General features: G+C 35.9%; 1 protein-coding gene across 3 annotated transcripts; it reads right to left on the bottom strand.

Annotated features, from left to right (window-relative positions):
- Window positions 1-12232: 12232 nt before the first annotated feature.
- GLRA3 (glycine receptor alpha 3) lies at window positions 12233-86949 on the bottom strand. Of its 3 annotated transcripts, XM_062493611.1 has the most exons (11): window positions 86831-86949; window positions 68154-68281; window positions 62864-62931; window positions 46984-47207; window positions 44013-44095; window positions 34375-34512; window positions 22059-22273; window positions 20575-20721; window positions 16100-16219; window positions 12588-12590; window positions 12233-12502 (listed from the first exon to the last, which is right to left on the bottom strand). In XM_062493611.1, exons 1-11 carry the CDS (start codon window positions 86947-86949, stop codon window positions 12233-12235), a joined length of 1515 nt encoding a protein of 504 aa, XP_062349595.1. The 3 variants fall into 3 exon arrangements, with proteins under 3 accessions (XP_062349595.1, XP_062349596.1, XP_062349597.1); XM_062493612.1 differs by lacking the exon at window positions 12588-12590; XM_062493613.1 differs by lacking the exons at window positions 12588-12590; window positions 16100-16219; window positions 86831-86949 and having other exon boundaries at window positions 20569-20721; window positions 68154-68232.
- Between the last annotated feature and the right edge of the window lie 38940 nt (window positions 86950-125889).

Raw genomic sequence — 125889 nt, 5'->3', positions numbered from 1 at the left:
AAAATCTTTTTCATCACTTCTGCAAATTTCTCCCCTGATCAAAGGGAAGTTCTTATCAGCACAGAATCTTCAAGGAGGCAGTTTATACATCTGGACTTTGAGCAGTGTCAAAAATTCTCAGTTCAGTGGTGTATCTGGAGTGTACAAGCAGATTCTGAAGTTCATTTCCTTCCACAAATGGTTTGCTTTGTTTTAATAAGATTACTGTCTGGGGAAAGACAAGAGTTGTTATCGTTTAATGGATTTAAAATGCTACCATAGAAAATTTCAATCTGGGTTTTTAAGTGGAAAAGGAACAAAAGCATGACCCATTTGGGACAGTTATGAATATTCTCTAAAACTTGAAAAGAAAAAAGCAATTTTTCTTTTCTTCAAGTCAAATATGTTGTCTAGAGCTAGGAGATTTAAGTGTTTCTTTCCTTGTTCTGACCTCTGCTGACTATTTACTGTCTAGATTTAAATAACACAAACAAAAATATTTTGTTTGTTTCCATAGATTTTTATTCCTAGAATAAAAAATAATAAAAAAATGACAACAACAAACAAATAACAAAAATTTACATGATGAAAAGAATTTTTTGGTAGTGTTTCTGGATGTTGCATGATTACTATTTTACCATCTCTGACAATATTTTCCATGTTTATTTTGCTGTTTAAAATATTATAGTATAATTGAAACCAGCCACTCTTGAGGTCTCTAGAAATATTCTTGCTTGAAGCAGAATGGCAGTAGAATAAGAGAGGCATTATGGCAAGCATATTTTACAGATGTTCAAGTTTGGTTCAGATGTTTGAGTTCAATTTAGTTTCTGCTGCACTTTATTTTTATTAAGAGAATAAATAGCTCATTAACTTGCAGGCACACAACAATTAAACACTGGAAAGGACTCACAGTTTGCCTAACCCCCTGAGTTCAGAACATCTGTTTAAGGTCTGAAGTAAATTAAAGTTTTTCAGAAAGATTATGTCAATGATGATGATTCGATTTCCTTTGAAAGAAACAATAATTAAAGTTCCAGCTACAATGAGATATATAACCACTGACTTTTGTAAGAAGGTAGACCATCCTGATCCAGTTTCTCAGTCATTTTTCCACTGACTTCAGATCAAAAAAATAGGGCTATTGGTAGCTACCCAAACAGGCTTGACAGCAAATTCTAGTTCAAAATAGATTCCCAGAAACTCCAGCCACCAAAATTCTGTGAATGATATTAAGTTCAGAAAATTGCAACCACAGAATTAACTCAGTCACTCACTGATTTAAGTTATTGACTATGCAATTTGAATTACCTTTTTCAATGGAGACTTTCAGCAGGAAAGATGGATGGGCATATATAATTTGTAACTTTCCCAAAGAGGTGATATTACAAGGGTTTTCTCCCAGGTATACAGCTCAGAGTGGTCTGGTAGCCTGGTTAGATACTGTGAAAAAAAAAATTGTTTTGGATGGTTTTGCACATGCCTCAAGAGGCATGCAGGCTATGTTGCTCTGATGGTTGCAACTAAAATATTCTGCTTTAATTTAAAAAAGGTTAAGTAACCTTACAAATTCACAGATAAGCTATTGCTGGCTGTACCCTGAAACTAGCCTTTAGGCATCTCGTAAGTGTTAGAGAATGGGATAAGGTTGGATGAGAGCTAGTACAGGCTCAGGAAAGATTTTGAGGGTGGACAGGGAAAGAGAGTGTATAGGATTTTCTGTGTATTTACAGTAATTGTCCTGCAGTCCCTTTGGACATCCCTAAAGAACTGTTCCCCCAGGTGAAAACAAGAAAGAAATTTTAAAAATACACGTTTTCATATTATTTAGATGCAAGTTTGTTAGTTTGAAAATGTGTAGAGAAAAATATACTTGTAGAAGACTTAAGACAAATTGGACTTGCTAATAGTGAAAAACTCTTCCAGGATTAGGTAGTAAATGAAGAAAAGAGGTGAAGGGATCTAAGTACCTTTCTAGTACCTCTTATGCCAAGAGAATGCTTGGGGTTTTTATGTTAATCTGAGTCTATGCTTTCTCTTGCAAGGGGTGCCAGAGTAGGAACACAGGCATGAGTACTTTAACTAAGAATAAAGTATTAGAGATTTAATGATCTGAAAGACAATGTAGCAGCTGTGTGAAATGTTGATGCCAGTCACAGGGGAGAAATAATTAGAAGGTGAGTAGGGAATAACAAACCAGTTTAATACACTTGCCCTGTGTCATAGGGTGGTGTTGGAATGTACAGCCTTTCAAATTAAAGCATCATTCTGGAGGTGTCATTAAGAAATAAAGGAATTAACTCAGGGGTGAAATCAATATGTAAGGAGATCTCAGAAAGTGGCCTTCTTATATCAGGACTTTGCCTTAACACAGAACTACTGCCACAACCAGTAGCATATTTTTCCCTGTTCCCTCATCTATCATCTGCTTTGATCCTGCTACAGAACTCTTCAGAAATTTACTTGGTCTCATATATTTGCAATAACAAAATTCAAGTGTTTGTTTTATGTTTGTTTTTTGTTTGTTTTTTTTTTTTTTTTTTTTTTTGTTTTTTGTGGTTTTTTTTGTTTTGTTTTTTTTATGCCTATAAAAATTGAATCTGAGCCTACTGGAACAGGGACAGATTATTTTTGAAAGCGCTTTTAAATTTATTTTCTCATAACTGTGTGTTGTATAAAATTGTTTTTGTATTATGTCCACAGTCATATACAATTCAAAAATTTGCTACTGAAGTGACATATGCCTTTCTTGACTTATTTTTACTGACTTTTATTGTCAATGAAATTAAATACAAAGTGTAAAGTAATTAAGTTGAATTATTATTGAGGAGAGGCTGCAAAGCCTATGGAGAAAAGAAACAACCAAAATACTAATTGATTTTTAAGTTATAAATAATTCTGTAAACCTTAAACGTACACTTCATTAACTTTGGAGATATATTTTATTGACTAATACTAAATTAAATATTAATAATGTTCATAGTGTACTCTCTTGTACATTGTGCTCTCCTGAGAAATGAAGGACGGACAATAAGAGGATGTTATTGATACAATGTATTATCTATTCAATTCTGCAGCTCTACTGCAGTATCTGTCTATAATAATATTCTCAGTATCACTTCAGATCAAAGTTCAGGGTGTCTTACTGCTGTTTCCATATTTGTTCAGAGAATGTGTAAAGGGGTGAAGTCTGCTAGGAAAGCAAGAGGGTGGTGACAAAACAAGTTATCACAAGACAAACTAGGTTACAGATTTACTCTGTTAATATTGCTGAAGTGTATGGCTCACTTTCTCTTAGATATAATATGAAGTTACCTATTCCTCAATGAAACATATGTATCATAAAATCATAGAATAGTTTAGGTAGGAAGCTACTTTAAAGATCATCTCATTCCAACCCCTCTGCCATGGGCAGGGACAATTTCCACTGGACCAGATTGCCCAGAGCTCCATCCAACCTGCTCTTGAACATTTCCATGGGTGGGGCATTCACAGCTTCTTTGTGAAACCTGTTCCAGTGCCTCACCACCCTTACAGGGAAGAATTTCTTCCTAATATCTCATCTAGACCTGCTGTCTTTCAGTTTCTATCCACTCCCCTTTGTTTTCATGACCTTACTAAAAGTTTCTGTCTTTCTTTAAGGTTCCCTTCAGCTACTGGAAAGCCTCAATTAAATCACCCTGAAACTTTCTTATGCTTCCTTCTTTGCATTTATGACAGCATGACAACACACATGTTGTTAATAAGTGGAATGGCTGTTTTGCATATCTAATAAGTGATGCATTTGTAATTGTAGCTATACCTGTACTCTGAAGGCATCCTTACCGAGAGGAATCTACTCCAAAGACCTTGCATGTTTAATTTTGTTTGTAAGACAGCATTGCCTCAAAATGCTGCCATCACTTTCAAAATTAATTATGATTTGTAACATGAATAGTAATCATATTTTATAAATTTCTTTCTTAATGATGACTGTCAGTGGGTGGAATGTCTTTAGGAAGAAAGCATTTTGCTAAGTTTTTTGTCCTTGAACAGACTGCGTGTTCCCAAAACATCTGTATGGGGGGCCTCAATCCATAGGGGGGGACTCAATCCATAAGAGGGGGACTCAATCCATATGGGGGGGACTCAATCCGTATGGGGGGACTCAATCCATATGGGGGGACTCAATCCATATGGGGAGAGGGACTCAATCCATATGGGGGGACTCAATCCATATGGGGAGGACTCAATCCATATGGGGAGAGGGACTCAATCCATATGGGGGGACTCAATCCATATGGGGAGGACTCAATCCATATGGGGGGACTCAATCCATATGGGGGGGACTCAATCCATAAGAGGGGGACTCAATCCATATGGGGCGACTCAATCCATATGGGGGGGACTCAATCCATATGGGGGGGACTCAATCCATATGGGGGGACTCAATCCATAAGAGGGGGACTCAATCCATATGGGGCGACTCAATCCATATGGGGGGGACTCAATCCATATGGGGGGGACTCAATCCATATGGGGGGGACTCAATCCATATGGGGGGACTCAATCCATAAGAGGGGGACTCAATCCTATGAGGGAGCGCCATCTTGTGGTGTTATTTATACTGTCCTGAGAAACGGCGACGCCTTTGCTGCACCAAAACGAGGGATGCGTGTTCCTACGGGTGGTTCGTGTATAATGGAAGGAGTTTTGTGGAAATGTCCAATAGCCGCCTACTTTAAATATGTTAAGCCTAACTCGAGTAAATTGTGGACTTATTCTGCCCTCTAGGTGACGTTGACTCTTGCTTCATACAGAGCCATAGAATGGGTCGTGTTGAAGGGACTGCAATGGCTCAACTGGTCTAATCCCTGCTTCAGCAGGGCCGTCCTAGAGCACGGGGCACAGGATTGTGTCCAGGAAGTTCTTGAACATCTCCAGAAGGGAGACTCCACAAGCTCTCTGGAAAATCTGTTACAGTGCACACTCATTCACTCTCTTCCTCATATTCAGCTGGAAAAGCAGCTGTATCATCTGCTTTTAAAAAAAACTGTTTAATGTCTTCAGTACCTAGTGAACATGCCTAATGAGAAGAACTAACACGTCCAAAGCAACACTGAGAAGTTTTCAAGGCAGGTCTGTGTGTTATTTGGCAAGTTAAGAGAGGAAATAAAACACAAGTGGATTTGAGGATGAACTCAATAGCTCAGTAGAGGTTTTATATGCAGATTACTTAAATGGGGACTAATATTACAAGAAAAGTATTTTCAACCTTGTGGGGGGAAGTGCAAAGCCCTGCACCTGGGGAGAGACGAGCCCCAGGCTCTGGGGGATGTGTGCTGGGGGGATGAGCAGCTGGACAGGGCTGAGAAGAACAGGACCACTTCTGTGGGATTTCATCAACTCGTGTAAAAATTTCTGTGAAGTAGGTAAAGAAGATGGAGGCTCTTTTAAACAGTGCTTGGGGGCAAGATTGGAGGCAATGGACACAAACCCAAACACAGGATGTTCCCTTTGAATATCAGGAGACAGTTTCTAATCTGAGGGGGACGGAGCACTGGCACAGGTTGCCTGCAGAGGCTGTGGGGTCATCATCCTTAGAGATAATAAAAAGATATCTGAGTTATATGGCCCTGGGCAACTGGCTGTAAGTGGCCCTTCTTGAGCAGGCGTTTGCCCCTTACAACCTCAGCCAATCTGTGACTTTGTGACTCTGTGAAATAAATGTTTAAATATTTAATTTTTGCTAAGGAGAAAATATAATATGTCAAATACATATTTATTAAATTTTTGAGAAAGTGTGATTCATTTCCAAAAGGAAAATTGCTCTGGAATTCTAGGTCTGTGACTTTTGAGGACTGCTGTCCTTTGTTTTAAATTCACAACTTTGTGTCTTATTCAGAAAAAAAGCATGTTCTCAGATTCTGATAGTATATAGATAACACAAAATAAAATCCACTGTATGGATTATGTGAAATTAAGTATTTTAAAGATATTTTAAAATAGCTAGATATTTTTAAAAGTGATAGGTCATTATATATGCAATCATGAAAAGAAAACATTTGATATCTGTTTTTCCAGAACATTGCCTTGAAAGGACCACGTGGTTTATGCCATAAATCACATATTGATGTCTTTAAGATCTTCTCTTTCTTATGATTCTCAGGTCACGTTACCTGGCTGTTACTTTCTTTTTAAATTGCTGGTTGCACACCTGGTATGGTGCATTTGCAGTTTTCATGCTCTGGGAACTGCGTACCTCATCATGAAAACATTTGCTACTGCAGTAGTTTCATGAAATTGCTGCCTGTGAATATATCTGTACAAGGGCAGAGGTACCAGCTGTGCTTTGCTTAAGGGAAGACAAGATAGTATCGATCTGCTGGAGCAACAGCTGTCACAAATAGCAAAGATCTGAGAGCTCTGCAGGCTCTGTGAAGGCTCACTCAGGATTTCTACCAAGGCTTCTCTGGGGTTCTTGTTTCATTCGACTGTTGCTTTGAGAAATTTCCATTTTATAAATCTCCAAGCTACAGGGGGGTTTTTTTTTGTAGCTCCAAGCTACAAGTTCAGCTACAGTTTGCTGAACTGAAGTATTTCCAACTGATTATTACAGAAACACTTCATTTGTCAATATGTCAAAGTTGCTGTTTTGTGTCCCTTCACATGAGCAAACTGAGAGGCGTGAACTGATGTTGCCTTTTGTGACATGTGGGCAGGCAGTGACAAACAACTGTGTTGCCTCCTAAAGAGGTGGCTGTTACTGACTATGCTCTTTACAAGGCCATCAACGCTGCTGTAATCAGATTAGAAAAACTCAGTTAGTTCTCAAATGACTTCTTATCTGCTAACTTCAAGTTTTCTATCAGGGAGTACATAGGAGGGGCTCACAGATCTATAGAATTCTCATAAAGCTATTCTGTTTCTAGTGAAACTTTGTGATGATGAGTTCAGCAGGACTATTCTGGAGAGGCTGTACTTACTTCTATAGGCATTTATCAAGATAATTTTCCCTGAGTTTTCAGAACAAAGTGTTTTTTTTCAGAGCTAGAGCCCATATAACAATCAAAGGCACTCTACTCCTCTCTCTTGCTTTCAGTTCTGAAATACCTAATGGTAGTGCACCACAACTACTGCTGAGGGTTTCATTCTTTTTTCCAACGGTATAAATGTCCCTCTTCTGACTTGAAAGTCATTACCTAAAATGTAATAAAAATTATTTCACAGTTTCTAAAAAAAGTTAAGTTTATTTTTTTTGAACAAAATATCTACAATGACATGGGTGACACCATAAATTTCACATTTTTAACACTTCTGACTGCAGAGAATGTCAGTTAAGTGCAATATGATACTGTAATACAATAAAAAGGAATCTAATCAAATCCATGCACAACACATTTATAGATTTTTACCAAAAAAGGAAGTACTTTGAGATGAAATTGCTGTCAGAGAGACTTCACAGGAGAATATTTTGAAAACTCACAGACAATTTATTAATACACTATCATATCAATTTTAATCTTTTTTGTCTCTGTAGCCTTTAAAAAGCCAGGATCACTAACACACAAAATACCATATATTATGTTAAACCTTTATGTCAAAAGCTTATGGCACAATTTCTTTTTGTACAGCTTACAATTCCACATTCATGGAACATCAGTAGCTACTTTAGTTCATTACATCTGTTAATATCACTCTGATGTACATTAAAATACAAACATAAGAAATGTTTCTTGCATATTTCACAAAGATGAAAGTGAAGAAGTGCAGCAATATGCGAGAATATCAAGAAGACAGGATGAGTCAACACTTTTTCTGGCATTAATCCACTGCTTCTAGCAATCTAACCTGCTTCCACAAGCCTTCCAAACTGATAGTACTTCAGTAATTACTGTAGGTTATTGTTGCCTGAAGACACCTTTTCTGTAACCACTCCAAAACAGAACACCCATTTTATTACTAACAAGTAGTCTGGTTTGAGATTTATATTTTTCTTCTTAGTTGTGTCATAAAGGAAAAAAGCTGTGAAATCTGATATTGTACTCATCTAAATAACCATACTATTGTGCAGTTAGATGTGGATAAAGTTATTTTACTACCTCACAGGGGTACTGTGTGTATTACTCTCTCATTCAGTGGTTTCACATTTTAAGGCCAAATTCTATTCTGTTGGATTGGGTTAATTTCTATGATAGCTCAAACAAGAGCAGAAGTTGCACAAAAAATGCATCTTTTGCAACCAATCATGTCAGCTTGGGCTGGGAATGGTGCAAATAAATTAATTTCCTTCTACTATAAAATTATTGCTGAAAATAATACTTTTTCTAAGGTAAAGGAAGACTTTTTATCTTTTCCCTACTATTAAAAAATATAAGGTTTTGTACAGTTTATTATATTCTTTCTTTATCTACATTATCAGTCTACAGTTCTGTAAGGGACTATTCACAAAATGGAAGCAATACCTCCCTCCTTAAATGTAAAGTGCACATTTAATCACCTAAATATTTCTGTCTAGTGAGTAAACAGAATCATCTCTCACACATCACAAATTATTCTTTATAAAGCACATTTTGGAATGAACTATAAGAAAAAGAATCCAAAGAAAACTAATGCATGATTGAGCTGAAAAAAATAATTAAATATTAAATAAATGCTCTGTTCTTCCTGAATTATGCTAACCTGTTAAAATAATAGTGCTTGCTGTCAAAAGTCCTCGAAAGTAAAATGCAGTATATTTTGGTGTTAAAGCAGCTGAATTCTCAGCAGTAAAATACTAGTATTCCTTATTTCTTTTCATCTTCGCATAGTTTTACAGAGAAAAATGGCATCCATCTAACCATGCAAGCCTGTTAAGTTAATATTTGAATATAGTTTTGAAAATAAAATGCATTCTGCTGCTTGGAATTTAAGTAGGAGTTTGGTAGAGTGATAGTTGAGTATTTCTACTGCACCTTTAAGGGGCTTTTCTTCTCTTCTCACAAGGTACTCCAGTTATTTCTCTTATGAGGGGTGACATGGATTCGGCCACATCTCTCTTTAGTGCAGAATGAAAAGACAGTAATGTGAGAGGTTCCAGACTCTGCTTTGGGCTTTTTCTCACACTGTGGCCCCTGTTCTGCAATGCACAGCCCCGACTTTTCATCCTGTACCTTCCTGTTCCGCTTCTCTTTCTATCAAGAAAGAGGATGAAGTGGAAGTCAGTCTGCACAGGTAGAAACTAGAGTCACAAAACAATATAAACTTTGCAGCAGATGATATCAATTGTTTCCCCCTGTAGTCACTGCTTCCACCTGAGCAAGTGTACCTACGGAGACACAGCAGGATGGGGGAAATAGTAAGGGTGCCTAATCCTTTTTTTCCCCTTTATGGAGACTGTGTCAGCTCCTCAGTTGCTCTGTTACTGGGATATTCCTCCAGATCCTACAGTGTCTCCCTCTGTTCTCATTGTGTTACAGCGTCCTAGTGCCAGTACTTAATTTTTGATGTGTAGGGCTATTCCACAGAAATCACAAAAACATGACCCAAGAAGTATGGGGTCTGCATCTGTGTTGATTGATGACTTGGGACAAAGCTGCATTATCCTGTCACACAGAGATTGTGCTCATGAGAAGCCTTCTTGTGTGGCTTTGCCAAGGACTTGTTCTCTGCAGAGCCCAGGTCCAGTGACAATGAAGTGAGGTAGCTATTACTTCTGCCTAATCAATGGAGTCTTTTTTATACATAGGAGGAACCCTGCCAGACACCATTTACCTCAAGCATTATCTCCTTGATGATTATTTTTCTGCATTTCCACTGCCTCTTTGATGGGAGTGCAACATAAATAGTGCAATCTGGTAAATATTGCAGAGTACCTTTCAATTCTTGCATCTTAACATCATTTCCTGCTGCTTCATCGTATGGTTGTGAAAAAATAATAATCTTTTACAGTAATCTTAGCTCATGTCAATGTCAGTAGCTGTTGATTCCAGCTCTGCACAGAGGGCTGGCATGCCTGCTGGCAGTTTTGGACTATTCCTGTTGTCAGTGGTGAATAGCAGGCATTTGTGCCTTGAAGTTTCTTAATATCTTAAATAACATTTCTCTCTTTCTCTACCATGTGACTTTATTCTAAGTAATTTAGGAATAATATAAATGGAACTTAAATTTAAAGTTATTATTTCTTTTGGAAAAAAAATGCATTATTAGTGGACTAAGAGGCTTCTGTTACCTAGGTAAATGTTATGGTTCCATTAAAAAAGTCCACAAAACCATCAGCTCCAGAGAGATCTTGGTTCCATTGTATCAAAATAGAATCACATGCCAATAATTATGAGCCTTTGAAAACAGCCCTTAAACATAATACACTTGATTTTGCTGATAACAAACAAAGAAGCATGTTAACATCCCTTTCCATACAATACAACTAGCCCTAACTTTGAGAGAGGTGACTATCAGCCATAAATTTGTGATACCCTCTCACACCTTCATAAATGAATGAGATTTTTTGGAATGTGCACGTAAACAAATCAATAAAAAACCAGACACAATATCAGAAAAAAACAAAAGCAAAAAAGTGAACTGAATTAATTTTAGATTATAAATGAAGCAACACTATAAAAGAATAATAGTTTTACAATAAAGGTGGATTAAACATGTTCTTTCTGACACAATTTAACAAAATGTGAGAACTACTATTATAAAATCTCACTAACTAATCCTGGGAGGAAAATACTAACAAATTAAGCCAAACCCAAGGTAGCTATGTTACAATGCCAGTGCAGTTACATTGCTTCTGTTACTTCATCTGTACCATGCCTTTGGCAGTGCACCAGATGTGCCTCCAGCCGATTCTGCTTTTGTATACACATTCTGATTAGCAGCAAAGCACAAATTCTAAACGTGTTCAAAATTAAAGTATTTTGCAGTGAGAATCAGCCTCACCTACTGGACTTAGAGTATCTAATAATTCTAAATGCTGTATTTCCACATCGTAGCATGGTTTTGTTTTGCCAATAGATTGACAAAAGTAAATCTCTGGCCTAGACACTGTGCCATAAATGTGATCTATGGTCTTACAGTTCAAAGAAGCAACTAATATGGCTTATTTAAACCTAAACAGGAAAGATATTTCTTGGAGTTTTAATAGTTGTTCTCCTATTTATTAATGTGAAAGAACCATACAGGTCTTTTTTTTAATGTTTGAGAAGAGCTGCATGTTTTTCCAAAATTGTGAAGTGCTTCTTAACCAGCATCCAAGTCATATTAACAAACTTCAAAGAATGAGTCAGAAAATTTGTCGCATTCATAAATTAAACTTCCTGTATCATGTACCATACAGGAGATGAATGTGCATAAACATAACTGTATTCATCCTCCAAATGCTTCAGTGAAGCAGTTGACTCTTTGCTTTCAGTTTTGGTCCAAGATCTCTTTGCATTGAATCAAAATGTAGCATTGCAAAATTTTGATGTAATTTGTCTATACAAGCTGTATGAGTTTTATGAATTGAGAAAAAAAACCTCCATAAAAATATAAAAAATATTAAAGAATATGCTTCACTTGCCAAAGTATAAGTAATTGAAAGAAAAAAATCCTCTGCAGGAATCAATACTTTACAAATTTTAGGATATTTCTGATATGAAATGTAGACTATTAGGCTGTATACCTTGTGCTGTCTGAGACTATTTCAAGATACACCTTCCAGGGTAACATTAATATGAAGTGCATTGAATAAATTATATGACTTAAATATGTTAAATGTATTCACTGTAAAACCACCAGTACTGTCCTTAAGACTAGATCAAGTCCTTTACACTGTTTTCTCTAATCAGTTATTTGTCATTATATTGTAAAATTAAAATAAAACTTACAAACACTAATCTATTCTGTAATACTGTGGATTCACCTAGGGTATTCTGGAAATGTTTTTAAAATTAAAAATACACCGAAGTTTAAAAAATTTAAGGACCATCAAAGAGTACTGTACAATTATACCACTATGTAACAGTATGTATAAATACTTGGCAATAAAGCTTCAGGAGAGAGTGATTTTCAATGAAAAAGTTGTTAATAATTTGTTTGATAAGGAAAGTTTGGAATAGCAGATGTATCTTCTCTGGGTGTTATTCTTCCATCCCACTGTAGCTGGTCATTGCAGGCCATGCAGGATCCTTTTTCTCCCCATCATTGTTTTTAACTCTTCCAATCATTCCTCTGATGTGTATTTCTGACAAAAAAAGCCTCCCGTTGAGTGCGACAGTCAGATCTTTTTGTACTGCAAGCCTGAATCTTGTTATTGGTGAATGTCCTCATGCCTGATGATTTTGTAGATTACCCAGTAAAAAATGTTGAAAATCAGAAAGGCTAATGGGAAACAAGCTCTGGATATTGTGTCTATCTTCTTGGCCCGGTCAATGAACACCTTTCTCATCTCATCAGGGCTTTTTGGTACAGCTTGAACAGGATTATTTGGCCCCTTTTGTGTTATTCCATCTTTTGCTTGCACACACGGGCCCACTCCATATGCTGTAATGCTAAACTGACTATCACGCGTATCATCATCCTGTCGGGAAAAAAAAAAGAAAAGAAAAGAAAGAAAAAGAGCAAGAAGGCTTTTTTATAAAAAATATTGTTTACAGAAATCTTACCTGCTGCCAAATAGCAGTTGCACCATTACCTCTTTGACTTCTTGAATCCACACCTTATCCTAACTTGTTGAAATTTCATCCCTATCAGAATCTGCCAAAAATATTGCTGGATCATTAACAAGCACAGATGAGAAAGCCTAGTAAACTAGTGGTAATTGGGCACACAGCTTCTGATTTGGTTTAAGTTTCCCCATTTACAGTAAATATGTGCAGTCTTTGAATGAACAAATTTCACGCTGGTCTTTCAGAAAACAGCTATTAAGTCTGTACATTGCCTTACAACCCAGGATCCTGGCCACTAGAGATACTCATCATATAATCACTAATGATATGCACATTCATTATATTAGTGAGAATTCTGCCTATTTGGCCAACGTATATTAGATTCAACTTATCTGTGGGCCTAAATTCTGCTGTTCCCTGTGAATGCATCAGGTAAAAAGAATAGTATGCAGTGTCTTAGTTTAAAATAAAAGAAAGGGAAGCTAAAGGCCAGATTTTTCTTCTGACTCATTCTTCTGTCAATTCAGGGGAAAATTGGCAAAGGCATTCAGGATTAGGGGATTATAAAAGAGAGTGTTTCTCAATCAAATGACACAGAAACAGTAGATGTTCTGAAGATACACATATTTTCATGGCATACAATTTAAAAATGTATCTTGTTTTTGGAGGCATCTTCTTAACTTCTCTTTATCTAGGTATCCTCAAGTGATAAAAAGGCACATACACAGACAAACAAATGATACGTAATCTGTGAAGTCAGGGCTATATTTGGTTCTGAAATATGTTCCAGCGTACTCCTTCTTTACATAGACTGCTCAAGAATAATTATGTGATTGTGATGGCATTCACCCTTTTTTCAATATTAATGTTAAATTCAGGAATGTCAATTTTTTGTGTCTAATTTAGCCTAGTTGCTTTAGGATTTTACATTTTCATGAAATATAGAAATGATTACATTTATTCTTAAGTATTTTGAAAAATTTTCATAAGTATTATAAAGAATTGAGTAGCTGTCAATTTTTCTCCTGTAGGAGAATTTTTGTTATTTTAAAGCTCTTCCTAGCTTAAATTGAAGTCTCAAACATATTTATTTTCCAAACCAAATCAAATAATTACTGTTTAAATTCAATAGTTCAAAGCATTTTTTGTTTTGCTTTATCCTTTATACAAATGCAATTTCTCCATGAGCACAACTTAAATGCAAAGTTCCAAGAAAATGTCTGTGACACTTTGAAAATCTGAAAACACATTTTGATGAAGAATTAATTTTAAACATATTAAAATCTTCAATCAAATAATTGCTAATTACTTTGTTTAAAAAAAGAGCCGAGTTTTATTACCAATATTAGTTGATTATGTTAGCTACAAAAGAATGCACATAAATAACTAAGAGTGAAGTGAACTGTTTGGCCATCAGCATGACCATCTAGCAGAGCTGTAGATATCACCCAACAGAAATACTTCCTCATATACATAAATTCAGTAAATATAGAGACTGATAAAGCTCACTGAATTTACTATACCTAAAATATGTATTAGAATCTGCCTTTTAAAAATAAAGGAAAATTAACATGAAAGAAAATGAGGAGGAAAAAATCATTGACTGACTTTACTATGGAAATGAAAAACAGAAATACAAAATGATAGGATCATTATTTGATGATGTGATAAAACAGAGATTTAATTACTGCAATAGTGTTCCTCTCCTGTCAGATAAGCATGGGAAATAAAATCTTTAATGTGGTTGTCTTCTAGAATAGTTGTAGTCTTGTGTCCAGTTAAGAGAAATATTAATTTAGAAATGCATGTATTGTGAGAATTTACCATAAACTTGCCATTTAAACTACTTCATATGTACATTTCAGGATTTTGTCTTTTTATGCTTCTCCAGAAAAATAATCCTTATGACTGCATAGGCTAAGAAAGATAATGATTCTTTTGAGTAGCAGATTTAAGCTGTGCAGTTTTTCAGGATCAGGCACTATATACTAAGTGTTTACTGTCTCTGTTTTAGGTTTACCTGAATGGAATGATCCCCTAGAATGTTTCAAAGGCCAGGTGTCTCCTTATTTTTATGTTTGCAGGCCTCCTGTATTTCATCTGCAAGCAGACTGCTTGGAACTGCTCTCTGTTGTTGAACTGATGTGAAGCTCCTTGTAGGAGTCCTGCCCGGTGTCTGTTGGATGGTGTCTCCAAGAGAGCAGACAGGATGGTTGGAGCCAGCCAAGTCACACCCAAGTGCTAGGGCAGGTGGATCTGCAGGAAAGGACACCTTCTGGAGTGTGCCAAGAGCCACCGGAGTTCTTTTTAGGGGCAGCAGCTTGAATATTCAAAATGTGGTTCTGCAACTTTTCCAGCAGACTCATAATGCGTTGGCTTCAGATTAATATCCGAAGGTGCATGTGTACAGCAGGAAAGATGCAGTTATTATCAATACTAGCCCTGAGTGATTTATTGAAGGCATTATGTCAGTGACATCCCTTTTCTATTTTCTGTTGACTCACTTGGCTAAAGTGAGTGACTTTCTTTTTGACTATAAATATGTCTCAGAATGCATGTGTCTGAGTCTACAGATGTAGAAATCATCTGCAGGACAATACCCTGTATGACCCAGTTGAGAGCTTTTACAATGAATCTTCCTGAAAAAGTCCTGCATATTGGCTGAATTAATAGAATTTTTTTTTAAGTATAAGGAAAATTTTGTTTCTTTTGTGTCCTTTTTAGTGTGTCATCACTAAAGAAAAGAAAACTATTTTTATAGATTTTTGATAAAACTTAAAAAATCTTATTAAGAATGAACTTTGGTGAGAGTTTTATTTGAATGCATTTTTCACCCATTCAGCTTGAGAATTAACAACTTGCAAGATTTTCTTCATGCAGTTACATTTAAATGTTTTATAATTTCTATTAAAATTACTGTAATTAAGGAATGGAATAAATCTAGATAAGAAGTTTTATTTGGAAAGCTAGAATTCTTTAGTGGTCTGAAGGAAATAATTTCAATATGTTTACTTTGGTATCAGTGTTGTTCTACAAAATACTTAGCTATAAGTTAGTTTTGTGGCCTTGTGACTATGGTGCTTTCTGTCCATGTACTTAGTAATACTTTTATCTTGAGAAATAACATATATATATAAGGGCTGAAAATAACCCCATAGCCATTTGATTGTAAGGTGTTTTAAAAACTTGAAAACTTATTTGAAGCCTTGACTTTGGTAATTTGATAATCTTTTTTATTGCTCAGTTTTGAGAAGAAAAGTGGTGAGTTGTGCACTACAATAAGTGCAAAATTTTAGTATTATGTTTTAATCCAGATTTAAACAGATCAAAATGGATTATGAAATTAACAAGACAGTACCTTTACTAACATCTCACGTCATCACATACAGGTAGCAATGAAGGTATATGAAGTCCACATGGGAAGATGTTTTTGTAGACAAAAGGACAGGGCCTCTGTTAATGGTTGGATATCACATTATGACAAATGGGACATCTTCTTCATAGTTTACCCTTAAATTTGTACTGTAGATTTGAGGCAAAGTCCCGTCTATACGTCCTGCACATCTCAAGCCATTGCTATGCTGTAATGATTCACTGATTTCATTTCCATCAAGAACTCCCTCAAAATACTTTCATCAAAACGGATGGTTGACCAAAAAGAAAACAAAAGAAAAAAGGTGTGATTACCATTAAGGACAATCTAGTTTGCATGTCTGTTTTTCTTTCTAGAGATATGGTGATCTTTAGATTTTGAAAATAGAACTTATAGACTGAATATTCCCAAAACCTAAATATGTTAACAGCTAACCTAAAATCAAATCATTATTATTCCATATATATACACAGTTAATATTTTTCCCATAGAATGTAAATGCAACTAAGAAAAAACAGTGATCACAGGTATGTTTCAGTATCCCTGCATGACTTCTAATTCTGCCATTTTTTTCTTTTGTCTTTTAGGAAGGAAATTAATAATTAATATTGTGAAGGAATGGTAACATAATATTTTTGAATATGTCTTTTCACTGTCTAGGTTTCTTTTTTTTTTGTCAAAGAGCTGTGGCTCATACACTAAGTATCAAATAAAGTTTTGAACTGGGAACTGAAATTCCCCTGTCCTCAGGATTCATTATGCCATTTGTGTAATCATAAAGACATTAGACTCTTTGAAAAATGTATCCTATACCTACTGTGATGCTTATTGGGAAACAGCATTGAGTAGGTTGCACATTATGTTGCAAAAAGAGCTTTCATTTATAAAATAATTTATAACACAATCCCAGACACTTCAACAATTTTGCTAGTTCTATAAAAACCAGATTGGGCCTCTGAAAACAAATTTGTAGAAGATATCAAAGACCCCAATTGTGATATGGATCAATAACACAAAGTTGTTTAAAAGGAAAACCAGTTTGGATCACTTGATCCTTTGACTCCTTTCAGCTGTTACTGTATAGGTTTCATGTTCACGTTGCAAACACAGTTTTGATGTATTACATAGACTTATTAGGGAGAACTTCCAGGGAAGGTGGATGAGAAAAAAACAAAACAAAACAAAAACCTCAAAACCCAAAGCAAACCAAAATCAAAAACTGTATCCACAGGGAATATTTATAGAAAAGACTGAATGGAAATGTGCAAATGGTGACATGAAGGAATTAAGTAGTCTGGTTTCTGTGGGTTTCTAGACAAGCCACGACAGGCCAAAAAACACATCAGTAAAAAAAACCCAACAAAACCCAACAAAAAACATTTTTAAACAACTGGAGTTGTAGAATTTTCTTTTGTCTGTGATGAATTAGGTATGAGTGATCTTTACATAAGTCAGGAAAATGGATCTACTTACCTCCCAAAGATACTGAAATGCGATCATGGGACTATTGCTTTGATTACTTGGTAAGAGCAAATATTTCTTGCAACAAGCGTTATCCTTCTAATTACAAAGAAAATAGACTTTGGAAATTCTTCAGCTGCCCTACACATACATGAAATGAAACATTTCCAAACTGATCTATTTTTGCACTTTTGCAACACATCAAATCACTAGAAGTTTTGCTGTACCCATGTAGATAAAATGCCAGTGGCAAAAAAAATCTGTATTCAACAATTAGAATACACCTGGTAGAAAAACCTGATCTTATTAAAATGTTCCAAGATGGTAAGCATACAGAATGAACAAGTTATCCTATCTGCTTTATTTCTCTAATAGTGTAGGACGCAAATAATGAATAGAATATTGTTTTTCTCTTTGCAAAGGAAAAAGATTTATTGTTTAAGGAAGTCCCTGAAGTTTATTTTAAATGCAGCCTTTTTGCATAACTTCTTTTCACCTCTTGACTTTATGGTCAAATGAACATTTCTTAGTATACGGTAGTTTTCAAAGTCAGTACAATCTAATCCCTGAGAGCCAGTGGCTGTTTGACCTAGTCCAAAGGAAGAACAAACATACAAAACTTTATAACAATTAGTTATAGTAACTGACTTTGAAAAAGATAAAAGAAGAAGTAAAACCAAGTTGCTTTGAGTTATGGTCCTAGGGCCTGCATTTCATGTTATAAATTATGGTGAATGAACAATAACACTTGTGGTAAGGAAGGCAAGTTATTAACTGCAGTTTTTAATCTGTAGAACGTCATCTATTATTTGTATACCAGGGGGTTTAAGATGTGAGCCAAATTTCTTTTTGAGAGAAAAAAATCTCCATGCTGTAATGTTTCAAGTCCTGTATACTTGTTGGGCAAGGAAAGGTTGCACAAAACATTGAGAAACAGAGAAGCAATCAGCTGAGCTGTCTCTAGAGCTTGAGAAGGTGTGTTCTCAGGGGTTAACACTGTACAGGAGCTTTAGCTCTACATGGAATGTGAGTGAGTTAAGAAACATTTAATTAAATGAACATTTTCTGAAAAACTACTATTTTTCTAAAATCATAACCTTGTATAGGAACAAAGCATTTTGTGAAAAATTTAGACCGAGACGCTTGTCTCATGATGAAACATATAGGTATACAGGGAGAAGGGAAAGCCCTACACCCCCGAATATATTTAATACCCTCACCTGAAGTACGTTACGAAGAAAAGCATTGAAATGCACGCCTCCATCCTTCAGAATCAAAGCAAAGTACTTGGTACTTCATTGTACACTCTAAAGTCTCTAATTCTAATCCTGTATTTTTTTGAGAACTGAGCAGGCAATCTACCTATAGCTAAAGACTGTGTGACAAAGTGTAAAATTAGAGTAAGGACTTTTAAGTGTGAATTCAAAAATACCATGATCCAGAAAAACACTTAAGTCAATGTGGTTATTAATGCACAACCCTTTTTTCTCTAAAAGGTCTTCTCTAAGAAGTCCTTTTTATATTGTGGTTCCTTTTTCACATACCTGTAAGCTGAAATTTAATTGATTGCAATTGCATTTTGAAGTCTTGCTAAGAGGGTGTGGGAAGGACATTTGGTTTGATTCAGAGGAAGGAAGATACTACCTGCCAGCTCCTAATCCTGTGGTCACAATATTGACCTGCATTTAAGAAAGATATTACTTAAGTTGAATGAAATTTGCTTGAGATTCAGAAGAAACATTATGAGAAAGATGAATGGAGCAAAAGTATAGTGGCATATCACTTACCACAGCTGTTTGATACACAATTCACTTGTCACTTACCTACCCCCTGTCCAGTAATTCATGTCTGCCCCACCCCATTTTTCCCATTCCAAAGCTTAGGATGGCTATCAGAGAGCTGCCATATTCCAAGAACAAGCACGGCTGTTTTTTCTGCTACTCTCACCAGGAAGCAAGAGGCACATTTTTCACAGGGTCAAACACTGAACGCAGGTACCTGCAGCCTGAAAGCCTACGGTACGTGAGCTCCTCTGGGCAGCTGAAGAAGTCTGGGACTCAACACACAGCACAGGCAAAGGTAGGAAAATGTCCGTTTCACCTGACTGGCTGGCCTGCCTTTTAACAGAGTCTATGGAGACTGCCTAGGTAGGCTTTACAGCAGTGAAGGAATCTTCTAAGGAAAATTCTAAGGAAGTATCTTCTAAGGAAGAGGGAAACACGTAAAATATCTTCTCCTGGTGATGTAAGCTGGAGACTAAGTCTTCAGCAATGAAAGATGGTCGAACAGAATTGTGTTGCTATGATCAGACTTTCATCCACTAGTAATATTCTAGATAGTGACTGATAGTAACAGGCTCTGTCTGACATTGGTGGCGGGGGGAGGTACTCATTAAATAAGTGCTGGAGAACTATTTACACTTTGTAAAATCTGAAGTAGCAGTTACACTTAGACAGAAATTTTCCTTATTACTTGATTTAATTACAGATTTCAGAATTAAAAATTCTAGCCTCAGTTGTTTTGGTAGTGAGTTGTTTTACCAGTAGTCTGTGTAGCTCCAGGTCTAATATAAATAGTAATAACCATTACTGTAATTAAGTTTCTTACTAATAATGTGAACATCTGAAACAAAATTACAGGAGAAAAGAAAAAAAACTCCAAACTTACCAGCCTGTTAAAGTAAAATGTTTGTTATTCTACCAATAATGTTATTTGAATAAGTACTTTGTATATTAAAAAATATTTACATGAAACACAACTGTTACAGCTTTGAATTGAATATTAGAATGAAATTGGGAAACAACATTTGTTAAATCTCAATGTAGTAAAAACTGCAGCAAATACCAGTAACATTCATTCACTGAAGTATAACCTAACTCTTCTAACAGAGTGAAATTCATGCTTGTGCAGATGGCTCCCACATGGCCCATGCCTCATTTAAATCCCTCTTAATCCCTCTTTCGAGAATTCAAGTTGGATTTATGCAGTTCATAGTCCTTGTAGTGACCCTCTGCCTATAGTGAATTTTATGCTGTGCTGCCATTTTGTTTCTATTGCCACTTCAAGCTGCAGTATGTTTATCAAATTAACCCTGTATCCTGGCATAATCCAGTCAGACCCTTTAAAAGCTGTGAACACTGTAACTTTTACCTTGCTCTTCTTCCTCTTGCGTCGGAATCGCAGAAGTTCTTTATGCTGCCTCGACACAAAGTTTACAGCTGCATACTCCAGAAGTGCAGAAAATACAAAGAGCAGACACACTGCCATCCAGATGTCAATCGCTTTGACGTATGACACCTGTGAGAGGAGACAGGAGAAGCCTGAGTATGCTAAAACCACAGATGTGAAGTTCAGTGTTTCATGGCAGGAGGAAGTGCATTAATATCTCCACATCCCAACAATACTTTTATCAAAAAATCTTTTCAGGAAAGTTAGACAATAATAAGAACAACAATTCAATTGATGAAAGTAATTTTTTTTGTCAAAAAAGTTATTGTTTTACAAAACATGTTTATATCATTAGCAGTTCCTTATAGTGTACTGTGTATTATATCAAAAGCCAAATAATCCTCAAAAAACAGATGCTCTTCCTTCATTTGTCCCACTGAGATCTGTGAATGACACTAAAGAAGCAAAAAATAGCTTGTAGTGGGACCAGTGGGAATTCCTGTATAAAAATGGATGTGGCTGAAAGTTCCTGGAATAAAAATTAGGTAGAAGAAAGGAGATAGGTGGAGAGGTCTGATGATCAAATGTATAGTTTCAAATTGGTATTTAGAGCATTCCATTTTATGTGTTGATGCTAACTTTGGATGCATTCGGTTCCATATATTTAGCACACAAAGAATGCTCAAATCGGTTTTACTTAGAAATAAAGTTAATTAGACAATCTAAAAATATCATGTTAAAACTAATACGGAATTGAACTTTGTATATTTTTATTCTATACACTTTATTTCTATTAGTTGCAAAGGAACATGAAGATGGTCAAGGAATAAGCCTTAAATGAAATGGAAAATGTTTAAAGCAGTTACAACTCAGAAAATGGAAAAAGTTAATCATAGAAATAAACTTTAAGTGATTTCCATCATGTTGAGATTCATTTTTATGCAATTGTTTGGAGCCATTAAGGTTCACATTTTTTTACATTTTAATGTAAATGTGTTTGTAACCAGTGAGCTAATTCATAATTTAGGCTCTTTTGAGAAAGAAATATATTTGACAATCTATGGTAAGAATCTATGGCCTTTAGAATTTCAGTCATATTTTCTAGCAGGCCATCAGATACTGGGATGTGAAAAAGCATGAGCCAGACAATTGTTAGACAGGGTTTATCTAATACTACTTCAACAAGTAGTATTACAAGTACCTTCACTATTTGTGAAATAAGTAAAACTTTACAACAAGTAAAACCAGTATTTTCACTACTTGTTAAGGTTTATGGAATTAACTAGACTGAGACAGGGGAGAAATAGAATATATTTGGAGAATCAAAAACCCCTTAATATTTCAAAATTATTTATCTGGTTTAGAAAATGATTGGATGGTAATAATTAAATACATAAGGCTGACAGAAAGTGTTTGCCACATAACATTATGATTAATACAGTACAAACAAAGGAAATTTAGCCTACCTTTGGAAGAGATGCCCGTGAACCTGAGCTTTGTGTTGTCATGGTCAGTACAGTTGTTATGCCTAAAGCCACTCTGGCTGGAGCTGCATCCATATTGATCCAAAATGACACCCAGGAGAGAATGACGATCAGGAGGCTCGGGATGTACATCTGGATGAGATAGTAACCCATCTGCCTCTCAAGGTGAAATCGGACTTCAATACACGTAAACTTTCCTTTTTGTGACAAAGAAGAAATATTCAGGAGAAATAGAATGATTTTACTCTCAACATGTAGTGCACACTCCTAAAGAATGTATGCTATGTCAAGTATATGTTGACTAGAAAATGATTTATTGAATTCTCTGCAGTGACTTGCAATAAAGACAGACCCCATTATAACAGGAGTATCTTCTTGAACAAAAAGGGGCAGAATATATGAAAAATTAAGAATTTTATAAGGTCTTAAATTCTTATTTTCTTATTAAAACCCTCACAATTATTATGGCAATAGAAAATTTCCTCTGTGAGATCACCCTTTTTTTGCAACTTATGATTTGGAAATACTTCTGTGTACAAGGAAAATGCTTGCTTCTCCATTGTATAGTATCTCCTTTATATTTGGTTCAATTTTAAGCTCAATTTTATCTTTATTAAACTAAAATTGGGAAAAATATGTGATATCAGTAAGGGTATTACGTTAGGAGAATCAATAGAAGAATCTCTCCCTGTGTCCCCATTCAAACTGTTCCAGCTTATAAGAGAAGTGATCAAGTTTCAAATACAGATTGAAGACTAGAAAGACCAGAGATTAGGAAACTTTAGGAAGGTAATTAAATGACCTAGTTTTATCTAGGTACTGAAAATAAAGCAAATTCTACTGACTTGTTCAAACAGAACAAAAAAATAAATCTATTGGTAGCTGATAAAAATTTCATAAACCTACATTTTTATATTTTCAAGGTTGTTGTGGGGTTGCAGGCTTTTTCCCCACCCTGCAAGCTGTAGATTATTTCACAGATCTTGACCCAGCTGCATATGATTTCCAAATTCTGCCCAATGGCCATATCAGTCAGATAATGGTGCTGAAGGCAATGCTGTTACTGTAAATGGTGTATACATAAAAGTTTCTCACAGTAATAAATACACATAACTCAGTTTTCTTCCTCATTTTGAGTGAAAGCATTTCCTAATTCTAAATTTAACAAGGAAGGCTATATTGTTATATGTTTCTGAAGTGGTATGAAGCTCTTTGGTTATGTTTTCCACTTGTTTTTGATAGATATTCTCCTGATCAATTCATATTTGCCAAAATGCTGTTTTATACAATTTTTTTCCACATTAATAGAGATTTGATACTTATGAGATTAAAAAATTATGCAATGGAATTATAAGATTATCCTATACTAATATGTGTTTTATGTTGTGACAATAGTGGTAGGCATACAGAAATGAACTTCACATAAAGTCAAACACATAATTTTATTCTAGGGATATTAAGTGCTTCTGGATGTCATTATTTTCTTAACAGTTCTTTTTAACAAGCCACTAGTTTTATTATGATGCCATAATGAATGTAACTTTATGGCAATTTTATTCTGTTGAGGCACTAGCAAAAAACTTAGAAAGACATTTGTTATGATATTTACGGTTACGTTCTGTATCTCAGGAGTTTTATATCTGCAAGCTCAGTTATTAGTTTCATTTCTAATTGCCAGCGTTTTCTGAGTCCTATCTACATTCCCGAAATCTGTGTCCCAGATCCTGGCTCAACCATCTGCTACCTCAGCTTCAAGACTGATTTCTGCCTCAGTCAGGGAATGAAATCCTGGTTTTAAAAAGTGAATGAGAATTTCGGTGTTTACTTCAGGAAAGGCCAGGATATTGTCCTATGTTCCTCTTTCATGGTCTTCAAAAGGATACCTATGCAACTCAGTCTTTCACTTAGCAGTTCAGTCCACCCCATGTAACCAGAAGTTCTGCACTGAGTGGCCTTTGTTGGAATCATATTCTTACTTCAAACGGGTTCTTACCCTGAAGATTTCTTTTTTCTAACATTCATTCTGTTAATTCATCAGCCTTGGACAGCAGCAGTCTCTGTCTCACACATCACAGTAAATCGTGGTGGTAAGGAGTGACAGAAATGCATCAGCCCAATCTAGGTCTAAGCAAAGCCATTTTATTTGGCATCATATCAGTAAGAATTGTTCAGCATGCAACATTTTCTTCTTATAGGGTCCTATATTCTCCTTTCAAAATAGATTAGGAAATAAAACTAAGGAGCATCAGACTGCATAATATATGCATACACATATATGAAGCTTCAATAAACGTCAGCTATTTTTATGTTGGCTTTGTTTCCATCCAGAGAAATGTGGGATAAGAGATCTGAGTTTCTTTCCTGAGGACTCCAGTGGACTTGAACTGTTACAGACCACTCAGCACAAAAATTCTGTGGTCCTAAACTGTGAACAGTAAATAACATAGCAGCTCTGATATGGATGGTTTTATTTTATGCGGTTGCAAATTTGACACACCTAATCGAAATAAGAAGGAAGAGAAGAATAATTGCAAGAAACAGAATCCTAAAAAAAAATTAAATGCATCCTAAATGAAAGAAGTGCAAATGGAATATATTGTAACCACAGGGAAGGAGAGAAAACAGCAGGGATAACGAAGAGGCCAGAACTAGGACTGAATGATGCATCAGAGGAATTATACAAAAACATTTTTTGCTTGGTTTAGTATTTTTGTAAATATCATTGGCCAAGGAAAAGACCTCTCAAAACCTATAACACCAAGACCAAACAAAGAAATTGAAAAAGGAAAAAAAAAGAAAGTTGAATGTGTCTCCAAGTAGAAGAGTATCTTTGCCTAGAGACCTGCCTTTTTTTTAGATCCAGAGAATTTATGGACTTGCCAGGCATACTTCCAGCGCTTCCTAGTCGAGACTACTGTGTTCCTCTCTTCCAGTACAGCACTGAAAAATTAATGAATAGCAGGTCCTCAGGAAGACTGGTGGCTATCCAGCTAGACACTCTGTTGCACCACTGCCAAGTGTTGGAGAAAGGCTGAGGATGGAAGTCAGTCTCACCGCTGCAGTTGGAACAGTTGCTGGTCTAAGCGTGAGAGTTGATGTTAGCTTTTGCCCTTCCTCACTGAAATCAGAACCACCTGCATAAACTTGGCTAATGAAGCTGAGTGGAAAAACACGTGCACTAGCAGATGTGAGCTCCAGCTAGTAGAGGAAGTGCTGTTTTTTCCCACCTGAAGCAGCATCCAGCTGTGGGCCTCCTTTCTCTTCCTTTATTTCATTTCAAATCCAAAGCCAGGTTAGCTGTGGTTTAATCTATTTGACTGGGTGCTTGAATGGATAAAAAGAGGCATACCCATAAAGAAATCTCAGCTGGGGAATGAGACAGACAAGCAACTAAGAGCATTACTCTAATAATTCATTTGCAGTACGCGAAAGGTAAGATCTAGTTCATTTTGATACCCACTGTGAATGCCACAGACAGTGCCTAGCAGGAGGACAGGAATCCATTTTGGTATTGTGGCTTTGCTGAGGCTGAGTAACAAAGATCTCATGGTAGTTTCAGACCAAAGCTAAATGTAAGTGCGCACACAATCCATAACATGGATTTTTGTAAAGAAAGGGAAAGAAAAAATATGCAGGGCTTCCCAAAAGAAATTATTTTTTCCTAAATTGAGATTACATTTTTTGTGTTTGCAAGTCTAGTCTAACCAGGAATTTAAGTGCACAAAAGGCCCCAAAAGTGCTGACTTTATGAGAGTTGTACCTATGCATGTGAAGTGAATCTACTGGTGTATATGCATGTGATGGTGCATTTTTGTCCCTTACCCATATTCTTTGGTAGCAACAATGTTAGAGCTGCTGGTCTGGCAACATATCCATCCGATGTCTGTGCCAAAACCATTAGTGAAGTGAAAAAATAAAATTGTAGTCAGTCTATATGATTTTTCTTTTTCCCCAGAAAGCATAAATTGCTTTTCTTTGGAGTCAGTATCTAGATCCTGTACTTTTTTTGTTGTTTCTTCCATGGCCAACCATGAGTAACTCAAGAAGAGCATTTTTCTACTCCAGGTCATCTTCATGCTACACAGCCTCCTGTGACTGTGGCACGTGCTGCTAAAAAATGGGCTATGCAGGGAGCAGTATGCTTGTATCATTAAAAGGTACTGTCAGCAGTGTGGGATGTGCAAGTGAAATCAAGCCTAAGTTGTAAATTCAGGCCATAAAGAATCCTCTTTTATAGCTTCATCTGTCTCTAACTGTCCCAGAGGTAAGAGTTTGTAGGACTTAAAAGTATTTGTCTCCTTTTAGAAGCCCTTAACGTGTCTTTTGGGAAAACCTTTGAACCCCTACAATGTCATAAACAAGTTATGGTTCCCAGGAAGGCTGAGTTGCTATTTCTGAAGCTATAAAAAAATTTTTAATAAAGGAGAATTACTTCAGGATACTGAGTCAAGGAAATAGTGTTCCTGAGAAGTAATTAAGAAAGGAGTAACAATTATTAAACTACTATGAAATTAAAAATTAATAGCATAATAAAATATAAAATAAGTAAGTGTAAACAAACAGGGAAAGAACTAAGCATGCAGACTTCAACTGTTAATCCATGCAGAATGGAGAGTTATCTTCTGAAGGTTCTTGATACTACTTTAGATAGTAATAAATGGCAGCCTGACCTTGTAAATAATTGATAATGCTAATAAATGGTTTAGTGTGAAATATCTGCTAGATATAGAGAGGACTGTGGCTAAAAGACTACACAGCTTAATGAAATTACATTAATCTATTTACTTAAAATGGGAATCTTATGCTTGCTGAATAGAGATAATTTAAAGCTTAGCAAAACTGAACTGAGTTAAGCAAACCTGAATAAATCCTTATGGTGCTCTGCAGAATATATGTCTTGGATCTGGGAATAAAATATTTCATATTCTGATTCCAACACATCTGTCAATATGGATGTAAACTACACAATTCTGATGTTACCAGTGACTGATAGCCAACAAACAGCCGGTCTAGCATTCAAAATATTGCTAGCTATGGAGATTTGCTGACAGAATCCTGGGGCAATTGGACTGTGATGATGTTCCTCTGCAACAACACTTCATTTTTCCTCTTGAAAAACAGCTAGAGACAAAGGCTTAGCATGAAATTAGAAAAAAAAAACAAAAAAAAAAAAACAACAAAACTGAGTAAAGGAGAAAGGGAGAGTGAGACTAATTCAGTGGTTAGGATATGCTCAACCTAAATGGCAGAGTTAAATTTAGATCTCTTAATACAACAGAGAGCTTCTCTCACCTGTCTTCTGGAAAGCCATTTCTTAAGCACCTCAATTCCTCTACTCCCCATATCCTAACAGAGACCTTAAGTTCAAAATGGGCTTTAAAATTGCATTAGACAGAGGATTTTCCTCCTGGTGTTATTCTAAACCTCTGCCGTGTTTAACATTTTCAGACATGTAAAAACCAGAATTTGTCATCTTAGGTGGAAAAGATAACATATTGCAAAAGCCAGCTGACACTCTTTTTCTTTATAGAGATAAAAGTAATGATAGTTCTTTCTTATCAAGACAAAAGTTAAAGAATCTTCTTCCAAAATGAAAAAATATGTGGACTAAAGAAACAGATTTTTTATAGATTGATGTAATATGGCTATTGAATCTTATGCCTTTGACTGCTTTCTAAAGTTTAATATCTTGGATTCACAGGTTCTTACTGAACGGTTGCCACTGCAACACTTTGAGTATTCCTACCTATTCTCTGCACAAGGAAAAGTATTTACTCAAAGCAGTATCTGTTGCAGGAAAACCCACACTGAGGATAGTTCATGACATATAATATATTGCAAATATGATCTCACTGCAGGCCACCACAGACCTTCCCTTTGCTGTATTTCTCCAGCTCTTCCTTAATGCTGGTTCTGGCACTTGTCTCCTCCTGAATTGGGGAATTTCAGTGTGCTAGGTAGTAGAAAGCTAGTCCTTTAAATACCTGTGTGTTAAAGCCCCAGACAGATGAAATTTGAAGTTTCTGTACTGTCCTGAGAAAAAAAATCATTCATCATGTAATTAATCAAAGCTTTTATTAAAGGCTTTGCATATATAAACCCTAGTGTTTTATCTAGTACCCAGGATGGAATCACCCTGGCAAAGGTCATTGCCTTTTGTGAGAGTGTGGCTATTGGCTCAAACTCTCCTCAGACAAAATGGATTGGTGAAAAATGAAAAGTCCCCCCCTCCCCGCCAAAACACCTAAAACCAACAAAACAAAAAAACACTCATAAAAAAGTGCGCTTTTAATGTTTGAAGTTATTAATGTTGAAAGGAAATTTTCTGAAGACAATTTTATCTTCTAACTGAAAAAATGTCTAAGCTGAAAATAGTCTCAGAAAATAAAACTGTATTGCCATAACAGGAATCACAGACCACCAGCACTTTCCTTTTGACTTTTTTTTGTGTGCTTTTTTCTCTGCATCTTTTAAAATAAGATTGTAATTAGCATCTCTTGGCAACAGCATGTTATGTACAACACTGCAGAATAGCAGACGATTTTTCATAGAGAGGATGAAGGAGAATGAAATATATAAACTGACTTTTCCATGAGGCAATACTGTCCCTTTTACTTTCTATCCTGTTTGAGTCATTATAAAAATCACCACAAGAAAAGCAGTCCAGTTAATTTTACCTTGTTCAGTAAAGACATTTCATTTTTATTCTTCCAACAATGTGACATTTTTGTTTGAGAGAAGCTCCTACTGAAATAGAGAGATGCTTTCTGTTCCTTTGCCTTCCAGCAATAATTTTTTTTAAACAATTCATAAATAGTTTAAAAATGTTTAAGTAATAAATTATGTGTATGCAAAGCTCATAATTTCAAGAAGTTGTATCTACAAAAATGATTGTATATAAGTAAATTTAGCTGAAATGATTTTCATGGCTTTCTAAGAAGTCAGGATAATTAAAAGCACTTGGTAAGTGCAGTCTCTAGAAACTTTCCAATTTGCACTTTAATAAATATTGCAATTTAAGTGTATTTTGCTGATAAAAGCTGCTTATAAAAGTACTCATTTTTTCCACATCATAAAATAGACGAAACACGGTATCTATCTTCATACAGCCTGAAGAGAAATGATGATTTTTCCAGTGTCTAACATACAGAACTAGACAAATTATCATTTACATGGCATTTGTCTATGTATCTAAAGCCAGGATTCCCTAAATGACTCTAGGAATGTGCTACCTTTCAATTTTTCTTTCAAGTCACAGTCTGTGGATATCAGTAGTATACTGGGGGAAATCAGTGCTGAGGCTGTCACCTGTCTTTGACTATACAGATTCCTGGACAGGAAGGAAATGTCTTTACATTGCATTTTTGGGAAAAAATACTGAGGCAGGTGGTGAATTTGACATTGGTGTAAGACTGATAACGACTGCAGTAAAAGACAGTTGAAAATAAATACAGAAAAGGGAAACTATTTCTTTTTCATCTTGATAAATTTACATTTGTAGTTTTCATGTCCCTCAGAATGGAGAACCGAGCTGCATTGAGCAGGACCTTTGTTGGCTGGAGAACCCGACACAACACCATGGCAAAGACAACTGCAGAGATCTGTGATGGGAATGGAGCAGCTCCCTGCCCTGGTGCAGGCTGGGGATGGACTGGGTAGGTAGCAGAGGTATCCCAGGCTTCTGAGCCTGAGCGATATCAAGTTGAACAGAAGTCTTGTGATGTGAAAGACTTGTCGTGTGCTGCACTGTGTTAGCAGGGGCAGAGAGGAGAGAAGTATAAACTAGAGACATCTAGATGTAATGTTTCCACTTCCAGGGCAGATGATGAATTTTTATTCAATGAATCTTTAAAGAAGGATGCACAATTTTTGATCAGTGCAGGGCTGACAATTGGGGCCTATTTGCCCTTAAGAAAAGTGTCTTGTTGAAGTCAGACAGTACGATTTTGTGCATCTAGGGATGGTCACATCCTCAGCTTGCCCTAGACTCTGTTTTCCAAAGTGTCTATAATTTCTGCTTTATCAGCAAAAAAAATGAGCAACTTCAGAGATTTCACACCTATAGACTATCTCCTGGGTAAAAAGTACAAAACTCATTTTTGCAGAAATAGTCTATGAAAAAATCCTGAGGGAGTTAAAAAGTCATGTCTTAAAAATCACTCCTACAGTCTCAAAAGTTGTCTGAATAAGACATTAAAGTTATGTCTCCTTTAATCACCATCATCAGCTGGCAGCAAAATGGCTGAATATGAGGCATTAGGTCAGTTGAAGGTGAGACTTAGAAGGGCCACAATCTACAGGTTCTTAAACAACCTTTTTGACTATGGGGGAACAAATGGGATCATGAGAAAAAATTGTGTTTGGGATGTGCATATTAGGAAGTCAGATGGGGACTGTGGAGCTAAGGAAACACGCTGTTCATCAAGATGGCAATTATCAGAAGCAGTCACACACAGAATTAATCAGTTCTGATGGTGAGTGCAGCAGTCACAGCTCCACTGTTTCCAGGACCACAACATCCACTTCTTTGATCCAAAAGGCATTATTAGACCTAAGACTGTTCTGGGCAATATCACTCAAGCACGGGTATAAAGCATTATCCACGATGCAGGACTAAAGCCAAGACTCATTTGTGCCTGTTAGCCAATGCTATTATGTATAAATTCATGCTACTGTATATTGGGCTTTTTGCAGCTGTGATTGAAATTACGTCTTTGAAATAAAATTAAGGTATTGCATAACAACCCAGGGAAGTAATTAATGTCACAAAGGAATGCGGCAAAGCAAGACTGTCCTTGTAATGTAAATGGTTCACGTGTGATGTTTCTGGTTGTTATGATTCTGCTTCGCTTTCCAAATTGGTCACTGCGAATATGCCTGTGGATGCAAAACATGAAAATCATCAGGAATGTTGTTGTGTCACTTCAGAACACAAGATTTGATGAGCCATTTTGCTGTACTGTTGCCGAAACAGTTATGTCTCTTTATTTAGATGCAGTTTACTTTTTGAGCTCTGGTACAGTGAACCATTTTCATTTGGGAATGAAACACTGATGAGACATGCACTGATGAGTTTCCACATACTGTCCTGAAGCTTCATGTTAATTTGCTTCACAGGGAGAATTTTGGGATTTTTTTTCCTGTTTTACAGGATGTCTCAGAAGAACTTTCCATCCTGAGTTGTAACTAAATTTAATTTAAATATTCTTCTTCGGTCACTTACTGCATACAAGCTGCAGTTGCTTAGCATTATTTTAAGAATTCATTTTGTCTAATCTGTCATAGGCAAAAGAAATAGACTTCATATCATATTTTAAAAACTGCTTTTTGTAAATTTTGGTTCTTGTGGAGTACCTTAAAGGTATATCTGCCTGCAGTATCTCATTTCAGAAGCCTTAAAGGAAGCACATTACTGAACATGTATCCAAGTGACATAGTGAAAGTAGTTGTCTTTAAATATAATGTTCATAGGGATTTAGCCTACAAATGGCAGTTAATAATATTGGTCGTAACAAAGAAATAAAAGGAATTCTTACTCTTCTAAAAACCAAACCCCTCTAATCAAATTAAATTTGCTTAATACTGAAGATCTGAATTTAAAAAAAAATGCATTGGACAAAACACTGTAATCTTAAATAGCAGTAGTAGTAGAATGTAGTCCTTCATAGGTAAAGCCACATTTTCTTTCTGATTTGCCCTGAAAAAGTTCTGTACCTGTAATTTTGGTGCTTTAATTCAGAGCAGGGCACACAGCTGCTTCCTCTGATGAGGACATGCTCTTCCATCTGCTGCTCAGCATCAGCATCACATTTTCCCCCCCGCCCATCACAGGCAGGTCCCACAGCTGTGCAATTGCTTTATCTTTTGCTGGCATCTTTTTTTTTTAACATTCTCATCCTTGGAGACATCCAGGTTTCCAAAGTTTCTGTGTTATCAAATGCCTTGATTTTTTTGTGGACAAGTTAAATGGTCCAATTACTTTTTAAGTACCGGCATGAGCTTCATCTTTCCAGGCTGTGGGTTGCACTCACATCTTAGAGCATGTTTGGCCAGAGAAATGCAGTTTGGACAAAGCAATACAGAATCCAGCAGGTTGCTAATTGACCACACTCTTTAAACTTATCACAGTAAATCCCTCCTCTCACCTAAATGTGACAGAATTGCACAGAGACAAGCACATTTCCAGCCACATCTTGAGAACCACGAGGCCTCACATGCAGTTAATAACATCTGTTGCTTCTGCTTCTTCACTCAGGTTAGTGCCACAGTGAGAAAACAGTACATATAAGTTGACCCTACGTAACCTAGTATAGTGTGCCTAGGCAAAGCACATTTTCCTATTTTTCCTTAGATAAAATTTAATACCAAGTTAAATAGGCTTGAAACGTAGGGTGCAAAAGAAAAAAAAAAGTAGTGCCTTCAGAATATTGAAAAAATGAAGTTTCAGTCAAAATCACAAGGTTTAAACTTTGATGATTATAATGTAAGTTCTCAGACAGATGAGTAAGAGTACAACTCATCTTTGGACAGGGTGTTTGGAAATCACTGGAAATTCTGAAATTTTCAACCAGGTTTCCATTCAGTATCAGGTTAAGCATCACAGTAATGTCTTAATTTCTCAGAGATTTTTAATGCATCATGTTATGCAAATGAACTTTAGAAAAACAAGAGAAGAATACTCTATACCATGATATCTCACTGGTTAATATCATATACAGGGTATAGAATACAATTACAGGCACTCATTAAAGTGGCACAAAATCAGGAGAATCCTAAAAAGAAAGGGTAAGTTGCTTGTATATCTCAAAGGAGACAGTGGAAAATAATGAAAACAAAATTCTCTTATTTATCATAAGGATTATGGTAGAAAGGAAAAAAGGAATAATAGGAATTTCTATCTTATCATTAACAAAGAAATGTCAGAGTGAAAAAATTACTCTGCTACAGGATATGCATCACGAATTTTAGAAGGCTTTTAAGGATTATCCAGATATTAGTAATTGTATAATGAAAGTGCATGTTAAGTATTTCCAATTTATTTTAGGGAAAACTACAAAATATCTCCAACAGTATCTTCCTGCTCTAAATGGAAATAATGAGAGAGCCTTCCTTTCTCTTAGGGTACCACTGCAGTTGTGATAAAACTCAGTATTGGAAAGCACTCCTCCTTAATTTTGATTGTAGCAGGACATTTCTTATGAACACCACCTATTTAATTTTCTGTCCCTGACATTTCAGCAGAATCCAGATGAATAATTCTAATCTTAAATTTTAAGACGTGTTTGATCATACTGGAGAGCAATAAGTTAAAAGATACACGGATTAGAATGGAAGAGGTTTAGCTTTTTTTTTTTCCTCAAGAGAATATATAAACTCCGCATTTATAGGCTTTGCTTTTCAGGATTGTTTGGCTTGTGATTGTTCAGTTATTAATATAGTTTTTCACAATTTAAAATAAAAATATAATAACTATATTGTAAATGTGAATCCCCTCCTCTTCCAAGTAATCCCAGAGATGAGCTAAATATCTCAGTTCAACAAAGGCTTCAATTCAGTATCATAGAATCATAGAATTGAAGAATTATAGAATGACTTGCATTAAGAGGCCCTAAAGATCACCTAGTTTCTAGTTGCCATGGGCAGGGACATCTTCCATTACACCAGCTTGCTCAGAGACCCATCCAACCTGGCCTTGAACACTTCCAGGGATGGGGCATCCACAACTTCTCCGGGCAACCTGTTCCAGTGCCTCACCACCGTCACAGAAATAATTTCTTCCTGATATCTACACCTCCTGTCTTTCAGTTTGAATCCATTCACCCTTGACCTGTCACTGCATGCTCATGTCTAGTTTGTACACCTGGCCATCTAAGAATCCTTTCAGCTCATTCACATTGCCCCCTTGCTTTGTGAACTAGGGCAGGGATAACTTGGCAACCCTATGTCACTTTTTCCTGACTGAGCCAGGCTATGATGAGTGCACAGCATGTGGACCTTTGGATTTCAGTAGAGCTTCAGATCCCACATCGTCATGGCAACTACTCAGTAAGTAAAACCCCTGATGGAACAGTTTCTGAATTATTTCAACTCTATATTTTCTTAAGACACCTAAAATTGAAGTTTGTTCAGTTTTCAGGGAGTTTTGGTTTGTTTGCCAGTTAAGACTGCATTACCTTGCACAATGAAGCTGTATGCTCTAATCCTGAATTCAGTGAGAGCATTTAAAAAATAGCCCAACTGTGACACTTATTATAACAAAACATGTTAAAAGTCTTTTCAGTTGCAATCACTTTCCTACCTGTATTGTAATGCTTGGTGCAGTAGCATAAATCCTTTTCTTCTTTCAACAGAAACTGTGGCAGAGTGAGACCTTCTGCTACTTGAACCGCTCCCTTTTCTTGCCACTCAAAAATGAGATCGTTCATTGTGTATCCAACTAAAACAAAGAAAGAACCCACAGAAACTCTTAAGTCAGCTGTAAACTTTGAAAAGTACTAACATATCAAATTACAATATTTTAAGTAAATTTTATAAAAAGGACATAGTACAGAGGGTCTGCTTGTACCTCTTAAGCACAAATTTTTATCTGCCATATGCCATACTGAATTGGAAGAGACCAAATGGCTGTCTTATGAAACTCTTTTAAATTTTAATAATTAGATGGTCATTAATGGATTCAACAAAAGCATTCAAATTAGGTAAACATCCAAATGTCTTGGATGCTTGGGAACATCTTTCTCTCCTCAGCCCGTGAAGGATAAAATAGGGCCTTCACACTCAGATCTCTTCCTCCTTTCACTTGAGGTGAAATGTGTATTGTCAAAGTTGTGTTGATGGATTTATGTCAATTTGAATGTTTAAGTGCAAACTGTTCAAAGACAACAATGAATTAAAAATTCTGCAGCAGTTATTAGTTGAATTGAAAAACTGCTTTTCTCTGAAGATGTGATCCATTAACTTTCCCAGGCTCTTCATTCTAATTTTCTTTCTAAATAAATTTTATCTGGTTATTACAACTGGGGAAAAAAAACTCAAAAGGCTTCATATTCTCATTCAAACTTGAGCCACACATACTAGAAGGAGCCAAAAGGTAAAAGGAGATTGTTTTTCATCTAATTCATATAGCTTTTAGCTTCTTTGCAATATTTGCTTTCTGCTTTAGTCCAATACTAATGAACTATTGAAAATAACCTGTTGAGAACTAGAAATTCTTCTAACCTTTCAGTAACAAATTACTGTTTAAAGTATATTGCTCAGAACCTTCTAGGAGAAACTGCTCAAAATTACTGAAATTTTGAGTTTCAGCAAAAAAAATTAACATCTCTGCTGTGTGGGCATAAATCTTACCCCATTATATTCAGTGATGTCGTTACTCTTTTAATAAACCTATAAATGGCATTCAGTGACCTGACCTGCTGAGCTGAAAACTGAGATACACTTCAGCTTTTCTGATCTGTGTTGAATGAACCGAGGAGCTAAGAATTAGTATTTATAAATGTAAAAATGTTTCCAGCACTTCTTCTTCCTTCTAAATGCTTGATGTTTCTTTTGGGGAGAACATTTATACAGGTATTCACAGGAACTCCAGCTGACTGTTGATATACTAGGCACTTTCTCTGAGGCTGGATGAATATGATAAAAATGAGACTACCACATCCTTTTAAATAATTAGGATCAGACATCGCTCAAGCCACTACAAGCATATATCAAGTGTACAAGAAAATGCTTTTCTTATTGATTGTATGATATTTCATAAACACAGTTAAATTTCATTATTAAATGCCATAAACTGTGAAAAATTGGAAGTAAATATATTATCAAACTTTTCATGAATTCAGACAAAAAGCAGTTGTGTGTAAAGCAGATTACCACTTGAAGCATGTAGATTATGGCCAGAAGTGATATTCCCTGAGTAAAACTCATTGAAATGGCAACAAACAACTGCTGTGTCAAAATGTATTTCCCTAAATAAGGTTCATTCATCTCTAATGCATGCTTTTAATTTTCATTTTCTACTCTGCCCACTAATTCTGCTATAATGAAATATAGTACAAATAACAGCAGCATATTCAAAGCACTGCTGCAGTAATTAATTTTTTGTCATGTTTACATTTTAAAAGCTCAAATATAGCATTAGCATTCAAAACTGTAACTTCAGTTTTGTAAGTCAAGATCACAGTCATAAATTAAAAGTGTCTTAAAATATAGAGAGCTTAACAGAGATGTGAGTTTATGTTATACCAAATAAATTTAAAATAGTATAATGTTTCCACTAGTATGTTAAATTAAATCAGCTTGAATGAAATAAAAAAAATTATCTTTTTTCAATTAATTTTATGAAGAGGACCTGCTGAATAGTACTGTGCTTAACACTGAGAATGCTCATGGTACTGTGTGCATAGTCCATAAGGGGAAAAAGACATTTCTATAGAAATCACTCTTTAAAACAACCAGTGGTTACCATACTGTAGTATTTATGCTATTACAGTTTGGGTATACAGTGTTATATATGCAATGAGCCTAAATACAGACCCCTGGCACACTAATTCTTAGACCTCTGCTGATTAATTGTAATAACTGTCCCTGTCCATTTCTAGAAGTACTAAAGTGGAAGTCCATCTGAGGTTTTGGTTCTTGGCTACTGATTAACAAATATGCATGTCATGGGTTTAGTTACAAACCACCACAGTGCATTATCTTGAAGCAATTTAGGAAATGTCATTCAATAACATAAATTTAACTAAAAGTCTAAATGCCTGTTGCTGATACTAGTCTGCTTTTGAAGATTAGAAAAACACTGTGTGTATTTTCCATGTGGTGTATGAGATAAAAATCTGAGAAGTTGCACTCCATTACATGGTTATTATGTACAAATGGAGCAGTAAATTGTGGTCTTGAAATATGAAGGCTTTATTCTGAATGGATGTGTGGTTACCCATACAAACTTGTGCTATATGTGTTAGTTATATTGTTAGACATATTATGCAATTTGTAAGAACTGCACTGAAATATGCAGCAGCTAAAAAGAACAAGGCATTTCCCTTTAGGGCCCATAAGGGATTAACAGCAACCCAACATGATATTTAGCCTCATTAAACCTGAAGTTTTTTTCTTTTTTGACTGTGAGGTGGTGGTGGTGGTGGTGACTATTATAAATTGCTATTAGATATTTTTATTATCAGTGGCTGGGAAGTACAGTGTTATTTAGGGAATTCCTAGTGGATAAATTTTATTATTGAATAAAGGACAGTCAGTCACTAACCTAGGTAGTATATGAGGGTGCAGCTCACTGGTGCAAAAAGTGAACCTTTTACTCTACATGAATAGCTGAAAGCAATGGAGGCTATAAAGAAAGGATGGAAAAAACAACCTTGTTATGTTTGAACAGCGATGCTCAGGAGTTAATATGACTGGTTAGGTTACACTAATACTCTCTCTGTTAACGCAAAGTCGGAGGTCTTGCACATCTAAAATGCAAAAGAAGGTTGTAAATTGTTGGTAATTATATGGCAAAGACATCATCCTAGAACCAGGATGTTTCCAGGGAGAGTATTTATTAGGAAAACTCAAGAACTGTGTGAATGTATGGCACTGTAGCCTCTGTACAAACAGTTCTCTTAAAGAGACATGTAATTTTCAGGAGCCTGAAGTCCTTCCAGGTAATTAGTTAATGAAGCATATACTGGCAGACTGAGAGCTCTGCCTGAGATGAATATGACGAAGTAGGGAACTAAGCAGAATTTAGAATTTACTAGAAGGGACGAGGGCCTGAAACAATTGGGAAACTTGGATTTGGTCTACAGAAATACTATTTTAGTATTTCTCAGTGTGCAACAGAGCTGGTGATAAGTGTGACAAAATGAAAGTAAAACTGTCACACTAACAGGGGAGAAGGTGGAAGAGAGAAGGCACTGATGATGAGTTCTCAGGACTTTTGCCTGGAATAGTTGATGGAGGGTTTTGAATAACCGGACATCAAATAAAACTAAATTATAGTGGTATTTTATTTAGTTGATGTAATCTATACAAAACTCTGGCAGATGTTGGATAAGACAGACATAGTAAATTTAGCCTTTAGACAGCACTGAAAATTGTTTAGCTAGAGTGAAAATTTTCAGCATTTTCAATTAGAGGTTCCAGGGAAAAATTCAGGAAAAAATAATGTGATCCTGCTGAAATATTTCTAAGTATCAAAGGCATCTACATTGTATTGAAAGAAAAAACAAACTTTTCCCTTGATCTGACTCATCTTTCCCAGAAAAAAAAATTATCTTTTCAAAAATGGTGTTGATAAATTGTTATCTACACTCATATGAGGTTCCTGGAAGAAGGAATCTTTGTCTAATTTTTTTACACTATCTTTAATAATAAATATCAATTTTTCATTCATCCAAGTTTGAAAGTATAGGACTGAAGCCTGCCTTAAATAAATTGAGTCCCATTCAAACCACATCAGTCCACATTACTCTAGAGAATTTATTGGAACCAAGATATTTATGTTAGTTGCATGCTAAGAGTAGGAAGATTTTATTTTAGCTAATTCAGTAGTAGTAGTAGTAGGCATTAAAAGGTCATTATCTCATAGACAAGACAGTGAACATCCAAAAGTTTGTCTTGAAGAATGGATGAAGTGTTTAACATCTCCTGCTTCTCCAAGGACTGCACTGTTACAGAAACACAAGGCAAGCAGCTCCCTGTACTATTAGAGACTCTACACCTTTGAACTGTCATTGTCTTGGCAATTACAACATAATTCCTTTATCACACCTGCTGACACTTTCGTCTGCTTTGTCCCTCCACCCTTAGCATACTTTTCCAAGCCACGAGCAAACTTGCAACCCAGCTGAATATCAGTATATCCTACAAATTTTCTACTCATTTTGTTTTATTACAGGAAGGCTGTGCTTCCCTTTTGTCATTTTAAAATACCTACATGTATATTAAAATCCAACTCTTTTCCTCATGTTCAATAAACAGACACATATTCAGCATGAAACAACTGAGCAGAGTAACTGACTTTTTTGTAAAAGAATTTAGTTCAGCTACAGAATTTATTTTTAATTTTTTAATCCCAGTGGTTTATCTAAATTCCATTCTCATTTATTTAATTTTTAGTAAGGTACAGCTCCAAAAGTAACATTGGATTTAGTCAGCAAACCCATCGGTTCTCTAGGTCTCCAGTTGAAGCAAGAACTACAGTCACATTGACTAGGGTTATGGCACTACTTTTCTGTTAGGCATCCCCTCAGTTTGCTTCCAGGACAGACTGCTTGCACATTAGTGTTCCTAAGAGCATGCCAGATATTTGAATTGTGCCCTAAATTCCCAGCAACATTGCTGGGGGAAGATATGACAGAGCTAACGAATCTGGTTTTGGCTTGAGGTTAGAACAAATTCTTTTACATTATGCACTAAATATATTAGCGTCAGAAATGAGCTGTAATTCATTTCAAGGTTAAACTTATGCTGAAGCTCCAAGAAAGCAGGATTTTATTCAAAGTACTTCTGAGCTGCTTTGCAAAGTGGCTGCACCTTGCACTGCCCTCTAATTCATTCTGAAGGAACTCCCTGGGGAGTGACAGGTTTATTCTTCTTAGCCTGAATTTTGGAAAAGGGTAACATTTCAGCTCAGCATTCTGGCACATCTCCCAAACCTACTATTCCTTGCTGAAGCCTATAGGTGTTCAGCTATCATTTGTATTCTAGTTTCTGTATGCCAGTAGCAGTTGTACAGTTACTACTGCCCTTTCATCCTGCATTGGTCAGGAGCTGAAGACTACAACTATCCTGATCTTTGTAGCTGTGTCTCATGTCTCACCTCAGATAGACACAATGGTTGAGTCACTCAGCTGCACAGTAAAAACCACAGCCTGAGCAATTGATGAATTTTGTGCTACTGAAATGGAGAGAAGCAGGATGGTTTCTACTCCTTCTGGCACAGGCATTGACCTAGTGTGTCCATAATTTCTGTCATTCAGGTAGAGACCTGAGGATTTGCTGGCAGATGAGAAATACACCCCAGTTATTTTATCTTATGTTGTCTTTATGCTGTTGTGGAAAAATGAAAAATGTGCACATACAAGTACATTAGCTTGTACTGCTGCAGCCTGCATACCTATCTTTTTCCACTTGTACAATCTCCAAACTAGAGACTGGGCGAAAAGAAATTGTGCAAATAAGAATCATGTAGTACAGAGGGAATTTTCTTTAACAATCCTGAAAACAAGAGCATGATTGCTTGGAAAGACTAAAAAAGCCTCCATGAATCAAAAGGGGAAGAAAAGGACCACTGTTTAAATGAAAAATAAAAATAAAGTTAAAATTATGAGGTAAGAAAGTCTTTTGTATGTTACCTATGTTGCTTTACATAGTATATCTTTTCTTTTGTAACTTAGTCTTTTGAATATTCCTTGAAAATTCAGGAATATTAAATGTCACATAAAGTTATAACTGTATTTTATGAATAGAGGAATGCTGTGAGGTAAAAGTGAAACTTAAAAAGGAAAGACAACAAGCTCTAGCATATGAAAGAAAAACATTTCTTTCCTGGGAGACATGCCACAGAAATAAATATGTATCTAGTTGACATTTCTTTGTATCTTATTCAAGCAGAATAAAACTAAAATTATCCCACATGCCTATGGGCTGCCCTGGTGTAAGGCATAGAACCATAGAAAGGATTATTTCATATGTGCATTTTTATTTGTTCCCTTTCTAAGATAAAAAAGCAGCTCATTCTAGATGCTGAGAAATCATTTGGTAAAATAAATCCTTTAAAAATAAAAGACATTTCCACTTAAATATTTTTCAGACACTTCATGATATAATGAAGTACTTTTACCAGGGGTAAATCCAGCTGCTTATACTGACCTTGGAAAAAAAAAAAATAACACGAGACAGCTAAAAGTAAAGACATCATTTGGGGGAAAAAAGCCATACATGATTTTTTTTTCTCTTAGACTTTTCTATGATGGAGCAACAGTATTTAGTACTAAACAAAATTACCTCTTAAAGACCATGATCTGTCTCTTATAAATGTCAGTCTTTGCAACCCAGTGGTAAGATGAGAAAAAAAAAAGATTAGTGATTTATTCTCATTTGCTTGGTGGCACATGCAGGAGCAAGGCTTGAAAGATCAGACACAGTTTACAGAAACCGTGAGACAAATGGGCCTTGTAAATTCATAATGTACAACGTCCTACACAACCTGGCACTCAGTGGAGAAAACAGCAATGATCACCACTTCAAAAAGAAACATCTGGAAGCATGGCTGCTGCTGTTTTACTCCTGCAAACACTTTGGTTTTTATAACATAGCCTGGTGGTCATCACTTGGGACATGAGAGGACTGTGTTCTCTGTTTTGAACCCAAATGTCTTCCACTTCCCCAGACAAGGCATTAACCACTAGGGTTAGTGCTTTGATCCTTCTGTTTACATTGTCTCACTGTGCACCAAAAAAAATGCAAGGCAGACAGCCAGAGCAGAGTATGACACTGTGGCCTAGAAATCAGAGATGCTTGGATGGATTCAGGCTCTCAGGGTTATGTCAGTTCTTACCTCGGGAGATTTGATGTGAAGCCTGGGAAAATGCCAAATGCACCCATCCTCCTTTTTATCTTCTATAATTTTAAATAGAACTGGATGCTTTTTCTTAGCCAGAGAGTCTGGAATTTGAATGTTTCTGCTCACGCTTTCCTAAGTTTTGGAAATTGAACAGAGTTCACGCTTATATAAATCTTATTTATTTATTTATTACCTAGTTAGTCTTTTTCCTGGCATGTAGATACTTTTTGTAACACTTCCAAATTGTCTTTTTCCTTTCCTGTCCTTCCAGAGAAACTGGCTATGGACAGGTGAATTCCTGCTCTCAAAGGTCTAGGATCTTGGAACTTAGGTCACTGTACATATCTGCTTTGGAACTGTCCCAAAATAATCTCAGGGAACTGCTGCCTTGTTCTTGCAAACCTAACTGGTTATTCTGCTATCAGACATGTAAGAATATCCAGAGTGCCCACATGCTGCAAAATTTCTGCCTCAGGCCATCATCTTTTCCCACAATCTGTTTTTTTGTATTTTTTTTTCTTTTGATGTCTGAAGTTACAGGTAAAATAGAATTAGACAAGGCAATATGGGAAAGGCTTTATTACTTGCAACTTCCTTATGAAATCCAATTTGATCTCTGTGAATAAAGAATTAGAAGCAGTCATCTGTATTTTCTTTAGGTCTTCTTTTGTGAGAACTGTCTCTTTTACCAAGCGAATGTGCAGCTGGGAATTTACTCCTACTGAACTCAATGATCAAAACCAAGACTTCAGTGAAAAATGTTCTGCTGGAAAATATAGTAGAACATCTACAGTGCTATTCAACTAATAAAAGTTGGTTCCCTGTGGTGTAGTTTGTGGGAATTGTGGGCTCCTGCAAGGTTTCTCTAAAGCAAACCAGATGCCTGTTTGTTCAAGAATGCTCACTTGTTGTCTGACCTGTCCTCACAACAGCTGAAAGAGAGGAAAAATGCAGCTGAGTTTTATGAAGCTGTTAAAGCAAAAATTTCATAACTTTTAAAAATATTTTTAATGATGTGTTTTGCTTGTTCAAACACTATGATACTTCCTCTTTGAAGCATAATTTTATTTAGTGAGTATATATGCCATCTGCATATACTCCAATGCAACTGCCTCCTGCTAACCTTTTTAGTCACATTGATTTTACAGTGACATAGGTTATCAGTAGGATCGTCTGCTCCGGTTGACTGTGGAGTTTTGGTCAAATCCTGGATATATAATATTGTCCTAAACTCCTTGAAATTTGCAACAAATAACTATCTCTCCATTTTAGTCAAGAAAATTTCTGCTGTCAGATTCAGCTGTTGTCCTCATATTGAAAGGCTGCTTCATAATGTTACCATCTGTCCATGGTAATAAAAGATAGATCTGGCTTTTATACTCAACCTGCAATATTCTATAAAAGCATACCATACAAGAAACAGTTCTGACATATTGACTTCCCCTTCTCTTGGATGCTGCTTTGTTTCAGTAAAAGAAGAAAAATCGTCCAAAAATACACTAATTAAATTATGTGTTTCTGATCTATGATATATTACAAATAATCCAGTATGTTCATTTTATATGCAAAATTCTTTTATTTTTGAAATATTTTACATATTGGCCTTAAAACTGTAAATATAGATCTTTTACATGAATGCTTCTTAATCTGTCTTTGCCCTGTCATTTATTTTCACAAACTTTGGATTGCTGGAAGCTTTCAAAAATGCTTTACTTTATTTCTGTCCTTCGTATCATTAGGAGGATTTTTCTGCTACAACTCTCTTTCAAAGTCCTCTCATTTTAAGGGAAACAGCAATTCCAAAATACTTCATATTGCAAGGAAAATGAGACTATAATGCATCAGACAGAATCATTGATTTCTCCTTTTGTGAGTGTGTTTGTGCCTTAAAATGGCATAGCTGCTTTGCACTTTCCATTCTCTTTTAGGCATAAGATATCAAGGCAGATGATAAGTAAAATATATGATATATTAAAATGCAATCATTTTATTTCACATAAAATCCCATAAATCACTCCTTTAAGTTATTCTTATGTTTCCTTTATGCTCTCCCATATTATTCACCTCCTGTATGAACACAAAAAGACTTATGGTGAAACCCTGTATGCAGAAATTTTGTATAAACTGTCACTGGGTACTTAAGTTTAATGGTAACTTCATATTTACACAAACCTCTTGATTTTCAGTTCAAATAGGTATGAAAGGACCTGTTCCTCTTAAAATCATGTATATTTCACAGATTCTATTGATAAAACAGAAGATTAATTTTGAAAATTTGTTCTTGTACCACTACAAGGGGTTTTCCTACCTCCTGTATAGCTGTTGATATCCCTGCAAAAGTATGTATAGGATAATACATTACGCAAACTTACAGCTTTCCAGCTGCATTATACATGTTTGCACATCCATTGGAAAATTTTTGAGATCCATCGGACAGGAAAGTATTAAAGTCAATCTGAAAGAACACAAAAATCTCATTAAAAATAGACCCCCCCCTAAAAAAAAATAAATCTATAGAACTGTGCAGGAAGAATGCATGAATACAATGGAAGGAATTAGAAACAGAATACATAAATCAACAGGAAGCTCTCAAAAAAGATCTCTTTTAGCTGAACCCATCTAACTCAGCCTAGTATGACAACACAGAAAAAGATTTTGCACTTTCTGAAAAATAAATTTTTCAGTAGGGTTGCCTAACTTAATGAGAAGTCTAAAGGAACACAGCAGTGTGCCTTTTTGTGCTAAAGCAGAATTATTGGACTGTTCCTGTATTTCAAATCCTTGGCATAAAACTTACCCAAATTTACAGGAATTTCATAACATATGTCAGCTTCAAATCATAGTGGAAAAGTAATTTTATGTGTTACTGTCCTAAAATAAGGTGCTTAAAATGCCAACACAAAGGTTTAAAGAAACATTTTATGATATTGATCATAGACTGAAATATGGCTGTAATTCTGAACTGTAGCTGTGCATCAGTATTAGTCCTAATACTTCCTGAGAAATTCTTTGCAAATTATAGAGAAAAGAGGTGTTTTAAAATTTTAAATAAATGCAATAATTTATCTTTCGAGTAGAACTTCTCCAAGGAATCAGAAAGAAAAATTTATAAGAGATAAAGGCACGTGTTTTCCCTCCCTGGCCATGCCTAGGTATCCATTCATCATTCAGGGCCATGACTCTACCTTCATAAATCAATTAAGTTGATAGAATGTCCTACAAAAACCTGAGGAGCTTCAGTTCAATTGCTCATACATAAGGCTCTTCTAGATTGGCTCTAATCCCCCTCTCTTGAACCTACTCCCCTGTTTTTGGCACTGGGGAAAAGGAAAGTGGGAAGTAGCTGCAAAGTATAACTGCATACTTATTTTACCTAATTTTATTTTTTTTTTTTTTAAAATTGTTTAATATATATTTTTTTGTGCTGACTAATCCTCCTTGATTAATTGTTACTCTAAGTTCTGTTTAGCCAGACAGTGTCAGAGCTGCATGAGGAGAGTCTGAGGAGGGAAGTCAGACCCATCCTCTGTTTCCATGCTCTTAAAAGTAGTTCCAAAGGCAAATTCTGGCTAGTAGGCTGGTAACACAGCAAGTCATTTCAGAGACACCTGGACTTCACTTTTTACTTCAGTAAATATTTTAATATTGTATATTAAATTTTCCTTGAATCAGGGAGTGTACCTTCCATTATTTTCTTGTCTGAATTGTTCCAATACAATTACGATGAGGAGAAAATAGGGACTGAAAGAAAGAAGCACATTTAGAAACTTCTTTTTTTCTTTCCTTTTGATATCAGCACACTAGCAATTACTGTATCTCCCCTTATCAGAAGGTTAACTCACTCAAATGTACATAACTAAACTAGATGCCAATGATATGTTTTTAAATCTGTTTTAGAAACTGTAATAGTTCTTAATTAAATCAAGGCAACATAAAGTTTCTGGCTTCATAAAAAACAGAGGAGCTCTCTAGTATCTGCTTTCAGCACAGTTGATGTTTCCCTTTATAATTTAATATTATAATACTTCTTACATTTGAGGTTTTTCCTCTAATTTCATGTGGCTGTGAACTTGGCCTGAATTGTATTGAAGTTGCAATCCAAAGTTGTTTCAGCTGAGTGGTGGGGTCTATACTCTGTGCTGTACATATTTGGAAGGAGTAGGGCAAGGCAGGGAGTTATTTGATTAGAGTGGAACAACAGCTAATGCCTCTTGGGGTGACTCAGAAATCTGCAGATAATTGATTTAGCTCTACTTTCTACTTGAATCCAGAGAAGGAATCCTTTTAACCTACTCTGAATCTGTTTCTAGTGACAGAGTACATGTCATGACACTGAAGATTGATTATGTTGCCAGAGAGGCAGACTAACCTCCTTTTGGATATGAAATCCTCATAAGAATTTTAACCCAACCCTTTCTCCACATGTAAGATGAAAAAGTGCTGCCTAATTGCACTGGAAGGAGGGAAGGAGGAAGGAGACTCTTTTGCCAGTGACACATCCATGCAAGTCTTTTTCTCCAGTATACAACTGTTTACAGATTCCTGACGTCTCTTCAAAGAGTCTAATTATGCATTAATTCAATGTCATAAAAGCATGCAAAGCAAAATACTGAGTAGACAATAGTATATTTATTTTGAAAAGAGTAACAGTTTGCACAAGTGAGTCACTGCTTCAATACCAAATCGAGTGGGGCATTAGCATACTTAAACCAATGTGTTTCTCATTTGATTGGCTTATTGAAGACAGTGGTAAAATGCCTACTGATGTCTGTATTAAAAAGAAAGTGGTGGGAAGAGAAGTGGGATAATTAAATTTTGTCAATACTTATGATTGCTGCTTTCAGCTTCTTAAAACCTTTTCAAAAATTTACTTTCCAGTTTTCTCTCAATCTTCAGCAGTAAGTGATTTATCTTTAAATGTCATACTTCCTCAAACAGGCCATGTTTTCATGTTGAAGTGCAACTGCAATATCCAGAAAAGGGGGAAAAGCAGGAACATTGGACTGTCATGGAATTGGAGAAGACTACAGACTGTGAAACTCATACATAGGCCAACTCAGATTATACTATTACAGGATTTGTTTTGTGCCGTGTCCTAGTTCCTCTAGGCTCAATACGTGTACTGTACAATGGGAAAGATACTTTTCTTATTATTTTTACTGTGTGCATGCCTAATGAGCAATCATTTTCTATTTTAATATGAACAATTAATGTTGACAAAATTCTGCATTCAAAACACACATAATAGTTCTGCATGACTAGCACCTGAATATGTGTTTTAGCAATTCCTAATTGTACATTTGAGCTTCTATCTGAAAAAAATTCATCAGAATAGAGACTCACCTGATGGAATAAAGTACATTTCCATTTTTGAAAATCCGCAACAACTTATTATCTGTTGTAACTTCATGAAAGTTGGCACCTTTTTCATTAGCAAAGAACAAATCAGGTTTCCAAATTGAATCCAGCATGGATGGATCTAAATCTAAAGAGTCATCTGGATATTCACTGTATGCGAGGCGTGGATCATTCCAATTCTGACGGAGAAAGATGTTCACTCGGTAATCCTGAATAAAAGAGAAAACAAGCAAAGCTTTATCAAGCATAGGGATTTAGCTTTTATTTCATTTCTTAACCATGTAATCCCCTGTCCATCTGTGGATGACAAAAGAATTACTTAGCTGAATGCCAGAATGATACCTATTTATATTAGTGGGGACACAATGGATAAGAATAAAGATGCATTTCAGGGCAATAGAAAAAAATCCTGAGATAAGGAAATCCAACCTCCATGCACAGTTTATATAATTCCATATAACTCTACTCCTATCACAAATTTGTCTGGAATTTGAAATGAGAAGCATAAAAAAAGTTTTATGGAGTTATTTTTTTCTGCTGAAAGAAATATCCCTTTCAAAAGGATATCAAAGAAATATGCCTGGAGGGGTATTCCCACTTCCCTATTTCTGTCAGTAAGAATCTGTCCCACTGTAAGGAAATTTTTTTTTCTCTCTTTATCTAATCCTTACTTATTTTAGACCCACCAAACAAGTTTTCCGTGCCTCAGTTCCCCAGTGAACACTGTATGAGCAGTAATTTGCCATACTGCAGTGTGGGAAGGGCACACGATCCTCCTCTCTTCAAACAGGGTAGAGACCATAGAAGTGTTTATGATAAATTAGATTAGCTGCAAGTGTGGTCACCTTAATTTCTACAGACAGTCCTCTCTTTATCAAGAGTGCTCTTATAGAAAAGATGAGTGAGTGCTTTAAACTTCTGGAAGTCATTCTCGAGCTGCACATACATTCTGTCAGAAATGTATTTAATGCTCCACACTTTCTTACAACTTTACCACTCTGAAAATTGTTGTTTTTAAATAAAAGTGAGTAATAGCTTCTCATTACATTGCATTTAGAACTGTGACTGAACATAAGGACATAAGAACTATACTTTTATTGGTCATAATAAGATTTTCCTCATTATTTGAACTGCATTAATGAAAAAGATAAAAATAAAATAGGGAAAAAATAGGTTAGCTGCCAGAGGAAAATGGCAACTTGTTGTCAGACCTTACATGACACTTCTAAATATAACAAAAGTGCAAAAAAAAATCACTTGTATATGGTATAAAAAGATGATGAGAATTTATTTTAACAAGATAACTTTTTGAGTCAGAATGGGAAATTAAGTGTGCAGGGGTGAGAAATACAATATAGCCAAAAGCTATGGATAATAGTTATAATAGGTTAGACTAACTAGTTAAAACTGTATTGGTGTAGAAATTGTTCATTAAAAATCCAGCATTTTATCACTATTTCTCCTAGGAAACTTGCAGCATGCAGCCATGTAGTGGGAAGAATCATGCCAACAGACATAATAAAGGACAATAGAAACCTCAATACGCAAAATTTACTCACGAGAAACAGTTTTTCATATCTTCAGCATGTTTTGGTCAATTTAATTACTCAGCTTAACTAAGGGTACCCAAATATGCTAAAAACATGTTTAACAATTATTGCCAATCAAAAATATTGCAAATCATATAGAGGAAGTCCTAGTAAAGAATTTTATGTTCACATAACCTTAAATATTTTTAGGACAAAGAAAGTAAGTAGAAAAATAAACCTGAAGAATGAAATTAATTCAGATTACTGCTTTCAGTAGAGAGGAAAATGTCTCTGACCAAAGGGAAGCATTAAAAGCATAGGAATTGCTAAACAACTGCCCTATTTAAAGAAATAAACTGCTAATTAATTTGTTAAACACATGTGCACAAACACACCCCAACCCCTTTCAGGTAAGGAAAGAAAGATTTTCTTTTTTTATCATGGGTAGTGACAGCCTCAAAAGCCATAAAAAGTTCTTATGAGAGAGAACCTGTTGGTATTTTTTATAATTAACTCAATGATATAATTAACTCATTATGTGATAAATCCAGAGCCAGGGATTTCTACTTTACAGATGTAGAAACGAGGCTGTACTTTCTGCGTGTTTCTAAAGCAAGACAAAATTCCTATACAAGCTTGTGCCTCAGTGCTCAGAGAACAGTATTTCTGATGCATTCTAGTAAGAGGGAACAACAACCCCTGAAATACACTTATTTCCTTGAATGACTTCCCAAATACCATGTAGTAGCAGTTTCCATTCCAGGTTGCAGCATAAAATCAAAAGGCCAGGAAGAGGAAGGATGTGGGAGCAAGGATGGCTCCACTGCCTTTTCCAGCATGGACAGTCCTTGCACTGAAGGAAACTTTAGCTCTAAACTTGGGGCACTGGGGTACACTGGGGTGGGAGCACTTCAGCACTCAGGACTTTGCATTTCATCCCAACCCAAGCTTTCTATTTTAAAATATATAACTTGAGGTCCATCTATTTACTTTTCTTGGTAGAATATGAAGAGTTTGTGGACAGGTTTAGTTGTAGAGTAAAGGTCTTCTCACATGTGTGAGACAGAACAGGTAAAAAATACATAGCAAGAAAGCCAAATGAAAAAGGAAAATGGAGAATGACAAATTATGGAATCCTTTCAAGATTATATTAAGTTATTCTGCATGTCAGTTTGAGTAAAGTTTATTGGTTTAAATTGTTTCCGGCTCTTACGATGAAAAAAAGTCCTGGTTAAATTTTTCACAGAAGCAGCTGGAGCTGCTTTTCATTTTTCTCTCCCTTGAAAACTCTGACTTGAATTGGCACTCAATATTCACAAAAAAAAATAAATCCTAATCTATCAAAAGTAAAGAGATATGTTTGATTGCTATTTTATGAAAGACAAGTATCCATCATCTCAGTTTATCATTACACATTATGAGCACAAGGCCTAACTGCTTTAAACAAGTAGGGTTGTTTGATGCAAACACAGGGGCCAGAATCAAATTGCCTGAATTGATTTGTTGTCCTACAAGAGGCTCTGTATTCTTGTGTGCTATTTGCCTGAAAGGATGACTGCTAATTCAAATAACTGTGACAGAAAGGCTCCTTGAGGGGAGGGAGAAATCATCATTTCAGTTGTTGTGACTTCCACAGCCTCATCTGTAACCTCAAGGCTGCCATTGTCCGAACAGCTGCTGTACCCTGGTTCTACAGAACAAGAGTGAGACATGGGTCTGCACTTGCTTCACCATACTTCCAAAACCTCAGCCACAAGGTGAACCTTCTTAGAGGGTCCTGATACTGTCCATCTGCTTCACAAGGCTTAATAAAATAAAAATTGGAGATCGGGTAATTGCTCTTTGCTGTCCACGCCAAGGCTTGCGCCACTATGGACCTCAGTACTAACATTTTGATTAGTAATTTCCAGCACATGGTAAAATCTGAAACACTTACAGAATATTTTGATTTCTACTTCATTATATTTGTACAGATACAGCTATATTACCATAACATACACAATGTAGCTTTATGGAGATTTTTGCACAAATCCTCAAGATACTAATTTCCTAATTCTCACTATTTCTTTAATGCATTTTTCGTATGCACTGCATGTGGAATCCTTCTAGATCTGAGAGAGTCCAAAATATGCCCTTCATTAGAACACTGAATATCATATGCTCTCATAATTTTGTATGCTGCTATTTGAACCAAGTATTCAGAATTTCATGCATAAATTACAGAACTCTATTGCCATTCCAAATATTATTATAATTTTGCTTAATATATACTTCTAAGTGAAATCTAGACTTTTCCTTTGTATAATGTAGTCAAGTGATTCTTCCTTCACTTGTTTTAACTCACTGTAAAATTTTAATGTGTGCATCTTACAGACTTTGAAAGAGCACTGTTAAGAGTAAACATAAAACACTCTAACAAATATTGTTCTTGTGGAAAATTTTTTCTTCATGTGTTAGCTATGGCACTTGTAATGAAATCTCATTTGCAATGCTGTACAATAAAAGGTTTTATGTTGCAGAACACATTGATAGTTTTAATTTTTACTGCTGAGATTTTCCAAAGTTACTGTCTTGGTGTCTGAAAAACATGCAACTTGACATGCTTTTTATTTCTGCCTTGACTGGTATAATTAGACAGGATGGCCTGTGGCATAACAGTACTTTGTGGTAATAACATATTTCCATTTTAAATATATTTACCATTCTTAAGCACTGTGGCTGCACTTCAGGTAATAAATTACTTTGTCCAAATTGATTTAATTTTCTAGTTTTCCTTTACCATAGCTGAAAATTTCACACTGGGCCAAGAGTTTTTCAGGTAACAATTTCAATATGCCTTTAACAAAACTTTTCTAGTACAGACACTCAAATATTTACATTTAAGTTCGCCGCTCAAATTGTCAGGTCATTTTTCATGCAGGTTATCAATGACACTACAAAATCAAAGTAGGAGAATAACCTTGAAATTCATACTAGCATTTGAGAAATGAAAATATAGTTTTCGTATTCTGAAGGATTGTATTTTGTATTCTGCCTTGTATTTCCTCATACTTTTAGCAATTGGAATTCCATCATTACTGAGATTACTTACGATGCAGCCTTATCTGTTCAAAAGAATATGTAAAAGAAAGTGCAGGGAAGGATGATACGGGACTGGACAGAGTAGTCAGTTCTGTGAGAGTAGACATGAAAGGTTGGATTTCTTTAAATTGGTAACTTGTTTTACGACTTAATTTATTACTTGATTGCTTTCTGTAAGTATATCAAAGTGGAGGGAGAAAACATTTTAAATCTAAAGACAAGAATATCCTTCCTTAACTTTCAATAAATTTAGACTGAACTGAAATGGTTCATCTATTTTCTTATGCTAACAAACACTGGCGATATTTTCACTGGTCTTATTTATTACAGCAAATAAGTGGATTATTTATTTTTTATTACATCTTTTCACTAATACTGAAGTACTGTTTACAGTTCCCATGCTCCCATCATAAGAAGGGAACTGTTTGATCAAGTCCAGGGGAGGGCCCCAAAGTTGACAAGAGGACAGGAAAACCTCTGCTACAAAAGGTGAGAAAGTTGAAGCTGTTCATCTTGGAGAAGAGAAGGTTGAATGAAGAAATTTTTTGTTGTGAGAGTGATGAGGCACTGGAACAGGGAGGTTCTGGATACTGCAACCCTGGCAGCAGTCAAGGGCAGGTTGGATAAGGCTTTGAGCAATCTGGTCTAGTGGGACATGTCCCTGCCCATGGCAGGGGGCTTGGGACTACATGATCTTTAAGGTACATTCCAATCTGTTAACATTCTATGATTTTGTGATTACAGGGCCGAACTGCAGTAAGGATAGTGCATATATCTATGCTGTCTGGCATTTCAGTGAATGAGTGAAAACCAATTGCAAAAAGCTCCATGCTGCACCATTAACTGTAACTCAATCTGTCAAAGATTTACCATAGCAGCTGAAGAGAAATTAACTGTGATTTAAATCAATTGCTTAGTATTTAGTTTTAATTGACACATTAAATCTGAGTATCTGACAGTCTGGTGTCAGAGTACCAATATTTGGCTAATGCTAAACATCCCTGAGAACATGCTTTTCTGTACTGAAGAGCTGTAGGGCATTCATTACAAGAAGCAATGCAGATACACTTGATTACAATAAAGAGTTGGTCTATGGCACAGAGAATCCTTCTTGACAATCAGTTGCTGGATATTTCCATAGGTGGAATCTCCACATCCAGAACTGATTTTGGCAGTGAGTAAAGTGTTCTTATAGTTCTGACTCTGGAATCACAGAACCCATAGAGAGGCTGAGAGCAACAGCAGTTACTGCACCATTCCCTTAGTATGAAGCAACTTTGTAAATTCTCTAGAACTACATGATCTCTCCCTTGGACAGCAATGTCTTCATGGATGTGCCTTAAGAAAATGAATTCTTCCTGCAGTTTTTGTTTCTAATCTTCCCACTCCTGCAATTCTGCTGTATAAGGAAAAGAATTCAGTTCCGCACACAAACACATGGAAAACTTTCTTGTCTGGTCTTGCCTGAAGTTAGTTGGCTAAACACTTTGTGGGTGATTAAGATGTCTACAGCCCTTGAAGGCCTGTTCAGTTCCTGGATAAAAGCTCTAATCCTAGTTTAGATTGAAAATTGTGGGTACTCCTGCTCCCTCCATTAAGTAGGATAGCCCAGATGGATGGGAGGTTTAGGTGAGGACTAACTTGCCTCTGATCTCAGGAAGATTTAAAATTTATTGAGCTATTCAGAAAATACTTTTGATGGATTTGGATGAACAGCTCCTCTGAGCAGTAGATTTTAAGTTGTGTATTCATGTTTTTAATATTTCTAGGGTTTTGGGATTAGTTTTGGTAATTTTTTGGGGGGGATTTAGTTTGTTTTTTTTTTCTCATACATTTCAGAACTAGTATTCTGATGGGTGTCCTGTGAATGGTTTGCTTAAAACTTTATTTCATTTTTGCCTAATTCTTTTCAGAGTTAGACTCCAATAACTATCCATCAATACTCAAAGTCAATAGAACTAGAACTCACTTGGCAAAGAGCTGGCTAAAACTAGTACTTCAACACTGCTACCTGTAATGTCAGACCTCTCAGACTTCCTTACAAAATTAAAATTCATAGTTCAGCAAATAAATTTACACACTAATTCTGCACCTGCTCTCCCTACATGTGCCACCTGCTTTCATACCCTTGGATTCTGGAGTGGTATGGCTTCTGTGAGCATTCTGGCTGACACAGATGAACGCTCCTTGCTGTACTTTTTTCTGAGATAAGTAATACCTAATTTGCCACCACTACAGATGATGGAGGATGAGAACCAACTAAAACCTCTTACAGTTCTGTTTTTGCCTTAGAGAAAATATTGGGTCATTTACGGGATGCTTATTAGCACAGAGCTATCAGACTCTGTCATTCAACCCATAGCTAAAAAAGGAATATAGACAGTAGTTTCTGAGACAGCTCCTTGATTTTTGCCTTACTTGCTCCCTTGTCTTTTTTAGAAAACATTCAAAATAAGTTGAATTCAACAATGTGCTACAATGTCTACTTACTTTCCATCGCTTTTAGGGCTAAAACATTTCAATTTGATAGGTTTAGTTTAATTTAGCACCGAGTTATTTTGTTGAGTTTATTATCAGTAGCAATACTGGATTTTAGATTTGGTGCTCACATATAATCACCAGAAGTCAAAGGTAGTTAATATCTAGGATGGTTATTTTTAAAAAGATTAATTATAATACTGTCATACTTTATAATAATGTTTGTCATAGCTCCTACTGCATGTCCTAGAATATTTATTAATTAAAGATTAAGTATACTACTCCCATATTTAATGGAAACTCTGTGCTCCCAAGTCCTAACGCATTACACTAAAATCACATTTTAAAACTTGTACAGTGTAATTGCTTTTTTGAGCTTTAGCTCAGAGGATTTTAAAATGTTTGCACATTCAAGCAGTAGTAGAAGGGATTAGATGAAAACGGACATGACAATTACATGAACAAACAACATGCATTAAGCCTCTGTCTTCATTTGGTCCTTGCCATGTTCTCAGTTGACAAAAGGTTCTGGGATTTTTCTGAAAGCAAATGTGTCCCTGAAGAAGTTTTTGTTTAACAGCAGAAGGTGCTTCTTGCTAAGTGAAAAGTGAAGTTTTTCTGAGATTATTCATTTGTTCGCATGAACGTTTGGTGCTATATGTTCCATTTTGTTATTAATTAATTTTATGTTAGCCCTTTGAATATGAATACTCTCAATGAGTGACTGAATGGGTTAATTTTATAAATCTTTACTGAAAACATGTATTTGAAATCATCCTCTGTTTCATCTCCTCAGAGAAATACAACTGAATTAGATCAAAAAATAAGGTAAAATTTATTGCAAACAAGGGACCTAATAATGTTTGACTAGAAACATTGAATTTTCAGTATTCTATCCCTTCAATCCCACCAGGAGTTAAGTAGCTAAACCCTCATTCAATTTAAATATTTTAAAAGAAGATAGAGGAACTAAAAGGAAGATTGTGAGAGATCCCGCATATTGTAGCTTACAAATGTTGGTAGATGGAAAGCAGACTAGAAATCTTCTTTAACTAATCCTGTTATGTCAATAAATTAGCTTGCATATGTTCCTATACATTTACATTTTGAAAATCCATTAACTGAAAAAGAAACCTAGTGACTTGAAGGATCAGGCAATGTGAAGATGGCTTATTTTTTAAAACAAGGGAATAAATCCAGGAGTGCTTTTGAAGATTATTGTTTCATCATCAAAAACAGGCAAACAAGAAGTAATAAATACCTACTTTTTCTCAGTTATGTGTGTTCAATAAATTTGTTTTTAATTTAATTCAATACCTTAAATATCTTCATGGTTGTAATAAAGTTTTAGGTCAGTATCTATTCACACTGCCTCAGTTTCCAATGAGAAATGCCTTGAGGAGGTGGCTACCTTTTTTTTTTTTTTTTCCTGTGAAAGAAAAATATGGAATTAAATTTGCTTCTAGGCAAAATTAATTTTTAAGCCTAGAGGCTTGCAAGTTGGGATCTTTCTGAACTCTGGAGAAGGCTGCAGCTTGTTTGAGCTGAGGTGAAGTTAATTTATTTCACAGTGGCTGGTACAGGGCCACACTTTTATTTGTGCTGAACACAAGGTTGATAATATGGAGGTGTTCTTCTGTTATTGTTGAGCAGTGCTTTAACAGAGCCAAAGCATTTTTTGCTTTTCCAACTGCCGTGCTGGTGAAGAGACTGGAGGCGCATGGGAAATTGGAAAGAGACAGGTGACACAGGTGTATCACTGACCAAGGTGATACACCATACCATGTGGCATCATGCTCAGTGTATACTGGGGGGAGAAAGGGGTAGGGAGGCAAGAAGGAAGGGGGGAGATATTTGGAGGGAAGGCATTTGTCTTCCCATGTAACTGTGTGATGGGGCCCTGATTTCCTGGGAATGGTTGAACACCTGCCTGCCCATGGGAAGAATTAAATGAACTCCTTGTTTTGCTTTGCTTGTGTGCACAGCTTTTGCTTGCCCTATTAAACAGTCTTCATCTCAGCCCACGAGTTCTCTGACTTTTTACCCTTCCAGTTAATTCTCTCCGTGATCCCACTGGTGGAGTAAAGAGTGAGTGGCTGTGCATTATTGGCTTGCTGGCTGGGGTTAAATCATGACAAAAGGAATTTTTGTTGGCTTTGCAGTGCTTTTCAGCCTTGGATGAAATTGTTAAGAAATTCAAAGCCTCTGCAAGCTGGAGCCCTAGAGGCAGAAAAGCAGACAAGCCTGTGAGTTGGGATTACCTGCAATTTAGAGAAAGGGAGGAAAGTGTCAATCTGTAGATCTCTCTTTAGAGGTACCTGTCTGATGAATCTAAACAGCAGAGTAGCACTTCGTGGGTAAGATGGTTAATTAGATAAAGGGTCAAATGGAAGTGCTTAGGAGTGAGAGAAGACAGAACCCAATTTCTATGCTGAAAGAGATGGCTGCTGCTGCTGAGGTCCATATAATATGTCTGAGATTCTGAAGTCATATGGGTTATTTTGTGCAAAAATAAATCAAACTATCTGAGAGAAGCTGATTTTTTTTATTTTGCAAATTCATATTAGGGTTCATAAAGAATTTAGTGGCATGTCAGTAAAAAATTCATATAAGACCATAAGACCTTGCTGTGATCATATTGACTTTTAAAGAAAATTAAAGCCTGACTCACAGACTCATAATACTTCTTGTTCTGCTAGCTTTTAATGGCCATAATTACTAGTATGCTATGTGTTGTCTATGGAAAAAGAAAAATACTATATAAAAACCAGATTCATACAAGTACTTTTGATAAATTGTATAATTTTACTGTTCAATTTTCAAGTATTATAAAATGGTTTCAACTTTTTAAAGTATATGATTTACAACATATCTTTGCACTACGGGTATGATGTAGAAAAGTCTGAGCATACAGCTCTTTCATGCTGACTGATTACTCTGGCTTCTGTAATTAAAAATTCACACCCAGCATATGCACACACAGAGTGCAGGAAGTACCAAGTATTCAGAATAGATTGAAGACATGATGGGAGAACAGAGTTTTTAAATGATGCTAAAATGATGCTCCGAAACTTATTAAAATTGAGAATTTAAAGATCATTTGGAATGTTTGTACTGGGAACTTTTCTAGGACATATTTACTAGACTCTAGAACAGAAATTAGGAACAAAGGTGACCATCTGAAAATCCTTAATTCAGGTTCATTCAACAACTATTCTAAAGTCCACTGTAGCTTTTGTTACTGTAAACAGAGTTAGCAAATTGCAGGTTCATGCAAAACTGAGGGGAAACAGACTATAGTTTTACAGTGATAGATGGGGATTTATGGACTTAACTCCTATTAGCGTTAATGGGAGTTAAGAACAAAATCCACACATATCATGATGAGATTAATTTCCATTGCCTAAATACGTATCATAAAGCAGCTACATTAAAGATTTTTAAAACTATTACTGTTGACCAAGTCCTTTGATTTAACTTTTTTTAAAAAATGTTTCTATACTGGTATCTGTGTTATAATTTTAGGAAACATCACAAGTGTTACACAATCATAACCCCAAGACAGTTCATCTTTCATGATTGCAACAAAATAAGAAACTTCAAAAAGAGCATACCTCATATGATGTGAACAGAGCTATGTAGTGATGCCACAATCTTATTTCAACAGATACCAAGATTTCCTACAGTAGTGACTGAGTAGAACTCAGCTTGCAAATTAGATATTTTAACAGCTTTTTCTGGATAGTGCTGCAATTGCTCTACCAGGATGTAGCTTTTTAGCAACAGCTTACCTGACAGCAGCCTTCAAACAGATTGCAAAGACTAATATAATAAAGTGGAAGTAAGTAAGAAGATACTGGGAGGGATGGGAGTGATGGCACATGATTTCATAGTGCAGGGCTGTACAAGTAATGGTTTTCACTTTAAGTGAAAAAGAGCATTCAGAGGAAAGAGAACCAATGTAAACAAACATAAATAAGGGGAAATAAGAGGTGTGAGTTGTTTCCCAGCTTTGCTAGAAGATTAGATGACTTTAGGTAAATAAAGTATATAAAAATTTAACTAAAAGCTAAGTCTCCCTTGGAATGAGAAGATAAAGATTCTGGAAGAACCTTTGATAAGTTTGTAAAGAAACCATTTGGGTTTTAAGATGCACTAGAATAGGTGATGAGTAGTATTTAAAGCAGCAGTATGCAGCAGCAAGGAATTGAACTGATGATGTAGGAGGTCACTTCAGGTTTTCTGCAGCTAATAATTGCAGTGAGTGCTATGGGAAGTAAAAAGCTTTGAGTCAAAAAACTGAGCTGCTCAGCTTTCTGTATTGTAAAGTGTTTTGCAAATTCTTTAAGACCGCTGGTTAAAATGGACAAGAAAGAAGGATTCATTTGTATGTCTGGATGAGCTCATTATAGCACCTGTCCAGTTTATCTATTTTACATAAACCAGAACAATTACTTCTAGCTTAGAGTAGTAAGGCAACTGTTTGTTATGTGTACAAGGGAACACTTCCAAGCAATCTATTGAAAGACAACCTAGAATAGGTACAATAGAACAAAATCAGAAATGCTTATTGAAGAAAGATGAAGCTAAAGTGTGGATCATGAAAGGAGAGTAATTATGGTGGCTAAAAAATGGGTTGCTGTGGTTCAAAAGCACATTTTATTTGTAATTGCAAGATAATCTCATTAGTGGGGGGAGTACAGAAAGATGTATAACATGCTTCCTGTCAATATTCAATTCTTTTCAGACTGAATAAAGAAATACCCCTGAGCAAAAACACAGTAAGGCCAAATAAGAGACATATGATTTTCAATTGTTAACTGAGATTAATTAAGAGTGTTAAATTAAAATTAAATCAATTAATTCAGTGTTAATTGTCTGCAGTGTTATTTGCCATCACATCTCTCCGTGAGCATCCCCTCCAATGCACTTTGAGCACATGCATTATGCTAAGTGTATTAACACACACTGAGTGAAAATTGCTGTAAATCTGCATTAAGGTCAGTGTTGTACCTGACCTTTAAAACTCATAAAACCTTGAGCAAGTTTATCAGTCACATTTCCTAGAATAAAAGCAGACATTTTGGTATGGCCTACTATGTACCAAATAAACTAATTGTTTTGTGTATTCAGTATTCTGACTCTGAATATTTGCAGCTGAAAATGTTGGCACTGATATTAATCTGACCCTGTATGACTGAATAATCTCTTCTCTCTTTTTTTTTTTTTTTTTTTTTTTTTTTATAATTGCCAACAGTATATATGGCACTGCTTTTAAGGATCACAAAGTCTTCTTGCCATAGGAGATACAGTGTGAATACAACAAGCTGAGCTAAAAAAACTCTCTAAAGAACTTTTCAGGGTATTGTGATTAAAAACTAAAATTTAAGTTCCATTGTACCAGTAAGAAAAGCATTTTCTTTCCTATAGGATATGGTTCCAATATTGCCAATATATATTTAATTTACATGACTAAGCAATCCAACTGATTTGTCAGATTTTTAAGGTTATGTGTGCTTAGGCACTAATTACTATTTATCTCAAATGAAAAATTTCACATCTTAATTTGTATTAAATATGTCAATTTTGTTATAATGAAATAGTAATTTTATTCTGGGCTTTCACAATTTTTTAATCTTTTATTCTTCCAGATTTTGAAATTCTTATGTGTAAAAGCCCAGAATAGCAGCAACTTGCTAAATATGAAACACTGGTCCTAGATTTTCCTTTATATGTGTGAAGCAATAAGGGTTTTACTTGTCTAGAGGATGAGTATCTAGAGAGATTCACAATCATTCTCAATGATTGTGAATATCATTGAGACACGCACAGATCTAGTGCTACCATTCATTTTGAGAACAGAGAAAAATTGGTGAGGCTGGATCCTAAGTGGTGCCAATGATGAAAGTTTGTTTAAGGGAGCTTATTTTTTTTTCCTGTCTCCTCAGAGCATACATTGCGTAAATGAAATTGCTCATATGATCACTTAAAATCACCTAGGTTCAACTAGAATCACAGCTTCCTAGGAAGAGTTGGAATTCTTTTGCCTGCTGTGAATCATCTGATTTCTATTTTGATAAAAAGAAAGAGAATATGAAATAACTGGAATGGAAGGAAGGAAGGAAGGAAGGAAGGAAGGAAGGAAGGAAGGAAGGAAGTTTACAGAGTTGACAAGCTGTAAACCAAATTATGCTACTTTTTTTGGTCTGTCTGCCTCTCCTGAGCAGGTGTAGATGAGCAGGTGTAGGTGAGCTGAAGACAATGTGCTTGCCCGAGAGACACACGCTGCCCTTCCCAATGCCCAGTGCCACAATTCTTGTCCTTCCTGAGAGCTATTCAGCGCAAGCAATGTGAGATTGGCACCGGGCTGCTTTGTAAGCTACGCGGGTGTTTTTAACCCCTTGTTTTTCTGCCTGTTCACTCTGTTATGCACAGCCGAGGCAGCAGAGGGAGCTCAAAGATTTTGGTCATCCGCAAGAGACCCCGGGGAGCCCGGGCAGGGACGGACACAGCCAGGAGCGCTTGCGGCGACAGCGAAGGACAGGGCTCGATGTATTCGGGCTTCTTCAGAGCTGCTAGTTCATGTCCATGTCCCATTATCAGCTGGCAGTTTTAAATAAAAGGTATCCGCGGCCAGGTTTTATTTTGCACTTTTGCACTTGTGGCTTACTTAACCTGTTCTGTTTGCAGTTTAGAAAAAAAAGGGGTATTTATCAAGAATTTAAAAGTCCCTTTTTTTAGTCTAAAAATTTGTTCTAATGAGTTTAGACATAGGTACCTGAATTTTAAGAAATACAGTAAATTCAACTGATGAAATAGTGAAAATTGAAGACGTACTGAACTGCAGTGAATTTAATTTCTTTGAACAGTGCAGAAATTCAGTTTGTGAAATAGTGCAAGATTGTTTTCATTGCCATTTAAAGGTAGAAAGATTGTCATGTTTTTAGAAGTTCACCGTCAGTGTTAGGGAGAAGAAAAGCTAATAAACCACACAACTGAAAGTCCTGTCTAGATAAAAGCATTTGTTCTTCTGCAAAGGATGATGATTGGAGGTCATCAGTGGCTCACAGTAAGTAGAAGTCTGCTTTGAGCTATGCAAGTAAATACATCATTAACAGAAAACAAGCATCATGAAGGTCAAGGTTGTGCTTAAAAGTCCAGTTTTTGAATGCATAAAAACATGAGAATGAAAAAACCTTGTGGTTCTGGCCAGATTTGGTATTTTCTTTAACATATTACATTACTTGAAACTATATGTTACAGACGAGGTCCTTGTCTACTTTGACTGTTTGAATTTGCTTTCGAGGTAACAGTGAGTAGAATGTAGTTTCATTACAAAGTAGAAGTATCATGCTAACTTAACTAAGTTGCACTGAATGGAAATGTTTAAAATTCTGGTTTTGTAGAGAAAATACACTTGAGGTGTGAATTTGGTCATCCTCTTCCTAAACTCAGGACAATTTTTGTGTGTTAACAACTCCAGTTTTGTAGATACCCTTTATATAGCAATCGAGTGGCTAGGTCTTTGCACTTTACTGACCTTGTGGTCTGTCTCCTCTTTTGGACCAGATTCATTCATCCAGACATTAGGAAGTAGCTGTGGAACACTATTCTAATCATGTCGGTATTGCTTAATCCTCTGATTGAACCTGAATAAATCTCTCTGGATGCCCTGTCAATCTGTTTGGGATTTGCAATCTGGAAGGGCCCCCAAATACAAATTAAAGCAGTTTTCTATCTGAAAAAAAATCATCTGCCTCTCTCAGTAACAACTAATACTATGTTCCAAGGTAGGTAAAGGACAGGCAGTTAACACCACTTGGAGATAGGGGGCATGAATATTTGACAATATGAATTTTCTTATCATTTTCCTAACTACAGGTCCTTGGTTACATTAGGGATTTTTGGCAGGTTTTTGTTTGTTTGGGTTGGTGGGGGTTTTTTTGGGGTTTATATTTTTTTTTTTGGTTTGTTTTGTTTTGTTACTATAGCTATTCAATTCTGTCATACCAAGTACATATCTTGACCCCTAAAATTGGATTTCAGAGTATTTTCTATATTTGGATCTTACAAACTCCCACAGTTGTTCTGGCATCTCTCTGTATTTTAACCTTTCAGTGAGGTTATCCTGGGGGTTTTCATCAATTCACAGTTCAGTATAGTTTTGCTACCTTTACACTCTGACACTTCTTATTTTGTTAAAATATCATCTTCTGTATCACCTGTCTTTCTTTAGTAGACAAATTTTTAGTCTATGTACAAAAGCATGCAATCCACTTCTTTTTATTCCAAATTTTATATACCAGTTCAAAATTTTAGTCATTCTATTATTTCAGTGCAATGACTCTGTGGAAGAAGGACTTTTAAAATAAAGTATTCATCTCTATATGCAATGTATATGATGAAATTAAAAAATATTATTAACAAGGTGGCTTAATGAATTTGCACTTTTGAGGCTAGAAAGGTGGAGCATTATGAAAACTAATATCTATTCTAATAATTATTTCATTGCAACTGTGAAATAAAAGGGAGAAATGATAATTTAAGAAAGCAAACTTTCTACCCCTGGCTTTACTTCTACTTGTGTGTGATGGTATAATGATGAAATATTTGTTATAAAAAATCAATTGCCAAATTAGGAATTCTCACTTTCCATTCTCAGAAGTGGATTTCCTTCTTTGCTTAGTTACAGGTGAAGAGAAGCCCCAGCTAGCTTTAGAGCCCATGGAACATACTTAAGTTGAACTTCAAACATTAACTGCATTAAAATGTCTTACCATGGTTGTCTCTGCAATGGATCCAAAGCTGTTTATAAATATGTTGCATGTGACATTAACTGGAGGACCTGCAAAAGAGAAAAAAAAAAAAACAACCCACCAGTCCCTGTTCCAGAATTATTGCTTATTGATTGATTATTCAATATAAACCTTTCAGGAACAATATTTAGTGACTTTGGAAGAAATAATGCTACATTCACAACTAATTTATGCATGATTAAATTGAATGGTTTCTAATATTTTTCCTTTTGATTTTTCTCAAAGGCATACTACTTATCTGGCCAGGTTTGGCAATTAAAAAAAACCACAGCAACAAAGTTCAGTATAAACCTGCACACATGCTTCTATACAGAAAAGACAAAAAAACAGCATCCTATTTGAAATATATGGGAAAAATATTTTATGTGTATTTAAGTGAGAATGCATGTCCCTTCTCACAACAGTTGGGGGAAAAGTGATTTTCTTCACTCAAAGCAGCTTCTACCTTCAATGTTATCTGTCATCACTGGGAAAAGAAATGCATTATTGCTGCTCTTATCTCTTCTGCTTACAGGAAAGTAATTTAGATTCTATTCCCACTTCTCTTAGATTCACAAAAATCTTTGAGTCCATTTATAACTGAATTCTTTGTTTCCATGGGTCCTCAGTCAACCGTTGTTTTGTTTTATCTTGCATTTTGAACTATCAGTAGTGGCAGAGTAGTTATTATGATAACTGAACAATGAATTGCCTCTTCATGGAAAAGGGTTTAAAACATTTTCTAGAAGCCTCTTTAAAAATGTCATTGTGGAAAAGCATGCTAACTTTTCCATTATTCCTTATCAATTTCAGTCCGTGTCCAATAGAAACAAGGTTTTTCCATCTCAATTATTTTTCGTTACCTTCCTACAGCTCAGTATTCTTATATCAATAAACCACTTCAGCATTGAAGAACCTGGATTCTTTTCGTAGTTTTAAGAAGTCTAACAATGAGAGATCTGTATCTGGAATATGAAGACTGGTCTTATAAACCTTTATGTAATATCTCTTTTTTAGTTTCACTGAAGAAAGAAACTGCTCTGCCACTACCGGTGCTTTGCAACTAGCAAAATCTAGCATGACCAATACATTTCATAGTAAATACCTGAAGAATCAAAATGTCTATTGAAAATTATACCAATATGATAGAACTTGGAACATCCAGCTTTCTTCCCAGACAGAAAAAATGGTTTTGAAGTGCTGTACAGCAATTCTAACAAAACATTTCTAAATGTAGTTCAGTCTTTGCAAGACACAAGATTACACCTATGGAGCAGAATTCTCAGGTAAAGAGGTAGCACTTGCAGTCCCTTTGCTGCACAGTTAATTATTTGGAGTTGTTGAGTATATCCAGTATTTCTGAAAATTCAGTAAAAGCTTTACATGCTCAACTCCTGAAAAGGATCATGGGAAAAAGGAAAAGCAGGGAAGATGAACGAAGGCAGAGTTACTAAAAGATGTCAGGGAGAAAATTGTCCTTTTTGACCATGTTAGTAATTTGTTTGCAATGAAGCTTTTCTTTCAAACAATCCATGTTGTAGTGCCTGCCATCATTTCGAATTTTGTGTAGCCCTATCTTGTTTAAAATATAATTTTGCTTTCAATATAGTTGTTTTTATTAAGAAAAAGCTCTAAATCAGTACAGTGATGATGCCTAATTTCAAACTACAATGAAACAGCTAATAACTAGTTAAAAGGAGCACAGAAGTAGAAGCTAGAAGTAGCCTGAAAATATTTTGGAGTTAACTCAAAGACACTGTGCTGAGAGTAAAAAATGAACTTCCCAAAACATGGTCAAAAAGAATCACAAATGAGAAGCTGTAAAAGCTGGAAATCATATTTGAACACAGGAATTCAGGCAAGTTGAACACAGATTAAAGAGAGGAAGAAAAGAAATAGAGCTAAAACTCACTAGAGACAGAAGAGCTAACAATGATCGCTATCTACAAGGCGTTAAAAATAGAATTCTGCCAAGATCTGAAAGCTGAAAGAAGATGATTAAGGCACAAAAGTATCCATGGAAGTGAAGAAGGTCAGAGCAGAAAAAGCAAATGAAGTCTTTGTAGCAGCATTTGTCTCCAATTGCTGGCTGTGTCAAATACTAGAGCCATTCTGCTGGAATTTTGTATGAGGACTGTAGAAAACTTTTCAGACCAAGTGAACAGGTACAAACTGACTGGCTGAGGTGATACAAATCCAGACATTACAAAAATCTTTGCAGAGCTGTGGAAATACAATGCACTGTGAGTCAGCTATCACCTGTGTTAGTTTTGTAATCAGTGGAAATGTGTACCATGTCCAGCAAGTATAATTCAAATTTAAAAAAAACCCCAGATTTCAGGTATGATGATGGGGGACATGAATGTGAACTTTATCCCTGCAAACCTTACCTCTGTACCAGCCAAACTGGTAGAAATAATGAGAACTTTTATAAGATACAGATTAATATTATAAATAAATTCATTACACAGATTATTATATTTATATATCAGTGAACACTATGTCGAAAAGGATCAAAAATTCTATGAAAAGCTGCCACAGAAAACCAGCTTAAGTAGAAGAGGACAAAGGTATACAGGAGGCAGATATCTGCAAATATGCAAATTTATAAAGATAGAAAGGAAGTAAGAATTTTCCATGGCTTCGTATGTCACATGGCAATAAAATCAGTAAAATAATCAACAAATTTGTTGCTTAAACAAAAAAAACCCTATAATTTTTAATATTTTAAAGCACAAAGGTTTTATAGCCAGAAAATAGTGAAAAGGCCAAAAATATAAACAGCTTCCAGAAGGCATCAGGAGAACATATGTAACTAATTTTTTTTTTCAATTAAATCCTGGTTTTCAAAGCTTCTATAACTAATGATTGCTGAAAAATGTTTGCCGTTAGCAGGGCAAGTAACACTGCATTTTCCTACGTAAATGCCCAAATTTTTACTTTAATTTTTTAATTTTTTCACACCTAGGTTACATAATCATGTCCAAATTTTAAAGGCAATGAAGTATTTTCCATATTTGCAGGAATGGATATTGTCTGCAATGTGGACATTGAGTAAGAGAAGCACCTTCCTATAGGTTTGATGTAACATTTAAAAGAAATATTGCAACTGGAACGAAGCTTTTACAATGATTATCAATTTCCTGTTGTATTCCATAGCTGAATAAATATCATGTCTTCTCTATTATATTTTTTGAAGAAGAACTCATATGCAGTATAAGCAGAGCACATAGACACAATATATAATTTTGTCTTCTTGACCAGGATTAATTATGAATAAAATTGGTAATAAAAAATCTTGTCTGGATAGGAATTTTACTGGAACAATAAATATTTTAAAATTAATGTCTGAGTTATCTTATTAGTACTTATCCTCTTTCTTTAAAACTATCACCAGTTTTAAACCTCAAAAAGGCATTAAGCCCCAGCATTTGTTGTAGGAGTAATAAAACTAACCAAAAAGTGGCAAAGTCACTTAAGGAGATACTTATTAAGGTAGGTCTGAATCACTGTGTCCAGATCTGCTCAAACTGCATAGCTGTCCGGAAGATTTGGAATGTGCACTTTTTGAAAAGGAAAAATGTCAAATTAGGTTTTGTCTCTTTAAGTTTCAATAGTTACAAAACAAGGTTCTAAATCCTTTCAATTATACTTACAAGAATTAGTGCATTTAATTTCTTAATCCCTAAACCATCTGCCTATTCTTCACTGTTGCCTCATCAGAAGATTGTGATTGGATACTGTCCATGACAAACTATAAAATTCAATCCCCAAATCATACAGAGATGTGTTTGAAATTCTAGGGCATGTTTATAACATCCTGAGAAATATTGGCATCACTAACTTAAAAAGAGCAAAGCATTTCCAGCTGCAGTAAATCCTGGGTAATAAGTTTATATATACACAACCAACTGTTTATGATTTGCTGATGAGGAAGTAATCTGACAAATCTCTTACATGGTCCTTATGAATCAGACTGGGCAAATTCTGGTAAAACCAGCACATAGCAGTGGCTTTAGAGTCAAAACCACTTAAGTTTCTGGAACTTAGAAATGTTCAATGTCAAAAAAGTATAGCATTTCTTGCTGAATACGAATTAAGATGGAAAGGCAGTGACAGATGACTTAGAAGAGAAAGCACTGCCAGCTTGAAGGAAAATTTTTGTAGTAATCATGGAGTAAAGCCTTATAGTGAAATATTAGAGCAAAGAGAGTCTCTTGGACTCAAAAAATAGGCATGGTAAAAAGCAACTAAGGCAAAGTAAGAATAATATAATTTTTAATCACAGTAGGTTTATTCCTTCAAAACATTATTTATATTCTGGGTAATTCAAAGTCTGATACCTCATTTAAAGACTCAGTAATAGAGTTAAATATTTCACTGTAGCATTGGAACTCCTTGTTTTCAAAAAAAAAAAAAAGAATAGTCAAATTTACCTACACTTCCCAGACTACAAAAGTTAGAATGGACGGCATTTGTCTGTATGATGCTTTGCATATCCATATAAAAATATGGTTTGTGTAATCCATCATTAAATACTCTAATGCGCCTGAGTCTGAATAACATGCTAAGACCCTCAGGAGATGTAGTGATTCCATTTGCAAAATTTGCCATTTCCGTCTTTGAATCTGCTTTGTTTTAATTGAATCTCCTTTGTGAAAAGTGCATAAAAGGCACATGCCAAGACAAAATTACATCTATTGAGAACTTGCAATTTCAGTGAAGAACTGGGAACGGGGAAAAGAGCAGGAGGAAGGATGATCCTTTTGGCTTTTCAAGGCATAAATGGGGCCCAGGAGTGAATAATATAATTTGGTGGTAGAATTGGTTACTAAGATAACCTGTTTTGAGTTTGATGGTCAATGTCATTAACACACTCTTTAGAACCAGACAGATATGAAGATTTGGCCCATCTTTCACAGAATTTGCTTGCTGTAGTGTTTAATGCTATGGCAATCTGAGGTGGGAATCTGAATACATCCATAAGCATTTCAGGAAAGAAAAGAAAATAACAAACATATTAGACAACTCAAATCTAAGGATAAGGTACATTTATGAAAGGCATGCAATTGGTCAGCTGTGAAAGTGGCAGGTGTAGGGTGTATTGCTGCTGAAATGAACTGCCATACATACAAAAGAAAGGCAAAAAAAGGCACTTTTTCTTTCTTCAGTGAATATACTTCTTATATTTTCATACTTGTTTCAGAAACTGCATTTTTGTGAGCAGTAATACTGACATATTGAAAACCTGAAAGTTTAGTTTTGAAATTACCTTTGAAATTTGGTCTGATCCTCGCATCATAGCCCGACATCCTACCCATTAGCTTATCCAGGAAATCAGATGGTGACATTGGCATGCTACGAGATCTTGCACTGTCTGTTTCCTTTGTGGCTACCAAGCTAACAGCAAGGAAAAACAAACAAACAAACAAACAAACAAAAAACCAGAATTTGTTAGAAGTTTTGTTAGCAAAACTTTGACTTTAGTCAATCATAGTTCATTTTTGTAGGAACAGGAAAACAGGAAAGCTAAGACAGTCTTTCTAGCTAGTTAATGCTTCAGAAATAGTAACAGCAAAGAAATTGAAACAAGTTCTTTCTATAGCTGTCATTTAATACATAAATTTTATTCTGCTATGCTGCACAGTTGTAGGTTACTTTGTCCTCAGAACTTCTGAAGATTAATAACACTTTCCATGAGCAGTAATCAATATCATTATCACAAAATCAAATAATGTCATCTACAGAAGTAGCTGTGTATGTGGAATGTCACACTTTAGAGTCTACTCTGAGACTGATCTATTTTAACTGGGTGTGCTGTGATAGAAACCTGGATCAGAAAAAAAAATGTACTAAGGATCTTGATTAGAACAGTACTACTATCAGCAATTTTTGTTTTATGTTGACACATAACCATAGTAAAACAGATCAGTCTCTTGGCAGGTGGTATTCTTAAATTGTCTTACAGTTGCATTTTCTGTTAAAACAAAAGTGACTGCTACAGTGGGTAAAAGAACAAAACAAGACAAAAAGCCCTAACAACTTACTCATTGAACTATTTTGGGACAAACTTTTCTTCTCAGGGCCACATGACAAATGCCATCTCCTATAGCTTCCTCTTTATATGCATTCAAAACTCCCACTGACATTCTAAAGTGTGTTCTGCACATGATAAGAGAGAAGACTAACAGCACTGTGATCAATCATGGGACCCAAAGGAAAAGTCTCTGTTTTGTGGCACAACTCTTACTTGAGTACTGTCTAAAGACACTGGAAAAATAGAACAATCAGAAAATACATAAATTTAGTGACATTGTGATACACAATGCAATTGAAATAATTTTTGGCTTTTGGAGCCTCAAAACAGATAAAGAGCTTTGCATATTTGTGTGGAACTCAAGTAAAAAAATCTGTTACAGAAGGACTTAAATCTCTTTTACTTACCCAATTCACTGTCTCCATATAAATTCAGTCTTTTAGAACTACTTAAATATGCTTTTGTTTAGATGTAAATGCAGGGAATAATGTAAAGCCTTTAGCAGTCTTCTGACTCATAAAAAAGCCCATGCTAAACTTTGCCTGTTAACAATGGATGGAATATAAAAATGGAAAAACTCCATACAGGTATGTATGCATGCAGAGGCCACGCAGACTGAGAATGTGTTTTCTTTCTTTTCAAGACTCTTACTCAGGATGTTAAAAGTTACAGAAACTTCCATTTAGAAGGTCTGCTAAAACTTTTGTCTTTCAGTTTGAAATTTGGATTTGTTATCTCAAAAAAAGATTTCATATTAGTCCTTGAGAGTTACAAATTTGGGCACACAGAATATGAACATAGAAGCCTCTAGAACGGTATGGTTTGCTCATATTTTAATTAAAAATGAAAATTAAATCTTTTAGTTGCATTATTAAATCAAAGTTAAATTTTTTTGAGTTTATTTCTTTAGATAGTGTTTACACTATTCTATGTATAAGCTAATTTGTATATTCTTAAATAGTTCATAAATTGTTAAATTGTTGGATTGTTTTGAACATTTTGGTATCTCTCTCAGTAAAAAATGTTTCTTTACTCTCCTTCAATAGCTAACCTAGTTCTTTATTTCTTCCTGCAGCTGCAGAATGTATTTCCATTCCTGAGAAAGTAAGTGTTCAACATATTCTTTTTATAGTTCAGTTTGAAATTATCCTATTGTCATAATTTTCATTATCAATCATTGTGAATGGATCTGATTCATCACATTATTACAACTTCTGTAAAACATCACTAATGTCTAATAAAACAAATAAAATACAAGAGCCAGATTACCCTTTGTTGGGTATTATCTACTTGGAAGGTAGGAGAATCAAGTTAATGTGTGTATACACTTAGTATATATACTTGAACTCTTAGATTTCATTCTAGTAGTCCTCTATAAGGAGTTTCTATTCTGTAGGTATATAATATTTCTATGCTACAAGATATACACTCCTGTATTTTTATTCTTAATATACATAAATGATCCAGAACACAAATATAGAAAGGCCAATTGTTAGCTTGAATATAATTTTCTGGAAAGGAAGCATTTGTTTCTTTGCTCTTTTTTTACTTCACTGAACCTTTTGTAAATCTTTCCTTGTTGTACTTGTAGTTCTTGCTTTGCCATGGAATAAAGTACTTTGAAATTAAGGTAACTAATGCTGACAAGGAAAAATAGTAATTTCTGCAACTATGGATTTTCTCAAAGTGACATTTACCTTTTTATATGATTGCATCATTAGTATTTGCTTTCATTAGTCAATTTTAATTCTCAGAATATCTCGAATAATTTCATGACTGCTTATGAAAACAAAACATTCAGCATAACTAATACCTTTTGCATAAACAAGTTTTATATCAAAAGTCAGCTGTAATTTGTAACTAAATATTTCTTCAGGGAATATTTTCCCTTTTACTAAGCTTGGGGTGTAAAAGCTGGTTGAGTTCTCCAGAATTCTGCCCTTTTGATTTAAATTCTATTGAAAATATGTATTTCAAGAATAGTGTTGGACAAATAAAACTTTCATCAATCAAAGATGACATGTGGAATACTTGTCTACTTATAAAGGAGCTAGACTTGGTAATGTAGTAAAACCCGAGTAAAGCAGTGGATTTTAAGAAGGGATTTTCTGTTTCCAGATTAATATAAAAATTTACTCTGTGTGGTAAGGGCTCTTCAATTTTATTGCACACGGCCTCTGAAAGATCAGCCTCTGGCTAAGGGGTTAGAGGAGGGTATACTCCTTCCATGAACTAAGAATTGAGCTTCTTTTAGTGTTAATAATGCACATAGCTTCGTCCTCGATGCACAACTATTGCATAAGCCCAGGAACGGCTTTGCGTGCCTCCAGAGGGAATTCATTCTGGCCTGTCACAGTTTTTTAAAGAATGTGTACATGCATTTTCTAAAAGGCGGAATTACAGGAATTTAATATCAGCAAGGTACAAAGGACTTGTGTTTAGCATAAAGTAATTATGTGACTTTAAAACACTGAGAAAGAAAGCCGTGCATTTTTTTCAGAGGTAGAAGCTTCCCATTGCTGAAGTCTTTTATTGGAGACAGATTATAACCTCACAGTCTTCTGGTCTGTTCATATTTTATGAGGAAATGTTACCAACAAGAATGCTCTCCCTGGTAGTGATTCTGAGTTGTTGCCATGAGCTATCGGCAATTATTACTAACAGTTACAGGGATTTATATGATTTTCCAGTTTCAGACTTTGAACAGTACTTGACTTCAATTTCCTGGATGTATTCCGAACATCTTTAAAATGTAAATTAAGCCTACAAATACAATAGAAAAGAAATTTGATAACTTAATTTGTGGACAAGAATCAAGGAAAAAAAAATGAAAATGTCAAAAAGATGCATTCAAAAATTATTTGTGCCCAGACAAATTTACACCATCAAAACTTAGGGTAAGAATTTTTGTTTCAAATAAGCTGTCACAAAAACCCAGGCTGCATCAGAAAATTAGAATCACGAGGACTATAATTACTCCTGTCTCTGGTCTATTCTGTCCATGAACTTATTTTTTTCACCTAAAATCTGAGGACAGATGAGCTTTGCATCAATACCTTGAAGCCTGTCAAGTTGGAATTTCAATCACTGAGATAGGAAACTATCCTAAATCACAGGTGCCTTACCTACAAAAAGTCAAATTTGAATCAGAAACTGTTAGGTCAAGCTGAAGATATTTCAAGCGGGATATAAATGTTAGGGAGTAAGAAGCAGTCTGACACAGACAAGATGCAGCTTCTCTAGACAATATACCACATCCTAAATTTCAGAAAGAGACCTACTTGTAATAATGGTGTTCAGCAATGCCATCTATAATCTGGAAAGAAAATGCAAAGCTGGTTAAAAATGGTTTAAGATGGTTTAAAACTATGAAATGGAACAAGAATTGACAGAGACATAAGTTCTGATAATGTGAAGAAAACCACCTCTTTCCTAAAGGCATCTGATTTAAGCAGAAGAGTTTAAAACAATTAGAGGAAGGATATAAAGAGATGTATGAACCGTGAACGTGGGCAGAGCTGGAGGAAGCAGTGAAGAAGGACTCAGAATCCCTCAAACGACTCAGTGCTGTTGTGGTAAGGTTCTCACTGTGCTGCTGTGTTATCCAGTGGTGCGGAAAGATTGAAAGAGTGAGCAGAAGCATGAAGGTCACTTATTATTTTATACGTTATTAATGAGACCAGTTCTGGGATGTTGCATCAAATTCCATGTCCGAGTTTTAAAAGGACATGAAAGCATTTGGAAAGGTACTGAACAAAGCCACTAAACCATGATCTGAGAGTTAGGGAAATTTGCTTCAAGTAAGAGACTTTAAGAGCTTAATCTGCTTAGTTTATCAAAAAAGAAGAATGAAAAAATAGCTTGATTGAAGAGTATAAATATCTCAAGTCAGCAGAAAATGCTGGACATTTATCTAAAGAAGAAAGGCAGAAGAAAACTCAGTAAGAGATAGACAAATTCAAATGGGAATTTGGACACACAATTTAATAATAACAGAAGCTCAAACTGTACTAACCAAGACAATACAGCTTTCTGGAAGAAACAATTTAATATAAGGTATTGTTCTTCATATATGGCTAGCCTGGTGAAAATAAATGAGTTCTGATATATAGAAAAGCAGGCTAAATTGAGATTAAACGTTGCAAATCTCATGCAGAAATCTTCAGACTGTCAAAAGGCACTTGATTTTTTGAGGAGTTCAAGGAAGGGAAGCAATGGGCATAGCTCCCAGTGTGAAATGATGTCTTCTCAGGGGCCTTCTACACGGGGGTTGGATTGCAGGCTTGCAGTTGCTGTAATGAGGTTTGCAAGTTAGAGCTGTAATGTTGGCTCATCTCGCTCAGTTCCTTTCACAGCTGGGTATTTGACTTACTAAGCAGTTGTATGAGCAACAGCTTCTTGCACAGTAGGGACTTAAGCTCCAGAATGAAAAGTGCACTTGAGCTGCCCATAAACCAGAACAGCTTAGAAAAACAGAGGTTGACATCAACTAGGAAAAGAAGAGGTAAATTTTCTATGATATGCACCTGCAACCAACAAAGAATTGTAAGCTAAACCATAATGTTGTCATGAAAGCGAATGGATGTGAAATAGCCAGGAATAAATTTAGATCAAAATTAAAAGACTTTCAACCACTGAAACACTTCAGTTATGGAATAGTTTAACATTTTGAGCTGACATAGATAGCCCTGTGTGTTTCAAGATGGAGCTAGGCCTTAGGATGCTGTGACATGTATGACTGTGATTGCAGGTGATGGGATTAAGTTAATTTTTAATCCTCTGCTGAGAATATGTTTACATTATTATTGATTCGTTTAGGTTTGTAAAATAATTTCTGCTACAGAAGTCTGGAAAAAAAAAATATAGCTGACACAGCTATACAGCCAGAGGACCAAAACCTACAGAATTTAAATAGGAAATCTCATCTATCAGCTGGCCATTTAGATAGATAAAGCAAGATAAAGCAGGGGTCATGAATCTGTGCTCCTGAAATGTCTATTCAAAGCAGCCATGTTTGTGAGAGAACATCTTTCTCTTCCCTTCCTCCAAAAGAAAATAATTGGGAAAAGCTCTTCAAAGGGCACTTACAATCCCCATAAATGTTTCCTTCTCTAAAACATTTAAGGCTCCAGAAATCAGATTGCTTTCCCATGTTTACCTTTTGTGTTTTTTTTTTTGAAGAACTGCTGTTTTCTACGTGTAAGTTGTCTCTATCTATCCCAACCTTCTGTACATTTTTACCAAAGCACAAGAAGCAGAAATAAACTTTACATATGAAAGTGCTTTATATAAGCTTGATTTTGAAAGGTGTAATTTCAAAGGTAATTTCAGGCCCAGTACCTTTCAGACTTATGTTTGTACTGCAGAAAATGCTGTTTTTTACTGATATCCCTTATTTAAACATTCATCTTCAAGATGTGTTATTAAAAAGCTCCTTTGAGTGTGTAGTTAAAGCCTTAAATACATATATATGTATATATATATATATATTTGAAAATATTGAGAAAAAAAGTTGTGGATTACCAACTACCATCAGCATTCCTAAAAAAAGATTGTATCACTCCAGAAGGGCTTAATAAGAACAGACTAGACAAAAGGGAAGGAAGAAATCACATCTTCCATCATTTGCTGAGTTTTCTCGTTTTGTTGCTGCTACAGGGAGGTGACAGAGACAGAGTATGGTGTGCTGTAATTCTACCTTCCACTGGAAACTTCCTACAGAGATGTTTCCAAGTCCAATTTAGAACCACCCACTCATTTATCCAAATTAGCCTGAGAGTAGTCTCAGAGACTTACTTTTGAACACAATTGACACAAATTATCTTTGAATTACATGGTAGGTTCAATTTCTCAGTTCCATAGGTAATGTACTGATGCATTTTTTCTTGAAAATCTTACATTAACACAAAGTTGCTGTCACATTTGTCTTAAGGATTCTTTTCAAAAAAAATTACTAATTTTGTCTTAAAAACAATCCATTTTAATCATTCAGACAGGTAGAAGGTTTGCATTTCATTTTACAATGCATACTACAGTGCTGATACATGCATTGTGATGGTCCAGTAGGTCTTCCATTTCATTATTTAACTTATTCTCTCAGACAGCAAGTGTGGTCAAACCCCTGGAGCAATTGGATGTTGTGTTTGTGGTCCATTCTCTCCATCTGATGTTTGAATGTTTTTAATGCACTCCATATTAAAATGCTTCCCAGAGAAGCTCAAAGAAATTAATTACACCCTTAGAAGGAAAGTAGCCAATATTAATTTAATTGCACACATTACTACACAAAAGCATTTCAGTAGATTAGTGTAGTGGTACTTATTCACTGATTCACCAGAAATGGTTATGTGAATCAATCTCATGACTGGTCTCCCTGATTCCATAGCTGTAAGCAATGGTGATAGAATTCATCAGCTTTTAAAGTAAAAATTATTCATTAAATTAAAGAGGTCTGCTTGGAAGGAAATAGTCCTCTAATTGGTAGTGTTGGATCATGTGATGGTGTCGTGCATTTAAAAAATTTTAGCAATAAGATTTTGTGATATGAAGAAAACATTCAAAGACTCTTCTATGTGATACAGACCTTCATCAAATACATTTGGTCAAATTAATGGGGAAAGCAAGCTTTTACTTTGATGAGGTCAGAAGCATAGGATGTTTTTTTTGTAATGGTAATGAATCTAACTAGTTGATCTACTAATTAAGTAGGTAAAGGACTAACAAGATCAGAGTTTATAGTGAGCAGAATTAGCATGCATTAGTCAAGACTTACATAATCCTGAACAAAACTACCTTTTTGAGAGTAGAATGTTCCAGCATGTGACAGCTTAGAATAAAAACCAGAAAAACACAAGAATGATTACTGAAGGCCTCAAGCCCATCCAAATTAGTGTTTTTCTTGTTTTCACAAGAATAAATCCTGCTCTTTTTAGAAAGACAAAAACTGCCTTCGATTTTGCACCAACAAACATAATTCATTAATGTAAAGCATAAACAATACTAATTTGTTTGATTTTTGGAGATAAGGCTAAGGTTTTTCCAAATTTTTGCACAGTTCATCACTGAAATGCATTTGTTCAGAAAAGTGGCATGACACAGATATTCTTTGAGGTATGATATGTTTAAACTGACTAACTGAGATAGCTGTGTCAAAAGAGAAATAAAAGTCTCTGTGTTCTACTGCAATAAAGAGTTTTAAATTTGGAAACCTTGAAGATTAGCATATATTGTGGAGTGGGAGGTCAGAAGACAGGATAATTTTGTTTTAAGCAAGTATATTTTAAAATTGCAATAAAATTTAAAACCATTCTATTTACCAAAAATTAAAATGCTTCCCAGAAAATAAAAGACAGGCTTTTCTGATTGGAGGCCATTCATCAGCAATATTTATTTATGAAAATCCAGGGCCATTCTGGAAAGCCAGGAGCTATGTCAGGGGGTCACAGCTTCATGGATCCAGTACTGAAAGTGACATGCAAAATCATCTGTCACTGCTGTTCCATTCTAGCTCACACAGATATACTTTCTTCTGAGAAACAAAGCAAATCACAAAATTAATCTCTTTCTCTGAATTATCCTTAGAAGACAATATATTTACATTATCTATATTGTGAACTCAGGGTAACTGGACTCTGAGTTCAGATGCCTGAATTAGACAACGTTCCCTTCTACTGTTCAAGGTTAGTACAAGGACATAATTTTCTTCCAACTCCTTTGTATTCCATTATGAAAATAACTCTATTTGAATAATGATTTATTGGTGAATAACTAATTTCCTTCTGAGGAACAAAAAGAAAGCTTCCAATGGTGAAAGAATGGTGGTAGAGAGTGGCATGTAATAAAGCCAAAGATAGTAAATGACAGCGAAAGAATTAAGTTTGCAATGTGTTAACAAAGACTGAAATCGCAAGTGCTTTTCATTTTATTTCAGCTAAAACTGACAATAATGTGTTTCTTGCTAATTAAAGATGCAATCTCTTGTTGTAGGTCAAAAAATTGACAGTTCCTAGTGCTAAGAAAATGCAGATTTTCATATACTGCAATGTTTTAGATAATAATTTTATCAGAACAAACACAGAATTCTTAACTGATGTTTGCCAGAGTGCCATATCAACTAAGAGGAGCAGACGCATTGTGTCACCAAGACTTTAAAAAGGCATTTTCTGAGAAAAATGCTCAAGAAAAATTTAAGTGTTTTGTGTAAAATTTAGATTTTCTACTGATTTTTCAGTAGTTTTAGATTTTTCTAGTTGCTCTCCTATGCTCTTATTTTGACTAAGTGCAAATGGTCAGGATAAATTTTCAATATAATGCTGCAGAGATAAGAGATAAGTAGAGTTTCATCAGGACACATTTTCAGACATAGTAAAAATACTTATGTGCAACCAAAAAAAAGCCTTTCCATTTTAAGTTAACTAACTTCCTATTTGTTATTATTTTAGTGGTTATAAATGAAAGCTACATAAAACATATATAGGGGATTGCATTTCAATGCAAGTATTAGAACAATATTTTCTTTCAGATTTGAATAATTTTTCTGTTTCAGCTACAGAATTAACATTAAATTTTAGTACTCCTGTAGCTTAGGCAATGGTTACAAGCATTTTTTTAACATTCCTGGTACCTTTATGGTGTAATTTTTTTTTCCACATTTATTAATACAGTTGAGAATTCCTCCAGCTCTACAGACTTCCTCTAGCCATGTTTGTCATGGAAATAAAATAGCTTGTTAAAGTAAACGCAGCTTTAACACATGTTGACATAAAGTACATACATTATGGACTATTGCTTGGAAAAACTTTGAATTGCTGTGGAATGCTTCAACTCTTCTTATCAGAGAGGAAAAACAGAATAATACAACTTCAAGTCTTCTGATTAAGTCATTCTGTCATGATCACCATTCCAGTATATTATAGTCTAGATAATGTTAAATTTATATAATTTTTGTTTTGTTTCTGACTTGATACATATATATAAGCACAATGCTTTACACAACAGCATGTGAGACAGCTGTTTAGATTGACTTTTTCTCTGAAATAAGTTTGATAAGAGTTCTGTTAGACAAAAGCTGAATATATCCTAAAAGGTAACTATATAAAGTATTTTTTTCCCAAAATGCTACTCATAAAATTCTTTCTTTTGATTAGCCAGCTAATTATAGTGTAGATCTGTGTTACTACTAATAATTTATAGTTTTCAATTACGGCAAAATATTTCTAGTTGAAAAAATACTGTTTTCATGAAATGGAGTTTTAAGGAATGGTTTTATGAAATGCTGGCAGGCTTGGGTGTAATATTGTTCAGTTTCCTTTCTATTTTGTCAGTAACAATCAGTTTTTCAGTGTCAATGGAAACTAAAGTTGCAGTCTCAGGTTCTAATTTTCGAAGACTCTGAACATTTTCCCCACAGAATTAGCAGAGATTTTTCTTGCTTTCTGCAACTTAAACTGCTTTTTATGCATTGAAAAGTGAGAAAATATTTTCAGAGCTTTGGAAATTTTGTGAGACAGGAATGGTGGCGTTCAACCAGCAGTGTTAATTTGCGTGAGATATGTGGATTAAGTAATTTTTTCCTTTTTATTAATTCTATCCAGGATAAACACTGTAATAAAGCAGTATAAGACTTTCTTTAACAAGAACAGAGTTGAGCTTCAGGGTGATGAAGAGAGTGACAGAATTCATGCCACATAATGACAGAACCCAGTATTCCTAATGCACGCACTGAAGCATATTCCTTACGGAATAAGTCAGAGAAAATAATGTGAAGGTTAAAAAAACAGTGCTGCTAGCCTTTCATGCTTCCTCCAAAATTATCCTGGTCCACTACACGCATTCTCTTTCACACACAGAAAGTGGTGTTTAAATTTCCTCTCAGATACATATTTAGTCTTTGCTTTCCTGTTCTTCAGTATGGCAGCATCCCCTTAAATTATAATCCCAGTGTTATGAACATTGCGTAAAGAACTCTAAATAAGTGGAGGGAAGGAAGGGTCATGACCTGAGCTGATCCCCTACTGGCCTCGCAAATCCTCCACCATATGAGTGAGGGATCCAGGTAGAGCACCCTCTCCCCTTCCCTGGATCATCATGAAAGCATTGAGGGCACTGCCCCCTTCCCAAACAGTGTTAAAGGCTTTATCATGTGCAAGACCCGTTTTCTCCTGGAGGAATCATCCCTGTTGAAAAGGAGGAAAAAGAGCATTCTGTTAAACATTATTCAGGGATCTGAACAAATGCTTTTGTGCTCACATTTTAATTACAGATGAAGATTTGAGTACTCTTGGATCCAAAGAGGTACAGAGAAACAACTGAAAGAGGAGAGAGAGATATTCTGAGAGCTCATTTGCAGAGTGTTAGAATTTGGGGATAAGTGTTGAAGATAAAAGGGAAAATTTTAATATATGGAGAATACTCCAAATAGTATTTTTAAATCCAGTTCCCCACTGTATTCTACTTATTGTAATCATAGATTACTGTCTCAAGTGGGGACATTTCATATTCATTCTGTGTGGTAAAAACTAGCAATATTATGTTCAAAACAATTTTTAGTGCACAAGAACTGAGGGAAACTACAAGATATTTTATTCGACTTTAAGTCTTGCAAATTAGGAGTTTAAGCAAATCTAAGAAAAGAAAAAAGAGAAGAGAAGAGAAGAGAAGAGAAGAGAAGAAAAGAAAAGAAAAGAAAAGAAAAGAAAAGAAAAGAAAAGAAAAGAAAAGAAAAGAAAAGAAAAGAAAAGAAAAGAAAAGAAAAGAAAAGAAAAGAGAAAAGAGTTAATTGAAAATTACTCAAAGTTAAGTGTTGGCAACAATTATAAAAAATTGGAAACAGCCTATTTTGTAGAAAGTGAAATTGCATATTCTGGTACTTGTGGATCCTCAGAGATGCTGGCATTACATTAGGTTCATATTTTACCTTTCCAAATTCAGAAAGGAAGAACGTGTTCAGAATGTATTTTATGAGGAACTGGAGATAAACTCTAGACATAGTGGAGTCTTAACGTAAACTGTACATAGTATATGAAGCCTTGAGCAATGCTGTGATGGGTGGTGTAAGACAATACTTTTTTTAGATTAAATGTGTTTATCTATCTATCTATCTATCTATCTATCTATCTAATTTTTCTAATCAAACAGGGAATGCAACAAAGAGCAAAATATTAAGACAGTAGGTGATGTAGTTATAACTACAGCTTGAATTTCATTAGAGGAAAAAATTAGTTTGCTTTTTTAAATTTCATAGCTGTTCCAATTTTTCCAAAATTAGTTTGAACTCTAAGAATCCCATGCAGGTTAATAGCAAATAACTCATCCTAAGTAACAGTTAGAGAAAATTTAGTACTCCTGTGTTCTACTGTATGGTTTCGCTAAAAGAGCCTTGCTTTTTGCATTGATTTGTATTTGCCAGTAGCCCCACTACTTGTGCAGCTCCACTATTTCAACAGCCCCACCAGGGACCATGATCATATCAGACCAGAGTGTTCTTGAAATTTTACACCTTTCCTGTGGTCTCAAACTGTTTCTCTTGGAAACTACGTTTTGCTAATGTTTCATGTCACCAGAAAGAAACTTCAGTAGTAACAGTGTTGAAGAGGACTGACCTTCCTTAGGGAAGTTCCTACCTAGAAATAGCCCTGACTCTCCCTGCTGTCCCCACTCATTTTGTTACATCAGTAAGTCCAGTGGTAAGTAACAGGGAGGTATGTGGTATAGAAAAATTGCATAAAAAAATTGGAGCATGGAGTCACTGTCCCTGCAGACGTTTAATAAAAGACTGGATGTGGAACTTAGTACCATGGTCTAGTTGACATGGGGGTGTTCGTTCATAGGTCGGACTTGATGATCTTAGAGGTCTTTTCAAACCTAATTGATTCTGTGGTTCTGTTCATTATTTGGAAAGTCCAGTTAAGTGTAGGTCGAATGTTATTACCCTGTTTGCTGTTGTATTCAATAATGTGTACTGGACAATTCATTAGACATCTGACTGGAAATGCAATAAAGAAACGTATTCTTTTATACTTGTGTAAATATATACCTTTTTTTCTTTTACTTTTTTCTTGTTCTTTTTATTGTCACTACTTACACTCCCGATGCCACATCATCTAAAGGCATCAGCCTTAAAGGATAATATTGCCTCAGAAACCATAAAAAATAATGGGCTATGCTAGAAAAAAAGTCCAGTCTTTAAAATTCTCACCCTTTTCTCTTTACTGCGCAAACTATTCTGCTTTCTGACACTCTTCTCGTTCTTCTGCAAAAAGGTGCCTTTTACTTGACCTATTCATGATGCCTATATATCAGTGAAAGTGATCTATTTCCTATTTCCCTTCACTGATTCTTTCACTAATCATGAAGTTCAGTAGGAAAAGAAGAGGACAAGAAGCAACACCACACACAAGGGCTCTTCATCATTCATTACTTGAGAAAAGCTGATTTGCAGGAATAATTCCCTATAGGTATTATTACATAATACTCAGTAAGGTCATTTGGAGCCTGTATTCTGAATCTGTTAAAATAAAAAGCTCTGATCTTGTAAAAATTTTCATTTTCTCCAATTTACATGATTCCTAGGATGCCTGGACAAAAATAATCTGATAGAGGAGCTATTATGTTTATCATCATAGAGAAACACAGAACTTATCTCACAATATAACTGGCTTTCAGTCGTTGTTATCATCAATTGGCCAGGAATGAATTAAGAGAAGTTGAAAAGAATGAAAATGTCACTAGCATTGTAAGAATTGAAAGATTCATGGTTTTAATTGAAATTTCTGTGTAATTTAATTTTCTTAAAGGTTATAGTATTATAAACTGAAAAATATATACATAGTAAATACTATATAATGATTACCTGAAATTATAAAGATGGTAATCACTTAGTAAAAGAACCAAGATTTTATGAAAATGAAGGGATAGCTAAAGCCCTTATCAAATTTGTACTCATGAAGAAACTCCTATTTGGTACAAAAGAACTTCAGTGTCTTCAGTGGTATAGTTGAAATACAAGGGAAATTGGTAGAGCTGAAATACAAGAGAATTTGAATTACATATTCTTGGTCACAAAACCCCCTCTCGTCACTTTTGTCTGAGTTTTGGAAAGCACAGTGCTTCCCTAAAGGTATTGATGCTCTCCTCCTCAATTTTTAGAGTGCTCTAGATCAGCATTTTTAGATGTTCTCCTCCTCCATCACAAGAGTTTGGCTCACTGGGCTCAGTGTGAGCTGTGGTAGCTCAGCTCTGAAACAGAGCTGTTTGTATTTGTTTTGTAGAGCCCTCAGCAGGGTTCCTCTTTTCTCTGAGGACATTTTTTTTTCTTTTAATCATGTTTCAAGTTTCTTTTTCCTTTTTTTCCCTTTTTTTTTTTTTTTTGTTCACCCACAGAAGTGCTGGGGAGATTCTCATGGTCTCTGCATGAGCTAGCATACTTTCACCCAGTCTTGCTCCTTGATAATTTTGATTGTGAGCCTGACCTGCTGGCCGGACCCTTTGGCTTTGACCTTGGCCGTACCTCTTCATTACCACCTTTGCCCATCAGTGTGAACTTTTGAACAGCTCTTCTCCTGCACAAGTGCTGTGGGACTGCAAACTCTTCTGGTGGAATCCTGTTCCTTCCTGCCTTGCTGTGAGTCTGAACTTCCAGCTCAGCTACCCTTCCTTTGCTACTCCCTAAGATGTGCTAAGTACTTTTCATCGGACCTGGAGCCTGTCAGCTGATTTATTCCACAGAGACTATCTTTCAAATTAAGTCTGGGCAGCTGAGGAAAGGTATTGCTCCTCAGTGCTGTCATCTTGCATTAGTAGATTTTCTTTTACATACTTTTATTCACATCTTGATTTGGGCAGACACTTTTATTTCTTGAGTAGACTTATAATTATAAATCTAATTATTAACATATTAATAAGCTACTGAAGTGTCATTAGAACACCAGAAAATCTTTACTTTCAAAGATGTTTGTGAAGCTATGTCACATTTAATAGTTTTTAGCTGTTGTATTTTTTTTTACTTTCATTATTTGAAGGAACTAATACTGGCCTAAAGGATAATGACTTCTGCTTCTTATAGCTATTCACCTGAAATCAATTTGCAATGAAATGCAGGAACAATTTCAAAATCAGTTAACCTTAAAATCAGATATGCCCCAAAGCTAGGTTGCATGGAGGTTTTTCCCACAAAAATCTAGTTTTTTAAGAGCAATTATCTGTATCTGTGATACTGTTTCCTTCAATGTAAGTCCAATGGAGTAGTGAAAAGATCAAGGAAAGAGGCAATAACCTAATCATAGCATGATTCTTGGTCTGTGCTAATAGGGATAAATAAAGAAATACCACATAGGGAGAATCTATTTTGCATTTCCCCAGTGCAACCTACCTTTTCATCCTCTTCTTTCCCCATACACAGGTCTACATACAAAATAGATACACTACTCCCTTCAAGGAAAAAGCAAATCCCTGTCAAGTCCCTGACAGCGTAGTTCTAAAAGATCAGTGCTGGTGTCCATGAAAGTTCCTGAGCTCTGATGAAACTGTTTTTGACTCACAAATCCTCACGTTTATTTTGCAAATATGATCTTGCTTTCATCACAACCTCTTGGAACTTAGGCAAATCCAGGGGATTTTTTGTTAACACTATTACTTTATTGAAAGCTCAGAAGAATACTCAGACATTATTATAACTTCAAACTACATCTCAGAATGTTTTTCTTTCTTTGGTAGTAAATTACAGTCGTTTTAAGGCTACATTACATTATTTTCCTAATATTTTGCCTCTTTTTTGCACCTGAACCCTCTTAATATCACACTCAGGCTCGGACTGGCAGTAATATTAATACATAATATTTTTTTTCATTTTGGATCTGATAATAGATTTTCTCTCTATCCCCAAATATATTGCATAAACCAGAGCATTATAGGCTTTAATAATTGTTTTTCATGCTTAAAATCTATTAATAATCTATTAATAAATTATCAATATGCATATTAATCTATGACATAACAGTACAAACATGCACAATATTATGAAAGACTACGGATTTTCTCAACTTGACCATAGCACTAACTGCCATGTCCATTTCTTGAACACTTCCAGGCATGGTGACTCCACCACCCATTCCAGCAGCCCATTCCAATGCTTGACCACCCTTTCCATGGAGAAATTCCTCCTGATATCCAATGAGAATCTTCCTTGGCACAGCTTGAGGTCATTTCCCCTTGTCCTGTCACTGGTTGCCTGGGAGAGCAGGCTGATCCCCACCTGGCTACACCTTCCTTTTAGGCTGTTGTAGAGAGCAATAAGGTCTCACCTGAGCCCCATTTCTCCAGATTAAACAACCCCAGCTTCCTCAGCCAGTCTTCACAAGACTTGCTCTCTAGACCCTTTCCCAGCTTCATTGCTCGTCTAATTTTTTTTCCTACAATATCTTTTGGAGATCAAGTTAATAATTTGATCCTGTAATGTCCAATATACATCTTGTTTCAGCCATTGCAATTTGAAGGATCTTTTGATGTGGAATGAAAAATGAGTTATTGAAAAAATAAATCAGGTGAAGTTTCATCTTGTTAAGCACGCATCTCCAGACTTTGCTCATTAAAGTAGCAAGTCTAAATTTACCCTGAAAAACATCCTTTTTGCTATCTTCACAGGCATATAATTTAGACATTAATTTTAAATAGCCTCAGGGCTGTTGGACAAGTAATGAAGGCTTTTCTTGTTAGTTTCCTTCAGCTTTCTCACACAGCCTTCAGTTCCTTAATGAAGAGCAGAAAAGTTTCAAAGTTGCACGATGTAAGAGAAGATAACATCATTTCTTCCAAAATGTGTGAGCAAGTAAACCACATAAGGTTTGACTGTTCCTAGAAATCCATAGCACATCCATCTTCTCATCAAGTGTTATATCAGTGCTAAGGCTGGAGTCTGTGTCTAACAGAGAGTGGAAGCAGCCTTCTACTATTCCCTGTTCCCTTTGTTCCAATGGAAATCATTTCACAAGGCTTAAGTTGGAAAAGAAGTAGAATTAATGCCTCCAGGAGAGTCAAGAATTTTGCAGGTTTAATTCTTTTTCTTTACTTTTTTCCCATTTTTAAAGCATGGAGAAGACTCCTATGTGTTTTGAACTGACTCAGGTTTCTCAAGTATCATTTTTAGACCTAAAGTCGTCAGCAGTCTCTATTTTGAGATTCATATGGAAGATAAACATGGATTCTGAGCAGATTTCTGAACCACATAGTCCTTGTCCACAGTAACCATGTTCATTATCATAAAGTAACTATGAGCAAAAGGCTATTAAAGTACCACAGTTATCTGGATGTTGAAGAGAATAACTTGAATTTATGCTAAATAAGATATCTGTATACATTTGGAAACAATTCAGTAATAGCCTAGATTTACAAGATACAAAATAACTGTATGTTTTTCATAACTGACTTTATAGCCTTTTCCCCTCTTGGAATAAATGCTTTTATATTGTTAAAATAGAAGATGAACAATTCAACAGTAGGATGGCATTTGCATGGAATAATACGCAGAGGAAAAATAAGTTCCGTAAGTACATTGAAATAGAATAATAATAGCATAGTACTGCTTGTACTGCCTACACTACATAAGTGTTTGGTCACCTACTCTGAACATTAAATACTCACTGCAACATTTAAAGTGTAATATACATGCATTGACTCTTTCCTCGCAGTGTCAATCTCATACCATGTGACTAATTTTCTTAAAATCTCTTTTTTTTTGGCACAATTACAACAAAATCACAGTATAAACTATTTATGTTACATACATTGATACAAAGCATATAATTAAATTAACTTCAAAAAGGAAAGATTTGCTACAAACTTGTGAGCACTTGTGAAGTGTGCCATCATTGTGGGGTAGGACATGCTGCTGACTTAACTTCATGGTTATAAATCCTTTATATGTATAATCCCCAAACTCTCTTTTCAAATTTAAGTTTCCTTTTTGTCTTTTTTAAATAACAATGTTATGCTTAAAATAGTCTGGCACTGTCATGTTATATGCCATAGTTTGTTTATTGTGATACAGAGCTAGAATGTTTGTTGATAACAAGCACAGCTAACTGCATTAGCAGTGAATATATGATGACACTGAAGTCTCTTTCTTTACATGTGTGATTTTTCTTTTAAACTTTTCCCCCACGGAGGACTCAAGTTCATTTCAGCCTGATATCACCACACTTCCAGAGCCGTGTGTTAAAAGAATGCTTACATTGATATAATAACACCACTTTGGCTTCAAAGAGTGTGCTGGGCAGAGAGCCTCAGTCTCCTAGTCAGGTCATAATTTATGGATATGTTGCCATCTTTCATAATACAAATCCTAGACAGTCGGTAGTACAGCAAATGCTTTCCCTCTTCTGTAGGGAACTTCTGTAGACCATATCCTCTCTTCACTCATCTAGTGTTTTTCTGTTTCTGCACAAGACTTCTGACCTAAGGCAATCTGTGGTTTTTCCTTTTGCTGAAAAGAACTGACAGTAATAAAGAAGTCTGTATATTCCCAACTCAGATCATCTTCTGCAACTTTTACATACAGCCGCTTTGCACCTTAAGAATTTTCAAGATCATTGATGTTACAATTCCTGCTTAAAACAGTGATAAAATTCACAGATCTTATCGGAAAATCCTAGGTGGGAGCAAGTGAAGGGAAGTACACAACCTCCTGCTTGTAAAATGCAGAACGAGATTCGGGACAGAGCAGTGTTAAGATCCGTTCAGGAAGCGTGGAGCTCACGCGTTTAGTTTCTGCGCCCACAGCCTGGCTGCCGAAGGTAGCCGGGCGTTCGTGGTGAGGCAAGGCTGGGACCGCGGCGGCTGTCCGCACCCGTCCCAGGCATTTCAGCTGCCCGAAACCCGGGAAGGGGGACACGTCTAGTTCTCCAGGGAAAGCAACTCACCTGAGCAGCACCGCAGCTTCCCACAGATAGAACCCCGAGACAGCGGCGCGGAGGTACCGAATCCTGGCCATGCTGCTCGGAGACGCGGCGGAGCCCGGGAGCGGCGGCGTCGGAAGCATCGGAGGGGCTCGGCGGCGCGGCTCGGCGGGCGGGGGGCGGCAGAACCGCAGCACTCCGGGGAGCTCCGGCGGCTCCTCGCCCGCCGCCCGCCTCAGCGCCCGGCGGCTCCCGGCGCCCTCCCGCTGGGCCCCGCCGCGCCCGCCCCGCCGCTCCTCATCGCAGCCGAGCGGGAGCCTAATCCCAGCCGCGGCGGCGGCGCCGAGCCGCGGCGGCGGCCGGAGCCCCCGAGCCCGCCCGCCTGCCCCCGGCTCCTGGCAGCAGCCGGCACTCCGCCGCCGGACGCATGCCGGGCACGGGGCGGGCGGGAGGCCGGGCCGGGGCCGCCCCCCGGAGAGCGCGGCTGTCGCGGAGGGCGCGGGGCGGGACCGGGCGCGGCGGCGGCGAAGGGAGAGCCCTGGGGGGACTGCCCGGGGCGAGGGGGATGCTCCGCGGGACTGGCGCGGGAAGTCCGTGCTCAGAACGGCCCCCGCCCGAGCGCCTTCCCTCCCGCGGGGACAGGGGCGGCGGAGTCGGTGCCTACACGGGGCAGCGACCGTCAGAGAGGTCGGGTGAACTCACTGAACCTCGGTCTCGAAAAAGACTGGGCAAAGCGGGGCGCTTCTGCTTTGCCTGTAGGTCTGGTGGTAGGCTTGTTCTTAGGAAATAGTTGACGAGAGATGAGAGACACATCTCTGTATTTCAGTCTCTTCTTTGAAAGTACATTGCTGACTGATGCAGGAAAAGTATAGCCTGTTCTATTTGACTTTTTCGGAAAAGAAAGATGATCTAGAGCCACAGGGTGGACTAATGGGGAAACCCAAAGAGTCTTGACAGTTGGACTGGAGAGTGGAAGGGATTATAAGAAGGATCAAGGGAAAGAGCATCTTAAGAGGGAAACCGGAAAGTTATTCATGAGAACGAGGGGGGGGGGACAGAGAATAAGGTTACCGGTACAGGGGGCAGTAGGAAAGTGACATGATTACATTTATTGTCAGAGAAACCAAACATTTCAGGCAAACCGGGTGCTGCTTTTCTTAGCAAGGGTAAGGCTTTATTGAGTTGATATTGAGAAATATTGTTTGAGAAATTCATGTGGGAATCTGTATGGTTTGCGCACAAAGTAATATGAAGGATTTGTCAAGAAGGTCTATACCTGGAGAAGAGCAAAAGGGGAAAATATGTATGAGATTGTATAGTAGGGCTGCTCTGTGAACCTAAAAACAATGGCCTTAGAACACGCACATCATGCCTGGAAGAGCCAGTGGAAAGAGAAACCTGGGAGGACGAGTTCAGGACAGAGCTCTGCCTTTGTGAACAGCATCTGACTGGGCCTATCTCCCTCTCCTTGACTACCTCAGCATGATTTGCCTGCTTTTTTTTTTCCTGTAGCCACTCACTTGTGTTATGTGGCAGCCCCAATATTTGTGCAGTTCCAAAATCTGCACAGCCCATGTGATTGTCTCATGCCAGACTCTGATTAAAGCTATTATAGAAAAGTACCAAAAATGGAAGCAGGTGCGGAAAAAGGAAAAGGTTCAGCAAGATAAGGCACATGAAGCAAAGAAAAAGAAACTGGAATTTGAGGGAAGTATAATAAACTCATAACAAAAAGGAAGATGGAAAGAGTGAGAGTGAAATATGGAACAACTTACAACACAAAAAAAAAACCGATTAAAAAGTCATCAAGTAGAGGAGATGAAGGAAAGAAATAAGAATCAGGGATTTTATACATTTCTTGTATCCAAAGATAGGTGTGAGTTAGAAATAAGGTATTTAATTGGAAACCTTGAAAGTAGTCACATGTTCCATCTGCAGGTATATTGTCTCTTATTTTTCTTTTTAATTTCAAAAAATACCCCACATGTGGCTTTCACCACAGTTCTGAAGTTACATTGTCCATTTTCACAACATCCCTATTCTTTTTTTTAGCTCTTCTTAAATGTTGTTCCTGGCTGATATTGCTAAGTATTAATGCCTACCACACATTTTAGAGCCAGTTGGGATTTCTTCCTTGGTGACTATCAAGTGTATGGCAAAGAATGCATTAGAATATCACTAACAAATTTTTCTCTGTTCCCTGAGCTTTTTTAATTAGTAGTGGTTACATAAAGAAAGGGATGCTCAAAGTTTCTAGGTCCACTCTGCAAAAAGTTGATCCTTTTGTTTTTGTTCTCTCTGTAGCCCTGAATGTCAACAATGATCATGAAAGAAACTTGTTAAAACCCTCAATTGAAAACACAGTAACAAGCTAATGAATCCCTCTATTTGCTCAGGGACATCTGTCAGTGCAGGTACTCTGCAGAATCAGTGGAGTACTTTCTTATTTGTATTTAGAAGAGTTGATTCCTATCTCTCCCCTTAAAATGAGCATGCACTGAGGCTGCTTCTCCAGGACCTATTTATCTTTGTGCACTATGTACTTCAACAGTGAATTGGTTTAATTTAATTTATTTGCACTGAGGCAAATGCATTTTTCTTATGGTGCTGTTAGTTGAAACTACCATCATGAACTCTCCATGTCTCCAATAGGAACACTTCTATTATTTATAAATGCAGGCTATACTTTAAATATGTAGAGTTCAAGATTTTCAAAATCCTTGTGGGAAAAATATATGTTTGCTTGTGCTTTAGGTAGCCAGTTTACTGTTGCATCATTTTATTCTGCTAAATGAGACTTTTCAAACTTTTGAAAATTTTCTGCTGGTAATGTTGAATATTAAAATATTTTCTTCTATGTGAATTCAAATGACTCACCTTGATTTATAAAAGGTTCCAATTCCACAAAACACTCAACCATATACTGTTGACCTCAAACTCCGACAAAATATTTCTTAATTGTTATAAATGTTTTAATTCACTAGTGTTTTAATTACCATCTTCTTAGTCTTTCCATATCATTACTGATAGACTTACTTGGTTATTATATAAAGCCAAACTAATGACTATGTCCCATCTTTAGATGGTCTTTAAGGTATTTTTGATACTTCTAGTAGTTACAGTAGACTGAAAGGTGAGACTTGTTTAAACATCTATTTCAGAACCACAATCCACAGGGCTTCTGTCTCAAATATTAATGTTGTTTATTTATATATACCTCACATACCTGGGTAAAAAAAATAAATAATATTACTCATAATTCAAAACATGATAGCTGGTAAGTATGGGCCATATGCATACAAAACTGAGCTGCATAATTTATTTTCAGTAGTATTGAAAGCTAATTGAAGTACATTCTTTACAAATGGAAAACATCAGTATGTTGAAAAAAAGTTTTCACCAAAATATTCTCATGTCAATCTTTAGTTTTCCTTATAACCAGCAGACTGGATATCTACTGTATCTCTGGTTCAACCATGATTTAGGTATATATCTGAAAGTAAATCACTTGCATTTATGAGCTTGAGAAATGTTCACCAGGAGTAGCCTGTGAGGCAAAAATGCTTTAGAATTACAGGAAGAAGATGCTCCTGATTCGAATCATAACAGTATTTTTCTTTTTTTTTTTCAAAAATGGGGATAATTGAAAAACTTTGTATATTAGGACAGCAAGAGATAAGATAGATCAATATTATAGACTACCTCAGTTTATTTACACACAATTTATACAACTGAATACAGGACAATGTAGCTAGTTCAAGTTATTCACATAGAGGAACCAAAGTGCATATATGGGTGGAAGGACTAATTAATGTGCTTTTTGGTGTGATAGCATTATTCTGGAATATTACTTCAAACTAATCATAGTTGTAGTCATAAGAAGTTATTATTATCATTTTAGTATGCCCAATCATAAACACATTATGATTCAATATGTTTAATCATTCTGTAAAAAGTCAGCTAACAAATTTGAAAGGCTTGTGAAAAGATCTACAAGAATGTTACAGCTTGGAATGCTTTTTAAATATAAGGTTAAATTTTATCTTGTAAAAACCTGAAAGGTCTTTAGACACCTGCATGAAGTAAAGGCAATTGTGAAGTCAAGGTAAAAATTTTAAAGTTTAAAATAATTTGAGAGGTAGTCACTTGGCAAGACTGGAACCTGATAAAAGATGAATTCAGAATAGAAAAAGAATAGTCTTACTTTGAAGCAATTAAATGATTGAAATACCTAAAGAGGTAGCAAAACCAATCACCTTTAAAGTCTTTAGATCTTGGTCAGTTGTATGTTCTGGGTTTGGTCTAGAAGCCACTGGGCAAAATCTGATGATCCTTGAGATTCAGCTCAAGTGAGGCATGGCTCCAGTGTTAAAACATATGAATCTATAAACCCAAAATGTTTTATAATAATATATTCAGCTACAGAGTTATTTACTTTCTTATAAGATTGGCTTCCAAACTGACAGTTGAAAACCACATGTATCATGATGGTAAGGAATAAAGACGTCATGTATGTAGTCCTTTACCCTCCTTGTATTGCCAGTTTGTACATTCTAACTTTTTAAGAGGGTGTTGTGATGGGATATGACATCACTGTAGTTTTAGATACTGGTTTTACTGAGATATGTTTGATTATGTTAATTAGTCTGGCTTTCTGAGTACACAGGATTCCCCAGGATGTAATTCATTCAAGTGTGAAACCCCAGAGGCTTTGACCTATTACTAAACACAAAACTACAAATAGAATAAATGTTTTTCGATAAACACAGTCCTAAAATAGAAAGGCCGTTTTTAAAACATGAGAGTAACTTCAAAAAAAAAAAAAAGAAAAATGTAGTTGTTCAATAAATCTCAACAAGCAAGAAAAGGCTTAGAAATGTATTTCAGTCTCTGTAAACAAAGTGGAGTCTATATGAAATCATTTGCTGGACAGTTTTCTCTAAAATATATGTGCTCACCACAAGGCTGAAACATAACATTTTGAAAATGTATTACATCAAAAGTGAGGCTTGGTATAACTAAAATAAATAGTTATATAATAGATAGTAAATTAAATAGACTTTATAGTTTGGTTTGATGAACTGTTGCCCATTACATTTAATTTTGGAGTACATACAATGAAATTGTTTCTAATTAATGGATAATTAAACTTTCAGTCTTTTAACAAACTTTGAAACACGAGATCACATGTATTTTTCTTTATATATCTTTTCTTCTCAAACACATTCTACCTTAAATCTTAATTCTCATAAGTCAGATGGAGCTCCCCGAGTTCCAGTGGCAACAGTTTTATCCATCATGATCTTTAGATTTGTGCTAATCTATATGAGACACCAGTATCTGGAGAGGTGGGTTATGGTAGTAACAGAAAGTAAAATGAAGATAAATGGTCTATATTTTACTCTTATTGTAAGATCTCAGTCAATGTTAAGAGTCATTTCAGTGTAATATGTAAGTTTTATTTCAGAGTAATAACATATCACATGAAACCGTCACCATCTTGTAAATAAGAGGTATATACATAAAAATACTACCAGGTTGTCTGATATTGAAATAAAAATTATAGTTAAATATTATTCACTATGGTTACTAAATGTGTCTGTATGTATTCACTTTATAGGAAGACAACTAAGCAAGGTTGTAAACACAGTGTAAGTTTGTACTCCAAAAGTAGTCATTACTGAAAAGAAATTCTGAGGTGTACCTGATCTGTTCTCTGTTGTGTCTTTCTTGACTGCCGTGGAGAAAGATCTGATTTTCTGTTCATGTGCTTATCATTTCTGTTAGAAAATAAGACTCAATGGTAACTTAGTATTTTCTCTCTGTTTTACAAAATAAAAAAGATAAAACAGGGGTTGAAAAAAAGAGGGTTGGAATGCCTGTGAACTATTGTGTGCACAGTTGAGACAAAAGCAGAAAGATTTCCAAGTTAATTTCATACTTTGTTATTAGCTCCATCAATTAGTCAAGGGTCTGATCCATTTAACTCTGCTTAGCTCAAAGCAAGTGAGCTGTTCTGCTGCAGTCAGCGGCCCTGCCACTGTTCCGCTGGCTCAAACCCCAAGGGAGACCATTCCTGCTAGTTAGTGAGTGCTCCTTTTTTTTTTTTTTGAAATTTAATTACTCCATGTCATCATATCAGAATAATTCTTAAATATCAAGAGCAGCCTGACGTTTTTCCCAGTGTGAAATTTTAATTTATTCTGTTTGCTTGAGTGTTTTGTTTTTTTTTTTTTTTTAAATTCACCCATGGGATAGTTTTGCGTGCAAAAAAAAAAAAAAAAAGTAAGAGAAGCCTATTGTACCTGTGCAAATTGACTCCCATGGATTTTGATGCTAGAAATATGATTGTGTGTATATGTAAAACATAGAACAGGTTGGGACCAATTTTTAATATATCTTTGGGTCTTGTGGTGAGAAGACTTATTATGAGGACACCTCAATGCTTTATATTTTAGACTGTGTTGTGTTTTGTGCTTAAAGAAGGGGTTTAGATAGACATTTTTGGAATCTGTTGGGGCTGGACTACCTTTGTTTTTCTTGTAGTATAATACATTAAAGTGTAAAATAAACCCACCAAAACCCCAAACCAAACTACTTTATAAAAGCACTTCTCAGTGGCCATGAACAGATGCAACAAAGTCATAGTCACTTGTACATAAAAAGAGAGAAGTTAAAGCTGGGCACCCAGATTATCTTATACTGCTTTGCTTTACAGCATTTTTCGTCTTCATCTTGAGATTATACAGATTTTGCAGTATGTCCTGGGAGCTAAGAAACACAAGTATGATTTTAGGGGGAGAATAAATGCTAAAGACACAGAATAGTGGAAAATATCCCACTGATTGTTCTCTCTCTTGCTGTGGTTGGTGTTCAGCTCTGCTTCTACTGACTGTACACAATACATGTATCATCAGGATAAAGAAAGGACATAAATCTAGTAAGGCTATTATGTGCTGCATAAATGTTCAATAACCCTTTGAATTCCTGTATAACTTAAACAGGTTGCAGGGGATGCTTTATAATGATCTGGAAAGTGATTCCAAAATGTAAGACCTAGTCAAGCTTAGTTTGGTAGCTGGTCATTTCTTCATAAACATTGTTATTCAAAACTGATTCTCATGAGTTGGGAATGAAAGCCAAACTATTTTTGCCCACTTTTTCATCAGCAGCTTTTCTTAAACACATTTTTACGTCAATTGACCTATTTCAGCAAATTATTTACATAAAGTGTATTATTTTTGTGATAATCAATTACATTACATTGGTTTTATATTCATTACTTTTTATATGGAATGAGTGTTTGATAACATATTTTGCCTTTTTTATTAGAGCTTGGATGAGGGGATCATTTGCATTGAGGTGTAATGATTACTTATATTAGGAAAAAGGCAGAGATGATTTTTTGGACTTCCCATGTTGCTATTATTTTGCTGCTTATTTCATTGCATTCTATTAATTCTCAAATCAATCTGCCTCCTAACATAAGCTTTTACTGTCTTGTTCCTTATATCTGTTTGCAGTATCTTTCACACCTTTGGAAAAGATCATGTTTAATTATTTGATTTTTTTTCCCCTGAAACAAAATGTCTTTGGTTTTGTTCTTATCTAATGCTTCCTACTTCCTACATCTCTAGATTCTACATCTCATCTGAAACACAGGTGTGAGAGGAAGCAGATATGAGAAGAGCCTGCAACATGACTATTAGTTGGTGTTAGTATAGCATTTCCAAGTCAATATTGTGTGCCTAGGTTTTGGATTTATTTCTAGGAGCTGTTTAGCATTGCCTTTCTGATCTTACTCTAAATGAAAACTATGTAGATAACTCTAGCTCTAAGCCAAGCACAAAAACTTTTCCATGAGCATTCATAATCTCCTCTGAAATTCAACTGTACAACTAAAGCTGTGGACTGTGCAGAGATGTGCTGTAATTTTTTGCCTAACAGTAGCTTGACAGTGGGAGAAGATGGTTTCAATAATTGACCACTGGGGATTTCTTTGAAGGTGTGCTACTCTCGACTCTGTCCAGCTTTTATTTGTGTGTGGCAAATTGCTTTATATGGGGAGTAGGTCTAGGAAAGCTTTGAGAGATGCAATTCTAAACAGTTAATTCTATTTTGTTGATTCACATAATGCAACTATTTGGCCATCCTTTTAATGAATTTTTTTCCATTCTTCTGGAAAGGAGGAAGGGGTGGGTTGATAATGTATGCATAACTTAAAGTCATATAGTTTGAAAATATAATGTAAATCTTGAAAGCATAAACTTTCAGTAACTGTAAAGTTGTGCCAGGCACTTTGTGCCCAGAGAGTTCTTAGAAATATTAGAAAAAGGGAACAAATGAAATTCATTGACTTTTCAAGGTGCCCTGTTTAATTTATGTTTTAGGACAAGTCTTTCTGCCTTTTGAGGCTCACTTCTCTAGGAATGGCATGTGCAGCCTGCAGGGCTGTTTTTCAGCATGTGTGCTTAAAGGAGAAATGCATATAGGAGTGCATAAATGCATAGTTTTGGGAATATTATACATTAGATTGCTCTAGATAGCGTGGCCAGCAGGACCAGGGCAGTGATTGTCCCCCTGCACGTGGCACTGGTGAGGCCACAGCTCGAATCCTGTGTTTTGTGCCCTTCACTACCAGAAAGACGTGGAGGTGCTGTCCACAAAAAGGCAGCAAAGATGATGAAGGTCCAGAGCACAGGTCTGATGAGGACTGGCTGAAAGAGATGGAGTGCTTAGTCTGGGGAAAAGGAGTTCAGGGGCACCTTCTCTCTTTCCAACTATCCTGACACTGACAAGGTGGAGGTCAGTCTCTTCACCCAAGTAACAAGTAATAGGACAAGAGGAAATGGCTTCAAATTGTGTTAGGGGAGTTTTAGCTTGGATATTGGGACAAATCCCATCTCTGAAAGTGTTGTCAAGCATTGGAACAGGATGCTCATGGAAGTGATGGAGACACCATCCCTGCAGGTTGTGTAGATGTCACACTTGGGGATGTGGTACAGTGATGATCAATACTGGCTTATGGTCAGATTCTTAAGGGTGGTGATGCTACTGCTCTAAATGATGCTATGAAATACTTTCAACCTGGTTGAGCATGTTATTTATAATAATTTATACAAAATGTGGAGTTTAAGGTATATTTGGTGCCCAAGTGTTCATTTGCATGTACTTATTGTATTCAAAATCCTCTTATCTACTGACAAGAAACTGTATAGCAGGATATGATTCAAAGTCAACAGCTGTCTACGTAGAGCTGTGAAGATGACTGGTCCTGATCTGGTCTGTGACTCTGATATCTGTGCAATGCTGCCTTCAAGTATCCATATCCCATAACTCATCTTTGGTTTCACCGGATATATTTCATTGTAATCCTTTAAGAGGAAGGCCAGAGGAAAACTACTGGACTAGTGAATTTAGCACATTACTGTTGAATATTGCAGAGAACAGCATACATATTTCTGAAGGTGGATATTTTTAAAAGGCAGAATATGTTAGTGCTATAGGGCAGAAGTTATTTTAGTAATAGCTAATAGTCAATCAGATATTGACTGCAAAGTAACACTTATTAAATACATGTTGTTTCATCCCTTAAGATGTGACTTCAAGCATATTCTTTCTGGTAGGAGTTTTAGCTGGTATAGGTTAGGCTGTAAACAAACAACATTATTAAATAGACTTTTTTGTTTTTAATTTGTCTCAAAAAATCTCAGATTTAAATGTTAACTGCTGCTTCTGTAACTTGTGCATTCTGGAATATAATGTGTTAGAGAAACAGTTTTTCCTCTCCAAATGTGCTGCAATCAAAAGGTTTTGCCTCAAAGCTACTAATTGAGTTTCCAGTGTATTCTTCATTTTTTTATGAAATGTTAATCTATATCTAGTAAATTTTGCTCTAAAATCCCTGTTCAACAGTCAGTATTTCATACATGTATGTGCTGATCATTCACATGATGCATCTTGCCTTTAAAGCATCTGTTACAAAATGAATCTCATTGAACTGACTTGTAGCATTATTTAGGTGAATAATAAGAGTTTGAAACAGCAAGCTTGTTTTTAATTTCAGATTATTTTTGCCAGCTTTCTGGTCCAGCATGGAAATTATTTTGTTCCTGGACGATCCAATTACAGAAATTCTGAACTCTGCGCTCCTAGATGCTTCAACAGCAGGAGGTTAGAGTGATGGCCAGACACTTAAAGGAGGCTGAAGTGGTTATCCTGCTCTGGTTATTGTCAAGTTGTAGGTGGGGGACAAATGGGACAGACAGCTTGTACTACTTAGCTGTAGATAGTGTTTTTCTTTTCTGTTTTTTTTTTTTTTTAACTATTGGATGGCCTGAATCAGATATGTATTCGTGACTTGTGTGCACATGCACAAATACACTACAGCTTATGCTTAAATATGACACAGCACTAAGTTTTGTCTTAAATATAGTTAAAAAGAAACATTAAAGCTTCATCTTGAATTATTAATTGAAAATGTTTATACCTTAATTTCACTTTAATTTAAAATACTTATTTTTTATTATCTCTGCTATATTATATTGAGTGGAGGCAATGTTAAAATTTTTAAGTCCCTTTTTTCACATAGCTATAACATAAATTGAAAGTGTACTTCTTTGGAAGTATAAAGTGATAGTGAATAATAAATACATTCTAGTGATACATATGTTTCACATACTAAATCTAACATCCTTGGCTGCATTTTTAGTTCAATACAGCATGAATTTTTCTTCAGATGTAAATATAAACTTGATATGGAACTTAAGGCTTTATTTCATTTATTAATAAAGAAAACATATGAACTAAGATACAGAATTTCAGAAAAGAGCAGGCACTGCTTGCAAAATTTATAGAACTGTATTTCTTTCTTCACTTGTAGTAAATTCATTAAACAATATACAATCACAGCAGAATGGAGATTTTTATTTCAAGGCTTTACTTAAACAAATATTTTCCTAATGTGAAGAAAGACATTGCCCTCATACAGACTTTGCATTAGTAGATAGAACTATTTCAAGGACTTGATGTAAGCACTTGAAGAGGATAGCTGCTGGGAAATGGAGGAGGGACTGCATTCAGAGACTGCCATTCACTTAGATCATGCTTGTGTTGTGTACTCAGAAATTATCTGCCTTGCCCTTAAGTGGGTGCTTGCGAAGCACAGGCACATGAAGGACCCTGTGGTTCTGCCCCACGGAAAAGAAAATGTGTCCTGCTCTATAGGCAAACAGGTGTTTGTTCTTTCTGAGTCATATTTAAATGAATGTTTTTGCGTGTCGCAGTTATAACAGCGAGACTCCATAGGCAACATTTCACTGTAGCTTTAATGATTTTAGCTAATGGTTTAGAAACAGTTTCTAAAAATTTCTAATTTTTGTAAATTTCCAAATGACAATATCCTTAAGGATTCTTTGAGACATGAAGATAACGGGGTCAAAGGAAATGGAAATTTGTAGCTTTACATGCTCGTGTTACAGTACTTGTAGTGTCAAAAAGCCTAGTTACTTCAGAGGGAAAAGCCTTTCTATATCTACAAGACAGAACAAGTGAAGGGGAGTTCTGCCTGTGTTGGTGGGATGGCAAATTCCCACGTATTTCATAGTTTTGGCCTTACTGAAGACTGGCAATCACAGAATCATAGAATATTCTGTGTCAGAAAGGACCTATCAAGGTCCAGCATTTTCCCTTGTTCAGTTCCATAGGCTTGGTGATTAGCCAGCCCTATAATTTGTTGAGGTCTCTCTGCAGGGCCTCTCTGCCTTCAAGGGAGTTGACAACTCCTCCCTCCCAGTTTAATATTATCAGCAAACTTGCTTAGTGTTCCTTTGAGTCCTCCATCCAAATCATTACTGAAGAAGGGGTTTTGCTGAATTAAGAAGCTTCTTTCACTGGAAAATATCTTGGCTCTGCTTATAGGTCAACTCAATCTCACCTGGAGTACCTTCATTCTGAATGATGTTTCTTGTATAGTTTTGCACCTTAGTTTTTCCTGAGAGGAAGCAGAACTTGAAGCAAGTCTATTTCAGTCACAGATGTAGAAAAGAAAATTCAGATTCGACTGAAGTAATAAAACTGTGGTGAAATTGGTATGTACTATTAGCATGTATTTAACACTGAAGTTTCAGTTTGAACCCTGAACAACTTCAGAGATACTGGGAGAATTAACAAGGTCAATTTATCATCACTGTTTCAATTGTAAATAAATGGCATTTTCCATTCTTAGTTCTCAGAAAGGGTGCTTCTTGCTGAAATTGTTATCAAACTAGGTTTTGGGTATTTTTTTTTAAAGAAATGGTACTGGATGTTGTCAAGGAGATGAGAGACACAGATGAAAAATATGCCAGTTGTATTGAGTGTGAGATTTTGGAACAGATGAGGTCCTGGTGGATCTAATTCAAATTCATTCATTTCTCCTGATAGGGGGCTGTGAGCTATATGCAGAAATGATGTTACACAGTGATTCATACTTTCAATCTGGAGACATAAATGTGCAGAACTCAAATACTCTCTGGCTGATGAGTAATCCTATAGTGGATTTTTGTGACCTCTTCCTTGGAATAAAGGAAGTTGGATGAAAAACTGCAATACAAATGTAAATAGTCTTGCATTACAAATGTAGCATGCCAGTTCAGCAATTAGGATATCTAACAATATGAAGCCTATTACCAAGGGAGCAGGAATGCAGTAATGGCAAAAAGCAAATTGAGTTGCTGTGCATTTTCTGGGCCTCAGTAGGGTTAGGATGCAGTTTTCAGGAACACAGAGAGAAACTGATGCTGTCAAGAGTTCTGTTCTGTCTCTATGGCACTGTTTCATACCATTTTTAGGAAAAACAGAACTCTGTTTTTAATTCTCTGACAAACTGAAGAGTCTCCAAATGCTTTGGAGATTGTAATGTTGTCTGAACTTGAGAATGTGTATGGTTATTTTCAAAATCTGTTCTACAGTATTGCTATTTCTTTTTTCTTTCCAAACTCTAAAATGGGAGTAAAAATTCTTTCATATATGCTTCTTGGCATAGCTGAATGTACATGTGACATCTATTCAGCTTGTTGAGTACCACCCTGATGATGGAGGCAAAGAAGGAAACCCATATTTGAGATATTACTAATATATAGGATTTTCAAGCAGACCTGGTATGCTGGAAATATTACTAATTTTTTTCATTAATATCGAGATACTTCTGCTAGAGGAAGGTCCAAAATATTTTTGCTATATAGAAACCTCTTCACAAAAATATTTCATTCATCAAAAGCTTTTAATAAAAATAGGAGGGTTGAAACTTTTATGACATCCTTGGCAGCAGATAAGGCAACAAATCAAAACACATTTAGGAAAAAGTTGATTGCTACCTCCACTTAGCCTGAATGGGATTCAGAACCAGTAGTAAGAGAAAAAAATTGACATAGTTCAGAAGCTGTTTTTTTGCACTAAAAAAACCAATCTATGTCCTCCATTCTTGACAAAGTGGTAATACAAAATCTGTATAAAGCAAATCCAATCTAATTCATATTGATTCTTGAAAACATCTCAATTCTTTACTTCCTCGGGCAATAGTAATTGTTTATGTGTTTCACAACCTGTTTCAGAATATCACCAAGATTAGCAGTGAATGGAGTGAAAAATTATGTCAGTGAAAAATATGATAAAGCATTGTGTTTCAAATATCTGAGCAGTGTTTATCAACAATCCAGACTTCAACTATGGTGTTTATTTTTCTATCAATATTAAAATGAGACAGGCTATTTTTATTATAATGGTGTAGTCCATGCGCCATGAGGAAGGGTTTAGAAATGTATTTAGACAGTTTTGTTTTGCTGTCATGTTTCATTTAAATGGTTGTATTTAAAACTGAGATTAAGGAATATGCTTTGAAAGAAACTTCAATGCAATGTAACCAGCATGACCCTTCTTTCACAGTGCTCCTTCACAAAGGTAGTATATTATGGACTATTACTTCAGAAGAATGTTATTTCATTATTATGTGTGCCTGGATACCTGTGGGAATCACTTTGAATAAGTGAAGGCCATTGGGTGAAACAAATGTAAAATGGAAAAGTTGTTGAGTTACAAGAGATACTTCATGCCTATTGGCAGTAGAGAGACATAATATCCTTTATAGTAAGGTTGCACATATAAATGAATTTTTGAAGTAAAATACAGTGCAGGCATCTTGCAAAGCCAGTGGGCAGGAAACACATTTCCCTGGGCAACCATGAGACATTTGGAACCTGGCATTGCAGTGAACCAGAATTTCTTTCCAGCTACAAGGGACGCAAAATTCAGTCCTTTGAAACATTTTCCCTGGAAACGAGATATGTGCAAGGAGCTTATCTCAACAGACTTTAGAATGCAGTAAGGAAGATTACTTAGTGTACCCCATGTTTCCTCTTTCAGCATAGCATTTAGAAAAATTTTCAAGATACAACTGTTTTGTGTAAATGTGTTACAAACTGACAATGACTTTTTAAAATCTCTTATTTATTGAATGAATGCAAATGGGAGGAGTTTCAGAATGTTGTAAATATCTTATAAAATGCTGGGTTACTGGGGGCAGCCTCCTCAGGGATGTGGTCATCATCTGTCCTCATAACTGAAGATTTTCAGGATGTAATTGGACATTGCTAAATAATCTTATCTAGGTTTCCTTTCTGAAGGAAGGTTGGACCAGATGATCTGTCAAGTTCCCTTCCAACCTGAGTTGTTCTTATTCCTATGGAGTAGATATCTTATATGAGATTTGTGTTGTACTGGGTGACCATTTTCATGTGTAGATGCTTGTCAGAGATTTCTGAAGGGTTTGTGTTTACTGCTGGGGGAAGGCATTTTTCTTTGTCTTAAGATAACAATTCTGAAATATGACTTTTTATTTTTTCACTGACAACTTGTCACAGTCAACAGTAATTTATGGCCAGTAGGGATTGATATCCCTTATCTGAGATAATTTGCTTTCCAGATCGTGAAACAAATAAACTACCCATTGTGAGTTGGATCTATTTTTTTATGGAAAAGCTTGTACTATTACCCTTAACTGATTAACTCAAAGACAAGGCAATCCTGCCAAAATTATGTTGTCTAGACCTTGCCAGGTCACAAAAATAACTGAGATTTTAACAAACTTGTCTAGACTTGAAGTGCATAGAGATAAAGCCTGAAAGTGGCATATAAAAACAGCCTGTGAAATTAAGAAAATACTTAAGCATGGACTCAGTTTAGCCTTCAGTACCAGATAATTTTCCAGATATTTTTCCAGATATCTCTCACCAAACTCTGAAGAACACTAAATAGACACATAATTGTCACTGCATTTGCCAAGGTGAATGGACCAGGAAAATAAAATATCTTGCTTTTCCTGTAGTTTTTGTCATCGAAGAAGATTTTCTCCAGTGGAAACCAGAAGCTGAATGCATAATGACTTCCTTTCAGCTTCCTGTTTTAAGGGGTGAGTTATATATATATATGTATGTATGCATGTATATTTGTATATTTCTGTTAAACATGAAGATAGTACCACCTAGTCTGTTGAAGAAACATAACTATTTGTATATGTTTCTAATTAAATGTTCAGAAAGAAGAGATATGACTGGGTTTTGCATAAACGTAGGGTGAGTCCCTTCTTAGCTCAAGCTAGGACCCAATTAAACGATAGAAAAAAATATAATGGAAAAGCTGAACAGCAACTGAAAGCTGATGAAAGTGCTTTATTTAATCTGGGAAAACTGTTCTTCAATGGACTAAGTTCTCTTCTTTGTTGATACTCTGTCACTACTGAAATTTGTCAGTGTAACAAAAAAATCTACCAGATTCACAAAACTTTTTTACCCAAGGAGGAAACAATGCTGCAATTTTTCATGGCTTATAAGATCTTATGAACAGACTTCCCAGTTACATTGATTTTTCAATAGAGAGAAAGAGGGAGGGAAATGCAAACAACTCTGAATGTCCTCTCTTTTTTTTCGTGGATACTATAAAGGAGTTTTAATGTATTTTTTCACCGAGGTCTTGTAGAGTCTTGTTCACAGCTTGTAAAAATTCATGTCTACTGACTCCCCGTGTGCTCAGGAGTGTGCATGTTGGAGATTGTAAATGTTTATCTGTTGTTAGTGTTAATTCTAACAGACCTGACATATGGTGTTGCACTTGAGATTACTGACACTGTGCTGCCTAACTGCCAGTTTCCAAGTAGGATGTAACAGGGAAAGCTGTTAATGTGCTACGAATTTGCAAAATCCTTTAAAAAAGACAGGGTGTTAAGGGACTTTCTCCGATGTGGTTAGCAGGATGCCTGGTCAATGGTGTTAGTTGAGCAGCATCTAAGCTTTCTGAGTAGAAACAGAAGCTGTGAAGCATTACATCTGGATGAAGTCATAGCTTATCACTGACAGACAAATGGTGTCAGACTCACAAAATGACCAAAAGCTGCAGATCTTCACCTGCTGCAGGTGGTACTGCAGTTCCCAGTTCTGAGACTAAACTGACAAAGCAAGTTCTCATCTGGATGGCAGAAATCTCTGCCTTCCTGCTTCCAGAATAGGAGCACTGCACTGCAGCCTTAGCAAAACACAGTTCCCAGGGCTGTGAAGTTTATTGAAAGTAAGTTTGTGTGATTCAGCATTATTTGATCTAATTGTAACAGTAAACTGCACAGTGAAATATTGGGCTGATTTGTAGCAATGCCCTTTGATTTCCTGTGTTTATGCTTCCCATAAGAAGAAATTTCTTTGCACTTTTTAATATAATACACAGGGGTAGATTTTAATTTGGCTGAACAGGCCAGATAGAAACTGGCTGGCCCCTACTTCAAGAATTAATACTGTCATGTTGGTCAGACAGTTCAGAGAGTCATAGGATTGTTTGGGTTGAAAAGGACCCTAAAGATCATCTGGGTGCAGCTGACTTGTCCATAGGCAGGAGCCCAGCTACACATGTAGGAAACAGATGCCTTTTAGGTACTCCTTGGCACAACGGGTGCTGAAAGGCACACAGCTCCTCATGGAGATGACTTCTGTGGGTCACATAGAAAAACAATTTATTCAAGGTTCTATTTGCCCAGAAACAATTTTGCTTAGAACTGAGAGAAGTCAGGATAGCTTGTTTCTCCAATGCCATTTCCTTAACATGATTCTGCTTTACAGTATATTTTAGAATTGCCTGCATAGCATATCTGAGCAATGAAGCAAAAGAGGAAAAGCTGTGCCTCCAAAATGCAAACTGCCTCAATTTACCTTTCAATTAAAAAAACAGTTTGATGTGAAATATAAAATAAATTATTATAAAATTTCAAAAATCATTATTTGGTATTTTCTTGTACTGAATCTTAATGTAATCCACATATGCATGATGAGATAACTGCTAAAAATATCAGACCGCTCCTATGCCTTATTTCTTCCCCCTCCTAAAGCAAATTAAAATACATGGTGAAAACAGATATAATAAAAAAATTAAAATTTAATATCAAACAATACTAAGAACTGAAATGTTTACTTAGAAGACTGTCCAAAGAGAACTCCAAGTATCCAAGCGATAATTCAAATGTATTCTTTTTCCTCAAGTTACCAAGTGAATGTTTCTTTAAATTCATGAAGTTTTCTGTTGTAATGAGCAGATTTCCAAATAGACATATTTAGCAAAAAGTTGCTTTCAAACCCTTACATTTTATTCTATCCCCTCAGACTGTTTTCTGTTTTAAATTTATTTTTTTCTTTTAAAAATCCTCCTGGAAAACTGGTTTTCTTTAAAAATATAGAATAACTAAGATATACATGCACATATTTTCTTTAGATTTATATATTTTTAATATGCACTGCATATTTTGTTATATTCATTTTTTAAACTGTCTTGCACATTCAGCACAGTGACATGAATCTTAAATGTATGATACTAAGATATTCTGTAATAATGAGCTCCAATGACTCTTGTAGTTGCAAGGAACATTCTCTGTCTACTTGTGTTACCTTGTCTTTTAATAGAGTGTACAACACGTGACTTTTCCAGGTGTCATTCCAATATAGTTTCCCCAGTGTTTGACCAGATCTTGCAGATCCAAGCATTGTAAGTTTAATTTTAGAGCAAAGTTATTGAGTTGATGACCATGCGTTAGAAAAGTGTGTGACTCTGGGGTATACAATAAAAACCTCAGCTGTGAATGCTTGACATCCTGTGGAAGTCAATAGACTGTCAACTATTATGGTTGTGCTTGATGACCTTAGAGATCTTTTCCAACCTAAACAATTCTATGCTTCTATGTGGTGAGATTGTTGGGGCAGATACATTTGTAGAATTTTCTTGTGACTCCCCATTCTGGTTGAAGTTCATTTGCAGTACTGATGGCTTTTCTGACATTTGTAGCTTCATGGCTAAGGGAATGTTATTGGAGGCAAAGTTTAAACAATTAATGAGGGATATACAGTGATTACTTTTGGACACGGGAGGTCTGAAATACAGTCACAACCATTTTTGAGTTTACTCTGCAAGTGTTGTTAAGTATCCCAACAGCATTGCACTTTATACTGATCTGGGAACAGTTCAATTAGGAAAATTAAATTTGAATTTTCTGTCTTCAAATAATTGCTTATATTCTATAAATACTAAAACAAATACAAAATTGCAGCATGGCAGAATATCTGTGAAAGCTTCTTTCTGAGGAACATTTTTGGAGGAAGAATGATTTTACTACTTTTTCAGTAAACAACCAGGTTCTCTAGGTGGCAATACAGTGATGTCTACCCAGCTCAGCAGGTTCTGGGTATAATTCACTGTATGGGTCCAGTTGGCTTAGTGAGCACAACCTTGAATTTGCACTGTAGGAGCATGTCAGCCCCCTTGTGTGTACCATGTATTCAGCTCTGAGGTAAGTTGCTTCCTTAGCTTTGATATAAGCATGGAGTTGTAGGAAATAGAAATGCGCTTGATGGCTTCAGTTGCAAGAGTTAGTGAATCCTTAAATTAGTGTCAATTGTGCCACTTTTTCTTTAGGTTTTGGACCAGGATTTGCTATATAACCTAAATATCACCAAATGTGAGGAAGAGGGATTTGGACTTGATGATGTTTATGGGTCCCTCCCAACCTGAGATATTCTATAAATTTATGAATGGAAGATGTACTGTTCCTGATCAAGCAATGATCAGGCAAATTTGGGGATTTATCATTCTAGTCTTGTATATGGTCTACTTTAGAACTGTAATATTAAATTTTTCCTATTTGTCCTTAACAAGAGAGGTGCTTTGGTAGATTAAAATTGAGAGAGGATTCAATAGTTTTAAGACAGAAATTGAAATGTCCAACAGTTTCTTGAAGAGAAATATATTTCAGAAACTTGTACTCTTAGGCTTAAAAATTAAGTTATTGATATTTGTCTTTGACCAGTTTGTTTTGGAAAAATCTTTTTAGCATAATGTTCTCTTAAAGTATCACAGAGTATGCTTTTGCATCTCTGTTTATCATCTATGCTAATTTTGCAATAATCAGGCTGAGATGCTAGTTTGACTTGCATATGAAAGTTATATAAAAAACAAGAAAGAAATGAAGGTCTGTATTCCCAAATTTAGCAGAGTTCTGAAAGTCCTTCTACTGCAATAGCTGTTTGGTTTTCTTAATTTTATTTTTTATTTAAGCATAAATGGGATAGCTTCTTCAGTGTTTATAATATCTTAAGAAAATATTAAATACTTGAATATTCCTATACTGGTTTTCTTTATGCTTTGTTCTTGCCTATTTTTCTTTAGACTCTTTAGTGTGCTGGCATTTTCCCAACAACCTTCTGTCTACCCTACAGCACTTCTAGCAGCAGATCTGTTTTCATAAATCACTTTGAGAGAAGCCAACACTCATAAAGAAAATATATGTTGATTTTTGCACTGTTCTGACATCTAACGGAAAGTTAAAATAAAGGCCACAATAAAATTCCATTGAAATTCATACCATGCTTGGTTTGTGTTCTGTGGATATGTAGTTTTTCCTTTAAATTAGAATATCATTCTGATTTTAATGGGATTTTTATTTGTGAAATAAGATGGTAATGAAATGAAACACAACTAGGTTCCAGTCCTGAAATCCATTCTTGCTTTTTCAAAAAGGCAAAGCTTTCACTGATGTCAGTGACAGTTTTGCCTGAATCAGAATTGCAGGATTGGGCTGATAGTGTCTGACTTAATGAATTTCAAAGATGAAATTTCATTCCGTGAGCAGACAGATCACTTTAGAGTGTCTTTCACAGCCAGTGAAAATGCATCCTGTGACAATGTTTTTGTTTTCCTTTTGTTTTCATGCTTCTTTAAAGTTTTTTTTCCCTTGAGTGATTCTAGTCTAAGAAATAAGCAGAGTGTTATACTTGCAAGGATAGTAATGAGATTAATGGAAGAGCATTTTAGAATCTTACTGAAAGATGCTTGGAATATTTTTTATTGTTATTGTTTTGTTCTTTTTGGTAGTAGGACTGAAAAATGTTTTGCTGTAACATTCTTTTCTTTTTCTGTATTACTTTGCTTTGGTGCTGGTAACTGCAAGGCTTATTTAATGAAAAAAGACAAACTCCCACACACATTTGAGTCATCTTAAGATTGGCTAACCATCACAGGTATTTTAACAAGGAGAAGACTCAGAAGAAAGAAGAGGGAGTTTGAGTAAATAAGGGCAGAAATGTGTATGGAAGAAGGGGTTGATGTTGGATTTTTCCTTTCCCATTTGCTTTGACAACAGAACTGCTACCTCTTCTGCCTAATATGCACTGTCTTGCCACTGATGGAATTTTGGAGTAATAAATGCAACCAGTTCTAACCCAAAACAAGGCCTGTGGGGATTGATAAGGAGAAATTACTTATTTTCGGTACATCTGCTATGTAGAACTTATGATACTATGTTTGGTTTAGGGATTTGTTTGTTTGGGTTTTTAAAGACAGCCAGCCTTTATGCACAAAGCTCTACCAAGCTTTGCAAGTGACCTTAAACTGAGGTAACTCAGTTTACAGGCAGGTTCTTCTATGATGCTACCTACTAGTATGCAATCTATTGCTGATTTTAGACTGTAATGACCATCATTCCCTCTTGGTCACACACAAAATTATGTGAATGGCACAATGGAAAACAGATTTTTTGTCTTTATTTGAACAGATGTAAATACTAATTTTTTCTCCCCCTCACACACTTGCTTACCATGTGAATATTTTAAATGATACTGGATCAGAGCTATGGTATCTTGCTTGCCAGACCTGGCCGTTGTAAATATTTATGAGAAAATATACATTAATAGTGATTTCTCAGAAGGGTGTTGTCAGGTGTTTAAATTGCTGTTTTACAAACCATGTAAAGGGGGAGGTTTAAAACACCAAACCTACTGAACTGAATTCTGTCTGGTGTCAGACTTATTTTCTCTCTTTTTCCCCACTATTTGAAACTTGTGACAAAACGGCAGAGCACTAAGGACCTGAAACTATGTTTTCAAAAAGGCTGGAAAATAGAGGATATTGGAGATGTGGATTATGATTGTGGAAAATATACATCAGGATGTTCTGATCTGTATTAAGGAAAATAGTTCAAAATATGCAAGTTTTAACTGTGGAATGTATCTCTTTTTTTTTCCTGGGGGAGTCAGTGCAGTAGTGTTGCTTCCTGTGCCTCTTTGCCATGAAGGGGAATTTGATATGCTGTCATAATATTAGCAATGCTTTTCTCTGTGGTACCTGCAGTATAGGAAGAGGAACATGAGATGTCCTTCACCTCAGCATAGACTGCTCCAAGGCTAAGTGGTGGTAATGTGTCCCTTTGGTCTAGAAAAAGGGAGCAGGGAGACAATAGTACCTACACTATCTGCATTAGATCAAACTTTGGGAAGACTTACTCCTCTTTATGGAGACAACTTTTTCTTGAATACTGACCTAACTATTTAGAAACAAACAAACAAACAAAAAAAGAATTAAAAATGGATCCCAAACCAACAACAAATTTCAGGAGAAAAGAGTAACAGCAACCCATAAACCTGGACAAGCTATCTCACCTCATGGCCTCCTTTTAGGTATTTGATATTGTATCAAGGAGTCAAAAAGTGGAATGCGACAGACTGGAGCAATGGTAGCACAGTTTTCCTGAATCAAGATGAGGGATGTAATCTGAACATTAACACTGAGGATTTTATGTAGTCAGAGATCATGTACTTCAGCTAAGAGTAATTGAGTAGTAGAGCATACAATTTAAACTAATTAATTTCATGCTTTAGGTGACAGAGCCAGCAAGAGATGCCCAGAGCTTGTTGAGGCTACACAGGTGATTAGGACTGCACCAAGGAATAGCAGACACTTCAGACAGAAAGCCAGCTTCACTGGTGTCCCATCTTAAATGCCTCTATGCTATCACATGCATCAAGGGAAATGTAGAGGAGAAATGATATGTGCCCGTGCCTGCCGGGCTGAAACCTTATTGAAAACATTGAAACTCTGTGGAATGGCTCCTGTGACTGGAGTGCTGAAATTAAAGGATACAGGATCTTTAGGAAGGACAGGCAAAGGAGGGCCCAAGAGATCTGGTGATACTCCAGGAATGTATCCTCCAGGCTCAAGAAAAATGCATCCTACAAATGATAAATCAGTGAAGAACACCAGGAGGCCTGCATACATGAACAAGGAGATCCTGCATAAATTTCAGCAGGTAGCTTAGAGTGTGGAACTGGTGGAAGGTAGCCTGGGAGGAATACAGAGAAATTGTCCAAACAGCCAGGTATCTTGTTAGCAAAGCTAAAGTACTGACAGAAATAAATCTGGCCAAGGACATCCAAGGTACCAAAAAAAAAAAAAAAGGAAGCTTCTTTAGGTACATCAAAAATAAAATTTCTTTCAGGAAGGACACAGAAGTCCTGGTCACCAGGACATGGAGGAGTGGAGGAGGCCAAGGAAGTGAATTATATTTTTTTGCCTGGGTCTCCACCAGCAAATCTTCAAGCCACAGCACCTAAGCTGCAGAAGATGAAAGCAGAGATTAGGAGAATGAAGCACTGCTCACTGTAAAAGATGTAGTTTGAGACCATCTAAAGAATGTGAAGGTACACATGTCCATGGGACCAGGTGGGATACATACATCCATAGGTCTTGGGAGGGCTGGCAGCAGAAGTAGCTTAACCATTATCCGTCATATTTGTGAAGTCATGGCAGTCTGGTAAAGTTCTCACTGGCTGGAAAAGGGTAAATCTCATTTTTAGAAAGAGAAATAGGGAAGACCCAGGAAAAATACAGGTCTCACCTCAGTGTCTGTCAAGATCATGAAGTGGATTGTCCTAGAAAGTATGCTAAGGCATGTGAGAAATAAGGAGGTGATTGGTCAGAGCCAACATGGCTTCTGTAAGGCCAAATCATGCCTGACAAATGTGGTGGCCTTCTATCATGGAATTATAGCAGCGGTGGATAAGGGAACGGCAACAGTTGTCCTCTCTCTGGACTTGTGTAAAGCATTTGACACCGTCCCACATTCCATCCTTGTGTCTAAAATGGGGAGACATGGATGTCATGGACAGACCACTCAGTGAATGAAGAATCAGCTGGAGGGCTGTACTCAGACTTGCAGTCAACAGCTCAATGTCCAAGTGAAAAGCAGTGACAAGTGGCATTCCTCACAGATATTGTGTGAGTCAACACAGGCAGGCAGCAAAAACAGCCCTAAAGCCACAGCCAAAATACCAAGAGTAAATGTATTTAATTACTTCACTACCCATGGGATCCTGGAACAGCACTCACGTGGAGACACACAAGCAGGAGCAGAGCCTGTCAGGCTCAGCCCATCCCAGCACATGGCAGGGCTGCTCTCTGCACCCATTTATCGAGGGTCCACACACACATGGTTTATCCCCATCCTGTGAGCTCCCTGTGCTTTTTATGAACTCTGAGTCTTGGTCTCTCTCCCAAGACAGGGAGCTCAAGCATGTCTGAGAGTGCCTCAAGTCTCTGTAGGCACCTATGTTATCTCTAGACAGAGATTCCACTTCTCAAAACACACAGAACATAATGAGCAGTAAGCACAATATGAGGTTTCCCACACTCTCATTCTCCAGGCCTCAACATTCCCAGCTTAAAGGTCACTTGAGCGAATCTACCATCCTCCTCTCCACAATTCCAGTTTTAACCCTTTCCTCATAACAGATGGGTGCTGTTTAACATCTTTGTTGGTGACACGGACAGTGGGACTGAGTCATTTGCTCAGTTGTGCCCTCACCACATTTGCTGATGACACTCAGCCATGTGGTCCTGTCAGTATGTTGGAGGAAAGGGATGGCATCCAGAGGGATCTAGGCAGGCTTGAGAGGTGGGTATCTGTGGACCTCATGAAGTTCAACAAGGCCAAGTACAAGATCCTGCATCTGGGTCAAGGCAATCCCAACACAAGTATGGGCTGGGCAGAGAATGGATCAAGACTAGCCCTGGGGAGAAAGACTTAGAGGCATCTTTTTTTTGACAAAAAATTCAATATGACTAGGTAATGTGCACTTGTAGCCCAGAAGGCCAACACATCCTGGGTGCTACACCCTGTGACACAACAAAGAGTCATGATCAAGGAAGATGATTCTACTCCTCTGTTCTTTTCAGGATCTGAATTTATTCATTTGTCAAAAAATACAAATAATGTTATTGTGACTACAGTTACCTATGCATACAAAGAGAAAGATGCAAAACCCCCTTTTATCTTGTAGGAACATTAAACATAAGAGGCTCATATTAAGTGAACTAACATTCTGGGCTTCCAATGTCAGTGGAACTTGTGTTGGTTTAGCTGGAGGAAATAGTCCAATTGACTCACTTTGTCAGGGACTATTAATATTTTCCTGGTTTTATTCAGGCATAAAGCTCTGATATAGTATATTTATGAGTGAATCCTAGTGCCAGTACAAGACTATGGCTCAAGTGCCCTTTGTATAAGGAATGACTGGAGATGGGAGAGAGCTGGGAATGCACTTTAAGAAAAATTCAGAGTGATGGAAAATATACCTGTAAAAGTAATATGATTCCAGAACGCCCAGAATTTTCAGAAATCCATTAGTACAATACAGTCTGTGTTCTATCTGGTGGCAGCAGTGAAATGTTTCACGTCATTAGTGGTTTAGCTTTGCAACATTTATTTCTAGGTAGAGGAAATTATTTGTATTTCTTCTGTTAAACTTTTCCAGGCTATTGAGAATTGTTAAGTACACAGTGAAAAATAACTTACTTATTCAAATATATTAAGAACTTACTGAGTTGTTTTTATGCAGCTTTTTGTTTGGATTATGTTTTTATTACTCTGTAAGGGGTCTCTGGAGAATTCTTCTATACAGAATTTGATACTCAGTTAACGTTCCTCAGGAAATATTCACCTTATTCTGAGCATTTCACATTGGAGCATATTAATTTGCACGCACATAAGTGGTCTTTGATAGCCTGATTTGTCAATGTTTGTGGTAGGTATGAACATTTGTTTTTGGTAAGAAAGGTTACAAAATCAGCAACTGGATAATGAAAAAAAAAAAAATCCAGCTAAGGATTTTAATGTCTAACTTTGCCTCAGGACTTCACACACAAAAAGTAGATAGTGGCAAATTTTGAATCAAAGCCTAGTTTATATACTTTAATAACAGACCTAGATAGAGATAAGATTTAGATGATCCTACAAGCCTATTGCTGTTTTGGGATATTGATGTTGTGTTGCTATCCAACAGAGTTAGAGCAGCAAGTGGACCTACAAGGGACACAACATGGAACATTCTTGGACTTCATTTGAAACACTGATTTTTAGAATCTTTCAAACTTGTTTCTACAAATAAACATCCAGGCTGTTATATATGATACAAATGTCTTTGGATTTGTGAAGAACTAAGTGGTTGTGTCATAGTGAATACATTTCTACAGCTCGTTCCTATATTGATGACTATCCTTGTCTCAAACAAAAGTGCTAGAAATAATTGGAAGGAATACAATGAAAAGGGGAAAATCTTTCTTCTCTCCTTTTTATTTTGCTAGAGGTAAGGCAACTTCATTTTCACCATCTTTTTATGGCCTTGAGTTGTCTTGCTAAAGTAGAAATATTTTCTTTAGAGGAAGCTTTGAAATGGGAAAAAACTGCATGTACTGATTTTGTTAAACTGCTCCTCCTGGCAGACTTCCACATAGATTCTATTCTATTTGTGCTTTTATATAAATGTGAACTTAGTATACTGACTACTTCTCTATGTTATCTTCTTTTCCCAAGATAATCCTGGTTAAATGTAGTTCTGCCAGATAGTGATTTGCCAACACAAATTTCCAAAAATGAGCCCAGACATTGCAAAGTAAATGTATCGGTATTATTGAATGAAATAGAAATATTTCCACGTTCAGAGTAATTTGAATACATGCTTTGGGAAACAGTGAATGTTTTGTCAGTCAAAGGAGGGTTATTATGACCAAGTAGTTTGGATGGGATACTGGTGGAATTGGTGCTTATGCAGAAGGGAGCCTGCATGGATATATGCAATCATACACTTTAATTTTTTTAGACAAAACACCTCCATTACAACTGGATATATGAAATCAATATCTTAGTGTAAATGAGATGTTTGTTTATACCACCAACTTGATAAAGAATTCTATCAGCTGTACAATGAAATGCTTGTTGCCAAGACACCAATAATTTATTTCCACTTAGAATAAAATGCCTTTTATTAAAAAATAAGTATAAAAGATCATTTAAATGCTTCTTGCTTCTTTGAATAATGTTAAATTGAAACAGATATTTTACTTGTGATTTCATGCTTTTGTGATTATGTGTGCTGTTCCCATGGGATCAAGATCTAGACAAGGATGGTGGTACAGCTGAGTCAATGAGATGTCTCAAAGAGAGCCAAAGAATAAGATATTGTGGAAGTAGCCAAAAAGTGAATCATAAAATGACCCTGCAGACAGAAAAGTTTGTAGAACATTTAAACTTTGAATGGAATGAATGGAACTGAAAAGAGCTGAAAAGAGAATAATATCAATTTTGTAAATGGGATGGCAGATCTATTATTTGAATTAAACAGAAAATATTTTTAAACAAATTAATAAGGAAGTTCAGGGATATTTGTTCCTGAAACCAAAGTTTGCTCTGCTAGTGGACATATACAGGCAACTTTATTCATGCTGAAACCCCTCAGGCTGTCTTTGCCTGCAACAGTGATCATGAAAACTCTTGTGGTTACCAGATTCAATGTTAGTAAGGTTGAGAGAGTTTTGTCTTGCCAACTGCAATCTGACCTTTTGTTGAGTGCTTTTCAGTTTTGTTTGTTTGTCATGGGTGTTTTGTCTGGGTTTCTTCTCCCAAGTAAATGGTATTTATTGCAATGCAGTAGTAGGTCTTGAAATGCATCAGGAAAATAAAATACAGAAATACAGTTCATCACATATTTTCTCCTATTAAATATGAATAGAGCATTCAAAGTACTTATTAATAACTATATTTCAACAAGAACTTTGAGATATACTGTTTGAGAACTGCAAATACTATAAAAACAACTGGAAGATATTTTTCCTCACTGTTACATGTTATGGTTTCAGGGTAACAGTAACTTCTTGTGGGAACAAGTTTCTGGCTAGAAACCTCATTACCCATTGCCAATTACTGGCCCTGAAGCTATTATAAAACATGTAAGTTATGCCTTGCAGTAAAGCAGAGAACTATCACTTTATTTGGATTTAATTTTATCCATATTTGTCAAAATAACCTAAAGCTAATAACAGTCCAATGAACTTCTGTGGAATGGATTATTAAACGTAGTATGCATGCCAGTCTGAGATTGTCATGTTCTGTGTTGTCCCTGACTTGATCTGTTATAAGGCTAGGCCAAATCTCTTAGTAAGAGATAAATGTTTACTAAATCATTCACATTTTCCACAAAAAATCCGGAAGATTCTTTATTTTCCTGCTCTGTTATACGTTGGGAAATTACACGTGGCCTCTAAACTGCACTTTCTGAAGAAGAGTTCCCAAGTTTGATCTTGCTCCTGACAAAGTTTTAGTATGATTCAATTTTCAGACAGACATGTTGCACCAAGGTATTTCTGGGTTTGAAGCCTGAATATTAACATTATATAGGCAGTTCTACATCACTGTAAAGGTTTGCGCTGAGCAGCACTATCTTGCAAGTAATTAAGATTTTAACCTTCTGTTTCCAAAAGGCATTTTTGTGCAGAATTTTTGAAGTGTTTTGTGTGCAATGAAGAATTATACATTCTGGCTTATACTTTGACTTATATTTGCTTTTAGTGAATTTCAGGTATCATCTAATACATTTAATATAATATCTAACATCTAATAAATGCTGGATTAAGTTAATTTTTATTTAGCTAGTTTTAGTCCCATGTCCTGGATGTTGCAGTGCAGAAATATACAAGATGCTGAAAACAATTGACTGCTTTTCAGTTTTCTGTTTTCAGCAGAGTCCACTAGTCTTAAAGCTAGACTCAACAATAAATGTATGCATGGATCAGACACATTTATTGTTATAAGCAGTCATGGTTTACCCACATATTAATGGCTGATGTTAAATTCATTGACACTTAGTTCTCTCAAATTTCAAAACTTTATTGTGAAAAATAATAAAAAATCTATAGCAGAATGAGGTTTTAATGCACTTTTATGCTTGCACAACCAATCTTTCCTCAGTCTTCTCAATGTTCAGTGACTAGTGAAGCATTTGAGAAGCTGTCAGTGGAAATGTGAGCTTTTTAAGGCAGATGACTCATGAGTGGCTTAATAATAGACAGGACAAATAATTTCTGTGTACAGACTTCATGAACAGGGAGGGAATAGTTTACAGGCTAGTATTTCTGCCAGTGTTATTATCAAGAAATTATGGCTCATTAAAAATGGCCCAAATTAAGCCTGGAAACAAAAAAGAAAAGCTTCCTTTTCCCCAAGTAGTCAAAGAAGAATTACTCACATTGTTACTCAATGTTGGGTACAATGGTAAGAATTTGTGATAACATGGATAGACGAATATTTGGCTTTCTTTGGTGTTGAAGACTGGAATTTATGTGAGCAATCAATCACATACTTTGACTTACATACCTGGTTCAAAGATGTTCTCTCTCCCCTTCCTTAAGTTAGATTTCTTTCTTCCCTCTGCAAGATTCTGACCCTAAACCTTAAGGAATTGATGAGAAAGCGAGAACACAACATTTCTGGAAATATTTTCCCAGATTCTTTTCAGGATCCAGGTAACTTGTTATAAAAATTCATAGGTTCAGATGTATAAAGGTTCCTTTAATTCATTATACTCTACCTTTGTTCTTAGCAGGCAGTTGTAAATAAAATCTTTCACTGTTTTCCAATTAATCTCACCTAGCATTGTGAATACTGATAAATCATTAGCCACTCTTTTTTGTTACTGGAATTCATAAAATGAAATTTACACTTACAGATAGATATATTCAAACTGTGTATAGTTTCTATTGAGATATAAAAATCTTGAATTTAGCTGTGCTTGAAAGATTTTAATGCAATCACTTCAGAGCTTTGACTTGCAGTATTGTATAAAATATAACAGCCTTTTACAATGAAGTTGTAGAATCTGTCATATTTTATTGCTACTTGTGCTACAATAATTCAGAGTGATTCAGGTTTATACACTGTTCTCCTGAGTGATATTAGATGTAATTGAAATGAATATGATAGTCTGCATTGTTTGTGAACCCATCACTGTGTTTCTAAATGAAAAAGTTTAAACTCTTTATAAGCATTTTGCAGTTTTTCACCAAACACAATAATCTTAGAGAGTTCAATGTTAAAGGCTCCAACACTCTTGGGATTGTGGGAGGATGTCTACTTTCAGTATGTTGGGAGTATAACACAAGACCCAGAAATGATTTAGGGTCTGAAGTTCCTGTTCAGGTAAAGTTTTGACTTGAAAAATTCACCCGGTGATGTTGCATCAATCAACAGAAATATCCTATGATTTTCTAAAAATTCCCAGAAATGCTTAATCTGTGCTGGGATAAGCAGTGTGTTGTGGGGTTTTTTGGAATCTCTGTTTGTTTTTTTGAGGTTTCTTTGGATTTTAGCTATAGGTTTCCTTCACCTAAGTCTTTGTCCAGTGATTACAAACACCACTTGCAATATAGGAAATTTGCTTTAATTTTGCCTTATTATATTTGTTTGTGTCGACATTTATTTGATATCAGTCACTTAATTTTGAATGAGATTGGCGGAAGGAAGTATGACAGCAGTAAGGGAAACATTAGATTTTCAAGTGCACATGAGGAAGCCAGGATTTCTTAATCATTGCTGCCTGTTGACATTCTGGTTGCAGACACAGGTAACAGCTAGAAACTGGAATATTACTACTGTGGGATGTGGAGGAATCTTCTGATACTCCTCTCTCTCCCAACCTCCTGACTTACTATTTATTGCATGAAATAAAGTTACTCTGTAAACGACAAATGTTTTAGATATTGGGTGATGAAGGGAGCACACAAAAGGAAATTTTTGATGGGCTTGCATTGGGAATGGAAACAAGAAACACCAGAATACAAGAATTTGTATGCAACATATATGAATGTGTTTCTAGATCTTTAAAAAAAACCCCTGTGTTACCTCTCAGGACAGAAAAATATTTTAGAATGCAAAGCTACCAACACAGTCTTTATAAAATATATTTTTCAAAAGTGAATAAACTTAATATTTCTAGCATCAATTTACACAAAGCATTTGCATCTAGTAGAGACTTGCATTATGAGTGTTTGTGTATTTGTAAGAGTTTTTCAAGGCAAAACTGAAATTTAACAATGTAATGTGTTATTCATTATGGAATAATGCAGAAGTTTGACATCGTGAGTCAAAGAATTCAAAACTGATGTGTTTTCTTTTAAGTGTAACTATGTATGTATTGAGTAATAATGCTGAAATGGTGAAACCAGAAGGAAATATAAAGTTTATGCACACTACCTGAGTTTGTTATTTTAGCAGTTAATAAGGGGAAAGAGAAGCAGATAAAATTTGATTGACTTTATACCAATTTTTTTATGCTGAAAATGTAATAATTTGGAAATTGCATGGTCTAATATAGTGACTAAAGAGCTTTAAATTTATGTGAAGGATTAATACATCTTTTTCATGCAACAAAGTCTGCTCTTATTTTTCTATTCCTTTTTTACAAGACAGATACAAATAGACAACTCCATGTAATTTAGTTCTTAGTTAATGAAAACTATACTTCAGCAAAAATAAAATATGTTGTTTCTGTTTTGGCTTGTGGAGTAGGTTTCAGCATGAACACTTTGAGATTTCAATATGTCTTATTTTTAATTTTGTTCTTGGGAGTGGTGTTTGAAAGAAACTAGGTCTAATTTCCTAGCATAAAATTAATAAAAAAGATGTCTCCAAGAAAAATCTTGCTATGCAGAACAAATGTTTATTTAAAATCTGATGGAAAGGATGTGTGTGTGTATCATATCTAAAAATCTATATATATATGAAAAAGGAGAGGAAAAGGAATCTACATAGATTAATAGGACGCGTATTTTTGCTCTTGCCAATGTTTTTACCTGGCAAGAATTCCTTGTAAGTTTTTCTGTAATTTCCTCTCTTTGACAGGTTTGGGACTTACACAGCAGGGTGCTATGCATTGTCTCAGATATAGGTTTATGGTATTTCTTTTTACCATGTCTTTTCTCAATCCACCTTTTCTACTATGGAGTGTACCCTTTTATGCTTATGTGCTGTGAGAGGGATTATTTTAGGATGAAATGATTATATGTGACAGCAATATGAGGAACCTGAAATAAGTCTTATGAGAGGTTCTGCATCCTGGCAGCATGTGAAGGCTGATGCAATGTTAAGGGCTGGGTGCTCCAACGCTTGCAGACAGTGCTACAGAATTAGAACATGAACCTTTGCTCACAGGTAATAGCACACCCCAAAATTTCGCTCTAGCTTAACTGAATTGTCTGGATTTTTATTGTTGTTATTTTCAAATATCTCTGTGTATTTACTTGGAAATTTGATCTGATTTCTGGTTACTGAAGCTCAGAATCTTTTGGACTGAAGGTGAGATCAAAAGGTTAGTGTCATAGCAGTGTGCACTAACTAAGATTCTTCTAGAAGGCTTTGAATGACCTGGCCTCTTAAGATTAAGTTTTCTGCTCCCCTATTTCTGAATTTTTTTTTTCCCCTCTAGACCTTCTTGGACAATGGTCTTCAGGTCTACACATTTGTAAATAGAAGAATGTCTTAATTTTTTTTTTTTTGACCTTCCATCTTTAACTTTACGTGCCTGTGCTGAATGTGATAGCATAGTCCTCAGAAAGAGATTTTTGATTTTGCAACTATATATATTGTTTGGCTTTTCAAAAAGAGCAAAGTTTGCTTCCTGCCCCATCTTGGGCTTTTATCTTTCTCACTCTAGGTTTTCAGTTAGCTCACTTCAGCTATGGTATTCTCTGGATGGTCACACTTGTTCTTTGTTTTTCCTTCCCACTGGCTTGAAGCTTCAGTTGGCAAAGTCTCTCTCAGCAAAACATGAGACAAAATAGTCTGAAGTATAAGTAAAAAAAAAGTAAAAGTTTTAAAGACTTCAGTTATACATGTGACACAATGAAAATCCATGGTCTGTATTAAAAAATAGGTGATCAGTACTCTTTGACTTTTGGATGGATGATTTTTGGTTTTGTTTCTAAACCAACCTTTTGTTTCATAAATCCTGTCTGCACAAATCCGAAATGAAAATTAAAGCATCGATTAAGGGTAAGGACTTGAGTCTCTCCCTTCCTAGTCTAATTTATTTTTATGGTTTTGAAGGGAAAGGAGCTGTAGACTTTTTGCAAGCAACACTGCCTTGCCCCATCTGGAACATGCCTGGAGCAAAGATGGCCCAGCATTCCTTGCCTTGCTCTTAGCCCAGCTGAGAGACTGGGTCCAACAGTGCAAAGTTAAAAGCAAAGCCTTTTATTCCCTTGTGTCTCTGAAATACTTGAGAATGTAAATTCTGCTGAATTTCTTTGGCACATATATTATTGACAGATATTATTATACTGCACTGTTTTTGTAACAGGTCCTCAAATCCTATTATGCATTTGTAAGCAGATTTTCCTCAGTATATTTTCAGAATTTTGAATATAAAATATGTATTCTAGAAAATGGACAAGAATTCTACCACATTATTTTCTAATAGAAAGAAAAGTATGACTGTTTACAAAGATGTGAAATTAAACAGTGACTTTTTGTTTTCTGCAACATTTTGATAATAAGGCACTGACATACCTGCATAAATGTAAAGTGTGCTCAGAATTATTGAGTATGAAGGGGAGTATACCCCCATTATACATCCATTTCATAAAGCCAAACTTCTGGCTCTTGTACTCTTAAAGATGAGTTTCAATTCAAGCTCACTCAAATATGCAGATTTTGCCAAAATTAAATGCTGCCTTCATTTAATTGCAACATCCAAGACACATGCAGACATACAACTTTCTCCTTTTCTCCTAAATTATTTTGGTTTGTCTTTACTTCATAACTAGATTTTTCAGTGTCAGTGTTATAATATAAATAATCTGGAAGAGAATGTTTGAATATAAAAATTCCTATTGATACCGCACTTGCATAAAATAAGTTTGCTTAAGGTGTTTCTCTTTCATTATACGTAAGAGGATAAATACTTCATAAACGTTATTACCTAGTGTAATCTTACATTCTGAAAAGTAAATGTGAATTTATTCTTAATTGCTGGGGTATTCAGACATGAATTTTCATGCCACGAAATTGGAGGCAAATATTGTTATAGTGCAAATATTGTCACAGTGAAATATAAGACTGGTTTTGTCCTCTTTCTGCACATTACTTTAGTAGAAGTACCACACTTCATTGCTAGTTCACAATTCTGCTTTAGCCATTAGTGTCAAAAAATTATGTTCTCAAGAGAAAGAGAGCTAATTTACATCCCAAGTTGTTTAGCCACAGTCCCCTAGATCTGAAAATTCAAACTTGAATAGCCATGACTTGATTTTTGCATTTTTAAATGTTGTTTTAAACAAAAGAAAATGAGGGAGTGATGAACATACTTCAGAAATCAAAACATTGTCTTGATTCAATGGAAATAATTTATCTCTAATTCTGGAACACTTCCTGATGGAAAAAAACCCTATAAAACTCAGCTAAAATGTCAAGTAATAATTATTATATTACTCTAATTGTACAGCAATAAAATGATGCAGTGTAGGCAACATCCGATAATTTGCTGAGGAAATAAATTGTTCATGTTAACTTACCAACTTTCACAAACAGGGAATCTGTTATCATTAGAAAGGCTCTATACTTTTTTTCTTCAGAGTTTTTCTTCTGTGCAGTCACATTTCATGAGCTTAGAAACTATTCTACGTGTCATACAGATGCAAGTAATGCAGGTTCTCAGTAATGGAGGAAAGAAAGGGCATAACGTGTGTGGAGGGAACTTTTTCTGTTGCATAGTTTAAGGTGATAGAACATTGTATAGGCTCTTGCAAAGTAACAAAGAATGTAGTTTTGCTCTCAAGTCTCTCTTGTAGTGGAAAATATATTCTGGGACAGGTAGGTCAGATAGAAAATCAGTACTGAGGACCTGCTGCTGGCTAAGGTCAAACCCATGAGCAATGGTGGTGATATCTCTGGGATAACAGATTTAAGTGGAGGGAAAAAACCCAAACCAATCTGCAATTGCAACCAGAGAGGGGAGTGAGAATATGAGAGCAACAACTTTGTAGACACCAAGGTCAATGAAGGAGAGGGAGGAGGTGCCAGGTGTCCCAGATACTGGAGCAGGGATTCCCCTTCACTTGAAGATGATGGTGAAGCAAGTCTTCCCCTGTAGCCCACGGAGGTCCACAGTGGAGCAGAGATCCACCTGTAGTCCCTGGAGTACTCCATGCAGCAGGTGGATACCCAAAGGAGGTGTGTGACCCTGTGGGAAGCTGGCACTGGAGAAGGCTCCTGGCAGGACCAGTGGACACATGAAGAGAGAAAAGCCTGTACTGCAACAGCTTTGCTGGCAGGACCTGTGGGGACCCACAATGGAGCAGTTTGTGAAGAACTCCAGGCAGAGGGAAGGAGTCACTTTAGAGAAGTTAGTGGAGGACTGTCTAACATGACAGGGACCCCACACTGCAGCAGAGGAGGAATGTGAGGAGTCTTTCTCCTGAGGAGGAAGAACTAGTAGAAACAACATACGATGAACTGATAGCAACCCTCATTCCATGTCCCCATGTACTCCTGGGATGATGGCACAGAAAACTGGGAGTGAAACTGAGCCTGGGAAGAAGGGAGAAGTAGGGGGACGGTGATTTTAAGATTTTGTTCTAATTTCTCATTATTATACTTTGATTTGATTGGTAATTAATTTTTTTAAAATTAAATTTAAAATTTAAATTAAATTTAAATTTAAATTATTAAATTAAATTAAATTACTTAATATTTTTTTCCAAAGCTGACCCTGTTTTGTCTGTGGCAAACTGGTGAGTGATATGTTCCTACTCTTAACTCAAGGGTCGTTCATTATATTTTCTTTCCCCTGTTCATGTAAGGAGGGTAGTGGCAGAGAGGTTTTCCTGGGCACCTTGTGTCCAGCCAGGATCAACCCATTAGAAGATCTCAGAATCACCTCATGTTTTAAGTTCTTAGAGGAATTTCTTTTAGGAAGTAGAAATATTATTTTTTTTTCCTCTTGTTTTTTGTGACATTTAAATGTAAGAACAAAGACCCTTCCAAGATCATATGAAATATAGATTTTGAATCTCTGGTATTGATTATAAAAGAAAAAAATTGCAGTTGACCATGCATATTTTACTGCGACTTTTTTTGTGGTATTTCTACTTTTTTTATTAAATTAGCATTCAAGTTGGAATAGCTGCTTTAATGTGCTTCAAATGGTTTTAGTCCTCTTTTGTAAGTACTTCAGAAGTGAATTTATATTGCTAAGTCAATTTAACTATTTCATTATGGCCTCTGATAATCTGTTTGTACCTCAGAATACCTGTAGGTTTTGTCCGACCTGTAGTCAAATACAGCCTTAAATTGGATCCACGGTATATGCAAATAAAGATGACTTGAGCAGGATGATAGCTCCATTAGCTCCATAGCCCCAGCCTCCATTTTCAATGTCCATATTTTTGTCTGAGAAAGAATTGCCTTCCTTCCTACAGTGGTGAGGTGATCATTTGAAGTGCTAAATTAACATATTTGTATTTTAGGTGCAAATAGTGCAGTGTGTTTAATTATTTATTTTTGGTTCTGCTTTGGCTAATTGAAGGTTTCTTCAAGAAATAGCATACTTTCTCTGTAGAAGTCCTATACTAGCATATTTTGAAATTAAGTGCATGAGCTGGAAGAGATTCCTGCTTTCCTCCAGTGGGCAGTGGTGAACTTCTGTTGCTTTGATTTTCTGGCGCTTTCCCAGGTTCTTGGACAGGAAACCATTAGGCTGATTATAATGGAAACCTGTGCATTTAATCCAAAGTTTGTTAAAATCTAATTTTCTTGTTTCAGTAAGCTGATATTTTAGAGAATTCTTGGTCAAGAACTTTCCAATTGACTTCTATTCTGATATTTAAACTAATGGACATTGCCAAACGAAAATTTTAGTTTATATAAATAACAAGACAACATGCTACCAGACACAATAAAAGTTTAATTTATTCTAGTAAATGCATATGATTTATTAAAGATGTGATTTGATTGCAGAAACAAATGAAGAGACTGCACCCAAATAAACACAACTGAAATTGGTTCTCCCACAGAACAGGAATTCTAGACATTGATCGGACCTGCAAACCAAATTAAAAGTAGAAAACTTTATGGATAATCTTAAAAAAAAAGGAAATTTTCTATGTCTGTGAACGATGTCTGTCAATGATTTGGTTGTATTATTAACATTGTTATCTTGGAGTGAAAATTGCTGATGTTTCTATTGGGAATGATATAATTCCATATTTTCTGAGAAATTTTTATTTATTTAATGTATGTTAAAAGTCACATTTCAGAGCTGTACATGGATTAAAAAGTCTAGGAATCTCTTAGATCAGTACAAAGTGACTCAAGTACATGTTAGAGTCAAGATTATGACTTGCATTTTTTCACTAATAATATATTTCTTAGGGGCTGGAGGGTAAATGAGACATTGGTATAAATATTCTTCTGTTTTCTATGTCTTGATTTTTTGAATTTTATTTTTTGAAGATAAGTGCCTGTGTTTTAGCATCTTTCACAGAATGTTTTAAGTTTTGGAATGCATTAAGAATTGTAAATTGGATAGTCCGTTTACATGGCATATCTCTCTTAAATAAAATCACAGTTGAGGAACTTAGTGTGACAAAAAGACTGTGCCCCATCCCTGGAAGTGTTGAAGGCCAGTTTGGATAGGACTTTGAGACTAGAAGATGTCTCTATTCCAGGCAGGTGTGTTGGTACTAGATGATCTTTAAGGTCCTTCCCAAGAAAATCATTCTATGAATCTACAATTAGATACTGAATCTAAACCAAATAAAAACTCTAGCCCAGTACCAGAATTTTTTAGGAAGTAAAACAATTCTTTATTTCCCCCAGAACTGTCTCATATGAAGAGCAAAAATAAGACACTTAAATGTTGACCAGTTTTTTTTTTGTTAAACTCAATTGCAGCTATAATGCTTTCAGTATGCATTCACTTGACCCTTGGGTGTAAGTTGAAGTAGCCCATAGGTTTAAATCTTAGTATTTAATAAATAAACTTTGTCCAGTTTTATAAGGCATTGTCATAATTATCAGGCTGTCAGGCCTTCCAAGAATCATCTCTTCCAATCTTGTTTGCTTGTTTCTTTTGTCTGGGATTCTGCTCTAGCTTTCAGTACATTCTAGCCTTCCAGTAAATTCTTTAAAATTGGAAAACTATACAGAAAGGATAAAGGTCTAGGTTGTGACATTTTGAGCTGCTTGCAGGAAAGAGTACCCTTAGACTCTGGACCTTCCAGTTTTGAACTGGGAACTCTACCACATATTCGGTACCTCAGAAGACAGTCTTCCACTGTTATATTTGTTCAAGAAAGGTAAAACAAATTTGTAATTGTGTTCTCTTTAAAGAAAACTAAAGAACATTTAAATAAAATATTTTTCCAGCTGTATTGAAAGTGTAGAGAAGAGTTCTTACATCCATGATCCAGAACAAATGGGGTTTTTGCTATGAAGGATGAGACAAATTGATATTTTATTCTCTAATATCAGAGAAAGCTCTGAGAAAAGGAGATGCTCTCATACAGAACAAAAAGAAGGAAAATATTGTTGGCCTAATGCTACGGGGAGGTTCAGAATGTGAGGGAAGCTTCAGAAGGACATTTGTGGGAAACTTACTTAGGTCTGCAACTGGTCAGAACTGGTGCAAATGCAGAGCAGTGTGATCCTGACAAGTTGGTGGGGTAATGTGACCTGCAAAAGGACAAAGACCTCTAGAATTTGCATGAGCACTCAGAGCCTCAGTGGAGCAGTGAAAGGACTCCTTTTTTGCTGACCAGGAAAGCCATGAACATTGAAGGGTTTGAGAGAGGAGCCTGGGCTCTCTAGACTATTTCAGAGCTCAAGTAATTCACTATCAGTGGTACTGTACTGCATACACAAGCCACGTTTTCACTCCTCCTGTGTTTATTGCATTCAAGGCTGATTGCAAAATGTTACTTTTGTTTTTCCAATGCAAGTAGCTGTGTCTTCCTAAAGTCAATACACCTGTGAGAAATGGAGAGTGTCCTCTATATTATGACACCTGAGAGAAACAATTTCAGCTTATGCTCTTCCATTTGGTAGCAGTCTTATACAACAGGTTTTTCATAAAGTATTAATTCATGAACACTTTTGCTTTTACTCAGGATTTACTGAGCTTTACCCTCTCTAAAGAACTTAATATTTGTACACCTTTCTTCCCTCTGCCTTCCTGTCTCCTTCCACCTCAAACCCAATATATTTAGCTCTTTACTTGGATTTTCCACACACTATTTCTCCTAGACCACAGAACCTCTTGGGTTTTAGAAAGAAAGTATCTCACAGGTCTTGTTCGTATGATCTGGTTACAACGAAGTGTTGCTCTGAAGTGTCATACATTTATCTTCCTATTACTGGGAGATAATAC

The sequence above is a fragment of the Cinclus cinclus genome, chromosome 5 (genome assembly GCF_963662255.1).
Source record: "Cinclus cinclus chromosome 5, bCinCin1.1, whole genome shotgun sequence".
In the NCBI taxonomy this organism is placed as follows: domain Eukaryota; kingdom Metazoa; phylum Chordata; class Aves; order Passeriformes; family Cinclidae; genus Cinclus; species Cinclus cinclus.
This window is presented reverse-complemented; position numbering and strand designations above follow the sequence as displayed.

Excerpts from the sequence above, each read along its gene's own strand:
- GLRA3 (XM_062493611.1), bottom strand. The coding sequence starts at position 86,949 with ATGCTTCCGACGCCGCCGCTCCCGGGCTCCGCCGCGTCTCCGAGCAGC. Across the intron at positions 47,208-62,863 it reads CCATTGCAGAGACAACCATG|GATTACCGAGTGAACATCTT; the intron begins GTAAGACATTTT and ends TCTTTTATTCAG. Across the intron at positions 34,513-44,012 it reads TATAATGCAGCTGGAAAGCT|TTGGATACACAATGAACGAT; the intron begins GTAAGTTTGCGT and ends TCTTTGTTTTAG.